The sequence below is a fragment of the Hippopotamus amphibius genome, chromosome 16 (genome assembly GCF_030028045.1).
Source record: "Hippopotamus amphibius kiboko isolate mHipAmp2 chromosome 16, mHipAmp2.hap2, whole genome shotgun sequence".
NCBI classification, from domain to species: Eukaryota; Metazoa; Chordata; class Mammalia; order Artiodactyla; family Hippopotamidae; genus Hippopotamus; species Hippopotamus amphibius.
This window is the reverse complement of record NC_080201.1, coordinates 58,908,792-59,043,683: the sequence shown is the minus strand read 5'-3', so window position 1 is coordinate 59,043,683 and position 134,892 is coordinate 58,908,792. Positions and strand designations below refer to the sequence as shown.

General features: G+C 51.0%; 3 protein-coding genes and 1 long non-coding RNA gene across 9 annotated transcripts; 2 read left to right on the top strand and 2 right to left on the bottom strand.

The window, feature by feature from the left end:
• The first annotated feature begins 7,187 nt into the window (after positions 1-7,187).
• Positions 7,188-14,887, top strand: NAPSA (napsin A aspartic peptidase). The gene is made up of 9 exons (XM_057712956.1): positions 7,188-7,270; positions 11,062-11,203; positions 11,285-11,408; positions 11,597-11,715; positions 12,047-12,246; positions 13,341-13,463; positions 13,598-13,742; positions 14,304-14,402; positions 14,599-14,887. Exons 1-9 carry the CDS (start codon positions 7,188-7,190, stop codon positions 14,788-14,790), a joined length of 1,227 nt encoding a protein of 408 aa, XP_057568939.1. The 3' UTR covers positions 14,791-14,887.
• LOC130839098 (uncharacterized) lies at positions 9,144-17,574 on the bottom strand. Its single transcript, XR_009049767.1, has 4 exons — positions 16,548-17,574; positions 16,315-16,359; positions 14,892-14,967; positions 9,144-10,229 (listed from the first exon to the last, which is right to left on the bottom strand). It is a non-coding gene; the product is annotated as an uncharacterized LOC130839098 (long non-coding RNA).
• Positions 17,575-19,245: 1,671 nt separating this feature from the next.
• On the top strand, positions 19,246-31,172 carry KCNC3 (potassium voltage-gated channel subfamily C member 3). Its single transcript, XM_057712965.1, is given in 6 exon segments — positions 19,246-20,130; positions 24,344-25,451; positions 26,634-26,825; positions 27,074-27,093; positions 27,095-27,200; positions 30,891-31,172. Coding segments are annotated over 6 exon segments (2,448 nt in total). The 3' UTR covers positions 31,028-31,172.
• A 3,637-nt stretch (positions 31,173-34,809) lies between these two features.
• Positions 34,810-122,234, bottom strand: MYH14 (myosin heavy chain 14). Of its 6 annotated transcripts, none has more exons than XM_057711220.1 (42): positions 122,215-122,234; positions 116,558-116,968; positions 111,763-111,919; positions 108,475-108,502; positions 108,246-108,348; positions 107,532-107,555; positions 105,911-106,003; positions 105,583-105,646; positions 102,873-102,971; positions 101,787-101,927; positions 90,558-90,653; positions 88,256-88,374; positions 86,852-87,004; positions 86,565-86,738; positions 86,081-86,254; positions 84,323-84,437; positions 80,775-80,962; positions 77,276-77,397; positions 75,293-75,362; positions 74,987-75,147; positions 73,839-73,947; positions 70,956-71,087; positions 69,926-70,132; positions 68,242-68,379; positions 66,315-66,438; positions 65,627-65,798; positions 64,076-64,288; positions 63,353-63,497; positions 62,489-62,695; positions 58,723-58,827; positions 58,480-58,632; positions 56,989-57,237; positions 53,232-53,444; positions 50,062-50,274; positions 48,743-48,904; positions 46,719-46,847; positions 46,011-46,099; positions 45,802-45,925; positions 39,516-39,724; positions 37,702-37,810; positions 35,823-35,995; positions 34,810-35,635 (listed from the first exon to the last, which is right to left on the bottom strand). In XM_057711220.1, exons 2-42 carry the CDS (start codon positions 116,963-116,965, stop codon positions 35,476-35,478), a joined length of 6,024 nt encoding a protein of 2,007 aa, XP_057567203.1. In that variant the 5' UTR covers positions 116,966-116,968; positions 122,215-122,234; the 3' UTR covers positions 34,810-35,475. The 6 variants fall into 6 exon arrangements, with proteins under 6 accessions (XP_057567203.1, XP_057567201.1, XP_057567204.1 ...); XM_057711218.1 differs by lacking the exon at positions 122,215-122,234 and adding an exon at positions 120,586-120,728; XM_057711221.1 differs by lacking the exon at positions 122,215-122,234 and adding an exon at positions 120,560-120,580.
• Positions 122,235-134,892: the final 12,658 nt, after the last annotated feature.

Genomic DNA, 134,892 nt, shown 5'->3' with positions numbered 1-134,892 from the left:
CAGAGGTCTATGGGTTCGATCCAGGAAGATCCCACATGCCACAGAGCAACTAAGCCCGTGTGCCAAAAAAAAAAAAAAATTAACTTGGTGATAGGGAGGATTTTTTTTTTTTAAAGTAACCTTCCTCTACCAAAAAGATAAAAATAATAGCTTTTAAAGAAAATTCGGGAATTCCCTGGAGGTCCAGTGGTTAGGACTCCTCGCTTTCACTGCCACGCTCCCTGTTCAATCCCTGGTTGGGGAACTAAGATCCTGCAAGCCCCGCGGCGGGGCGAAAACCAACAAAAAAGTCAGAATGCTTGAACAGGTGGAAGATGGAAATTGTTCCAGTCTTTCTCCCACTATAATCGGATCTATGTTGAGTATACAGATCTATACTGAGTATATAGTATTTAAATGGGGATACACGCTCCATGCTCTTTTGTAGATTGTTTTGTCCATCCCAGAGTGGCCTTCAAGCTGTGGAATTTTCCATCTTGAGGATGTTTACCAATAAAACGAGTGGCTAAATAAAAAGAAAACAAAACAAAACAAAACAACAAACGAGTGGCTAACATGGGCATGGGGGATGACTGAGTGGGTGTCTCTGCCACTTCCTCAATGTGTAATGCTGAGCCAAGCTATTTACTATCCCTGTGCGTCAGTTTCCTCATCTGTAAATCAGGACCAAAAAGCGTTTGTTGTTGCATTGTCATTATGAGTAAATGAAGTAAAAAGTGTGAAACTGGCCAATCTCAAATAAGGAGCCCAGTATGTGTGAGCTATGTTTATTCTGGTAAAAGTTGTTTTTAACTTTTCACCATCAGAAGAGTGCAAAAGGCTGAAATAGACTGAAGATGGACAACGGTTTTGGGGCAAGTCACATCACTCTCAGTCTGTTTATAACCAAGCAGGACCCTAAGAGATCTTCCTGTGACAGATCCCTCCCTTATATCTTCTGCTGTAGATTCTCTCTGAAGTGAAACAGGAGGGAAGGGGGCAGGGCACAACATTTAAAAGAATGACATAGCCCAAGGACACAACATAAACTGATTAGAACCAAATAGGTCCAAGGTGGCTGACAAGTCAACTTCCACTAGACCTTGAGCCTCAGTATATGCTCATTGTAACACATCAGCAAGCTAAATGACACCCACAGGCTCCATGACAGTTCCAAGTCTGATCACAAAGGTCAAAAAGTTGGCGGTGCCCTAATTCCTAGAAATCCCCACCCCTTACCCAAAGTAGCTGGAATACGTCTCCCACTCATTAGCCTATGAAATTACCCACCCCTATAAAAACTGACAACACCATACCCTGGTGCCACTCTTTGCCTTCTGAGATGGCCCACACTCTGTCTGGGGAGTGTGTTTCTCTCTAAATAAACCCACTTCTTACTTATCACTTTGTCTCTCACTGAATACTTTCTGTAATGAGACATCAAGAACCTGAGCTTCATTAAGTCCTGAGACCAACTGTGTTATCTCCGTTAAAAGACCATCAGTTCTGGGACTTTCCTGGTGGCACAGTGGTTAAGAATCCACCTGCCAGTGCAGGGGACATGGGTTTGATCCCTGCTCCAGGAAGATCCCACATGCCTCAGAGCAACTAAGGCCGTGCACCACAACTATTGAGCCTGCACTCTAGAGCTCGTGAGCCACAACTGATCCCACATGCCACAACTACTGAAACCCACGCACCCTAGAGCCCATGTGCCACAGCAAGAGAAGGCACCACAATGAGTAGCCCCTGCTCTTCACAACTAGAGAAAGCCCGTGCACAGCACTGAAGGCCAAACGCAGCCAAATAAATAAATTTTTAAAAATAACAACAACAACAAAAAAGACCATGGGTTCAAGTCCCAGTCTGGGTTTTGGCTCAATTTGAATCCTGGCCTATGGGCTCAAGTCCCAATCTGAGTTACATGGTTTCAGAAGTACACAGGTAATAGTATCTCATGCATATTTCCTGAGTTTTTCAGATGCTAAAAAACACCACCAAGTGTAAGAAATTAACTACTTGATGCTCATAGACCCCAGGTCTACTGGCACCTAAGAACTGATAGTGAACCACCCTGTTACCTCAACATCAGTGAAGCAGTGATCTGTGCAGGAGCTGATTACATACCCTGGGATGCCCCTCCCTCACCTTGCCTTTAAAAATGCTTTGCTGAGGGGGGAGGGATAGATTGGGAGTTTGGGATTAACATGTACACACTGCTATATTTAAAATAGATAACCAACAAGGACCTACTGTATAGCACAGGGAACTCTGCTCAATATTCTATAATCACCTAAAGGGGAAAGGAATTTGAAAAAGAATAGATACATGTATATGTATAACTGAATCGCTTTGCTGTACACCTGAAACTAACAGAACCTTGTTAATCAACTACACTCCAATATAAAATTTTTTAAAAATTTAGATGTTTTACTGAAACCCTTTGGGGAGTTTGGAGTTGGAACATAAGCCACCTGTTCTCCTCGCATGGCCCTGCAGTAAACATTTCTCTGCTCCAAGCTCCCATGTTTTGGTTTGTTTGGCCTCACTGTGGTCTGTGGGTTGGGGTTATAGTTAATTTGTAACAAAGTGATATTTACATCAACAAAGGTGGACGAGAGAAACAGTATGGCAGCCAAATCTTACTTCAGAATATAGAATTGGTGTGAATTTGAGAGCTGCGGTGCAGTCTGACACAGGAATGCTATATCATCAACTCAGATGCCTCTGGCAGTGTTGCAGTGGGTGATGCAATTTTTCCAAAATTATGACCAAGTCTTTTTTCCTTTGTTTGTTTAGTTGGCTAGTTTTTTCATTTTGGCCTCGCAGCTTGTGGGGTCTCAGTTCCCCGACCAGAGATTGAACCCCGGGCCACAGCAGTGAAAGAGCCAAATCCCAACCACTAGACCATCAGGGAACTCCCCTGACCAAGTCTTAATAAACGTATCAATAAGACAAGGTAGGAATACTTTTGGCTTGTTCAAAAACAGGCAAGAAGGCCAGAATGGCTGGAGATGCATGGGGTGGGATAAAGATACGAGATAAGATCATAGAGGGAACGCGGGTCCAATCATAAGGACTTGTGGGCTACATGTGTTCAGCATTGAATTTGTGGGCTGCATGTGTTCAGCATTGGCTGAGAATTCACAAAAATGGTCCCTTCCCCAGGCTGACCCAAGTGGACTACATTACCCAGCTGTCCTTGCAGCGGGCTATGATCACGTGGCTCGGTTCTGGCCAGGGGAACTCCAGCAAAAGTAATAAATGCAGTGAGCGAAAGTCAGTCCTGGAGGCTGACTCCGAGGTGTCTGGAGCTTCAGCCCCTCCCACCCCCACCCCACCCCCAAGTACAACTTGCACCGCATTTTCCCCCTCTGTAAAATGTGGAGAATAATCCCTCTCTTACAAGGTTGCTGGACGATTAAAATAAATGGTGGATTGAAAAATCCAATAGAGACTTCCCTGGCGGTCCAGGGGTTAAGACTGTGTTTCCACCGCAGGGAGCATGGGTTCGATGCCCCGTCAGTGAACCAAGATCCCACATGCGGCACCGCCAAAGAAATAAAAATTAAAAACAAACAAACAAACAAAAACCTCTAGTAATTCTTTATTCAGTCGAATCCTGGGGCTTTGGAGGCCGACCCAGTCACAAACCACTCTATGACAGAATAGGGATGACCCAGCTCCCATTTGCTGAGTGTGTTCAGAAGACATCTCCCAGCTTCCTTAGGCAGGGGGCAGTCAGAGAGGAATAACTTACTTGGCTTCTGTGTCGGGATTTCAGGCAATGGGAAACACAGGGGCAAAAGCAGGGAGGCTTGAAAGAGACTCATGTGTTCTACGATTTCAGCTCAAGAAACTGGGGAATGAGATAAAGTTTAGAAATTAAATATATTTTCTAGGCCTTTGTCACCTTTGTGAGATGGCCCACACTCTGTCTGTGGAGTGTATTTCTCTCTAAATAAATCCACTTCTTACCTAAAAGAATAAATAAATAAATTAAAATTAAAATTAAATGTATTTTTTTTAATTGCTGCCTTGAAGATGCTTAATAAATACTTGTTGGATTGCAGTAAATTAAGTTGAATGAAGAGACTGGTTCATAATTACAAAAAAGTTCGTCAACTATTATTGTCAATGTAAAAACGTTGAGTGTAGAGTCAATCACTTTTGTAGTGTGTATACTAATTTTTAAAAGAAATTTCGGGAAATTTATGTGAAAAAACAAAAGAAACTGTATTATCAGAATTCATGTAAAATAGACCGATCAGAAAATATTTTCCCCACACTGAATACAGAATAATCACAAGGCTTTACATTTCTAGCTGTTAGGAGTAAAACTGACAAATCATAAACTAGAACTCTTTAAAGAAAAAAAAAAAGAAAAAGAAACTGATGTGGGGGATGGGGAAAGATCAGATCTTGGCTGAGAAAATAGGCCCATACCACCACCGTGGGACGATTTATGGATTTGCATGCAAGACCTTTCAGAAACTATGTAATCTTAGAGAGGAAAAATTGGAATCAGGGACTTTCCTGGTGGTGCAGTGGTTAAGACTCTTTTCCTCCACTGTAGGGGACACAGGTTCGGTCCCTGGTCAGGGAACACCGCGGCCTAAAAAGAATTAGGACTGGAAGATGCAGAATCCAGGTGGAGGGACTATGAGGTGGGGGGAGGGGGTGTCTCTGAGGTGTCAAGACTGAATATTCCAACTGCTGAGACAGAGGAGGGGGAGATGTGGTGAGAGTTATTGTAAAGAAACTGGCCCTCCATATGCTGTGCCAGGGAAATCCCTCAGCGCAACCAGTGCTCAGAGTGGGTTGTTAAAAATACTGAGCCTTTGCAAGATGCCAGGCGCTGTCCTAGGTTCTGCGGACAGAGTGGCAAGTGAAACAGACCAAGATCCCTGACCTCGTGATCAGATTCTAATTGGGAAACAAGTATTAAAGGTAATAAGTAAATTACTAGTATAGAAAGTATCACCAATTCTAAGAAGTCTGTGGCTTACTACTGATGACATCAGCTATGTCGTGTTAATTTCAGTTAATGAAATGTTAGATGTGTCAAGTGCTAAAGGAGACTGGAAATTCTGGGGGTAGAATGGTTGCCATATTCAATAGGGTGGACAGGGTAGATTTCACTAAGAAGGTGGCATTTAAGCAAAGATTTGAAGGAGGAGAGGGAGTAAGTAAGGTTTTCTGGAGGGAAAACAATTGGACAGAACAGCCTGTGCAAAGGCCCTGAGGCAGGAGTATGTCTGGGATATTTGAGGAACAGACAGGAGTGAAGGAGAGGGAGTGAGAAGAGATGATGTCAGGCAGGGGACGAGGCCTAATCATATATGGCCTTTCAATTCCATAATGCCTTTGGTATCCTGGATCCTTTGACCCTACCCTGTTTTTCCTGTTTCCCTCATCTCTCATGTCTTTATACTGCACAGATTCTATGGTCAACCACCATAACCGTGGCCTCGCACAGATAACATTAATGCCACTCTTTCTCCCTCAGTCATACTTGCCTGGCAAAACCCCAACCCTGGTTAAAATGAACTCACTGCCTTCTCTGTGCCTCCTCTCACCCAGCTGAGCTTGTGAGCGGACACACTTCAGATGTGTGACTGCAAATACTCAGAACCAAACCACAAGGCTGCCACAGCTTTCTTCTCCAGTCCCTAAGAAATCATTTTCTCATTTTCTTTCTCTTAACCTCCAGCAGCCCTCACCCTCTTCACGCTCACTTCTTCTTTTGCTGAAAAAAATAAAAAATAGGAGCAATCAGAAAGAAACGTCCCTATGCTTGCCTTACAGACACTACCAGCTCACCTGCAGAGGTACACTGCTGCCCCTCCCGTGACCATGTTTGGACAATCTGTAAGAGGCCAACCCCTCCACTTAGGCACTGAATCCCTTCTTTTCCTACTCAAAACTTTCTCTCTTGCAGTGTTTCCTTCTCTCTCTTGCATCATTATTTGTGCAGTGCTTACGCCTTTGTTCCTTTAGCATTCCTCTTCACTGAATGCCCACACTTCCTTGTGGTGCTGCTCAGTATGCTTCCTGAAACTTGGGGGTTCTAGGCCTTCCCTCTTTGTAACTCCACTGTTGAAGATCCCTTTCCTCCAGCATCTACCTAAGGGACTTTTCTGCTACAACATCCTAGAGGAAAACCAAGTTCAAGAGTTGGGGCCCCCAACCATTTTGAAAGCAGATCTTCTGGCCTTACTGAAGCCTTCAGATGATGGCAGCCTCAGCTGACATCTGTCTGCAATCCTATGAGCCAGAACTGCATGGCCAAGCTGCTTTTCAAATTTTGAACCCAGAGAGCCCACAAAATACATAAATAAATAATAATTTCTGTCTTAAACCCCTCAGTTTGGAGGTTGATTTGTTACACAGCATTAACCAACTAGTACCCCCTTCCAAGTTTGCTTTTCTCTAGGTCTATCCAATCCTTGTAAATGGAAATAGCATTAACACAGTTGTAATAATGTAAATGAATTGTTTTTCTGGCCGATTCTTGGGCTCTATCTCAAGCCTTTGGAGTTCAAATCTCTGAGGGTGGCACTGAGAAACCTGGGAGACTTTTTAACTGGGTTTTTGGATGCTACTCAATATTTGAGAAACTTTATTATGGAAAAGGGGACAGACAGAGAGACACTGAGAATTATTTTTATGCTTTTTCAATGATGGTAGGGCTATGGCCTGTTTTTATCTGTGTGTGTCTTTCAGTATTTTCTAAATAAAAGAATAAGAATCAGAGGTCCTGACACTTTGGCACTTAATATGGGGCAGAGACGTCTAGTGTGACCCTCTCTTCCTTCCTCCAGTCCCTTCACAAACGCTCCGCCCATACATTTGCTTGCCCAAGAAAATCCTTGCGGTTAATAAGTCTCAGAAAAAAAAAGAAGTGAAAGTTACAAGTAAAAGCAACAACAGCTAAACAATGGGGGGGAAGGGGCACAGGAGACCCTCCACCACCACCAAATTTGGGAGTGAGGCATGCCAGTGACACAAGATAATACTTCTGGCGACCCTGCAAAAACATTCAGCACATTCTTCCAGAAATACCATCCATTACATCCTCATCGCCCACCAAGAAACTTCTTGTCTTAGTCACCTCTCAAACCTAGAAGTGGGCAGTGAACAGGGCGGAGTTTCCGGGGAAAGAAAAGAGAGCCGCAGGGTGCCTGGGTCCACACGGGTCCCCAGAGATGTCTCCACCAGCACCACCACCGCTGCTGCTGCTGCTGCTACCATTGCTGACTGTGGAGCCCGCTGGGGCCACGCTGATCCGGTAATGGGGACCCCCACCACCCCCAAAACTGGAACGGACTTTCTCTCTCTTGCCCTCCAAGTCTGGGGCTCCCCAGTTCAGCGACCCCCAAACCTGGCATCCCAGGATCCATGATTCCTATCTTTTGTGTTCCCAGATCTCCAAATTGGGCTTCCACCCCTGAGGGGTCCATCTGATATCTCCTAAGACCCAAGCCCTTTGAGTCTAAGGTCCTCCACCCTGAGACCCTTGATTGGGGACCATCCCAATCTTCCCAGTACACATTTTTGGGGAGGATTCTGCTGATCCCACCCTGAGCTTTGATGATCTGATACTGAGATCTCCAGACCTGAGACACCCATCTTCCAACAGGACTTGGAGACCCAGGCCTGTGACAATTAAAATTGAGACTCCCCCAGATTTGCATCTTCCAAATTGTTGAGATCTCAAGAAGTCCAGTTTTGGGGACCCCATGACCTCCCCCACCTCTGGTGCCTTCCCCAATCTCTCCCTGCCTCTCCTCTCTTTTTTCTACCTCCTGGAACTCTTGACAGGGGGAATGGGGGGGGGCGGTCTACTCTTCCAGGAAACATTTCTTTCCCCACTTCACATTCTTAAGCCTCTCAGACTGAGTCATGGGGGTTGGCCGCAAAGATGTACGGGCAGGGCCCCAAGGACAAACTACAGGCAGGTACAAAAAAAATTACTGCACATGTTTGCTAACCTACTTTTTGAACCTAAGAGGTCATAGCCACTTCCCAAGGCAACGCCAAGAGCAGTGATTCTCTGAGTGTTGACTCAGGACCACCATCGGCTTGAGCAAGACCCAGGAACTTGTTAGAATTGCAAACCCTCAGGCTCCATCCTAGACCTACTCAATCAGAAACTAGCAGTTCTAGGGACTTCCTTAGTGGTCCAGTGGTTAAGGCTCTGTACTTCCAATGCAGGGGGCATGGGGAACTAATATCCCGCATGAAGAATGGCATGACAAAAGAAGAAAGAGAAAGAAAAAAAAAGAAAGGAAAGAAAGAAGGAAAGGAAGGAAGGAAGGAAGGAAAGAGAGAGAGAGAGAAAGAAAGAAAGAAAGAAAGAAAGAAAGAAAGAAAGAAAGAAAGAAAGAAAGAAAGAAAGAAAGAAAGAAAGAAAGAAAGGGAGGAAAGAAAAAGGGAAAGGGGGTGGGAGGAAGAAGGGAAGGAGGAAGGAAGGGGAAAAAAAGAAACTAGCAGTTCTAAATGTTAACTAGCCCTGTAGGTCAGGGATTGGCAAAACACTCAGCTCAAGAGCCAAATCCAGCCTGCCACCCGTTTTTGCAAATAAAGTTTAACGGAACTTAGCCATGTTCATTTGTTTACAAGTTGTCTATGGCTGCTTTTGTGCTACATTGGCAGAAGTGAGTAGTTGCAACAGAGATGGATGGCCTGCAAAATCTTTACAAAAGACTTTTCCCATCACCCCTGTTCTAGGTGATTTTGCTTCAAAACCACTTTGCAAAACCACTGGCATAGAGAACTACTTTCCCCTTTTTAGTGACTGAATGAATTTCATGCTATGCATGTTCTATAGCAGAGCTCAGCTGTACCCAGCGTTGGCCATTGGGTGGATTCCAGTTTTCAAAATTAGACACATCCTCATAAACACAGCTTTGTGCACTTGTCTAGTGATCGCCTATAGATGAAATTCCTAGAACTAAAACTAATTGAGTTAAAAGCTGCTTCTCAATTTTAAGACTCATGATGTTACCAAACCATCCTCCAGAAAGTGTGTATCAATCTACACCTCCTAGCCAACAGTGAATACTGGTAATTCTGTGCCAATCTGGGGGGGGGGGGGCCGGACAAAAAGAAAGAAAGAAAAAGAAAAGGTCCTTCACTCCTGTTATTCCCATTTCTTTACTATTGGGGTTGAACATCTTTCCATGCGTTTAGAAGTTGTACTTCTTTTGAAAATTACCTGCTTATTTTTTTTTTTGACCATTTTCCTACTTAATGTCAAGAACTGAGGTTAGCTTGCCACAGTTTCATGCCTGCTGGTGGAAGATACAAGATTCCCAGGTCTGAGACAAAGGACAGTCTATTACTCCCAGCAATAACAGTAGCCAGTTTTGTGCCAGCTTTCTGGGCTCTAGTTCCCACAGGGTGAAAGGAATGGAGTCAAGTGATAGCCTCACAGGTCGTGAGTTGCATTAAGCAAGGGAACCCTAGGCTTAGGGAACCCACATCTCTTATAATGATCATATGCGTCTGCCCTTTGCTCCAGAGAGCGAGACACTGTCTCTCTTCCAAGGCTGTTCACTAAACAAAATCCTTGCAAAGACACTCTGGACATAGGCAGTCTGTGTCTCTGCAGAAATATGAGACTCAGGAATAACTGTGCTGCTTATCTTATTCTTATTTATTTGTAGAAGCTCTTTGCATTTTAGAGATACTAACTCTTTGACATACAACTTGTAATTATTTCCACTAGATTTTTTTTTTCTCTTTTAACTATTCACAGCTTTTGTGTTGGGGGAAGGGTGTACAGAAGTTTAAAATTTTAGAGTCACACATCAATATTTCTCCCATGATTTCTGATCTTGGTATCATACTAAGAAAAGCCCTCCTTTTTCTAGAATTATTTAAACATTTTACTTCCTCCCAGTGCTCTTATAATTTTACATCGCACATCAAGCGTGATGCACATTTGATATATCTGGAATATATATATATATATTTTAATATGTTTATTTATTTATTTATTGGCTGCGTTGGGTCTTCCGTTGTTGTGCACAGGCTTTCTCTAGCTGAGGCGAGCAGGGCCTACTCTTCGTTGTGGTGCATGGGCTTCTCACGGTGGTGGCTTCTCTTGCTGCGAAGCATGGGCTCTAGAGGGCAGGCTCAGTAGTTGTGGTGCATGGGCTTGGTTGCTCCATGGCATGTGGGATCCTCCCGGACCAGGGCTTGAACTGTGTCGGACTCTTAACCACTGCACCACCATGCAAATCCTTGAATATATTTTAGTGTGAAAAGTAAAATTAGGATTTGGTGCTTACATTTTTCTCCCAGGGGTGAAAGTATATAAGCGCTTTTGCAAAGGCTAGTTTTATGTTGCGGTTTTTGGCATTTTTAAAAATTTCTTTTGTTGAAATGTAGTTGATTTACAATGTTGTGTTAATTTCTGCTGTACAGCAAAGTGATATATATATATATATATATATATATATTCTTTTCCATTATGGTTTATTACAAGATACTGAATACAGTTCCCTGTGTTATACAGTAGGACCTTGTTTTTTATCCATCCTACTGATATATATGTGATAGTTTGCATCTGCTAATCCCAAACTCCCAATCCATCCCTCCCCCACCGCTCCCCCCATCCCCTGGGCACATGTTAGGGTCTTTGGAAAACTTTGCATATGTCTATTCTGGAATGGCTTTCTTTACATTATTTGGATTGTCTTTCATTAAAACGTTTTGGGAAGAGTCTGGGATTGTTTGCTCTTGTAGTGTCTTTGGGGAAATTTGTCCTCGTGGTTTGATAGGTGTTTGGTAGGGTTTCTGGTAACGACAATTACTATAGGGCCATGGAGATGTCTACATTGTCATTATCTCTTGACTCTTTTTTTTTTTTTGGCACACGGGCTTAGTTGCTCCGCGGCATGTGGGATCTTCCTGGAGCAGGGATTGAACTCATGTCCTCTGCACTGGCAGGCGGATTCCCAACTACTGCGCCACCTAGGAAGCCCTGTCATTATCTCTTATTTGAGGAAGTCTGTTACATAGGATCTCCAGAAAGGGTAGTTCCTTAACCGTTGGTATCTCCTTCCCCCACAGGATCCCACTTCACAGAGTCTATACGGGACTCAGGGCCCTGAACCCACTGAGGGGATGGGATAAGCCAGCAGAGCCCCCCAGGTTGGGGGCTCCATCCCCTGGGGACAAGAACTTCTTCGTGCCTCTCTCCAACTACATGAACGTGAGTCACAGCCCCCCCTCCCCAGCCTTCCTGCCCTCAAGTCAAGCTCTCCACCCATGAACTCTCCTGTCTTGCCATCAGGTCCAGTATTACGGGAAAATTGGGCTGGGAACGCCCCCACAAAACTTCTCTGTCATCTTTGACACTGGCTCCTCCAATCTCTGGGTCCCATCTGTGAGATGCCACTTCTTCAGTCTGCCCTGCTGTGAGCTTTCATAGGGAGAATAAGGCTAAATGGGGGTAAAGGGAGAAGGGGGGTTGGGCCCCATCTTCCCAAGGGTTTTTGAGGACCTGTTCTCCTCCAACACACCCTCACAGGTGAGTTGGCCACAGGTAGGAGGCACTGGGGAGACCTCTTTTCCCCAGTGACAGCTCCCTGACCTTCTGACCTAGGGCTCCACCACCGCTTCAACCCCAAAGCCTCCAGTTCCTTCCAGCCCAATGGGACCAAGTTCGCCATTCAATATGGAACTGGGCGCCTAGACGGCATCCTGAGTGAGGACAAGCTGAGTGTGCGTGACCTTGGCCCCGGGGAAGCCTTGAGCCTGGGAGAAGCCCCTCTCTTAAGATTCTCTGGTTTAGGGAGGGGCTTGAAGAGGCGGGGGGCCCCTGGGTAAACCGAAGGGGCTTCTGAATTGGGAGGCAGGGCTTCCTGGAGAAGAGGGTGAGGCTTCCCAGGCAAGGGCAGGCCTTCTCCAGTTGCGGGGTAAAACTTCCTAGGCAGTTGAAGTCGCTTACAGATGTCCCCAGACCTGGGATTCATGCCTTGGTTTGGGCGACCTCAGAGATATGTAGGCAGTGTCCTCCCTCAGAAGTAACTTACTCCATTTGAATGTACCCCAGATTGGGGGAATCACAGGTGCATCGGTGATTTTTGGGGAGGCTCTGTGGGAGCCCAGCCTGACCTTCACTTTTGCCCACTTCGATGGGATATTGGGCCTCGGTTTTCCTGTTCTAGCTGTGGGAGGAGTTCAGCCCCCACTGGATAGACTGGTGGACCAGGGACTTCTGGATAAGCCTGTCTTCTCCTTCTATCTCAAAAGGTAATGGGGGAGAGTCTACATTCCTCTGAGTCCTAGCCCCAAGAATGAGGTTCTGCCTTCCTTTAGGAAGCCCCTTGCCCAATAAAGGAAGTCCCACCCTCCATTCAGGAAGTCACTGTCCCAATCATGAAATACGTGAACCCTTTTCAGAAGTTCTACTCAACAAGCAACACCTTAAGACCTACTACAGAAACTCACCACCGTTTAAAATGTTCCATGTTTCAAACTCAAACCAGGAAATTCCATGCCCTACCCAATCAAATACTGAATTTAAGAGCCCCATCTTCACCAAAAAGAAATCCCAATTCCATTTGAGAACACATATCAGAAGTCAGGAATTGCCCATTTCAATATAAGAAATCCCATCTACCTTTTAGGAAGCTTAAACCTTACGCTCAGAAAGCTCCAGCTGTCATCTAGGAAGTCTCCAGGCAGGAAATTCTATGTCCTTTCAGTTATCCGGAAGTCCAACCCCAGGAAGTCCCCTCCAGTACTTTTGGTTTTTTTTTTTGGCCGTGACATATAGTTCCCCCCACCAGGGATCGAACCCATGCCCCCTGTGCCCCCTGCAGCAGAAGCACGCAGAGTCCTAACCAGCGGACAGCCAGGGAATTCCCACACCCACCTCAGTAGATTCTGACCTTCCAGGAAGTGCCTGCCCCCACCCCACCCCCTCTACCATCACTCCCAGCCAACTAAGGAAGTCTAATTCCTCTTAATTTCTAGACGCGCAATTCAGAAAGTCTCATTATCCACCTTGGGAGTCTCACTCCTCACAATCACACCTCCCAGAGCCAATTCAGAAACCCCAATGCTCCACTTCCCCCCAAAGCTCTACCTTCTACAGGCAAATCAAGAGGTCCCATGCCCACTTCAGGAAGCTCCCAAGACCTTAAAATCCTAATCTCCACCAAGAAAAGCTCCATTTCTCTTCACTTCTTGCCTTGCTTCCAGTCCCAACATCAAGCCCCTGCCGGCATCCCATTGTCCCACCTAGAACCCAGACATCACCCCATTGGCAGGAAGTCCCTTCCTTGGCCACTCCTGGGGCTGGCAGAAATGCCCATGACGCCGACAGCTGTCTGCCCCTGCAGGGACCCTAACGCAACTGATGGCGGAGAGCTGGTCCTGGGTGGCTCAGACCCAGCACACTACATCCCACCTGTCACCTTTGTGCCAGTCACGATCCCTGCCTACTGGCAGATCCACATGGAGGGGTGAGAAAGCTGGCCTCCTGGGTCTGATGGAGGAGGGATTGTGGGCCTGGACTCCTGGGTCTGAGGGAGGAGGGGGCTGGGGGTCTGGCCTCCTAGGATGCTGGCTCTAATGACTGCCCGCTTCTGCCTCACAGCGTGAAGGTGGATACAGGTCTGACTCTTTGTGCCCGGGGCTGTGCTGCCATTCTGGACACAGGCACGTCTCTCATCACGGGACCCACTGAGGAGATCCGGGCCCTGCAGACAGCCATTGGGGGCATCCCCCTGCTGATGGGGGAGGTGAGGACCTGGTGTCTGGTGGGTGTGGGCTGCGGAAGCTAATAGGGATTTAATCGTGGACACTGGCGGGATGCTCCGGCCTAAGGGTGGGAATCGCGTGGCTAGGAGGTATCGCAAGGCCGAAAGCACTGGACCTTGTGAGTGAGAGGCTGGGGGTTAGTGAGAGGAAGCAAGCACACCTCCCAGGTGTCTACTCTGAGTGATTCTGGGGATAGGAGGGGATGATGATGTTTACTCAGGACCGGATGAAAGCGAGTAAACTTATCATTAGTTTAAGACTAATTACATACACCTGTAGGCCCAATATGGCCTGTGGGCCACCAGTTTTTGATTTTCAGTTAGAGGTTTTGATCAAATGGGAGCCCAGGGGGAAGTGGCAACAATCATACAGGGATGAGGGAAGAGCCAGTAAGGCTACAGAAGGCAGCAGAGCTTAACCACACAAGGCCCTGAATACCTAGCTGCCCAAAATGGGCATTACCCTATTGCATTGCGGAGCCACGGAAAGAATCTGAGCAGAGAAGGAATCCCTCATCTCCATTTGTTCCTCTTTCCCCTCAGTACCTCATTCAGTGCTCGAAAATCCCAACGCTCCCCCCAGTCTCCTTCCTCGTTGGGGGGGTCTGGTTTAACCTCACGGCCCAGGACTACGTCATCCAGGTAGGTGACCATCACAACGACGTCAGAGTGACCCGTTTCAAAGGGTGGGGTTGGGACTGAGACATCACTAGAGTCAAGTAGGGACCACAGAAACATTTCTAGTGCCCAGGGCAGTGGGCGGGCGAAGCTCTGGCTCCTAGGAAGAAGGAGCGCCGGTGGGCCTGACACACCGGTGACCCGCCTTGTCGCCTTGTAGATTGTTCGCGCTGGCGTCCGTCTCTGCTTGTCCGGCTTCCAGGCTCTGGATGTACCTCCGCCCGCAGGGCCCCTCTGGATCCTCGGCGATGTCTTCTTGGGCAGCTACGTGGCCGTCTTCGACCGTGGCGACGGGAAAAGCGGCGCCCGAGTGGGACTAGCGCGCGCTCGAGCTCGCGGAGCAGGACAGTGACCGGAAGGGCTGGCGCAGGCGCAGTTCTCCGATGAGGCCTTGGTTAAGCGCATGCGCACCCCCGATACGCAGTACAAATCCATTATTTGCTTTAAACTTACCTGGGTCGTTTCCCTTTTTTTTTTTTCCCCCTTTAAGCTCGTGACTTTTGCAGAAAAAAAGTTGCTGTCCGGCTTGCTAGAGTTGAGAAAGGAAGGAAGGAGAAAGGTCACACCTTTTCTCCAAGCCGCACACCGGTGCTAGGCTCCTATACTACGAAGCCCATGAAGCCCCTCGCCTACACTGCCTCTCCGCAAAGGCACTCGACGCCGCGGAGCATCACGGACGTTGTAGTCTAGGCGGTGTTTACGCTCTGACGGGGGCGGGCGCAGCCACAACACGCGTGGGAGGCGACAGGTCGCGACGGTAGCGACAGGTGGCAGTGGGGGGGTGGCTGAAGTCGTAAAGGGCTTTCCAACCCTTGTTCTAAGGGGAGGGGATACGATTCCCGCATACTTTATCTCCTGTTCTTCCTCTCTACCCTTGGGATTCCGGGACCCCTGGGTACGCCATAAAGGCGGGGCTTGAAGCCCCCGGGTTGGGGGGAGCTGAGCTGCCCCTCCTCCGGCGATGATGTCACTACCCCCCTCCGCAGCCTCTTGCCGCCCAGAACTGCGGGGCTGGGTCACCCCTCCCCCCATCGTCAGCCCCGGATTCCCCTATCCCCGCCCCGCCTCGACTTGGGGTGAGTACGGGGGAGGGGGAGAAGGCTCTGGGTCCGGGGACGGTAAGACAGCCCAAATCCCAGTTTTGGAGGTGGGGGACTCCGGAGACAGGGACTCAAAGATTACAGCGGAGAGGTACTTGGAGGGTCGCGGGGGACCAAGGATCGTAGGCAGAGTCCCCACATTTTCAGCTTTAGTGATCGGAAGACTAATAGAAATGGGGGCGGAGGAACAAGGAAGGGGTCTTAGAAGTCAGGAAGGGGAAACCCTTCCCCAATTCCAGGGCTTTGGGGAATGGAGGAGGGGGAGTTAGGAGGGGGCGCCAAGGATGACGCGAGGTGAGAGTTTGGGGCTTTCAGGAATTTTGTGCCTTGAAGGCCTGAGAAAGGATAGATTGGGAAGGAAGAGGGATGGGGAAAGGGCTGAAGATGTGAACAGACATTAGCCTCCCCTCTCCTGGTGTCTGTTGCCAAAAATCAAGTCCACTTCCCTCTGGTCTGTTTGCCTTGTTGGCTGTCCCATAACCGAAGCCGTAATTATGCTTCTAGAAGCCTCCCCTATGGGTGGAGAATTCAGGCTCGCAAATCCCCCGCATACCCTGGTGGGGTCTGGAGAAGTCCATGTAGGAGTGATGGCATCTAAATTTCCCAAGGCCTGATGGAGTCTGGACCATCTTTGACCGAGCCTCTTCCCCCATCCCATGGTCTCTAATCCCGAGTCTCATTCCATATTCTCCCCTATTCCAGCCTCCTCGCTCCTTCCTCCGGGCTTCCCCACTTCCCCCTGCCCCAGCCCGCACCTTCTCCCCACATCATCTGACCTCCGCAAAAACGCTGATTTGGTAACTTGACTCGGTGCCTGGCTGCTGTCAAATGCAGAAGAGAAAAGTAGAGTTGTGGTGGGGTGGCGGGAGGACATAGGGAGGATGGCTGACTTAGGGCCTTACCCTAGCCCTTACTCCCAGCGCCTAGTGCCTACTCAACCCCTGCCCCAGCATCCACCCCCACTCCCACCTGCCCAAAAGCCTCACTCAACCAAAGTCCATTCCCTCACCTCAGACTTCACTGCTTCTGCCTGGGATACAGCGGGATTCGAGGTAGAGAAGAGTAGGAAGCCCCGATGTCTTTTCTCTGTCCTTCTGGGTCCCATGTGGGCTTGAGGACTGCCCGAGAACACTGGATCGGGGGCAGTGGGAGCACCCAGGCCTGGGGGTGGGGGAGTTGAGGGAAACTACCTCCCTGGTCCGCGGGACGGGCCCCGCTTCTGCAACTCTGCAGTGACGCAGCCTCGAGTCCTGGCCAGGATGAGGGTTAGAGAGGGTGATGCGGTGGAAGCCTGAGAGAAAAGGACAGAGATCCAGAGAGGGACAGAGACTGAAGGACAGCAGGACAGAGGCCCAAAGAAGTGGGGACAGAGACCCAGAAAAAGAGGGACAGAGATTCAGAAAGGGGTGAAAGAGGCATGGGGTGCAGGGGGATAGAGACCCAGGGAAATTAAAGAAAGAAAGGACGGAAAGAGAAAAGGCAGTGACAGGGGGAAAGAAACGGAGGAGGGGAAAAAGACACGGGGAAGGAAGTGGTCAGAGAACAAGAGCTAGGGGGACAAAGACTCAGATGGATGGGCAGAGACCCGAAGAGAGAAGAGAACAGACCCTGGGGTGGGGGGGAGGAATGAAGGACAGAGACACAAATAGGAGGGACAGAGACTGGAAGGAACAGAGACCCAGAGAGAGGGGGACAGAAACCCAAGAGAAAAGGGGACAGAGACCCAGAGAGAGGCAAATCCGAGAAAAAGGTACAGAGGCCAAGAGAAAGAGACTGGGGGTGGGGAGACAGAGACACGGTCAGGTAAGAGAAGACAGGCTTAGAGAAAAGAGGAGCAAGACTCAGAAGGAAGGGGACAGATTCAGAGAACAATAGGACAAAGACCCAGAGGGAGCGCAGAGACTTAGAAAGGAGGGGCCAGGGTCTCAAAGCAGTAAGGGCAGAGACGGGGGGCCAAATATTCAGAGAAAGGGGAGAACAAGAGACACTAAGAGACACAGAAGCGGGAGCGGGGGTGGGTAGAGAGGCGATACCAACCAGCCGCCGCACCTGCAGAGAGAGGCGGCGGGCAGGGGAAGGTGCAGAGCGGGGACGCCCGCAGCCCCTGACCCGCCCCCTTCCCTCCCACAGGCACCGCCTCCAGCCGCCGCAGCCCTAGCCGCAGCCGCTGGCCCCGCCCCAGCCCCCGCGCCTGCGCCCTACCACGGGGCGTCTAGGCCAACCCAGGGGGCGGGGCCGGACCCGCTCCGGGGCGGTCCGCCTAGATCTGGCCCCGCCCACCATTAGTCCCGCCCCAACTCCCTCGGCCCTCTCACCAGGACTCTCTGACACCTAACCCCGCCCAATTTCCTATTGGCCCCGCCTATTGCCTCTGCCTAGACTGTGCTTCCCGGTGTTTTGTTTTTTCCCCTCCGCCTCCCTTAAGACTCTCCACCAGTTCTGATCCATCCCTTAGTTCTCCTGGCTGCAGTCCGCTGTTATCTAGACCTCGTTCCCTTTACCTCACCTCGTTCCCCCTTCTAAGGCCCTGCTGACCCTTAGGACTCTCTCCCAGGTTCTCTGGGCCCCAAGACTTCCCGTACTAGTCCCACCCCTCCGTCCATTCCGGTAGCTTTGTACTCTTTGCAGGTCTCACCTTTTCCTTAGCCATTCTCTACACTCTCTTAGTCCTGCCCCGCCCCCGCCTAGCCTGGTTGCTTTCAAGTCCTTTAAAGCCCCTCTCCTCCCTTAGTCTTGCCTTTACACAGCCCATTCAAGACGTTTTCTACCATTCGTGGACCCCACCCACCTCCCTCAGTCCCTCTCCATCCATCCTCACATTCTTCCGGCCCAGCCCCGGCTAATCGGGCAGTTTGCAGCTCCGATCCTGCCCCTTCTTTACCCGCCTCCTCCCTTAGTCTTAGCCAGAAGCTCGCAGCTTTCCAAAGCTTCGCTCATTTCCTCCCCTTCTCGCTGGGTCTCAGTCCCTGTTCCCTTTGCCCTGTCCCCTTTCAGTCCAGCCTAGTGCCGCTCTCCATTTCCAGTTCCCGCCCCTCATTCAGTCCCTCCCCCTCACTCTCTCAGCCCAATTAGGACTGTTTCTAATTTCTGTGGCCCTGCCTCTTCTTAAGATCCGCTCTGCCCCGTCCAAGCAATGTTAGGAGCCCAATCCAGCAGTGTCCATCTGCTCCACTCCACTGGGTACTGCTTGCCTGCCCTTTAGGAACGTCTCTATCCAACCCGGACGGCAGTCCCCACTGTGGCCCTGCCCCTGCCTCCGCTAGTCACGGGCAGTCAGGCCCCTTTAAATAGCTTGGACTTGTCCCCTTCCTCTGACCGCCCAGCTCCTTTATTCAGTTCAATCAGATCTCGTTCTGACACCTTAGCCCCGCCTCCTCTGTTCTCCTTGTGCCGCGAAATGAGGCAACTGTAGCATCCCATCCCGCCTCCTTTAACACCTCGTTCGGCCCCGCCCCTTATCTAGAAAAGACCCAATCGGTGTGTTTCATCTGAGGCCCCGCCCCGTCCAGCTAGGCAGCGTTGGAGTCCAGGCCTTCTCCCAGCTTCAACCCCGTCCGCCCCTCTTCCCAGGCCAATCAATTCGGTTCTTCCCTTCCTGCGGCCCCGCCCCCTCCTCCCATCACCTCCTCTCACCCAATCACATCTGTCTCTTCCCTGCGACCCCGCCCCCTCTAGGCCCCGCCCCTCCAGCTCCGCCCCCCCATCCAATGCTGAGCTCAGTCTGCGTCTCGTCCTTCCGCGGGCGCCAGGGGGCCAGCAAACAGCAGCCGGCGCCGCCGCTGCAGCCGTCCGAGTCCCCGCTGCCGCTGCCCCCGCCGCCGCCGCCACCGCCGCCGCTGCAGCAGCACCCTGCGCAGCCCGGTCCCGCCGCGTCCCCGGCGGGCCCCCCGGCACCCCACGGGCCCGGGGGCCGGCGCGCCGAGCCATGCCCCGGGCTGCCGGCGGCGGCCATGGGGCGGCACGGCGGCGGCGGTGGCGACAGTGGCAAGATCGTGATCAACGTGGGCGGCGTGCGCCATGAGACGTACCGCTCGACGCTGCGCACCCTGCCGGGGACGCGGCTGGCCGGCCTGACGGAGCCCGAGGCGGCGGCGCGCTTCGACTACGACCCGGGCGCCGACGAGTTCTTCTTTGACCGGCATCCGGGTGTCTTCGCCTACGTGCTCAACTACTACCGCACGGGCAAGCTGCACTGCCCCGCCGACGTGTGCGGGCCGCTTTTCGAGGAGGAGCTCGGCTTCTGGGGCATCGACGAGACCGACGTGGAGGCCTGCTGCTGGATGACCTACCGGCAGCACCGGGACGCCGAGGAAGCGCTCGACTCCTTCGAGGCACCCGACCCCGCGGGGGCCGCCAACGCCGCCAACGCTGCGGGCGCCCACGACGCGGGACTGGACGACGAGGCGGGCGCGGGCGGCGGCGGCCTGGACGGCGCTGGCGGCGAGCTCAAGCGCCTCTGCTTCCAGGACGCGGGCGGCGGCGCCGGGGGCCCGCCAGGGGGCGCGGGCGGCCCGGGCGGCACGTGGTGGCGCCGCTGGCAGCCCCGCGTGTGGGCGCTCTTCGAGGACCCCTACTCGTCGCGGGCCGCCAGGGTGAGCGAGCTCTCGGAGCCCCCATCCCCCTCTCCTCTCCTGGAGCTCCCAGACCCTTAGGAACGCCCCCATCCTCGCCCTCAATCCCTGGCCCTTCCCAGCCCCTCCTGCTCTCTCGGCCTCCCAGTCTCTTAGAAGCCTCTTACCCCATCCCTGAGTCTCCCCTACTCCTCTGAACACACCCCCTTCTCCCGGCCATCCCCAGATCCTCAGAAGATGTTTCTCCAACCTTCAGAATCCTCCAGACCTCTCTAAACCCCACCCTGCTTCTGTAGGCCAATAGACCCTTAGAAACTTCCTCTCCTACCCTGAATCTCCTAAGCAACCCCCCGAACAAGCCCACCTCTGCCTTTCCTGGACCCTTCCAGAGACCCCCCCAGAAGACTTTTCCTGAGTCCTCAGAGTCTTCCCAGCCCTTCTTAACCTCTTCTTGCCTCTCTTGGCCACCCCTAAGACCCTCAGAAGACCTTTCCCCAGCCCTCAGTTTCTTGGACTATCCTTAGATCCTCAGAAGACATCTCCTCCTAACCCTCAAAGTGTCCCAGGCCCTGTGAACAGTCTCCATCCCCTGCAACCCTCTGAAGCCCTCTCTTCAGCTCTCCAGCCTTCAGACTGCAGGCTCTCCCAACACCTGATTCTCCCTCTGCCCCTCTCCGCATCCCCTACCTCTCTCCAAGTTTGAGTCTCCTGGTTATCTTTGAACCACCCCCACCCCCGTCCACTGTTTATTTTGCCCTTAAAGCCTCAGGATAGTTCCCACCCCAGTCTCAGAGCCCTCTGGACCTCTCTGAACCTCCAAACCACTTACTCTGGTTAGGACACTTCCCCCTCGCCCTCACTGCAACACTGAGTCTTGGGGCATCTTCCCTCCTGGGACCCTGCTGCCCCCTCTGTATTCACATCCCTTCCTGCATCCTCCACACCAACTCCCCTCCTGAGGATTTCCCCATACAACTCCAGACTTCCCCCAAGGCTTTCACACTCCTCCTCAGTGTCTCCAGAAGAGTCCTGAGCCCCCATAATATGCTTTCCTCTCCAGAACTTCCCATATGCCCTCCAGAATCGCTTGTCTCTCATCCACAGATTCTCCCAGCTTCTTCCTTTCATCGTTTAAATTGCATAGCACATTCTCTATCTCTGGGACACCCCCACCCCAGCCTCCCAGCCTCTTTCCTAGTCGGTAAATGACTTTCCTTCCTGCTCCACAACTTTACCTAACCTCAATCCTTGGGACCCTCATCAAGTTTTCAGCCCCAAAACTTCCTTCTCAAACTAGCTCCCAGTTCTTTCTGCCCTACCTTGGTATCTTTCCACCCGTTCCCCACTGCCCCCAAGCCCTGCTCGCTTCCCCTTTCCCAACGACCCCCTTCCACTACCCAATCCAAAGCCCAGGACTGGGCCCCTCATCTTCCCCCCTCCACTCCTGGCAAAGTGAACCAAAGAGCCCACACTCCAGCCTTCTCCTTTCTTCAGCCCTATCTCCCTCGAAATTCCAGATTTCTCCTTAAGCTCCCTTCATCTCCCCCGCAATCCCCTCCCCCCCCCCCCCCCCCCGCCAAAAAAACTTTCCTCAAACATCCCAGGCTAAATAGCTACCCTTCCCCCTCGTTTTCACTTGAACCTCTTCCTCCTCCTAACTTCCTCCCTGTGTTGGAGGAGAGAGGACAGTTCAAGATGGGGGAGGGGGGATTAGATAGAGGAGGGAAAGAGGAGAGACTCCAGCCCCCCTCCTAACCTCCTGGGGACCCAAACACCCGGAGGAGGCGGTCTGACACCCTCCCCCCCACGGTGCCGCGTCCTGGGCAGGGAAGGACGCTGAGCCGCAGTGCCGCATTCGCGCCGGGGGAGGGAGTGAGGAGGAGGGGGGCCCGGAGGCACCGCATAAAGTTTGGTCCCCGGGAAGCGCTGAGTTGGCGAGATTTGGGGTTGGGTGGGGGGAGGTGGGGGAGAGGAGGTGCGGAAGGGACACGGCCCTAGATGCCCCCTCAGGCCTCTGAACGGCACCCTCCCCCCATGGCCTGGGGTGCCCTTCCCTTTTGTGACCCCATTGAAAGGTTCTGAGGTGAAGCTAGTGGTCCAGGACAGCTACGGAATACATTCACTTACTTTACAAATGTATTTTGAGTGTCCACATAGTGCCAAGCATTTTCTAGCCTCCAAGTGAGAGTTTGAGAGTAGAGAGCTGAAGCCAATGCAAAGTGGAGGGTCTGGCTCTACCTCCCCCTCGCTCTCCTCCCCATAACCTCCCCTTTCCTTCTTACAGGGACTCGAAGCCCTCCCACCCCACCTGTTTTTGAACCATCTCGGGGCAAGGGGGTAAACCAGTCCCGACGCTGTCCAGCTTCTAAACTGTGCACTGCGGCGGGTGCCCACCTTTCTTTCTGTGCCCTGGGAGGGAAGGAGTTAATGAAGCGCCCGGCCTGTGGCCTCCCGCTGTGAAGCGGCACTGCGGCTGCGCACTGCCTACTCCGCTCCGGCCCGGAAAGGGTTAGGATGGCGTTCAGTCCCTGCGGCTGCGCACTGCGGCGGGAGAGCTGTCCGTGGTGCTGGACGCCGCGCGCCCCGCCCCCTGGCCCGGCCGGCCCGCCCCCACTGCGGTGCCGCAGCCTGCGCCGTGAGCCCGGCTCGGAGCGGGGCGGGAGCACCGGGCATGCGCTCTGCGGCGGCCTCTGGCCTCTTAAACCACTGCAGAGAAACGAAGAGGGGGGCGGGGCAAGGGCCAGCGCTGACCCCCTAGCCCACCTCAAGGTCTAGGGTCATCTCTGTGGCGGACTCTGGCCCGCCTTTCGGCTCTGCACTTCAGATTAAAGTCGAGGTCTCCTAAGCCCGGACCCTGCCCTCCACCCCGTGGAGGAAAGGGAGTGCAGAGAGGGACAGTGCTGGCCCTGGGTCCACCCTAAGGTCTAGGGTCCTCTCTGCAGCCCAACCCTGGCTCTCCTCTCTTCTCTGCGCCCCAGGCCTCCTCTCCTCTACCTATCTGGTTAAAGCCCCCTCTGCCTCAACAGCCATCCCCTTTTCTCTAGGGACTTACCCCACTCTTCAAGCTCCCTTCTACATATTTGATAAAGCACTGCCATTTGTAGGGGCCTTCTCGAAGATCTTGACCCTGCATCTCCTCAAGGCCTTCATCAAAACCCGCACCACTGTGCTCAGGACCCTGGTCCTTACCCCTCTTGAAATGACCCAGGCACCCCCACCCCCATATCGCTGAACCTCTGACAAGCCCCCTCACCTCTCCTTGGACCTAGCCCTGTCCTCTCCTCTTCTCCTGTGTCCAAGCCCCTGATATACCCTTCCTTTCCAGAGCCTTAAACCCCACCCCATCACCTCCTTCACTTCTTCCTTCAGGGACCTAACACCCCTCCTCCCTTCTGTGGGTCCACCTCTGAGCTCTTCTCCCTGGGTGAGGGCCTCACCCAGCCTTCTCCTTTTTCTGGGACGCCGTCATTAGCATCAAGGTCCTTAAACACTGGCACCTATCTGAGGCCTTGACCTTGGCCCCTTTTAACTGATGCCCCCATACCCTAATAACAGCTCAAGCCTTACCGAGTTCCAAACACCAGGCCAAGCACTAGTTTTGGAGCCGGGCCCTTGGTATACTCATCTCATGTAATCCTTACAATAATCCTGTAAAAAATTTGAGGTTCAGAAAGCTTAATCTCCTTGCCCAATAGACAGGGAAAAAGCTGGATTCAAACCCGGGCTTTCTTACTCTTAACCACCTCCTGTTCTGCCTCCCCGCCCACCTTCTCCCCTTCCCCTTCTCTCAGCTCCAAGCCAAGCCCCAAAGCTTCTGAGACACAGGTCGTATGATCTTAGTTTCCTTACCCCCATCCCCCAGCAGAACCCTTGGACCCTGCCAGGGACCCCTGAGATACGACACAGGGAACAGGAGGCTAGGTTGGGGGGTGGTCTAGGAGACAGAGCGAGGAGCCAGAAATTGCTGTTTCCAGGAAAGAAATGGCCCATCTGCTGCTGCTGCTGCTGGGGCCAGCTCCTCTCCCAGGCTGGGGGGAGAGCTGCCTCTGATCCTTTTGCAAGCTTTAGAGAGAAGAGGATGCAAGAAGTGATGGAGGCATTGGGGTTGGGACACCTGGATTCCCCTGGAGTTTGGGTCTGGGAAAGGGGTCCCTGGGAGGGTCTTGGGGAGATGGCTCGTCGACCAGATGCCTGGGTCACCTTTTGCCCTCTTCCTCCTGCCCTGCCCCCGCAGTATGTGGCCTTCGCCTCCCTCTTCTTCATCCTCATCTCCATCACCACCTTCTGCCTGGAGACCCATGAGGGCTTCATCCACATCAGCAACAAGACGGTGACGCAGGCCTCCCCTATCCCTGGGGCTCCGCCGGAGAACATCACCAACGTGGAGGTGGAGACGGAGCCCTTCCTGACCTACGTGGAGGGTGTGTGCGTCGTCTGGTTCACCTTTGAGTTTCTCATGCGCATCACCTTCTGCCCGGACAAGGTGGAGTTTCTCAAGAGCAGCCTCAACATCATCGACTGTGTGGCCATCCTGCCCTTCTATCTGGAGGTGGGGCTCTCAGGCCTCAGCTCCAAGGCCGCCAAAGACGTGCTGGGCTTCCTGCGAGTCGTGCGCTTCGTCCGGATCCTGCGCATCTTCAAGCTCACGCGGCACTTTGTGGGGCTGCGCGTGCTGGGCCACACCCTCCGCGCCAGCACCAACGAGTTCCTGCTTCTCATCATCTTCCTGGCGCTGGGCGTGCTCATCTTCGCCACCATGATCTACTACGCGGAGCGCATTGGCGCTGACCCCGATGACATCCTGGGCTCCAACCACACCTACTTCAAGAACATCCCCATCGGCTTCTGGTGGGCCGTGGTCACCATGACGACCCTGGGCTACGGAGACATGTACCCCAAGACGTGGTCGGGGATGCTGGTCGGGGCGCTGTGTGCCCTGGCCGGGGTGCTCACCATCGCCATGCCCGTCCCCGTCATTGTCAACAACTTTGGCATGTACTATTCGCTGGCCATGGCCAAACAGAAGCTGCCCAAGAAGAAGAACAAACATATTCCCCGGCCCCCGCAGCCCGGCTCGCCCAACTATTGCAAGCCCGACCCACCCCCACCGCCCCCACCCCATCCTCACCACGGCAGCGGCGGCATCAGCCCCCCACCACCCATCACCCCGCCCTCCATGGGGGTGACTGTGGCCGGGGCCTACCCGCCGGGGCCCCACACGCACCCCGGGCTGCTCAGGGGGGGAGCGGGTGGGCTCGGGATCATGGGGCTGCCTCCTCTGCCGGCCCCCGGGGAGCCTTGCCCGTTGGCCCAGGAGGAAGTGATTGAGATCAACCGGGCAGGTGAGGAGGGGCTGCGAGGGGTGGAGGAGGGGGGTGCAGGCAGAGGAGGGGAGGTTTTGAGGAGGGCAGGAGGTAGCTGCTGAGATCCAGGTGGTCAGCAACAGAGACGGGAGAGGAATGCGAGCAGCCGTCGCCAAAGCCAGAGAAGAGGCACGAAAACAGACAGTGATGGAGAAACAGAGATTTCATGTGAAAGAGAGTTTTGGGGACAGACAAGCTTGCAGCCAAGGTATTCAGGGGAACAGGGTGAGGGGGTGGGCAGAGCGACCAGCCATATGGTGAGAGGGACTCAGAGAAAGAGAGAAAGGAGGGTTCAGAGAGACACAGAGAGAGAGTCTCACATGGGAGTCAAGGGCCAGAGACAGAGGCCGGGGGACAGTTGCAGCGTCTGACAAACGAGATGAGGGGAGAGGGCAGCTGACGGAGCCTATGCTCATCTCTTCCCCAGGGAAGTCTGTGTCTTAGAGGCAGGGATTGGAGCATCAGTCCAGGGGAAGGGAGAGGCTGGGGGGCCCCCACCCCCATGCCTTAAGTAGGCCAAGAAAGGGAGCGGGGCCGCCCGGCCCCCATCTTGCTCCCTCAGCCGCTGACCCAGTTTCACACCAATTAAAAATAGCTTGAGTCAGAGCCTGGGGGACCCCCGCCTCCCCCCTCCCTCATCTGTCACCTTCCCAACACCTCCCCACTGTGCCCTTGCCAGCGTCCAACACCCCCCTGAACAACCACCTCCCAGCCCCCTGCATCCCTCCCAGCCATCCTTCCAAACCTATCCCAAACCATGCACCCTACCCAGCTGTGCTCCATTCCGTCCACTTCAACCAACCATCCCACCCTCCGCTCTATCTCAGCCTCCTTCCCAGCACCCAGCTCACTTCCCAGCCACCTCTTCCCCTGTCCCTGTCCCTGTCCCTCCAAACACCTGACACCCTACCCCAGCCCTGCCCTGCTCAGCACCCAACACCTGGCCTGACCCCCGCTTCCTAGCCTTCAACACCCTTCCACACCCCCTTGTCCCTCCCAACACTCCACACCTTCCCCCCCCAAGACCCGCTCCCCAAGCCCACCAGCCACACCCCCTAATACCCAGAACCCCCATCAACCTGTCCTTGCTGACCTTGCCTCTCCATGAGATTCCACACCTCACTGTCTCCTTTGTGTCTCTGTCTGACCCTTGGGACACAGATCCCCGCCCCAATGGGGACCCTGCAGCTGCCGCGCTTGCCCATGAGGACTGCCCGGCCATTGACCAGCCCGCCATGTCCCCAGAAGACAAGAGCCCTATCACCCCTGGGAGCCGGGGCCGCTACAGCCGGGACCGGGCCTGCTTCCTCCTCACTGACTACGCCCCTTCCCCTGATGGCTCCATCCGGAAAGGTGAGGTGCCCTCCTCTGGCCCCCTGGGACGCTCCCTCTCTCCCCTCCCCTGGGGGGGGGGCGGAGAGGGAGATGGGGGAGGAGGTACTGGACTTCCCTTCCCCCATCTCCTGGCCCCCAATTCCCTCCCTCTCAGACCCCCTCCCCCAAATTTCCTCACCACTGACCCTCCACCTGTCTTTATTCCATCTCCATTTCCCCCAACCCCACCCCACCCTGGACCCTCTGGCCTCTTCCCCCACCCCCAGCCATCGGTGCTCCCCCACTGCCCCCCCCAGACTGGCGTAAGCCAGGCCCCCCAAGCTTCTTGCCCGACCTCAACGCCAACGCTGCGGCCTGGATATCCCCCTAGTGGACGAACCCCTTCCCCCAGGGGTAAGTAGCCCCCATCCTCTGAACCCCCACCCGCCACCGCGACTAACCCATCTGAGAACATGCAGCCCCCACTGACCGAGACTCCTTTCACCTCACTGTGAACAGCTCCATCCAATTAACCCCCAGCCCTGACACTGACCCCACACCCCCCTGCCCAGGACTTGCCGTTCCCCTCACTAACCCCAACCCTCCCCACCGTGTGCCTGACCTCCTTCCTCGCCCTCACGACTGACCGCCATCCTCACCCCCATCCACATCTCTCTCCCTGCCTCCCCCCTTGGTTTTGCTTTTGTTTGTTTAATCAAGAAAGTGGGGTGCACACCCAGGACATTTTTCTGGGTGCAGGATGGGGTGCAAAAGACTCAGCCACTCATCCAGTCCCTTGTGGGTTGGCCAGCACTTGCAAAGCACCCACACGCCCCCGACACAGTGCTAGGCATGGGGAAATTCGACCGTGAGCAAATCAACGCCACCCTCACCCCCAGTTTGGTGGCAGAGGCAGACATAGACCTAGATGTGAGGCAGGAAAGCAGGGCTGGGCTGGGGAGCCTTGTCCTGGGATCTGGAGAGGGGCAGGTCTGCTCTGGGGCTTTGTGAGTATGCCCTGGAGTGGGGAGACTGCAGGTCAGGAGGCCGGGGAGGAGGCTGGGATGAGGGTCCAGGGGGAGAGGACAAAGCCTGAGCCAGGGTCAGGGCTGTGGGGATGGAAAAGAAGGAAAGAGGCAGAGAGAGCTGGGGGAGAGGGGTCAAGAGGTTCAGGACCGGCCAGTGGGGGAGGTGAGGGAGATAGAGTGAGGAGACAGTAGCTGAATTAGTCAGCAAACATAACCAAACACTTTCCACGTGCCAGGAATCTAACATGTATTCTGTAATCCTCACAACAACCCAAGCTAACCCCTAACTTCATTCATTCATTCATTCAGCAACTAATGATTGAGGGTAGAGTTCCAGGCACTGGAGGTTTGGCAGGGCACAAAGAATCTGGCATCACAGAGTTGCTACTCTAGAGCCTGGGTCAACATACTGTGTAGCCACGCGCCAAATCTGTCTACCAGCTGTTTTGTAAATAAAGCTTTATTGGAACACAGCCACTGTCTACAACTGCAGAGTGGAATAGTTAGTTGTGAGATGGTATGGCCCGCAGAGCCCCGAAAATACTGACTATCTGGCCCTTTTCAGGGAAAGTTTGCCACCCCGTGATTGGAGGAAGCATAAAACAAACAAAAAGATAATTACTCTGGCCACGTCAGATAAGGAGGTCTGTGAAGGTCTTCCTGAGAAGGTGACATGAAACTTGAAAGCTAAAAAAGGGCCAGCCAGGCAGAAGAAACAGCAAGTGCAAAGGCCCTGAGGTTTTGCCCAAATGCATTTGGTTTCTTAAAGGAACAGCAGGAGGAAAGTGTGGCTGGAGCTGAGTGGGGAGGAAGGTTTTTTTGGCCATCGTGAGAGTCTAGATTTGATCTTACAAATGATGGGAAGCCACCTGAAGGCATCTGATCCATCACTTATTCATTCAACAAACACCTGTGGAATCTTCCTTCGAAATACAAAGATACATCCCAAAGAGGCTAAACCTAAGGAGATGCCATAGGAGGACTTAGGGAGCCTCCAAGAATAGCCGCATCTAAACCCCCTCGTTTCACAGAACTTCAGGCAGAGCCATGGCCAACCCCTTGCCACAGAGTAGATGGGGGACAAGAACCCAGGTTTCTGGGCTCCTAGTCCAGAGGGGACTGTCTGGCTCTTCCATCCCTGGACCTCTCCTTGTTGCAACCCCGCCCCACCCCCCAATCATCCTCCACTTTCATCTCATTACCAACCCCTGCCTCCCTGCTCCCATCTCACCCCTCCCCCTGCTTGCACCCAGACCTGTTACCCACCTCCCTTTGTTCCCCACCCCCAGGTCTGGATGGGCCCCTATGGAATTGAGGGGCAGGGGGAGGGGGGAGGATTTGGGAATGTGGGTGAGGGAGGAGTTGGGGGTCGGTCACGGGGAGGTCTCTGCTTTTCTTGCCTCTGATGCCAAAATCCATTCATTGAACTCAAATAATGGCTGGAGCTGATGGGGCTGACTGAACTCCCTCCCCCAAGGTCCTGGATCCCTCCCCCTCCCACACACCGCCCTTCCTCTCTAACCTTCTTCCTCCTGGACCCACTCTCAACTATTCCCCTCCCCCCGCCCACTTCTTCCAAGACCCTTCCTCTTGGCCTGGCCCCCACCGGCCCAATGACCCCTCCCTTCTCCATCCTCCCTCACCAATCACCTGAGTCCAGCACCCGAGCCCTGTTCCCCCTCTCTCCCCAACACCCCCCCTTCCTCCATCCTCCCCTTCCCCCCCAGCCACCCCGGAAGCTCCTTCCATATTTGATGTCTCTGGCCGCCCCCATTTCACTGCTCCCCTCCCCCGGAAAACACCAGAGAAGAGGAAGAGATCCCGGCGTTTCTCCGTCCCCCCAACAGTGAGGCTGTGTTGGGGGGTTCCCTCTGGCCACCCTTCCCCATGCCGTGACTCTGTGTATTTCTGTCCCCAGCTCTTGTCACCGCCTGAGACCTCGCGAGACCCTCGGTCCCCCCCTGCCCCTTCCCCCCAGGTTAGCAATTGGGAACGGCTGGGAGGGGGTGTCCCCAAGATCCTGGGCTTACCTCCCCCAGGCCCTCTCTCCCACGGTCAAGATGCCCTCGTCCAGACAGACTCCTTGGTACAGCCTATGAAAGCCCCAGAACAGTCCAGACACTGACAGAACTCTTGAGACATTCCTAAGTTTTCAAGAAACCCCTAAGCCTTAGATCCCTTTGACTATTAAGACATTGTCAGGACCTTCCCATCAGAAGCTTCTCGTTTAAAAGCTTCTTGACCCTTTAAAGATCCTCCATTACAACCTTCAGCTGAGCCTTGTCCTCAGCCTGCTCTTGGAGCTGTCCACCAGCACCCCCACACCCCGCCCCGCCCGGGCAGGGGTCACTGCCAACTCGTGCTCCATTCAGCTCCTCACAGCCCCCCCATTCGCCTGTCCTCCTTTCTCCACATCGAGGTTAGCCCCCCACCCCCCTCGGCCCCGCCCACCCCCTCCCAAGCCCTCTGCACCGGCTGCTCTCCCACTGGCATTCCACCCAAGCTCCCTCCCCACGCCCCTGCTGCCCCCCATCTGCCTTGCTGCCCCCCACATTTTTGCCTCAGACGAGGGGGCCAACAGGGGGGAGGGGAGTTGGGGGGCGGGCTGCGGTGGGGGTAGGGTGGGGGAGGCTTGGTGGGTACCACCCTTCCTCCTAACCCTGAGTCTCTCCCCCCTCCCCATGTCTGAACCTTTCTCCTTGATACCGACTGACTGTCCAATTTGTTCACTTCTCTCTCTCTCCATCTCCTTGGTCCGTCTCTGTCCATCTCTCCGTCTCTTGCCATCTGTCGCTTTGTGTCTTGGTGTCTGACTGTCTCTCTGTCTCTTATCCTGTCTCCCTCACCGTCTCTGTCTCCTGCCTTCTCTCTCTGACTCTCTCCCTCTCCCTCCATCTCTGCCTGTCGCTTGCCTTTTCCTGTCTCCGTCTCTCTCTCCATCTCATACCCCTTCTTTCTGTCTCCCTCTTGCTTCCCTCTGTCTTGGGGTCCCTCTGTCTGTTGGACCCTCCTCCTGCACTCCCATCTCCTTGCTTCCTCCCTGTGTTTCTGCCCTTCACCCCTCCCCCACCCCCAGGTTACGAGAAATCCCGCAGCCTGAGCAGCATCGCGGGCCTGAGCGGGGTGTCCCTGCGCCTCGCCCCCCTTGCCACTCCCCCTGGCTCTCCCAGGGCCGCCCGCCGCGCTCCCCCAACCCTGCCCTCCATCCTCTAGCCCTCCCCTCCCCCCCGTGGGGGGACTCGGGGGTGACAGGGAAGAAGGTCAAAGGAGCTGGGGGTGGGGGGTGGGGGAAAGGTTTTTTTTTAAAAAAAATCAAAAAGTCATTAATATGCAACCGAGACGACGACGCCAGCAGACACCCCCGGGCCCCCCACCCCTACCTGGGCCCCCAGGATGGAGGGGGAGGCGCCCAAGCCCATCCCCCCTCCAACTCTTTGTCCCTCCTGAAAAAAAGCCTTCTCAGGTCTCCATGAGCCATAGGACACCTCCCCCCCCCCCCCCAGCCCATCAACTCGTGTAAATACGTCCAAATTATGCCAATTACATTTGGGGGCGCCTCCCCCCTACTCTGCATGCCTCCCCCAATCTGGATCCCCGCCCTCTCCAACTCCACCTCAGCAATAAGCCGCCAGGGGCTGCATGCCGCGTGCGAGGGTAGGGGCATTCTGGGAAGTGGGTGGGGACCTCCAGGGGGGTCGGGCTGGCCTTTAAGCCACCGGAGGGTCTCCTAGCCTCCTACTCTTCATCCCAGGAGGGCAACCCATCACGCATTGATTACAAAAAAAAAAAATCGTAGCAATGTGGGGGAAGGAGGAACATTCACCCAAGCCAAAAACCGGAGCTGAGCTCAGATGGTAGAAGCGGAGGCATAGGGGGTGAGGAGGGGGGGTTGGGCTGCGGACAGCTGCTCCCTCAGCCTTTAGGAGCATCCCTCTGGTGAATTTCACTCTTTCATCCTCCTCCCCCACCCCACCCCCAGGGATCTGCTCGCCTCTATTGCTGCATGGACTCAGACCTCCCATCCCAGTATTCCTGGGATGTTCTGGCCCTAGCACACAAAATTTTCCAACGCCCACTCCAGATTCCCAGGACTTGAGACCTGCCCCCAGAATTCCTGAGACTGACTCTGGCACCCCGCATCCTCCAAATTCCCACACGCTCCTGGGACTTAACCTCTGCACACAGATGGTGTTCCCCACTCCACCCCCTGAGCTGCATCCCAGCACCTCAAACCTCCAAGACTTGATCCAGCCCTTCAGCTCACTTTCAGCCTTTGGGATGCGCCAAGTCCTCCCCACACTCTGTACATTACCTGGACACCCCTAAATCTGACATCAGACATCCACCTTAGGTTCCCCTGACGCTAGAATTTTCAAGATAGGATCAACCTGTCTGCAATTCCAGGGAACCAGACCTTCCCGGGGCACCCCCTTTCTTATGCCTAACCCTGCCCCTCCCAGGACCCCTTTCTTTAAATGGTGCCCCAAAGGCACCTTCTTCATAGATGCCAATGTTTCCCAGAGGGTCATATTTGTATCCCTGGCGATGTGCTAAGGTTTCAGGCAGTACAGAGACAAACACTTATTTTTAAAGTTTTGTCTTTCCTGGCATTTCGCACATAAGCCGGTAAGTCCAGATACTGCTGCTGGGCCAGGACACCATTTATTTAGGTTAGAGGTGTTTACATTTAAAATGTAGAGGCCGTTCCCGAGTGGAGGGACGCTGGAATATCAGAAGCTTGGGAAACGACATATCTACCTGTGCTGGGATCCCAGCTCGCCCTTCCCCGGCGTTCCTCAACCCCTCAAGGTCGCGGGTGGAAAATCATTTCTCATATCCCATCCTGGCTCAAGGATGCGCTACCTCCCCCAAGCCCAGAGACCACACTGGTCCCAGAATCCTTAAGGGACTCCCCTTTTTGGAGCTGGGGGCCTATGGAATTAGCAGCCTCCCTCCCTCTGCTCCCAAGGCCTCAGGAACCCCACCCGAGGATTGGGGGGAGTGTCACTGAGCACGATTCTTGATGCAACGATTCCTATGCAAGGGGCATTTTGAGTCCCCCCATCCTTCCTTGGACCCTTAACCCTGGCGAATCAGGGGTGAGGGGTGGGACGGGTTCTGGTGGGAGCGGGGTGGGACCGGGCAAAGGGCTAGGGGCTTCAGACACCAGGGTACGGGGTTGGAGACTGATTATATTGCCAAAGGGTTTAACTTCTTAAAAAACAAAACAAAACCCCAGATACCCCTGACCCTCACGGAAGCCGAACGGTGCGGGGAAAGGGGGTGAGGATTTTTCTAAAGGGTACGGACCTCTTCCCAGCGTCCCCCCGCTGCTCGCCAATCTGCCACACGTACCTAGCTTTTTAGTTCAGCTTTTAAAAATAATCACAATCATTATAAACCTCTACAAACGTTATTCCCGTACCCCAAGTCAACAGTGTGGGATTCGGGGAGGGAGAGAGAGAGAGAGAGCTAAAGGGACAACTTCCAAGTCCCGCTCCCCTTTTCCCCCCGGCCGCCAGGGTGCCTGCAACTAAACGCATGCGCTGCATGCCGCGCTCCCCACACGCATGTCGCGCCCCTCCTGCGCTCCGGGAACGCACGGACACGGGGCGGGGTGGGGTGGTGATTGGGGAGGAATGAATGGCGGGGGTCTTTCCGAACACAGCGGCTCCTCCCCAACACACACACAGCAATAAGTTTCTCTCACTCAAAAGTGGGCGGCGCGGGCCTGGCCTGTCGTTGGGGGGAGGGGGCGGAGTGGCAAGGGGGCGCTCTCAGGGATGGGGGAGGGTGTCCGGAGTCAGTCTGGGGAGGGGAGGTCTGCAAATCGTCCAACTCTGGTGCTAATAGCGGGTCTTCTCAGCCCACCCCCAGGGCAGGGAGGGAGGGGTCGGCAGGCCCCTCCCCCAAGCCTCCCCCACGCCCACCCTGGGTGCATGAACCGCCCGACGCAGAAGCTGCCGCATGTCACCCCCCTCCCCAAAGAAAAAGTGTCATGCCCCCTCCCACCTACCCTCTCATTCCCCACCAAAATAAAAGTTTCCTTTTCATTTAAAAGTTTCATCCTCTTTGTCTGCAGAGAAGGTCTCCTGATCCGGGCTGAGGGCTTTGGGGCTCTGAGAAGGGTTGACTCTTCAAGAGCAGGGGTCGGATTAAAACGGCAAGGGCATGCACTTTGAGGGTCCAGACATCCCCCTCATCGCTGGTTCTCTCACCTTGTGATTTGGGGGGAGCAAGTACCTGCCTCAGTTTCCCTGATAGGGATCCACACCCTTAACTGGAAAGTCTGTGAGGGCACCTGGGTCATGTGAGTTCTTAGGTGAAGGTGACTAGGTCTCAGAAAAGGAGCGGACCTAGGTGCCCAGTGTGGGTTCAGGAGTTACCCACGCAGAATCCAAACTGGGTTCAATTTCTTAGTAGCTGTGTGTCCTTGGGCAAGTCTCTCAACCTCTCTGGGTTTGTTTCCACCACTCCAAAAGTGCAGGAGGGGGTGATTTATTCATTCAGCAAATCTGTGAAGGCCAACTATGTGCCAGGCACTGTTCTAGACACTAGATGACAATGAAATCCCCACTAAGCGTTGTGCTGAGGATTGAGACTAAACTAGTGTCCCAAGTTTAGCCAAGCTAAACAAATAAATAGCACTCAGCAAACGGCTCAACAGTCACTACTGCCATTGCTTTGCAAAGACTTGAGGGTCAGCTAGATTGCACACCCTTTCTGACACTTGCTGACTGGGAGGCTTGGAGCAAGGGACCCTGGAGCACTGAGCCTCAGTTTTCCCATCTGTATAATGGAGGGGATACCTTGGAGGGAGGCTGGGTGAGGAGAAAATTAATTCTTTCACATTAAATGCTGGGTACAAGGGAGGTTCCCTAACACTGGCCAGATGGATTAGGACCGACGGACTGCCCCCGCCCCCACCCGATGCCCCTTGCCCATCCTGTCCCCCTACCCCTGCAGGAACACACACAGCCCCCACGGGGTCCAGTCTGGGTTGGAGTTTATTTCTGCCAGAGCCTGGAGACTGGGAGGATATGGGGGCCTCCTCCAGCTCCCATGGGAAACTCCAACTGAACTGTGACCACACAAGAGCAACCAGAAGGGGGCATGAGGGGAGGGGGGGATGAGTGAGGTCCCCTTATCCTGCCCCTCTGCAAGAGTTAAAGGCTGATGGTGACCTGGAGCTCAGGGTGCTGTTGCTCAGAAGTTCCGCAGTCAGTGGCTAAGTGGAGAGAGGGAAAGAGGGAGGGGAGGGGGAAGGGGGAGACTTAAATGGGGAGGAGGAAGAGGCGGGGTGGTGGGGAAGGGGCGTGGGGAGCCCTGGTTGAGAAGGGCAGGGGAGCGATGCTCCTTTCCTAGTATAGATCACTCATAACAGAAGTAAGGATTTGGAGCCGGATGGGACCCCAGCTTGCCAACTACACCCGAATTTCTCCCAAGCGAGAGCGCCCCAGTCCTTGCCTCCCTGCTTGCCCCCTCCTCTGTGTTTAGGGGTTCACGGGAAGACTCAGGAGACCCCAGGGGTGGGCTTGATAAGTGCTGTCATGCCAGAGGGTGGCACCATTTCCAAAGTGCAAGAAGCCAGAGGGCGGTTCGTAGGACAGGCACCAAAGGGGCCGGGGAGGGAGGGCCCGGTGGCTGGGGGCAGGGTAGGGTCACTGGGCCGGGGCCGCGGGGGAACCTTCAGGCTCCGCGGTCGGTGGCCCAGACCCCGGCTCCGCCTCCTCGGCCGCCGCCTCCTCGTCGGACGCCACGCCCTCCTCCAGTCGGAAGACCTGGCGCACCGTGCGGGTGGTGAAGGTGAGGGGGCCGCGTCTGCGGGGAGGAGGAGAAACCAGGAGGCAGAGATTAAATGAGGGGGGCAGAGAGAAAAGTGAGAGAGGGGGCGATATGGAGAGACAGAATAAAATGGCGAGGGGGGCACAGAGAGATGCGGGGACAGAGCGAGATGTGGGAACTGGGGTTTATGGAGCGAGGGTGTGCTTGGGCGGGACGGCCGTACCGAAGCCGGTTCCTCAGCGTGTTCAGCTCCCGGTTCATGGACTCCGAGGCCTCTGTGACATCCTCCAGCTCGTGCTGCAGCCTCCGGCGGACCGCCTGAGCCCGGGACGCCTCCTCCTCGGCCTCCTCCAGCTGCCGCTTCAGCTGCTTCACTCGAAGGTTCCCCTTCTCCAGCTAGGCGCGAGCCGGGGGTGGGGGGTGGGGGCGCATCATGTCTCTAGGTGCCGCCCTCGCCCAGAGCTCCCCACAGCTCCATCCCTTCTACATCCAGACTCTGTCCCTTGCCTGCCTTCAGTCCATGCTTTGTTCTGTTCTCCTAGATCCTCTCACTAGCCTCCACATCAGACTCAAACGTGAGGCCATCCCCCACTCGGCCTCAGAGGGGTCTTTCTATGCTCAGAGCTGGCCCTGCCCCTTCCCTGCTCAAAGTCCTCCCGTGATCCCCAGTGCCCCTGGGACAAGGTCCCAGCCCCTAAACCTGGCGTTCCAGGCCCTGCAGGGTCTTCTTCCCATAAACACACTGCTCAGACCATCTTCACTGAGACCGTCCCCAGACTCTGCCATCTCTCTCTCCAGGGAGGGGACACACATAATCTGCCTCCCACCGACTCCTCTGACCTCATTTCTTATCACTCAACCCCCAACCCCATTCTTCTCTCAAGCAATACTGGTCTACTTTTCCCCTTGGAGCTCACCAAGCTCATTTCCAGACCCTAGGGTCTTTGCATCTGCTCTTCCCTCTTCTTGGTTCTTTCTCACACTTCAGTATCTATTCAAATGTCACTTCCCTAGAGAGGTCTTCCTGACCACCACCCCTCCTCCAATCTAGGGTGAATTCCCCAATCCTCTATGTCCCTGCTCTCTCTCCATTCTTTTTTTTTCTTCATAGCCCCTGTCACAATCTAATTATCCTTGCTTGTTTATAGGTTTATTTTGTATCTTTCTTTTCCTGTGTTGAAAATGTGAGCTCCATGAGGGCAGGGACCTTCTCTGTGTCATTCACAGCCACGTCTCCAATGCCTTGCACAGTGCCTGGCAGGTAGTGGGTGCTCAACAATTGTTTTGTGAAATGAATGGTAAATAAAACACAGCTGAGCTTTTAAGGGCACAGCAAACTAGAGTCAGTCACATTTGAGCCTGGGGTGGAAGCTGGCAAGAGGATCTAGAAGGATCTGATCCTGGCTCTCTTTATTAACTGTGTGACTTTGGGGCAAATTATATCCCCTTTTAAAGTTTCCACTTTCTCACCTGTGAAATGGAGCTGATGACAGAATGCAAGCATGTTTTGGGGGGTTTTGTTTGTTTGTTTAAAGCAGGTAGTACAGTACTTGGGACATAGTAATTGGTCAATAAATAATTAAGAGCACAGACTCTGCAGCCAGAGTACTGGAATTTGGACTCAGGCTCCATCTCTTACTAAATACATATTTGTGAGCAAGTTACTTCACCTTTCTGTCTCAATTTTCTCACCTGAATAAGAGGGAAGATCATAGTACCTACCTCATGAGTTCTGATTAGAATTAAATGTACTACCTGTTATGTCTTTAGCACTGGCTAAAGAAATCACTCAATAACACCATTTTATTATTTAAGCTGTGGCCTAGCCTCTGGGTACGGTTTAACTTCTTCCCTCTTCATGGCTGTCTAAAGTCCCCACTAGGGCCTTTCCTAGATTCCAGAGTATACAGATCACAAAGTCACTGACTCCAGCTCTCTGCTGGTGCACCAAGCCCCAGGATGGTGTCTGCACTCAGTTCCAGTCTAGCACCCACACATTCCTCCTGTGATGGGAACTCACTGCCTCCAGAGAAGGCATGTGCTACTTCTCTGTCAGTGGTCCCCCCTACTCCCACTGCACCTCAGTGACACCAGTTGCTCACCTGGTCCCGTAGCTGGTCGGCCACCCTCCGCTCCTCCTCCACCTGGAGCACCACCTCTTTAAGCCTCTTCTCAGCCCTGCGCACCAGCTTGCCAGAGAGGATGCGCTCCCTGTAGAGAGGAGGGAAAGGGAGAATCAAGACAGCTGCTCACCTGGGGTTCTGTCCCACAAGCCTCGTCCAGCAGCTACATGTTCTCAAAGTGGCCTCTTTTCCACCCACAACTGGCTCCCACAGTCTACTCAGGCCAGACACTGGTACCCAAGGACACCTAGTCCTTGACTTCTAGTAAGATGCCTGATGTTCCTAAAAGTGTCTCCATGTCTACACCAGTTTTCCACATCCCACTAGGTCTCTCATATTCAACTGTATTCCCCCCTACCCCCAATCTTCCTCCTTTCAGGGAAGTGACCCACTGACTACCAGTCCCCAAGTCAGACCACCAGGGACCGTCCTTACCCCTCTCCTTTGCTCCACCCCTAGCCTCTCAGTACCCAAACCCTGTCCCATCGCCCCCTGTACTCTGTCCTGTCCCCTCCTTGGCCTCACAGCCCTAGCTCCCAGCTCAGGACTCACCATCTCCCATCTGACCTTCCCTCTACCTGGCCTGGAATTTTCTTTCTCCCTCTGTTCTTTCTCTCTCAATTTCCTTCTCTAGCTTTTTGTGTTTGTGGAATACTCTGGAAGCCCAGAGCTTCATCCTCAACCATCTTTGCTGTCTTCTCCCCTTTTCACTCACACACTTTCCCTGGACAAGCTCAGCTGTGCCCTAGGTTTCTATAACCATCAACAGCCTGGTGTCTGCTAACTCTGTCTCCTGAGCTCCAGCCTAGTACAGCCCCCAGCCTTGGCTGTCCACCAGACCCTGCACACCCTGCACTGGGTTCAATGCCTTCTCCCATACCTGCTTCTCCTCCTAATTCCCCATGATCCACCTAGATCTGCAGGTCAGATACCTGGGGCCATCCTTACCTCCTCTCTCCCCTCCTGTCTCCTAAATTTCCCCATCCCCAAGGTCCCCGCTCATCCATCCTCTCCTGCATGAACCATCCCACTAGGGTGAAGTCCATGTGATGGGGCCCCTAGCAGTAGGCAGTGCTCAGTAGCCATGACTGGATAGTCCCTTAAATCTGAGCTGGCCACATGAGTTGCTTTTTTTTTTTTTTTTTGGCTGTGCCATGTGCGGCATGCAGGATCTTAGTTCCCCGACCAAGAATCAAACCTGCCACCTGTAGTGGAGGTGTGGAGCCCTAACCACCGGACCACTAGGGAATTCCCCACATGATTGTGTTAGTAACAGGATGTGGCAGAAATGACAGTGCACCAGTTTCAAGTCTAGGCCCCAAGAAGCCCTCACTCTTGGAACCTTCACTCTGACATGTGAACAATCCTGGGTCAGCCTGGAGCAGAGACAAGTTAGCCTAGCTGTCCCAGGCAAGATCAGCAAATCCATCTAGCTGACTTTCAGCTGAGCAAAGATGCGTGAGTGAGGCCCATCAAGCTTAGATCAGCAGAACCTACCAGCCATCCCAAAGACTCATGAGCAATAATAAATGATGTTGTTTTAAGCCACTTGCATTTTAAGGTGGTTTGTTATGCAGCTATAGCTAACTGTGACATTACTGTTTACATTATGCAGTGGGAATGCAGTTACTTGCACCACAAAGCATCCTAAATGACATAGGAAATCATCAACCATTAATATTATGATGCCCTTTGGCTGTTTCTAAACCAGGTTCTTGTAACACAGCTCCCCTTCATCTCATCGGCCAGAATGTGAGGGTTGCCCTCCAACTGTGCCCTCTGCTCCCACCTACCTGCTCTCCTGCTCCAGCTGCTCCTCAGCCTGGGCCAGCTTAGACTCAAGGGCAGCAATGATCATCTTCTGGCGGGCTCGGGCCCCAGCATCTTCCTCACCCAGGCGTCCCCTGAGCTCCTGGATCTGCCGCTCCAGCTGCTGCCGCCCACTCTCTGCCTTGGCTGAGAAACTGCGCTCAGCTGACAACTCTGTGGTCAGTGATTCTACCTGTAGCAGCGGGAAAGGCAGGACTCTCATGGTCGAGTCTCAGAGGGAAGGTGGGAGGTAAATACAGGCATTTCCCACAATGAAGTGAGTTGATGATTGTTAAGTGCATAGCACAGAGCCTGGTACATATTAAAATACTCAACAAATGGTTAGGTGTATTTTTCTCCAATTGGCTTATCAGCCAACAGTGGTGCCAGCTCTGGGTTTTAACCTTTTGGATAGGTTTTTGCTATTTTAATAAGTCCACAAGACTCACAAACTTGTTTAAACACTATAAATTCTACCTCTGACTGTGAATGAGTCTATTTCAAGGGTTATCACACTTCTGTTTGCACCAGGCTTATCTGGGGAGCTTGTGGAAAAAATGTGGACTCCAGGGTCCCACCCTCCAGAGATTCAGATTCAGCAGGTCTGGGATGGGGGCCATGCATCCTCATTTTCAACAAGCCTCTCAGGTGGTTTTGATTTGAATGATATGCAGGATCGTTTTGAGAAATACTGCCTTAATTAACAGGAGCTATTATACTGCGAATGTGTAAACACACCCCTAATAATAGTGCCTGTTTATTTATTCAGCTCGTACTCTGAGTGAGGTCCTATGCCGGGGACACAGAAATGAGTCAGATCCAGTCTGATTCATACTTTACTTCATTTCACCCTCACAGGAAGACCACGATGTGGTGATTAGCATATGCTTTTTTTAAAACCTTTTGGGAAAATAAAACCATGATACAGAAAAAGTAAAAAAACAGATCAAATATATGGCTTAATGGCTTAATAAAAGGCAAACACTACTGTCGCCCCTGCCCAGGTCAGGAAACAGAACCTTACACACCCATCCTACTAACAACCTCCTCCTTTCCCCGCCAAATAGTATGTCATCCTGACTTTTAGGGTGATCACTTTCTTGCTCTTTTTTCAAGTTTTATTACTCAAAGATGCATCCCTAGATCCTATAGTTGAATCCTGCCCATTAAAAAAAATTTGTATGGGACTTCCCTGGCAGTCCAGTGGTTAAGACTTGGCCTTCCAGTGCAGGGGGTGCGGGTTCAATATCTGGTCAGGGAGCTAAGATACCTATGCCTCTGGGCCAAAAAATCAAAACATAAAACAGAAGCAATACTGTAACAAAATCAATAAAGACTTTAAAAACGGTCCATATTAAAAAAATCTTTAAAAAATTTGTATATGACTTTTAAGTTTCTTTTAATCTACAGTCCCCCCCCCCAATCTCTTATTTCCTTATAATTTATCTATTGAAGAATCTGGGCCATCTGACCTGCAGAGTTTCTCTGCATCTGGGTTTCCTGATTACACATTCACGGTCCAGGTCAGCATGCTTCTCTGTTCTGTTTCCTTCAAATCAGCAGTTGGGCCCAGGGAATTCATTCTTTCTCTCTGTGAGTTTTCAAGGTAATGAACCGGTTCCCTATTATTCTCTGAAGGTGACTCTACTGTGTTGAACAGTCGTCCGCCAAGAACTCTTGCCCATCCGGAACCTCAGAACATGACCTTATTTGGGAAGACAGTCTTTGGAAGTGTAATTCATTAAATGAAGATGAGGTCATACTGGATTGGGGTGGGCCCTAAATTCAATATGACTGGTGTCTTTACGAGAAAAGAAGGAGTCACAGACACATAAAGAAGACACGGGGAAGGCTGTGTGAAGACAGAGGCAGAGACTGGGCTGATGCCTCTACAAGCCAAGGGTTGCTGGCAACCACCAGCAGCTGGAGAGAGGCCTGGAACAGATGCTCCCTCAGAAGGCATCAACATGATGACACCTTGATCTTGGACTTCTGACCTCTAGAACTGTGAGAGAATAAGTTACTGTTGCTTTAAGCTACCCAGTTTGTGGCAATTTGTTACGGCAGCCTCAGGAAACTAATACAGTCACTAATTAGTATTTTTAAAAATATCATTGTGAACTCATGGATTCAAACAGACTTGATGGATTTAAAGCAATTGCGATTATGATCTTTGTTGAAGCTCAAGATGCTCCATTTGGGGCCAGCGGGAGCCTTTCCAGGTTGATTTTTCTTTTTTTTTTAATAAATTTATAAATTTATTTACCTATGTATTGGCTACATTGGGTCTTTGCTGCTGCACAGACTTTCTCTAATTGTGGCGAGCGGGGGCCACTCTTCATTGTGGTGCACGGGCTTCTCATTTCAGTGGCTTCTCTTGTTGCTGAGCACGGGCTCTAGGCACGCAGGCTTCAGTAGTTGTAGCATGCAGGCTCAGCAGTTGTGGGGCCCAGGCTTAGTGGCTTCGTAGCATGTAGGATCTTCTCCAACCAGGGCTCAAACCCATGTCCCCTGCATTGGCAGGCGGGTTCTTAACCACTGCGCCACCAGGGAAGTCCCTTCAGGTTGACTTCTAAGTGCTTTCGAGATAACCAGGTTAGCTTCCTTGAGAACTGGTGGTGTGTTGTGGACTGAATGTTTGTGTCCCCCCCCCCAAATTGTGAAGCCCTAACCCCCAATGTGTATCTGGAGATGCGGCCTTTGGGAGGTAATTAGGATTAGATGAGGATATGAGGGTGTGGCCCCCATGATGGTGTTAGTGCCCTTATTAGGAGAAACCAGGGAGCTTGCTGTCTCTCTCCCCGCACATGCACAAGTCGAGGGCCAGTGAGTGCACGACGAGATGACAGCCGCCTATAAGCCAAGGGAAGAGGCCTTGGAATGAAACCTATCTTACCGCCACCATGATCTTGGACTTCTCAGCCTCCAGAACTGTGAGAAATAAATTTCTCTTGTTGAAGCCACCCTGTCTATAGCATTTTGGTATAGCAGCCTGAGCAGACTGAGGCATGGTATGACAAGATGGTCCAGGCTACTCTGCTTCATTTCCTGATTTAGATCTGGAATGAGCCATTCCTTTAAAAAAAATAAAAGGAATTTCTTTTCCCCCATTTTCTTTTAGTGGGGGAAATGGTATTTCTAGACCACGAGTCATATACTAGGGATGTTCACTGCTATTGGGTTGGTTATTCCTTCTAGGCCATTTTTGGTGGACAGAGATAGGACGGATCTATCTAAAATACCCTATAAGTTCACATCAATACATCCAGGTCAAATTTGGGCCTACAGGTTTTTTTGTTTGTTTTTGTCTGTGCCGTTCGGCTTGTGGGATCTTAGTTCCCAGACCAGGGATCGAACTTGGGCCACAGGAGTGAAAGCCTGGAATCCTAACCACTAGGCCACCAGGGAAGTCCCTATTTGTTTGTTTTTAACTGAGCCTGTTCTCCATGACATCTACACCTTGGTTCTCACATGCGGATGATCCTCAGATGATGAACACAGGTAGACATGATAGAATTAGAATATTCCATCCTTAATCATTTACGTTATCCCACATTACACGCACAATGGTCTCAGAAACACAATGCTGATACTACCACTGCCAATATAATTACCGAAGAGAGTAATACGATTTCTTTGCATATTTGCCCATTCGCTCCACTTAAAAAATAGTCGTGCTACACATCACTGAGCATATAGCCAATTATCCTTCTTACTCCTTTTCAGCCTTCACTTAGTTTTAGAACTATGGGCAGACTGTATTACTACGGGCAGTTCATTCCTCTCTCGCACTGATGTCTCTCCAGTGACCCTGATCACCTGCACCTGGGTCTCCAGGGCAGTGCTTTTCAGACTCCTCATGCCTCAGAACCACGTGGAGTGTTTGTTGAAATACAGATTTCGGGGTCCCACTGCCAACATTCCTCATTCGCTTGGGCTTGGCTGGGGCCCCAGAACTTGCATTTCCAACAAGTTCCCAGTTGAGGCTGACTCTGCTGGGCTCGGGACCACCCTTTGAGAACTGCTGGTCTCCTAGATTCCTCAGGAAGGGTTCCTGGGAACAACAGTCCCCAAGTTCTTGCATGCTAACAACTTGTTTGTGTCCTTTATACAGGAAAATAAGTCTTACAGACAACCAACAAGGACCTACTTACAGCACAGGGGACTATGCTCAATATCTTGTAATGGAAAAGGATCTAAAAAAGAATATATCTATGTATGTATGTGTAACTGAATCACTTTGTACACCTGAAACTAACACAACATTGTAAATCAACTATATTTCAAAAGGAAAAAGAATATCTGCACATGAAAAAAAAAGAAAGAAAGAAAGTCTGATTGGATACAAAATCCTTGTCTCACGTTTTCTTTCTTTGAGCATCCCTCCATTTTCTCTCAGCATAAAGCCTCTCTGTGAAAAATCCGATGACAATTGAATTTTCTTTATATACCACTTGCTCATTTTTTCCTGGATGGCTAAATATTTTTCCCCCTCCTATAAATCCAAGAGTTTTTTTAAATTAGAATCTGTCCTGGTATGAGATGGTATGGGTTGATATCTTCAGGTGCACAGTGGCTTCAAACTTTTCTGTTTCAGGAGTTTTCTTGCATTGTGGTTTTTGGTTATTTGCTCTGATCTCTTACTTTGTTTTTCTTCTTTGGGGACTCTTATTATCCATATGGTGGGTCTTCTCTGCCTGTCTTCAATATCTGCCATTTTCTTATGAATTCCTTTTTGTATCTTTAAAAAAGTTTTATTTTGAGTTTTTAAAAAGATTCTCCTTTTCACCAACAGCCAAAGATGTGGGTTGGGCTAAGCCTATGAGCCCTCCATTAAAGCATGTATTGGCTTATTCATTTCATTTATAATGAGCACCCTGCACTGTTTTAGGTACTGGGGATAGAGCAGTGAAAACTAAGACAGAGGTCCTATGCCCATGGTGCTTACACTCTGTTGGGGAGAATGGACCATAGATAAACAAGTAAATATATAACAGAATGTCAGGCAGTGGTAAGTGACATGAAGAGATTAAAGCAGAGAGAATGGAGAGAAATTATGGGAGGGAGGGTGGCTGTTTCACACACGGTGGCCAGGGAAGGCTGTTTTGAGGGAGTGAGCTGTGTGATGATTTGGGAGAAGACCTTTCCAGGAGGAAGAAATAGAAAGTGCAAAGGCCCTGAGGTAGGAATAAACTAGGCATAGTCAAGGAATAATGAAGAGGCAGGAGTGGCTGAAGCAGAGTGAACTAGGGGAGAAGGGTTAGAGATAAGTAAGGTCTGAATTAGCCAGGGACCAGAGTGCGGGGCCTTGTTGGTGACTGAGATTTTAGTCTGAGTGATATAGGAGCTACGTCATGGTGTATGACTGCTTCTCCTACTGGTCTAGGGGCTCCCCAAAGGCTGAGCTGGGGTCTTACTCCTCTCTGAGTCCCCAGCAGTGTTGGGGCATGGCCTGTGAGAGGTTTCAAAATGTATCTTTTAAAATGAATAAAATAATACAGACATAGGTCTCTCTTTGGAAATCTCATTCCTCTACTGTCTGCTTGGCAAACTCTTAACTTCCTATCAGATCTCTTAAGACTTCACCTCTACCAGGAAGCCTTCCCTGATAGCCCCCAGCCTGCAGGCTGGATGAGTAGTCCCCTCTATGTTCTCACAGTGTCTTTTGCTTCCTCCAGTTTCATTTGCATTTCTGTATTGGGATAGTCCGTTTCCTCCATCAGACTAGGATGTCCTTAATGGCAGAGACCTGGAATGATCCACCTCCAGGTCTTCAGCACCACCCAGAATAGGATATGGGCCTCCAGAAGCTTCATAAAATATTTATAAATAAATATACAAATAAAATATGCTTTGTCTGTCTGCCTAGCTTCTACGTATGCTTTAAAACCCCAGCCAAGTGTCCCTTCTTGCAAATGCCTCTCTCTTGCAGAGAGTTCTCTCTCTCTCACTACTGGGCCTGGATACTTCAATTATCACACATGTCACTCTATGATGTCATAGTGTAACTCCACGTCTGTTTCCCCAGGGAACTCTGCAGGACAGAGACCCCATATAATTTATCCCTAAATCCAACCTTTGCGAAGCCTTGGAAATACAAGTGAATGAATGCATCAATGCCTCCTCTCACCTTGATAACTCCTATTCACCCTTCAAAACCCAACTCAAATATTCTCTTTTCCTATGTGTGCTGAATAAGAGAACTGAAGGTGTTATGGTCCCAGGTCCGCGAGGACCCAAACTGGCAGTGGGTGACGCAGCTGTGCTGACCTGCAGGAGCAGCTTGAGGTAGCGGTCATTGAGCAGCTCCGCGTTGCTCTGCTCCTCCTCCAGCTCCTCTTCCATTTGCCCCAGGCGCCCCTCGAGCTGACGCTTCTCGTCCAGAATGGCAGCCCTAGGGCAAAGGGGCACGGGGGGAGATGAGAGGGCAGGATGGCCAGAGGAGGGTGCCCTGCCCCACGTTACCACGGGCCACTCACTTGCTAAGGCTGCCGTTGGCCACCTCATCCGCCATCTCGTCCCGCTCCTGCTGGGCCTGCCGCCGGGCACGATCTGAGGCGGCCAGTTCCTGCGATGAGCGAGAGAGGGGGTGGTCAGCTGTGGGGAGGGGAGGCTGTCTGGGCACTGGCCTCACTGTCCCTCACCTCAAGTCTCTTGGCCCTTTTCTCACTGCACTTGAACGTGCTGCCCCTGGATAACCTTGGAGTGAACTTCAGTCTACAGGCAGATGTCTACTAAATCCCACTCTGGAGCCTCTGATCCGTGCCCACCTCTTGCTGCCCGCCCCTCAAGGCCCCTCAGCCTCAGAGCCTCCTCACTGAGCCCCGTATCTTCTTTCAAACCACTTCCTCCTCCAGTTTCTCCCAGGCAGGGCCAGACCCCCAGGTCTCTCCTCGCCTCCCCTGCCCCCTTATCGCCCACAGCCCTGTCCATCCTGCTCCTCTACTCTCTCTGCCTTGTTCCCTCCTCTGCGTCCCCACAGCCCTGGCTCAGGCTTCATCCTTCCTCCCCAGCCTCCCTGCCTCCGTTCTCCCCCATCTAGTCCATCCCGCACACCGCTCCAGAGCGGACCCCGATGCTCCCTGCTCAGGACCCTCCCGGGGCTCCAGAGCGGGCCCCCAGACCCCGCCCACCCACGGCCCTGCCCACCAACCCTTTCCCCAGGGCCCCGCCCATCCTGGCATCACCTCCTGCAGCCGCAGCACTTCCGCTTCCAGCCCCTTGAGGCGCTTATCACTCTCCCGGTTCTGGGCAAAGATCTCCTCCCGGGAGCTGCGCGATTCCTCTACCTCCCGCCACATCTCCTTCATCTGGACCTAGGAGGCACGGAGCGAGTGAGCGAACCCAGCCTGGTCGTGACTCACGAGGACCCCCCCTTACCCTCGTATCAGCCCTGTGGGGGCTCCCCGTGAGCAAGCAGAGCCCTGCGGACCTGGGCTTCTGCACCCCACCACTAGCCTCTGGCTGTGTGACCTTGGACCAGCCCCTTCCCATCTCTGGGCCTCACCTCTTTAAAAAAGAAGCACATCAAAAGTAAAGTAAGCCTAAAACGGGGATACTATTGAGACTCTGCAGTAGTAGCAGTAGTAGTAATCACTCATGTTGGGCCAGGCTCTATTCTGTAGACAGACTGACTCAATCCTCACAACGCCAGTTGGTGGGGACTATTTTCCTCTCCAGTTGACAGATGGAGAAACTGAGGCACAGAGAGGCTCAGCAACGTGCTCAGGGTGGTAGGTGACAGACCCAGGACCTGAACCCGGGCTGTCTGGCCCTGGAGTTCACACGTTTAGCTACTTTGCTACCTGGCCTATTGATGATTGATTGATTGATTGATTAACCGGCCGCGCCAGGTGTAATGTGGGATCTTAGTTCCCCCACCAGGGATGGAACCTGCAACCCCCTGCAGTGGAAGTGCGGAGTCTTAACCACTGGGCCGCCAGGGAAGTTCCAAGCTACCTGGTCACACTATTAAGTGTGTAGGGATGCTGGTAAAAGGGTCTTCTCCTCAACGGTGGTTAAAATAAAGAAAAAACAAAAAAAGCAGAAACAAAATGTCCATTGCCGTTAAAACAAATCCCCACTCTACATCTTTACAATGGTGTAGCACGTGCTTGTTGACAGTTATAGTGCGGACGGCAGGCAGGCTTGGTAATAGGACAATTGCCACCATTGTTGCTAATTTATTATTATCTGCTTGATGATAATAGCTTTTCAGTGCAGGGGTTTTCACTCAGTGATGACATGGTTTATAATTTGTACTTTTGGGGAGGAATCTTCATACATCAGCACTGCCTAACAGAAATACATCGCAAGGACATATGTTCTTTCACATTTTCTGGTAACTACATTAAAAAGGTAAAAAGAAACAGGTAAACCTAGTTTGAACACTATATTTTGTGTAGCCTAATATATCCAAAATATTATTATTTCCATTTATAATCAATATAAAACTTATTGAGATATTTTGCCTATTTTTTTTTCTTTTTGGCCCCACCATGCAGCTTGTGGGATCTTAGTTCCCCAACCAGGGATCGAACCTGGGCCCCCTGGCAGTGACAGCGCAGAGTCCTAACCACTAGACTGCCAGGGAATTCCTCCCCCGGTCCCCAACCACCACATTTTAGATGCCCAGTAGCCACTTGGGGCTGGTACCGTCTGTGTTGGCCAGGCCAGGCCTATACTTTAAAAAAAAAAAAAAATTGACTTTACTTTTAAGAGCAGTTTCAGGTTCACAGCAGTTTGGGGCAGAAGGTACAGAGATTTCCCACACAGCCCCTGCCCTCACACACGAGCAGTCTCCCCCAATATTAACATCCCCCACCAGAGAGGGACATTTGTTACAGTCGATGAAACTTGATACAGCATCACCCAAAAAGAAAAAAAATATTTAAACGACCATGTATAATTTTTATCATGCGGTTGTGAGGGGCGGGGCGGTGGGGAGGTGGGGGGGGTTGGGGACCCTAAGGTATTTCCACTTCAAAAATGAAATAAAATGAGGAAATTGGACTTAAACATTAAGCATTTTCAATAAAAGAAATAAAACATATAAAAAGAACTAAAGGAGCCTTTGGGGCATGGATGTTCGTAAAGCTGTTGCCTAATCCGGGCACAGCTCCTGGGATGGAGAGGGCGGGGTCCGAGCTGGTTTTGGAGCCCGAGCGAGGGCGGGGCTTCCCCTCTCCGTGGCTTAAGCCCCACCCCTTACCTGCATCTTGCGAAGCTGCTTCACCGCCTCCTCCTTGCCCTGCCCGGCGGCCGTGGTCTGGGCCTTCAGCTCCTCCAGCTCGGCCTCCAGCTTCTTGCGGGCGGCCACGGCCAGAGCGCGCTGCTTGCGTTCCTCATCCCGTTCCAGCTCTGCGTCCCGCAGCTGCGTTGGGAAGCGGGGGAGGCCGGGAGGGGCGGGCTCAGGGGACAGGAGGCCCAGGCTCCCTCTACAAGCTAGTGACGTGGATGTCTACCCTCCAGCCCCTGCCCAGGCCTCCAGCCCCCTGCCTCTCTCTACCAACAACCCAACCATCCTCCCCAACGCCACAGCCCGAGCTGAGGCCTCAAACTCCCCCCTTGCCTCAGCTTCCTCTCTGCTCGCATCTTTCCCCTCCAGCTCATTCCCAAAGGCTCCAGAATGGTCCTTCCACAATCAGAGCTGACACTGCCCCTCCCCTGCTCATGGCCCTCCTGTGGCTTCGCAGTGCCCCCAGGACGAAGTCTTGGATGAGCCCGTGGCTCGATTGGTGGAGCCAGGGGAGATCAAGAAAACACTCAGAGAATTCCCCACCCCCCCCACCCCCAGCTCTTCATTTTTCCCTCAGGGCCTCCCAGCTCCAGTCTCCCCGGCTCCAGTCTGCTGTCCACATGGCCCCAGAGGGGTCTCTCTGACACTCAGAGCTGACCCGCCCCGCCCATGCTCAGCACACATCACCTAGTGCAGAGCCTTGCCCACTGCAGACATTAGGAAATCCCTCCACTGAATGAAGAATGAATGAATGAATGGTGCAGAGAGGGAGAGAGTGATGGAATGAATGAAGAAGCGGGTGAAGGAGTAAGTGAATAAGGGAGGAAGGTCGTGGATGAAGTGGGGTGTGGACGAGCTGGTCAATGAGCGAGTAAATGCGTGCATGGGTAGGTTGGGGCAGGGGAGGGGTAGATAGTGGAGCGGTTGGGCTGGGGAGAGGAGGCTGACTGGAAGGGGGTATCGGGTGGATGGAGAAGTCGAATGCAGAGTTGGTTGTGTAGAAGTGTTGGCTGGTGGGGAGGGTGTGTGTGGGCGGCTGGGTGGCTCAGTAGATGGGGTGGGAGCGGGGTGGGTGGGTTGGTGGATGGAGGGTGTCCAAGTGGTCAGCAGGATGTGTGTGTGGCTTCATGGGTCGTGATGGGTGAGTGGGTTGGGGAACAGGAGGATGGTTGGCTACTAGAAGGGACTTGGGTAGAAACACTGAGTAGCAGGTGGGTGGGTGAGATTTCCTGCCCCTCTTGCTGCCTGTAAGCACCTGGGCATCCCCAGCCGGAGGGGTGCCCCGCCTGTACCTGCTTGGCCAGCTGCCGCCGCCTCTCCTCCCCAGCCTCATCGCGGCCCTGCAGGTCCCGCTCGTGCTGCGCCTTGAGGGCCTGCACAGTCACTTCCAGGCGCAGCTTGGCATCCTCCGCCGCCGTCAGCTCATCCTCCAGCTCCGTCACTTGTGTTCGCAGGTCGTTGGCTGCCTGTTCAGCCACCCGGCGTGCTCGCTCCAGCTCGTGCACCTGGAGGGGAGGGAGAGTGAGCCCTGAGCACCTGGGTCACCGAGGAGGGGGGAGGCCAGGACCCAAGATCTACCCTGGGCTAGAGGTCGGGAAGCTGTGACAGGGGAGAGAGAGGCAGCAAGTTCATGTGTCCATCCTCGTTCGTTCATTCATTCACTAGTTCGTTCATTCATTCACGCAGTCAACATTTCCTGAGCACCTCCTTACTGTGTGTCTCTTTCTGGATCATCCTAGAGCATATTTTATTAATAACCTATGCACCATAATTCTATCATCTGAAGCTCCTGAGAGTCCAATTCCAGTGCTTGTTAGGCCAGCTGACTCTCACTCATGGTGGATTATTTCCTCGGGTGTTGTGTGATTTTGGATTGTGAGCTCACTTTACTGAGGCTTCATCTTCGGGAATCCCATGCAGAAATGGGTTGAAGGCACGTAGCTCCAGAGTCAGTAGTGCTGGTTTCTGCCAGACTCCCCAGGATATTACCAACCCACTATCGACGTCTATTTTTTTTGTCAGTGTGGGGGTTTCCAGACCTTTCAGGGAGGTGTAAATGAAAACCCCAAGCACCCCGTGAAAATAGACCTGGGCTTATGAATTCGCAAAGACGTCCCTTCCTCTCCACCACACCTTAATTGTTGCCTCCTCAGAGGAGCATCCCTTGACTTGTCAGGGCCTCCCTGTTACCCATGCTCCTGGCACTGAGAAGCTCTCTGACTCAGTCCTAGTCACAGTGGTCCTTTAACATGTGCTTATGTGTCTTTTTGGGCAACATGCACCTCCCACGTTGGCCTGTGAGCTCCACAGGGCAAGGACTACAACTGTGTATCACCCCCACCTAATGACCCTTCTCATGACATGCTGGTCAGTGACAGTGTCTTCTTTCAGCGTTTGGAAGGGGCCAACTGGTCCCTCCTCTTAGTTGGCACCTGCCAGTCAACTTTGTTGACCTGAAGAACTCAAACTTCTCCCATCAACATCCTATTTCCCACAAAGGCCTTTGGAGTCACTAGACATGACTTGACAGTCTTCCCAAAGGATAGACCTTAGTCTTTTGAGCGTGATTTGGATTTTGGCTCCATTTCCCCTGGGGCTGAAGGCCAAGGGTGTGTCATGCGGATGGGGGTTCTTTCCAGGCCTGGCTAAAAGTGCCATCAGATCAATGCAAGAGCAGGCTGAGAAAACAAAGCCCTCATCCATCGCACCGCTGACAATAAGGAAGGATGCTGTGACTGTGTCCGCGCAGGGACCCAACTAAACACGCACTCTATCAGTGCCTCTGTCAGTAGCCAGGGCGGCCCGTGGCTCGGGGCCTGTTCTGGTTGATGCCCCATAAATATATTTATTGGGCAAATGAAGGAAGGATGGCGTGGAGGATGCGTTAGACCGTTCAGAAGCCTAGGAGGCTGGGATACTGGCTGGGGGAGTGGGCACTGGGAGCTGGCCTGGGAGACCCCTCAGAGGCCCTGGAGGGATGTCTGAGGTGAGGCAAGACAGAGACCTGCTAGGGGAGCCTGTGTGTGCTCAGTGGAGTTGGGGGGTGGCAAGGCAGGGTGCCCACACAGTGGGTGGTGTGTGCGTGAGTGTGTGTTGTGTATGGTACATATGTGTGTGTACACGTATAATGTGTGTGCATGTGGTGTGTATATGTATAGTGTGTGTGTGTGTGTATGTGTGTGGTGTGTGTGGGGTATATATGCATGAGTTGTATATATGTATAGAGTGTATATGTGCTTGTACGTGTGTGGTGTGTGTGTGTGTGGTGTGTGTGTGGGGTGTGTGTGTGGTGTGTGTGGTGTGTGTGTGGTGTGTGTGTGTGGTATGTGTGTGGTGTGTGTGTGTGGTGTGTGGTGTGTGTGGTGTGTGTGTGGGGTGTGTGTGTGGTGTGTGTGGTGTGTGTGTGGTGTGTGTGTGTGGTATGTGTGTGGTGTGTGTGTGGTGTGTGTGTGTGATGTGTGTGTGATGTGTGTGTGGTGTGTGTGGTATGTATGTGGTGTGGTGTGTGTGTGGTGTGTGTGTGATCTGTGTGTGGTGTGTGGGGTGTGTGTGTGTGGTGTGTGTGTGCGGTGTGTGTGTGGTGTGGTGTGTGTGTGTGTGATGTGTGTGTGGTATGTGGGGTGTGGCGTGTGTGGTGTGTGTGTGGTGTGTGTGGTGTGTGATGTGTGTGTGGTGTGTGTGGTATGTGGGGTGTGGCGTGTGTGGTGTGTGGTGTGTGTGTGGTGTGTGTGGTGTGTGATGTGTGTGGTATGTATGTGGTGTGTGGTGTGTGTGTGTGGGGTGTGTGTGTGATCTGTGTGTGGTGTGTGTGGTGTGTGTGTGGTGTGGTGTGTGTGTGTGGGGGGTGTGTGTGGGGTGTGTGTGTGGGGTGTGGGGTGTGTGTGTGGGGTGTGGGGTGTGTGTGGGGGGTGTGTGTGTGTGTGGTATGTGTGCACGCGTGTGCATATACGTTTGGGGAGTGGTTCTCAGGCTGCATGTTGTGGTCGGTTCTCTTCATGTTCTCTCTGAATCACATACACACAAGATGAGCGGGTCTCATGCTGTGAGTACACATGAGGAGATGTGTTTAATGGGAGATTCTCACATTCCATGAACACACACGAACATGTATGTCTTGTGAGCAGCTCTCATGTGCCATGTGTGAACATGTTTGCTGGAAGAGCCTCCTCACGTTCTGTGCCCACGAACATGATTGGCTCTCCTTACTTTGTGTGTGTGTGTGTGTGTGTGTGTGTGTGTGTGTGTGAGAACACGTGTTTTTGGTGGAAGATTCTCTTCACGCCCTGGGTGTGTGTGTGGACACGTATGTCTGGGGAGCAGCTCCCTCCTGCTCTGTGCTGGGGCGTGAACACGGGACTTGGACGCTGGTGCTCGGGACACGCTGTGGTGTGTAACCCGCAACATCACGTGTGTGCAGCTGCCCACGCGCGTGCCCGAGGAGCGGGGCGGGGGCGGCACTCACGCTCTTGCCCACGTCGTCCTTGCTGCTGAGCAGCGCCTCCAGCTCGGCCCGCAGCGCGCGGTTCTGCCGCTCCAGCTCCTCCCGCACCTCCTGCTCCTCCTCCAGCGCGCGGGTCAGCGACAGCGCCCGGGCCTCGCGCTCCCGGCCCTCCGCCTCGACCCGCTCGCGTTCCTCCACCGCCCGCAGGACGGCTGCCTTCTCCTCCGCCAGGAGCTTCCGGGGTGAGGGAGATGGGGTGGGGGAGATAGGTTAGCTGAAAGGAGTGTCCAAGGGGATGGGGAAGAGAGAGCAGCCGAGGACAGAGAGAGAGAGGCAGAGACATGAGGGGGAGGTAGAGGGATTAAAGTCGCAACCATGTCCCAAACCAGCTCAGCTCTTCAATGGATCACCCTGTCGGTGGGAATGTAAATTGGTGCAGCTACTATGGAGAACAGTATGGAGGTTCCTTTAAAAATTAAAACTAGAGTTACCATATCATCCTGCAATCTCACTCCTGGGCATATATCTGGAGGAAACTACTATTCGAAAAGATACATGCACCCCCATATACACAGCAGCACTGTACACAGTAGCCAAGACATGGAAGCAAACTAAATTTCCATCAACAGATGAATGGATAAAGAAGATGTGGTACATATATACAATGGAATATCACTCAGCCATAAAAAGAATGAAATACCATTTGCAGCAACATGGACGGACCTAGAGATTATTACACTAAGTGAAGTAAATCAGACAAAGACAAATATCATATGATAGCATTTATATGTGGAATATAAAAAAATGATACAAATGAACTTATTTACAAAACAAACAGATTCCCAGACACAAAAAACAAATTTACGGTTACCAAAGCACAAAAGGGGGGGAGGGATACATTTGGAATTTGGGATTAACAGATACATGCTATCTGAATCACTCTGTTGTACACTTGAAACTAACAGAACATTGTAAATCAACTATACTTCAATTTAAAAAAATTAAATGAAAGGAAACTTTGAGCTGAAAAGGAAAAAAAAAGTCTTAAATAGATTAACTGATCAGCCCCTCACTCTAGATAACCAACTGAGGAAAGGGTTTTCCTTTCTTCTTCTTCGGGTAGTGGTAGGAAAAAAACCTAAATTTCAAAAATGTGCTTCAACCTTCACTGTTTTTTAAGAAACAGCAATTGACAAACAACGAAACTTACAACACATGCAAAAAAGGAAGAGAATGGGGCTCACAGTCAAGAGAAAAATCAGTCCATAGAAACAGAACCACAGATGACCTAGGTACTGGGATTATCACACAAACACTTTGACTATGATAAGTTTCAGGACAAGATGGATAGAACTGGTGAAGAGGCAGGGTTATTTCAGGAGGAATTTGAAACTGTAAAATAGAACCAAAGAAAAATGCCAGAACTTCAAAATACAATATCTGAAATTGAAAAGTCACTGGATGAAATTGAGAGCAGAATGGACACACATCAGAAGAATCAGTAAACTTGAAAACAGGTCAATAGAGATGATCCAAGCAGAGCAAAGAAAGAAAAAAGATTGTAAAAAAAAACTTAGGAGAGCTTTAATAACCTGTGAGACAGTAGCAAGCAATCAAACATACATGTATTTGGAGTCCCAGAGGAAGGGTTAAGAAAAAAGGAAAGGAAGAAGTAAAATTGCCTTTAGTCACAGAAAACAAAATCATAGAAAATCCAATGGAATCTATAAAACATTTACTAGCACCCAAATGTGAGTTTAGCTAGATTGTAGGATACAAGATCAATATACAAAATTGATTACATTTCTATATACTACCAATCAGAAATGGAAATAAAAATAATATCATTTAAAATAGCTTTGGGACTTCCCTGGTGGCGCAGTGGTTAAGAATCCACCTGCCAATGCAGGGGACATGGGTTTGATCCCTGGTCCAGGAAGATCCCACGTGCCACAGAGCAACTAAGCTCATGTGTCACAACTACTGAGCCTGTGCTCTCAAGCCCACGAGCCACAACTACTGAGCCTGTGTTCCACAACTACTGAAGCCTGCACGCCTAGAGTATGTGCTCCACAACAAGAGAAGCCACTGCAATAAGAAGCCCATACACCACAACGAAGAGTAGCCCCTGCTCACCACAACTAGAGAAAGCCCACATGTAGCAACAAAGACCCAATGCAGCCAATAAACAAACAAACAAACAAATAAATAAAATTCAATGATAAGAAAAGAAACAATCCAATTTTTTTAAAGGGCATAAGATTTGAACAGGGACTTCACCAGAGAAGATGTATGGATGGCAAATAAGCACATAAAAAGATGCTCAACATCGTTTATTAGGAAAATATGAACTAAAACCCCTAAATCTATTGGAAAGACTAAAGTTTTATTCATAACAGCCAAAAACTAGAAACAAGTCAAATGTTCATCAACAGTGTAGTGGTTTTCAAAACGTGGTCTACAAAGGAATAATACTCATTGGTTAAAAAAAAAAAAAGGAATGATGCATGCAAAAACATGGATGAATCTCAAAGTAATTATTCCAAAGAAGCCAGTCAAAAATGAGATTTATTTAAAAGTAATGTATATAAAATTCTAGGAGATACAAAAAATTAATTCTTTTAAAAATTTTCGATGATCTATGGAATGGTATTAAGCAGTCAAACATACATGTATTTGGAGTCTGAGAAGAAGAGGAAAGGAGAAAGAATGGGGCACAAAAATATGTGAAGAAATAATGGCTGAAGATGTCCACATCTGATCAAAAACACCAACCCAAAGCTGTAGGAAGCTTGGCAAACTGAAGTAGAACAAATACAAAACCCTGCAACTGGATATCACAGTCAAACTGATAAAAACCAAAGATAAAGAGAAAAAATTTAAACCAGCTAGAAAATCACATCACATTACCTACAGGGAAACAATGCTTTGAATGATCACTAACTTTTCATCTGAAACAATGGAGGCTGCAGATCATGGAATGATCTCATCTGATTGCGGAAAGAATAAAATCATTTACCTGGACTTCAATAGCCAGTGAAAATACCTTTCAAAAATGAAGGCAAAATAAGGACTCTCCCATTTTCCAGATGAAGAAAATGAGGCACAGGGAGGTTGGGCAGTTTGCCCAAGCCACACAGCCAGAAAGGGCCTGAGCTGAGATCTGAACCTCAGGCTTGCCTGATCTGTATGTTCTGCGGTTCTGAGAATTTTATTCCATCCTCAGATTGCCAGATGCTTAGTATTAACCCCATTTCCAATTTTTTTCTTTTTTTTCTTTTTTTTTTCTTTTTGGCTGCACCACACAGCTTGTGGGATCTTAGTTCCCCGACCAGGGATTGAACCTGGGCCCGTGGCAGTGAGAACACGGAATTCTATCCACAGGACCACCAGGGAATTCCCTTATCCCCACTTCTCAGACGGGCAAACTGAGGCTGAAATGGGACAAGCAGCTTGCGTGAGGTCCACAGGGAGTCAGCAGGAGAAGCAAGATAGGTTATTTCATTTAATCTTCCTAAGTACCCTCTGGAGGACCTTCAGGGCTCCTTTGGGAGTAAAAGTGGGTACCACCAGTAATTATTTTGGGGCAAGGTACATAAGCCAAGATGGATGGGTGTCCTATTATCCAGAGACTCAGAGGGAAGAGGCATCTTGCCCCAAGGTCCTCCGAAGTTCACAGTTGAGCTGTGACATCACACGTTACTGATTGCTCACCAGACCATGGGCAGCGGGGATCAGCATCCCTGATTTCCCAGGTGGGTAACCCGAGGTGCCTCACCTGGTCGAACTTGCGCTGCTTCTTCTCCAGTGCGCTCACCAGCTGCCGCTGCTGCTCCAAGTCCACCGTGGCGTCGTCCAGCTCTTGCTGCAGCCGCCGGCGGCCCCGCTCCAGCCGGTCCACCACTTCTGTCTTTTCTGTCAGGCGCTGGGTCAGGGCCTCGACCTCTCGGGCTGCCCGGCGCCGTGCCTCCTCCCCTGCCTCCAGTGCCCCTGCCTCCTCTTCCTGGCGCCGCCGCCACTCTGAGAGCTGCAGTGGGGGAGGAGAGAGAGGAAGGGTGTCACTCACAGCTGTGATCCAGGTGTGAGTGGGTGGGGCCCCATGTCCCAAATGAGGAGACTGAGGCCTGAAGAGGGAAATGATTCATTCCACTGGGCATTTCTGCCTCATGAGTAGAGATAAGGTTGTGAGTTCTATAAGCCTCAGCTCCTCTGGGAGATTAAAATGGTTCCCACCAGGATCCAGAAGATGAATCAGACCTGGGCTCTGTCCTGGGGAACCCCCAGTCTGATGGGGGAGACTGAACATCACAGCCAGAGTGATGGAGGCTAAGGTAGAAGTATGGGAGCCATGGGAGCCCACAGGAGGGGTTCAAAAATCTATTTAGAACATTCAAGAGAGACTTCCTGGAGGAGGGGGCATTTGTGATGGAACTTGAGGTATGCATAGGAGTTTTCCAGTTAAAGAAGGATATTTGCAGGCATACATTCATCACTCATTCATTCAACTGGCATTTCTCAAGACCTCCCATATGTCAGGCTCTATGTTGGCCTATGCTGGGGACCCAGATCTAACTCTGATGGGGCCCCACTTTCAAGGAGCTCCCAGTCTGATGGGGGTACTCATAGGCAAAGACAGTTCCAGCCAGGGTGATTGGAGTGGGACAAAGCAGAAAGAAGAGTTGTGGGAGCTCAGAGTCGAGTGGTCAGGGTTCTCCCAGAACAGGAGAGGCTGATGATAAGTCCTAAAAAATGAAAAGGGTTTTCCCAAGTGAAGTGAGGAAAGAGAGATGAGAGATGAACACAGCTAAAGATGAAGGAAGGACGAGAGAGTGTAGGGCCTCCAATACCCACCTGAGAGGCATGGGTTTTGTCCGGGGGGAGCTGGGGAGCCATGGGAGGTCTGTGAGCAAGGGTAGGGCAGGGGTGTAGAAAGATCACGTGAAGAATGAGCTGGAAGGGGAGAGACTAGAGGCAGGGAGGTTTGAAGGGAGGCTGAGATGAGGACCCAGGTGGCAGAGGATGAGGTTTGAGCAGGGCTGGGGCTGTGGGGACAGAGAATAGGGGATGTAACAGAGAGTCGGGGGCAGGAGGGATGTGGGTGTGCACTGACAGGCTCTGGGGATGAGGGAGAGACAGAGGTGAGTACAGCTTGCAGGGGTCTGGCCTACGACATGATGGGCAATGGGGCCACCCCTGAGCCCGGGGAACCCAGAAGGAGCAGGTTGGCGGACTGGGCATCCCTTTGAGATCTCCCTGCAGGGCTGTTCACCTGGGCCTGGGCAGCCTGCAGCTCGCGGCCCGCCCGCTCCCTGGCGGCTGCCTCCTCATCCAGCTGCTCCCGTAGCCCCACTGCCTCTGCCTCCAGGGCTCGTGCCCGGGACCCCAGGGCCAGCTTCGCCCTGGTCTCCTCCTGCAGCAGCTCCTGAAGGTGGATGGGAGAATGGCTGTTAAGTGTGGGCGGGAGGGTGGGGAGGCCGGGGGGGCCGGGTGGTGAGAGGGGGGCTGGGGTCACCTGGGCGTCGTGGAGCTGGGCCTCCATGCTGGTCAGCTCCTTGCTCAGCCTGATGGCTCTGGACTCGGCCTCACTCAGTGCTCCAGACACATTCTCGAGCTCAGCCTGTGGGGAAGGGACATCTTCTAATGGCGGCTTCCAGTCAGCCGACCCCTCTGCTCCTCCGCCTCAAACCCCCACCACCCACTGCTGGTGGGGATGCAGAAGGGTGCAGCTGCCATGGAAACCAGCCTAGCGGCTCCTTAAAATGGTTCAATGCAGACTTTCCATACAGTCCAGCAATTCCGCTCCTGGGTGTGTACCCAGGAGAAATGAAAATATGTCTAGGTGAAAACCTGCACAGGGGTGTTCACAGCAGCATTGTTCACAGTAGCTGAAAGGTGGGAAAAATCCAAATGTCCATCCACGAATGACTGGATAAACAAAATATGGTCTATCCAGACAGTGGAATGCTATTTGGCCATAAAAAGGAATGAAGTCGTGATAGATGCCACAACACGGATGCACCTTGAAAACATTATGTTAAGTGTAAGAAGCCAGACACAAAAGGACAAATATTAGGATTCCATTTCTATGAAGTGTCCAGAATAGGAAATCTAAAGAGACGAAAGTAGACTAGTGGTTGCCGGGGCAGGGGGTGGGATTGGGGGATGGTGCCTGGAGAGTACAGGATTTCTTTCTGGACTGATGAAAATGTCCTAAAATTAGGTTATGGTGATGACTGTACAACTCTATGAATATACTAAAAACCACTGAATTGTACATTTTATTTTATTTTTTAAAGTTTATTTATTTATTTATTTAGGCTATGCAGGGTCTTAGTTGCGGCCTTCGGATGCGTAGCTGCGGCATGCGTGTGGGATCTAATTCCCTGACCAGGAACCAAACCCTGCATTGGAAGCATGGAGTTCTACCCACGGGACCACCGTGGAAATCCCAAATTATACATTTTAAATGGGTGAATTATACGGTGTGTGAGTTATATTTCAGTAAAGCTATTCTCCCAGCACTCAAATCACCACAATAGCTGAAAGGTAGACAGTTGCAGCTCTTGGCCTCATGTTCCTTTGCTGTAGGAATGGGGCAGAAGTTTATCACTTTCTTCCCCCGGACTGTTGCCTCCATAAGGGTAGGCATTGACCTACACTGTGAAGTTACACGAAGAAGAGGGCTGAGTTGCAAATTATTTCTGCCCACCAGAGAAGACCATCTAAAGCTTACATTTTAGGGGAGGAATAAGTTAGGAGTTTGGGGTTACCATATACACACTACTATATAAAATATAGATAACCAACAAGGACCTACTGTATACATAGGGAACTACACTCAATATCATGTAATAATATACACACCTGAATCATGTTGTACACGTGAAACTAACACGTTATAAATCAAGTAAATATAAAGCTGACATTTGATTGTCCTTTGGGACATTAACCAGCTTTGTCTCTGACTGCGCTATTTCACTCTGGTATGCTCTCTTTTGCTGACTACACACACACCAATCCCTTGTCTCTCTCCTTGAACATCTTGGGCATTCTGCTGGATCCCTCATTAATGCCTCTTTTTAAATATTTTTTTTTTATTGAAGTATAGTTGATTTACAATATTGTGTTAGTTTCAGGTGTACAGCAAAGTGATTCAATTATACATACATTATATATATATTCTTTTTCAGATTCTTTTCCCATATAGGTTACTACAAAATATTGAGTATAGTTCTCTGGGTTATACAGTAGGTCTTTGTTGTTCATCTATTTTATTTTATTTCATTTTATCTTTATTTTTTGGCCACCCTGCGCAGCTTGCAGGATCTTACTTCCCCATCCAGGGATCAAACCCTCGCACCTTGCCTTAGAAGTGCGGAGTTTTAACCACTGGACAGCCAGGTAATTCCCTATTTCATTCTATTTTATGTCTCATTAATGCTTTAAATAAATCTCTGACACGGGCTTACTATGTCTCTGTATGAGAGTCATGCTTTGAACTTTTGAAAATGATATTTTGACCTGGCCTTGGTACCTCCTGGCTGTGTGGCTTGTGCAAGTGACTCCTATCTTTCTGGCCCTCAGTTTCCTCATCTATGAAATGGGGATGATAACAGGACCTACCTCCCAGGACTGCTTTGAAGAGTCAATGAAATAATGAACATAAAGTGACTAGCTCAGTGCCTCGGGCATATACCTGTGCTCAATACCTGGGTACACCTGACAATTTTTGAGAGCCTACCAAGAGCCCAGGAACTGTTCTACAAGCTTTCCAAGTATAGGCTCGCTGGATTCGCACACTGACCCTATAATGTCGATACCATTATTAGTCCCAGTTTACATAAAGGAAAGCTGAGGTTAGGCAGGGAGGTTAGGCAATTTGCCTAAGATCACACAGCTACAAGTGGTGGAACTGAGATTTGAGCCCAGGCAGAATGGCTCTAGAGCTGTCCTATCCAATATGGTAGCCACTAGCCTTAGGTGGCTGTTTAACTTTAAAGTAATTAAAATAAAATGAAAATCCAGCTCCTCAGTTGTACTCATCACACGCCAGGTGGACAGCACAATTACAGAACATTTCCATCATTGAAAAAAGTTCTACTGGCCAGTGCAGCCTAGAACTCCTGCTCTCAGCCACCAAACTCTACTCTTGGTGTCACTTTTATTTCTGTAATACGTAAAGTACTTAGGACAATGACCACTACATAGCATAATTCCACGGGGGCAGACTCTAGCTGTCTCCCCAGACCACTCTCCCCTGGTCCCATTGTGACAAACTGTTAAGTAGGCCCATGGCTGCCAGCTAGAAACTACAGTTCCCAGCCTTCTTTGCAGTGGTCAAGTGATTATGTTATGACCAGTGGAATGCAAGCAAACTGATATATGCAAATTCCATCCAGCCCTCTTTCCCCCTTCCTAAATTAGAGCACATATGTGCCCACAATCCAGATTTAACTCTGGAGATGAGGTCAAGGCCCTCAGGGATGACAGAGTGCCCCACCGAGCATAAGTGTTCTGCCAGCCTCAACTGCTTACTCTAAGCCTATTTCTTGAGAGGGAAAGACACATGTCTTTATTCAAAATGATGAATTCTGGAGTCTCTTTGTTACAGCAGCTTAACTTTTACCCTAACTATACACTCTTTTAATCTGGAAATTAAAAACAATAACAGTGTCTTCCCCTGGTGGGGTTGGGGAATTAAAAGTCATTCTTGCCCTCATTCTTTCTGCTTGTTTGTATTCTCAGTAATAAACTGGTATTGGTCGTTTAGTTAAAAAAAACATAATAAAATTGAAATTAAAAAACCCACATTTCTTCCAACAGTCACAGTATGATATTGTCCTCACACAGGTCCAAGTAGTCACCCTGGGTTTTTCTAATCGGACCATGGATTATTTAAGACCAGAAGGCAAGAGTGGAGGGTGGGCCCTGTGGCAGGATTGAGAGCTACAGGGTCAGTCATGCCTGGGTTCAAGCTTTGGCTCCGAGGGACCTTAGACAATCAGCTTCACCTCCCTGTGCCTTAGTTTCCTTGTGTGTAAAATGGGAACAATATTAACCCTTCTCTCAAAGGAGTGTCAGGAGGCTTTAGTAAAATACACAGGATGTTTGATGTATAGTAACCACTCATAAAATACTAGCTATTAATGTGTGATTATGTTGGAAAAGTTGGAAGGGACAGTAGGGTTGATGTGGACCAAACTGAAGCCCAGTGAGGGCCGGCATCTCACCCAAGGTCGCACAGCAGAGACCACCCTTGACCTGGTTGCCCCACTCACCTGGGCTCGCTGCAGCTTCTCAGTAGCCTCTGCTCGTGCCCGATCCCCATCGCCAGCCCGGCCCTGCACCTCCTGCAGCTGGGACTCCAGGCGGCGCCTCCGTTGCTCACCCTCCTGACGCGCGGTCTGGAGGTTGCTTAGCTCCGTCCGTAGCTCAGACACTTCGGCCTCCAGAGCTAACCGGGTCTTCTCCCATGTACCTTTGCTCTGGTGGGGAGACAGAAAGCAGTGATTCCCTTTCTCTACCAGGCCAGGTACACGCATGCCCCAGGACCTTTGTACTCTCTATCCCCTCTGGAACTCCTTACTGTTCCTTAAAGACCCAGGCAGACTGCTGCCTCAGGGCCTTTGCACTGGCTGCTCCTTCTGCCTGGAACGTTTCCCTGTGACGCCATAGTGGCTCACCCATCACTTCCCTCAGGTTTTTACTCAGGGGTCATCTTTTCACAGAATCTCCCCATGACCTCTCTATTTCAAATCCCAACACCACCCCCCACTCCTCCCTGGCCATTAGCACTCTGACCTCTCTTTCCTGTTCATCATTTCCTAATAGCACTTATGACCCCAATATATATTATGAATGTGTTTAGATTGTATACTCTCTGCCTTGCCGGCTAAAACGTTAGCTCCACTTCCATGTGGAAATGGGTATTGGTTGTTTGGTTCACCGCTGGGGCCCATAGTACCACCCCAGGAACCCAGTATTCAATTAATGTTTGCTGAATGAAAGATGAACCGGGGACATGAATATGTGAGGAGAGACGTGGGCTGGCCGAGAACCACCCAGAGGTACCTCCTCCAACCCAGCATCCTGCTTCCCTTCCCTGTGGCTCCCCAGACCCCCCCACCCCTGTCCCAACCTACCCTCCGGGCTTGCTCCAGCTGCTCTGCCAGCTCTCCCAGGGCCTGGCCGTGGCGCTGACGCAGCTCCTGCACCGCCACCTCATGAATGCGCGTCTCCTCCTCCAGAGTCTTCTTCAACTCTGTCACCTCCTGTTCTCTCTTGGACCTTTTATTGGGGAAGGGGGGACAGGGAATAGAATTTCAGAAGAGAGGAAGGCTGGGACTTTGAGGGAGCCCCCAACTGCTGGTTGTGCCTCTTTTTATTCTTTCCCTCCAAGGATGGGGACCTCATTCTACATTCCCCAGCGGATCTGGGTGGTGATGCTGCAGGAGGAGTGTGGCTTTAAGGGTGAGCTCCTATGCATCTTTCAAAACCCTATTCAAAAGGCCCCTTCTCAAAGAAGTCTTTTTGGACTCCCTCCCATATAGTGATACAAGGGCCTTCTCTGATCATCCTCAATGCCTTGTCCTGTTCCATTCAAGCTCACTTTATTTCAGACTGGGTCTGTCTTTGCCCGAATCTGCCTACCCCCACACTGGGAGTTCCTGAGGGCAATGCCTGAGTCTGATCCATCTATGTCCCCAGCTTGGCTCAGGCTGGACCCAGAGCCAGTGCCCAATAAACAAGTGTTGAATGACTAAACATGTGTGCAGATGGAGAGCTTGGACCCCTGTCCTTTTCCCCTTCCCCTGCCCGGCCCTGCGTGTGCCTGGCTTGTGTCAGCACAGCCTGCCCAGCCTCACCGGAGCTCCTGCTGCGCGTTGGTGGAGTCCAGCGTGTCCTCCAGTTCGCCCCGCAGCGCCTCCAGCTCCTCGCCCAGGTCCCGGCGCTGCTTTTCTGCCTTGGCCCTGGCCGCACGCTCAGCCTCCAGGTCCTCCTGGGCCTCGGACAGCCCCGCTTGCGCCTCCCGCAGGGATTTGAGCAGCTGGGCCCGGGCCCCGCCCTCCTCCTCTGCCCTGGGGGTAGATGAGGACCAGAGGGTTGGTATAAGGGGAGGCAGGGGGTGGGGATGATTTCTGGGGGGTGGAGGGGCCAGACATGGCCAGTCCCAGCTGGGTTCAAATCCCAGCTCTGCCTTTGGGCATGTGCCTCCAGTACTCAGAGCCTCAGCTTTCTTAGCTTTAAGATGGGGATGACACCACTGGTAATCACATGGACACCTATTAAGTTTCCGCCACGTGAGAGCATTACACTTTATCATCACACGTAATGTTCACGCCAGACGAGGAAACTGGGGCGCAGAGCAGGAAAGTACTTGCCCTGGTCACACGGTCAGCGGGTGGCTGACCCCAGAGTCTTTCCTCCTAACCTCTACAGGATTGACCTCTTGCAAAGAGAAGCCGAATGGAGGGGCAGCGTGGACTGCGGGTTAAATGGCCCAGGGAAGCAGTCAGGGGGTTAAGACTCCATGCTTCCACTACAGAGGGCACAGGTTCAATCCTTGGTCTGGGAACTAAGATCCCACAGGCCATTCGGCAGCGGCCAAAAACAAGAAAAGAAAGAACAAACAAACAAAAACCCCTGCAAGAATGGCTCAGGGAGATGCATTGACCATGGTTTGTATCCCCTGCTCGGCCACCTGCCATGGCAAGTGACAGCCTCTCTGAACGGCAGGCTCTGGTGAGAAAGTATGACCACCCCTCTTCACAGGGCTGCCATGAGGATGGCAATGAAAACAGCACCACATGCGCCGAAGGCTACATGTGATATGATTCCACTACGTGAAAGAGCAAAAATTGGCAAATCCTATATGGATGGAAAACAGACTAGTGGTTGCCAGGCGCTGAGGGGAGGGGGGAGATGGCGAGTGATCGCTTCATAGGATTTTTTTTTTTGAGGTGGGGTAGTGGTTGCGCAGCATTGGGAATGTACCAAACACCACTGAATTGTACACTTTTACGTGGTTAACTTTGCTATGTGAGTTTCACCTCAGAACAAAAGGGAGAAAAATAACCAGGGCAATGCCGGAAAGTAGGAACAGACACGCGCAGCATCCGAGCAGGGCTTGGGGGATGCCAAGCACGTGCTCAGCACGTTCTCACTTAACCCCCACACTAACCCTGGGGGAGCTGCTACCATCATCCCATTTTCCAGCTGGAGAAACCGAGGCTTGAGAGGTGATGTCACACCTGCGTCCATCTTACAGAAGGGGACACTGAGGCTCTGAGGGGGTGTTCACAGCTGGTGGGCCGCTTGGCCAGGCTCCACCCCCGCCGGAGGGTCTCGCCAGGGCACCCCGAACACCGGCAGGCCGGCGCCCCCGTGCCGTGCACCCCACCCGGCCCAGCCGGCACCTGGCCAAGGCGGCCTGCAGCTCCTCCTCCTTGCGGCCCAGCTGGGCCCGCAGCTCCTCCGCCCGCTGCTGCTGCTCCACCATCTGCTCCTGCAGCTCCGAGCCCTCCACGTCCAGCCGCCGCTTCAGCTTCTCCAGCTCCTGGCGGCTCTTCTCCTCCTTCCGGAGGCGGTCTGGGGGCGGGAGAGGGGGGGCCGTGCACGAGGGAGCCGGACCCACACACCCTGGGAGACCCGCAGCCCCCCCTGGCACTTGCGGGGCGTCAAGCTGAGCTCAGCATCTCTTTCCACCCCTCCCCCGCTTTCCCAGCTTCCTCCTGCGGGCTGCCTCTCTCAGCCCTGTCCTTTCCCTCCCTGCCTCCTCCGCCTCCTCCTGTGCTCTCTACCTTCTGTTTCTGCTTCTGAGTTCACAGCAAGGGACAGAGAGGCAAAAAAGTGTCTGAAACAGACAGGGGGGCCGTCAGACAGAGACAGTGACCCAAGACACTGAGGAGAGAGCAGGAGAACTGGATTGAGAGAGACGGAAACAACTTAATAGCCGGGAGGACACCTAACCTGTCCCGACCAAGCCTTCTTTCCTGCCCGCGTTTAAGCAGATATGACCAAGGCCCCGCGGCACAGAGGGTCCCCTGAGTCCCCCCTGCGCTCGCTGCAGTGTGCACAGGCCGCCACTGGGGGGCGGGCGCTCACCCTCCATGTCCACGATCGTGGCCTCGTATTTGAGTCGAAGCTTATTGAGGCTCTTGACTTTCTCCTCCTCCTCAGCCGCCTGGGATGAGAACTCAGACAGACGCTCCTCCAGCAGCTTCCGCTCCTGAGGGTGGCGGGAGGCGGGGGTGGGGTGTCAGGGGCCCGACCCTCATCTTCCGTGTCATTCTCACCTGCGCGTCTGCTCATCTCCATCCTTCCCTGACCTTCCCTGCTCCCGCCCCGCTCCTCCCTTTCCCATTCTCTAGGGTCTATGGACCGGTCCCACCCCGATCCGGTCCACACCTGTTAGCTGCAGAGACTCCCACCATTTGAAGGACACCCCCATTCACGAACCCACCGGCCCGAGAGGGAGCCTGAGGTTGATTCAAATCAATCACTATTATACACAACACTGCCGTGGACGTCTTGCCCACGTGCTGCGCTCATGGGTGAGTTCTAGAGCCTTGTGGCTACTCCAGGTCTGATTCACGGACCAGAAGCATCAGCACCGAGTGGGAGCTTGTTAGGAGTGAAATCTCGGGTTCCGCCCAGACCCGCTGAATCAGAATCTTCATTTTAACGGGTTCTCCGTATTATTCCTGGGCACGTTAGAGTTTGAGACGCACCGGCCTGGAGCAGCACTTTTCTTTCCTTTCTTTTTTTTAAATTATTTTTTCTTTATTTTTTCTTTTTTTGAGCAGCACTTTCAAACTGTGAGTGGTTGTGGAAATCAAGGCAGTGGGTCGGCACTACCTCAAAAAGGAATAAATAGAAGAGTGTGGAAGAGAAGAGCCACTGCATTCAAGGAATGTTCCAGAAAACTGTGCATCCTTAAGCTCTCAACTCAGGCACCATGGCCTCCGGGAAGCCTGCCCTGACCATCGCTAGCACAGGTCAGGCCACCCCCCCTCCACGGTTTTCTGTTCTTTTCTGACCGTTGACAATTAGCTCATGATGTGTGATTATGTGGATTTCCTGGGGTGACTCAGCCAGCAGCCCTCTCCCCCACCCCGCTGTGAGGACAGAAATGTTTTTTCTAGTTGGTTAAATGCCACATCGCCTAGTGCCTAGCCCAGTCCTGGCTGTGGCAGTTTAAAGATGGTGGCAGATTCTTCGCCATGTCCCCAGCCAGGGGCAGAGCCTAATTCTCCACGCCTTGAATCTACAGGGAGTCGGCCTTAAGCTCAGTGGTCTGCAAACCACAGCGTGCCGGCCAAATCCAGCCCACCGCTTGTGTTTATAAATAAAGTTTTATTGGGACACAGCCACGCCCATTCAGTCACGGACCACTTGAGGCTGTTTTCACGCTACAATGCCAGCATTGAGTGGCTGTCACAGAAACAGAGTGGCCTACCAGGCCCCGAGTATTTACTATCCGGCCTTTTAGAGAAAACGTTTGCCGACACCTGATGTACAGAATTCAGGGGAAGTGATGCCGTGTCAGTTCCAGGCTTAAGGCTTTCAGAGGCTTGGCTGCTTCTGCTCCTTTTTCTGGGAGCTCTGAGCTGCCAGGTGAGAAACCCAGGCTCTCCAGCGGGTAGGGAGGCCACGCAAAGAAGCACCCAGACACCAGCCCTCCAGCGCCAGCCACCACGTCACTGCGACTGCCTAAGGGGTCCACGGCCCAGCCCACTCACACAACGATGGGGTGTAATGAAATGGGGGTTGCTTTTAGCGAGGCAGCTCTGGGGTGTCTGATGATCCAGGGATAGACAGTGACATATAATAGCTGCTCAAGAAATACTGGCTCGAGTGAAGCTGTGACAGAGACACGAGGAGATGGAAAGGGTTTAAGGGAGACACAGCCAAGACCGAGAGTTCGAAGACCCCTAGAGGTGGGGCAAGCTGGGGGCTGGGGATGCAGAGATGGACCTACCTCACCAGTGAGCCCACTGCCCCCGCCCTAAGGGGCTCACAGGCCACCCACCTTGCTCAGCTTGGCGTTCTGATCTTCCAAGAGTAACAGGTCTTCCCCCAACTTTTTCAGCTTTGCCTCTGTTGTGACCTTCTCCAGCTGCAGCTTCTGCCGGGCCCCTTCCTCAGCCTCGAGGTGGGTCTCCAGCTCCTGGAGTCGCAGGGAGGCAGGGGTGAGGACCCAGCGGCCAGGGGGTGGGGTGTGATGGGAAGGACTGGGGTGGAGGGGATGGTTCACAGGCTCCTGGGACGTGTGGCTTAGTCAGGTCCACACTCTGGGCAGGGCTGGGAAGGATCCAACCCTTACTTTCATTCATTGGCTCCTAAACATTGACTGAGTGCCTGGTGGGGGCCAGGCACTGTTCGAGGCATCGAAGATAGATAAGAATCTTTGTCCTTGTGGAAATCACATTCTTGTGTGTGTGTGTGTGTGTGTGAAGATTATAAACAATAAACATCATAAGTAACCATATCACAGAGATGGGCACTGTCCACTACAGCACTGACCAGGCACGTGTGGCAATTTATGGCGTGAGACTGGAAATCAGGATTTAGTATTTTGCGATGACATGGATGTACCTCAAGGGCATTATGCTAAGTAAAGTAAGTCAAACAGAGAAAGACAAATCCCGAATAATCTCACTGACGAGTAGAATCTAAAAGGCAAAAACAAAACAAGAAAAAAACACAAGCTCAGGGAATTCCCTGGTGGTCCAGTGGTTAGGACTCCATGCTCTCACTTCCGAGAGTTCAATCTCTGGTTGGGAAACTAAGATCCTGCAAGCTGAGTGGCATGGCCAAAAAATCAATTACTTACTTACTTACTTAATTAGTTAGTTAAATAAACAAAGCAATCACATCTTCCTGCAGGAATCAGGGGTCACCTCAACCTCTCATTGCTACTAAGCCTGCCTCCCACAGCTGCGGCTTGTTCACTCCATTCCTGAGTGCAACTCCACTGTGACTCTCTGTGCCATGGTGTCTGCCTTTCTCAGGCTGGGTGTATTTGTGACTAACAACTTGCTTTCTATCAGGTGTGGTGTGCTAGGCCATCTCTGTATCCACAGGGCAGGATCCCCTCCTCACCAATAGGGTCAAGAGGAGGTGATTAAAATACTACTGAGTTCTTAAGATGTGACCAGTCTGACTGAAGAGCTGAATTTTCTATTCAATTCGATTTCTTTTAAATTTAAAACCAGGCAATTAATTATTGGGAAAATTTTAAATATGTTTAGATCAACTTGGGGATGTTGATCTACTTTTTTCCACTGAAGCAGTTATGAAGTACAAATGCAGATGAAGTCCTGCCAGTGAAAATTTAGCATCTGAATTGAGATGTGCCTTAAGTGTAAAATACACAATGGATTTTAAAGGGGGACCATGGGAGGGCAGCCTGCCTGGGAATGCAGCAGCACAGAGGCAAATGACACCAGGAGATGGAGAGAGGCAGAGTACTGAAGCTATCGCTTGAGCACCTGGATCCAGCCATGCCTGAAGCTTACCCATTCTAGAGTCTCCCATTATTTGGAACCAAAAAAGGTATACTTTTTGCTTAAGCCATTTTGAGCTGAGGGTTTGTTTTTGTCTTTGTTTTTTGCAAATTCATGGACAAAAGAGGCAGGGTTTGCTGAAGCAAAGGTGGGTGGGGTAAACAGAAAGGGTGGGGGTAGGTGGCCTTGGGCATGAGGGAGCCAGACCTGTATATGTTGCTGCAGCCTCTTCTTCTCGGTTTGCAGCTGGCGGCTGCACTCCTCCTCCTCGCCCACACGGGCCTCCAGCTCCGACACCACCAGCTCAAGCTCCTGCTTTCGGGCTGCCAGCCGCCCCCGGGTCTCCTCAGCCTCAGCACACAATTCTGCCTCTGCTCGCAGCTGCTCTGCCAGGTGGGCTCGTTCCTCTTCCAGCTGGGGATAGGGTGGGAGGTCAGAGGCCATTAGGCAGTGCTCCCAGGATGGCCCTCAGTGGAGCACCAGGTCCCTCCTGCCTCCTAATTTACTTTGCCCTTTGAGGCCTGGGGGGCAGGAGGGAGGGATGGAAGACAGTCCCCCAATCTGCTCCTCATCTCAGGATGACCCCTAGTCACCAAGTCAGACCCCTCACCTCCCTACAGCTCAGTGTTCAGCTCCATCCTTCATGCCCCCCTCCTCTGTCCCCATAACCCTAACAGGCTTGGGCCTCATCCTCTCCCAATGGACTCTCTTCCCAGCTTCCCAGCCTCCAGTCTCTCCATCTCTAGTCCATCCTCCAAATTGCCCCAGGGAGGACTTTCTATCAGCTCACGTTGCATTTAACACTCCTACGCCTAGAAATGTAACCAAAGGAAATAATTCCGAAAAAGCAAACAGAAGAATGTTCAAGAAGGGGTTTGCTTCAGCGTTATTTTAAGATTCCAGAAATACTGGCGACAGTGAAAAGTCCACCGCCTGTGGAAGGTAGCCCCGCCACCTACCCCGGCCCCTGCCTTCCCCGGATGCTGGACCAGCCCCCTGAGCATCTTGGTTCCGCAGCAACCACCCCACCCCTACCCAATAGCCTGGCTATATCCACAGGGCCCTGCTCCCTGCATCTCACCGCTCAACCACAGCACAGTTTCCGCCCCCATTCTTCCCCAGGAAACCTCGGCCCTTCTCCCGCCCGCAATCTAGCGCTGCCCCGGCTCAGCTGGAAGCCCCGCCCAGCAAGGCTCCGCCCACCTCCCCTCCCTCCGCCGGTGGCCCCGCCCCTTACCTGCGCCACCCGGACCTGGAGCTCGCCCACCTCGCGGGCGCTCTGCTGCTGCAGCTCCTGCACTTTCTGTAGTTCCTGAGCCCGCGCCTGCAGCACCTCATCCTGCCGCGTTACCTGCAGCAGCGGCTTCACCTGGAGGAACAGCAGGGGTGGTGACTCAAGGACTCAGGAGCTAAGAGCTCAAGCTCTGAGTAGAGCCCCATTGCTGGGTTCCCATGCCAGCTCCTCCACTACTGGCCGTGTGACCTCATCTGTCGCAATGAGTGAATGACTTCACATCTGCCAACAGTCTAGAACAGTCCAGGGTACATAAGATACAGCACTAAATATGTCCCTTTTTTACTACAGGATCCCTTTGGCCTACAGGAGCCACTGGCTTCTGCTACTGTGAGGCACAGTGTGTCTCAAAGTCCTTAGTCCAAGGTCCACAGCGAGAGAGGCACTTTACACCGTGTGGTTCAGGCTGGAGTGACAGGCCAGTTCCCCACACACATGAATACCTGAAATGAAAGTTTCACCAAACCGCTCTCCCCCTTGCTAAGTGGGATGTACTCTGTTCATTTCTGTTCTACCGCTTTTTTCTCTGGTTCTCCTCAACCCCGACTCTTCTCAACTGCTCTACTCTATGTGATTCTTTTTCTATTTTATTATCTTCTTTTCTGCACTAATTCATAGCATTTGTCACAGCGATAACTTTCTATTTATTTGTGGGATTCATTCACCGATGCCTGTACGGACAAAGAATGTCGCCTGACATATCAGTAAACAGAGGATGTTGTGGCCACCAAGCCCATGTTGAGCCACTGCAGCTGCCCCCACTGGTGCACCCTGAGGGGATTCAGGATGAAGAAAAACAGGATGCCGGCCCTAGGTCATTAAGGTGCATAGCAAAGCAATAATTTCATTCAGCCCGGACTCTTGCATCTTCCCATTCAGAGAAAAGTGCTACTAAATTCATTAACTCGAGATGGTCGGTTTTTCTTTAATTAGCAGTAATCTTGGTGTTTGACTACCTGGTTTTTTTTTTGTTTGTTAGTTTGTTTTGGTTTTTTTTCAAAATTCCTATATATCCTGGCTCCTCCCTTACCCCTTTGGAACAGTCCTTCAGAGCTATCTGAGAGCTGTATCCCAGGCTAAAGTGCTCAGTAAAGCCCCAAACAAAACATAATTCTCAACTTTTAGGTTGGGGGGGGGTTCAGTTGACACCTGGCAAACCACACCCCCTGTCCCCAGACCTAGGATAGGCAAACTTTTTCTTAAAGGGCCAGCTAGGAAATATTTGAGGCTTTGCAGGCTATCCTGTCTCTGTTTTAACTACTCCACTCCGCTGCTGTAATTCAAAAACAGCCACAGACAATACAGAAACCAAGCCAAGGGACATTTACAAAAACAGGTGTCTGGCCCACAGGCCGTAGCTTACCAACCCCTGACCTAAACTGTGGTCTCCACAGGGTAGGGCATTGTCTGTTTTGTTGTTGTTTTTTTTAATTGAAGTATAGTTGATTTACAATGTTGTGCTAGTTCCAGGTGTACAGCACAGTGATTCAGTTATATATTACTATATATATTCTAATATATATATTCTTTTTTAGATTCTTTTCCATTACAGGTTATTAGAAGATATTGAGTATAGTTCCCTGTGCTATACAGTAGGTCCTTGTTTTTATTTACCATTTTATCATCGTCCCTTCAGAAGTTCTGGCACATAGTAAGTGCTCAGTTAACACGGGCTGAGGGCAAGTAGGCTGACGGTTCAGACATCATATTCAGAATTACACTGAATGGCTGTGTTTTTGCCTCCAAATCTCCATCCTCCTTCCTTGTCTCCTATTTCCCATTGGGAGAACACCCTGCCTCCAAGCTCTGCCCCTCCGTGCTGGGCAGGCATGTGATGCCAGTCTGGCTCATCTGATGTGTACTGACTGGTTCTGGGATGGTCATGTGATTCCAACTGGCCCAGTGAGAGTGAAACTTGGGACTCTGGCTGGAGCTCTGAGGTAAGAAAAGACCACACTGGCCTGGCTAGTGGCCCCATGTGTGGGGAAAACGTCTGCAGGGATTATCACGGAGGAAAGTCACATGGGAGGCACAGAATGGTGGATAACTGACGTTGTTTGGGCCCTTGTGCAATAAAGGGTTAACTCAGCAGGTCTGGGTTGCCCAAACCCTGCACATTTCAAAGAAAGGAGAGGACCTTGCCCGGCTCCTGGAAGATCATCTCTAAACACTTGGAATATCCTGTCTGATAAAAGTCACTTTGTTTACCTTGACCTCTGGAGGGGCTGGAGTAACTAAGGTCAACCACAAAGACAGTCAGCCACGCCTATGTGATTGACCCCCACAAAAACCCTAGACACTAAGCCTTGGGTGAGCTTCCTTGGTTGGCAACATCCCATATGTGTTGTCACACATCATTTCCAAAAGAATTAGGCACTATCTGTACGATTCTACTGGGAGCTGACAACTGGAAGCTCGTACCTGGTCTGTCCTGGACTCTTGCCCTGTGCACCTTTTACCTTTCCTGATTTTAATGTTCATCCTTTCACTGTAATAAACCGTAACCATGAGCATAACAGCTTTTCTAAGTTCTGTGAGTCCTTCCAGCGAATCATTGAATTCGAGGGGGTCTTAGGGACCCCCAACTCAACCCTAGACCCAGCTACACCTAAAGCTGTCCTAAATCTTTTATCCATATTGGTTTGAATCAGATGTTTTGGTCACTTGTTACCTCAAGAATCCTGCCAAACAAAAGGTGGGCTGATTAGTCCCATTTTACAGATGCAGAAAACTGAGGCCCAAACCAAGGAAGTCACTTGCCCAAGCAGACCTGGCCCTGAGGACCTGTCTCCTTGCTGCTCGGGCCACCTCTCCAGGTGCCCTCACCTTGATGAAGAGCCGCCACCACTGCCAGTGTCTCAGCTTGAGGTAAGCCGCACAGTTCCGCTGCATCACCCTCAGGGCGCTCTGCTGCTGCTGCCGCTTCTGGAAGGCCCTGGGTGGGAACATGGGTGGGTGGGAGAATGGAGACCTGGCCCCTCCAGGCCCTGTCCCCTTAGCAAGAGAGCAAAGCTCTCTTCAATTAGTCAACCATTATCAACTGCCTACTGTGTGCAAGCATCGTTCTATTATCGGTAAATCTTGTTGTTCGCAGTCCATCAGTCTTTCTGCCCTTGACTCTCTCTGCTCTGTCCCCTCCTCTCTGTCCCCACAGCCCCAGCCCCAGTTCAGATCTCATCTTCCACCCCTAGACCTTCCCCCCAGCCTCCTCCCCAGCTTCCCAGCCTCCAGAGAGGGCTTTCTATGTCCACAACTGACCCACCCCTCCTCTGCTCCTCAGCACTCCTGGACATGGTCCCTGCCCCTCTGCCTGGTGTTTGGGGGTTCCTTTATCCTCTGATCCTTCCTTTGGGCCACTTCTAAGGGAGAAGGACTCTCTCCTGCAAATTCCCTGCGTTCTTGAAATATGCCAGGCTCTCTCGACACCGGGCCTTGGCATAAGCTGTCCCTCCTGCCTGGAACACCTTTCCCGTCCTCCTTTATCTACCTGGTCTGTAGGCCCTCTCACGGTACCGTATGACCCCCATCAAAGCACACTGCGCCCTGGACTGTGACGTTTTGTGCCGGTGTATGTCTCCCCGTCCAGATTGGAGTCCCTTGAGGGACTGGCCACTAAGGTGACCACCTCGACCTGCTTTGCCTGGGACTTTGTTTTAGCACAGAAGATCATGCATCCTGGGAAATCTCCAGTCCCAGACAAACCAGGATGGTTGGTCACCCTGTGGCTGAGTCTAGCTCTTCTCTGTGTCCTCAGTATCGCTTAGGAGCCTCAGGGACTGTAGAACAAAGAAGCCTGGACAACTAGTGGCTCCATCCCTTTGTTTCTCAGCCCTTCTACCATCCTGGAGGCTCTGACACCAGAAACCAACTGACCGACTCCCCCCTGACCCAGCCTCTGGGGCCATCTGGTCAACCCCTCCCTGAACCAAGCAGCCTTGGCCAATGTGACCCCAAGAGATAGCGTGGAGCCCCACTTGCGAGCCAGGTATCCCCGAGCAGCTGCCTGGAAGGACACAATGATGTCTGTGACCTTCAGGTCCCGCTCTTCTTCCAGCTGGGCCAGAACCCCCGCCCGGAAGAAGATCTTGCTCTGTCCCACGCGGTAGAGGTTGGGATCCAATTCCAGGGCCTGGATCTGCGGGGGTGCGGGAGGGGTTATGAGGAGGAGGGGTGGTGAAAGGGGAAGTTCCAGTGCCACCTCCTCCACCACCTGAGACCGCGTACACACACACACACACACACACACACACTTGCACCCGCAGCCTCCAGCCCACACTCACCATCTTCTCACAGGCCTGCTTCCCATCCATAAAGCCCTTAGGGATGGCATTGGGCGTCAGGATCTCGTACCTGCCGTGGGTGGGGAGGAGTGGGGGGGGTGGGTGAAGAGTTACAGCAAACTGTTACCACAGCCAGGCACTGGGCTCAGAGTGACAAACAGCAAAAACAACAATGACAATAGGAACAGAAAGAAAAACAAACATTCAAGTCTTACCAAGGGCCACACATCACCACCACCAGCAACAGCGACAAAAAAGCTCCCACTCTTGGGACACACCACGTGCTGATATACGAGTGTTTAATTACACCAACACCATATGTCATTGAGACGTAAAACAAAGGTGTGTCTCGGAAGTGTGAGAATAACAACAAATGGGGGCTGATGTTCTTTTCTTTCTTTTTTTCTTTTTCAGCTCTTTATTGGAGTATAATTGCTTTACACTGCTGTGCCAGTTTCTGCTGTACAACAAAGTGAATCGGCTGTATTTATACATATATCCCCATATTCCCTCCCTCCCGCGACGCCTTCCCACCCTCCCTATCCCAGCCCTCCAGGTCATCACCCATCATAGATTCGCTCTCCCTGTGTTATGCAGCAGGTAGTGTATATATGTCAACGCTACTCTCTCACCACATCCCAGCTTGCCCCCTCCCCTCCAGCCGGGGCTGATATTCTTCAAGTTATTTTGTGTCAGGTCCTGAGCTAAGTGCTCTACAGCTGTTTCTTTCACATTTCTCAGTGCCACTCTGATTTTAAAAGTACATCTCATAAACACACGTGTCTGTCCTCAGAGCCTTTCCCCTGCTGTGCCCTCTCCCTGGACCCTCACATTTCATTAAAAATAATGCATATTAGATATACAACATATATACACACATATATCATATATATATATTACTTAGTAATGTCATATATTAATATGCCATATTTTTTTAACTGGTGATTCAGAAATGTGTGTGTGTGTGTATCAGAGTTTCTCAGTCACCAGGGATCTTGTTAAAATGCAGACCCTAATTCAGTAAGTCTGGGGTGGAGTCTGAAAATGTGCATATCTAACAAGCTGCCGGGTGGTACTGATGCTGCTGGTCCCAGGACCACACTTTGAGTAGGAAACGGCAGACCCGCAGTGTTCAAAGCAGCAGCTACTGGCCACATGCAGCTACTGAGCCCTTGAAACAGGGCTGGGGCAACTGGGCAACTGGATTTTTAACCGTGTTTCATTTTAACTAAGTGAAATTTAAAGTTAAAAACTGAAGCAGTGTAAAACATTTTTCTGTTCAACACAATTTCATTGTTTTGATAGGACTACATTTCACTTTGACCCCTGGAAATTTAGGGTCCGAACTGAGATATGCTGTGGGTGTAAAACATATACCGAATTTTGAAGATTTGACAGGAAAAAAAGAATGCTAAGTGTCTCACTACTAATTTTTTATATTGATTACATTTTAAAATGATCTAATATCTTGGATGTATGGGGTTAAACTATCTTGTTATTAATTTCACCTGCAATTTCTTTTTACTTTAAAAAATATGGCTACGAGGAACTTTTAAATTGTATATGGGTCTCACATCCTCTTTCTGTTGGATGGTGCTGCTATTTACAGCTTGTGTGAAACATAACTTTTGTTATAATATTTACTGTATTACCGGTTTCTTATATGTTGATCTTTTCTGTTCTCTCCTGTTCGACTGCATTTTTATAAAAAATGCCGACTGCGATACCCGGATTGTTGCAATACTCCAACATAGTGCTCTATGCCCTTTCTCTCGGGGAGCCCGCTGAATGTGGCACTGCTCTCCCATATCACAGAGGAGAAAGCTGAGACTCAGCCACCAAAGGAACTCGCTCGGAGGCCCCGCCCCTCCGCTCTCGCCATGGCCACACCCCCCACCCCGCCCAGAAGTAGCAGTAGGGGGGCTTTAGATGCAGGTGTGGTGGCTTCCAAGCCCGACCCCTACTTCACCCCATGCCGCTCACCTCTGCCGGAACTCCTGGAAGAGGATGCGGTTGGGAAAGCCCTGGCGACAGATGCGGATGCCCTCCAGGACGCCGTTACAGCGCAGCTGGTCCAGCACCAGCCGCGGCTCCAGCTTCCCAGCCTGTGGAGGGCAGTCATAGACATGCAAGGTCAGTGGCGGCCACACGGGGGCGCCACTCACCGGACAGCAGCCATCAGGGGAACTCAGGTGGATGGCAGTTTGGGCAGGTCAAACATGGTTGGCAGTTTCATCTGGTTCAACCTACAATTTACTGAGCACCTACTACGTGCCAGGCACAAATGCCTGCCTGGGGGGAGCTTACTATCCGCTGGAAGAGACCGACAATAAATGAGGTCAAGACATCACTAATAAATATCAGAAGTAAACGGGTAATAAGTGCTAAGGGGCAAAAGTAGAGGGGAGGAAGGGCTGAATCTGCATAGCTTAGTACGGGAAGGTGTGAACAAAGCACGTCCGTCATTATTTTTGGTAGTTAACTTTCGTTGCCTTTTCTTTCTTTTACTTGCTTTTTTTTTTCAAAAGTAATATAAAAGTTATATCCAGAGAACACCATAATTCAAAAAGACACATGCACTCCCATGTCATGGCAGCACTATTGACAATAGGCAGGACATGGAAGCAACCTAAATGCCCATCAACAGAGGAATGGATAAAAAAGATGTGGTACATATATACAATGGAATATTACTCAGCTATAAAAGCAATGAAACTGGGACATTTTTAGAGACATGGATGGACTTAGAGACTGTCATACAGAGTGAAGTGTGTCAGAAAGAGAAAAACAAATATCGTATATTAACACATATATGCAGAATATAGAAAAATGGTACAAATCAACCGTTTTGTAAGGCAGAAACAGAAACACAGATGTAGAGAACAAGCATACGGACACCAAGTGGGGAAAGTGGGAAGGGTTGGTGGGGAATGAATTGGGGAGATCGGGATACCAAATTGTACACTCTAAATATATGCAGTTTATTGTATGTTAACTGTATCTCAATACAAGTTCTTTAAAGAAAAAGTAATACACAAATGGTAAAAATCTAAACACTACAAAAAATTCAAATTATACATTCCGAAAAACAACTCTTGCCTCTCCCAGGGCCCCAGAGTAGTCAACACAATACCGAGCGTTTTATGGTGACTCCTAGATCAATTGTTCTCAACCCAGACTACATGCTGGAATCCCCTCGCATGCTTAAAAAAGCAACAATAAACAAACAACAAACAAAACAAACAAAAAACAGTGCCCTGGCCCCAGTCCAGGGCCGAATATGAATCTCTGGTGAGGAGGGGTGTTAAAATATGAGAACCACCACTCTGGTTCTTTTTTGAGGGCTATCTAATATATTTCTTCATCCATCAAATATTTAATGACTATTCACTGCATGCCACACACTGTTTTCTAGGCAGCGGGGACTCAGCAGTAAAAATGGAGATAAAGCTCCTGCCCTCAGAATGTTTATGTCCCAGCAAAAAGGGAGTTTTTGTTTATTTATTACTACATACGTTCCCTTTTCCTTGGTAATAACCCCCACTCTGCGGGAGGGAGGGCACTATTCCTTCCCCTATGCTTTCAGTCCATCAGTGGCTAGGACTGACCTCATCCTGGCTCCAGACATGGTCATGTGACTCAGGCCAGGCCAATCAGCCTGGTTCACGGGTCGGCATAAGAGTCATCCTGGGCCAAGGAGAGCCAGCCCTGGTACTTCTGCTAGAACCGTGTCACAGGAAGCTCTCTTTTTCCCCTAGGGTTGCTAAACTGCAAGAATGAAAGTCTGGAGGCACTGGTGGTTGCCATGCCACCCTGAGAATGGAGACAGAGATTCCTCAGAGAGAAGGCAACACATAGAAAAGCAGAGCCAAGCAAAAGAAAAAGATTCCTGACATCACCACTTGAGCACCTGGATCCAACTATACCTGAACCTGATAGTGGAATTTTCAATTATGTGAATCTATACATTCCTACTTTTTTTTTTTAAGTCCTAACCATTGAACTGCCAGGGAATTCCCAATACATTCTCACTTTTGCTCAAGCCATCTTAGTGACTCTCTCACAATCAAAAGAGCCCCAAGGAAATGGCTGAAAATAGCTGGAAATTGGAAATAGTATATAGGATGGTCTCACAGTAACATTTTGGTTCTTTCCTTCCTTCCTTCCTTCCTTCCTTCCTTCCTTCCTTCCTTCCTTCCTTCCTTCCTTTCCTCCTTCCTTCCCCCATTCAACTCTTCAATAAGACATTTGGCTGGCTTGAGCGGGGAGGTGCCCAGTAAGGTCAGGAGACTGATTACATAAAAGAAGACTGAGAAAACTAGTAAATGTGTGCTATATGACAGGACCCAGGTTCTTCACTGTTGCTAAAAAGAGATGTTGCACTGGAAGTTGACATACTGGTGGGAACTCATGGTTTTCACTATATAAAGATAGTTACAGAAATAAATATTTAAAAAAAAGAAAGAAATATAGATGTAAATGTGTGTACACATATATGTGTGTACATGTGTATACACACATGTATGCATGCATGTACATTTGTGTGTATATACATGGTTCTAGTTACTGAGAAGTCCTCGGAGTGACACCTTGATACCATTGAGCACACCCAGTACCCAGATCTTAGACTCTAAGCACCATTTTCCACTTACAAGGACCAGGGCTCTGTGGAGAAGTGGCTGAGTCTATGTACGCCATATTTCATCAAATACAAGCCACCATCAATTGTAAAACACACTGTTATCTTATATACCACCGAGAAAGAAACACTCTTGTCAATTAAACTCTGGCAGGCCATTGATTGTTAAGCCACATCCCAGCTTCAGAGATGCTAAAGTGTCAGAAATAAATGTGTCTTAGATGTGATAAAATATGATATTTACAGCTATGAGGAAGGAGACACAGACACACACAGATCCACCTACCCGATAACTACAGCTCCTACTTTCTGAGGACAGTATAAGCCCCAGGCACCTAATTTTGTAGTTTCATTTTCCACTTATGTTGACCCTTCTCTACAGGGCCTATTCGCTGATTTTCCCAGCAAGAAAACTTATTGTTGGCTTGGGAGGCCAGGCATGGTCTAGCCATACCTATATGACACCCCCAGCTCCAACGGTCTTTTTTCCATCCCTTGCAATTTTCATGCTCCCACCAACCACTCAGCTTTTGCCCAAGCTGTTCTCTGTTTAGAATACCACTTATCATTCAGAGCTCAGACCTCACCTTCTCCAGGGAGCCCTCCTTGACTTCACTGTATTTCCACCACCTGGCACTTAGTAGGCGCTCAACAAAACTTAAATCCCATGAATGAATGACTTTTCCTAACAGGGCATTGAACCTGGGAGGGAAAACAACTTGCTCAAGGTCACAAAGCCAGTCAGAAGTGAGCCTGGGACCAGACATGGTTCCAACCAAATCCAGCGACTGGGAGTTTACCCACTGCCAGAGCCGCCTTCCCTCCCCAGGCCAGGTCACTCACCCTCTTCTCATGGTTGGGGACGATACAGCGGACGAAGCTGGGGTTGGTGTTGCTGAGTGTGGCCATGAGGCGGCTCAGGGACTCCTTGTAGAGCTGTCCCACTGTCCGGAACATCCCCCGCCGGGGGCGGCCACCAGGAGGGCCATCCCCAAGGCTGTTCACCTGCTCCAGCCCCACGATGCCCTCCACTGTGGGAGGAGGAAACAGATGTAGAGAGACAATAAAATCAAGGGTCAGTTTAAGGGGGCTGGGTTGGCCAAAGGTCAAGGATCTTATTATTTATAAGACCTCGTACTTTACATATGAAATACCTCTCACAGCCTAGTACGGTAGGTATTATCAGCCCATTGGACTGATCAGCAAACTGAGGCTCAGAAAGATGGAAGACTGTGTCCAAGGCCACACAGCTTAGGCTCTGAAGACCCAGGATCTGAACCCAGGCAGTGTGAATCCCTTGAACCCTGGTCTCTGACCCCTCTTCTCCATTTTCCTTATCAGCAAACCATGATATTGATGATAGCTAATGCTTCCTTATCACTTATTCTCTGCCAGGCGCTGCTCAAAGCACTTGACATAGATCAGCTTATTGATAAGCCTATAAAAATCATTCCCATTTTATAGATGAGGAAACCAAGGCACAGAGAGGGAAAAGGGAGATAACCACAGGTGCAATTCCAGGAACTCAAAACAGGGTCACATGAAAAATGTAATGAAATCTGTCTTTATTATGATATTTGAAATAAGGCAATATTTAAAATAAGGCAAAAAATACAAAAAATAAATAAAAAAGAAAAGGAAAGAACATGAAATAAGGCAAACTGCCTCCATTGTCACCATTTTCCCAGAAAGGCCTGATTTCATGGTAATTCGGTTTTCTCTATTGTCATCTGATGGTGTCACTTCAACTAGCGAGAAATACCCACTCCTTTGTCTCAAATTCTGTGTACTGAATCATGCCCAGTTTCTCAAGAACCTGCAGCTGGGGCAGAATCTGATGGCCTGCAGTCCCCAAGGATGAGGGTTATTGGGGTCAACTAGATAACTCACTCTGAGGGCAGAGCTTGGCGCACAGTGGTAGCTCAGAAATGGCATTTTTCCTCCCCAGGTTCAAGTCTCCCTCCCCAGGTTCAAGTCTCCTTCCCACTGCCATGCTCCTGGTTACTGTCAAAAGGGTAAGTATCATTTATTAAGTTCTTATAGCACAGGCAAGAGTGGAGGCTCTGGGTTCAAATCCCAGCTCTGTCCCTTACTGGCTGTGTGACCTCAGGCAGGTGACTTAACCTCTCTGTGCTCCCACATCTTCACCTTTGTAACAGGGGTAAGAGTACTAACACCTGTCTGATTGGGTTGTTTGGAGGATTCCGTGTGTTAATGATGATAAAAGGGCTTTGCACAGCGCACAGCACATAGTATGTGTTCAATTAAAGCCAGCTGATACTATCACAGTTGTTTGTACTTTTACATGCGGTTTAGTTAGAAGGCCTTGTGCTGCTACAAACAGTCTGGGAACTAGTAAGGGAGCTGACAAGGGGGTGGAAAAAGAAGAGGGAAAGATGTCTGTATGGCGAGGAAAGGGGACAGATGTTCAAAACCAGGTTCCCGGTCCAAAGGGCCCACCCTCCTCGTCCGGCAAATCTCACCCGTTGATGCACAGCAACACCCACCCCCTGGCGGAGAAATGGCAGAGCCGTGCCTCCCTGAAGATCCTGGGGGCGATGGTGGGAAGGAGCCAAGGAAAGAGAACTGCTGCAAGCCCCCGTGTTCTGGGGGGGAGGGATGAAGACAGATGGGGGGAGAGGCAGGGAGATGGGGCAGGAGATGCAAAGGGAGCAGCATGAGAAGAGATGAGAGAGAAGGTGGCAGGAAGAAAAAAGAAGAGAGGGTTATTCGTCAACAGCACAGAGCAAAGCAGGAGGAGAAACCTGATCTTGGCCATGAACTTTTAAAGCCAGGGAGACTCTTCTGTTCACCTTTATGTCAACTAGTGAGGGCATCAATGTTGGTTGAAAGGACGAATGTCCTCTGAGAATTTAATGCCCAGGGGGAAACCTCTGAACCCTAGAGGTTGAGTCTGTATCTGTTTTATTAGGTACCTCCTTTTTGCCCTGGCTGCCAGGAAGCTCAAGGGCTACCCAAGGCTCCCATTCAGCTTGTTGTGTTTGCCTCTCTGAAGAGAGCTTGTCTCATTTGCCTTTTCCCCTGAGCTGCCAGGATGCTGGGTACCCAACTCTGGGCTGCCAGGATGCCAGAAAGCAAAGCCAACTCTGGGCTCAGGGCAGGTGTAGTAGAGACTGATGCAGAAATGGCCCCAATTTCCTACCCCTCTCTGTGATTCCAGCTCCTCAAACCTGGGCTGGCCTTGTGACTTGCTTTGTCCAGGAGAATTATGGAGGAAATAATACCATGCTGGGTTCCAGTCAAGGACTCTCTTGGAACCATTTAAGAGCCAAGCATATACGGGGTGGAGCATGTGATGGATTAGGGGAACATCACGTGTCCATGAATGTGGCACAAATTTTAAAGAAGTTGAGGGGGAAGATTTTCAGTCTAAAGGAGATGATTCTTGGCAGCATCTGGTTCTGTTACTGAACACCAAACACTGCTTTTCAATCCCTCCTGTGTAAACTATATGAGATACTAACATCAGATCTCTCTGTCTAAAATCATCTCACCATATCAAGGTGCCTTATGCCCTTTTGCTCTGTGAGTCCATTTTGGGAAGAACTCATCTTGCTTATTTTGTCCTCTTGTCTAATTGCACGGGCTGGCACTTCTACTACTATGCTTTTCACTTCAGTAAAAGATTAAGGCAAACTGACAGATTCGGGAGACCTGGAATCAGGAAAACCAAGATGCTGGTACTGACAGTTTTACAAAATCATCTCTCAAACCTCCTCTAAGAATGGAGGGCAAGGATGGACAGGGCTTTTCTGTCCACCTCCTAGGAGTGTTAGTCTGAAAAGACTGATGGCTAAACTCACATGGGCCTTGCTGGAGCAGGAAAACTCCAAAACTATACCTTGGATTTTGCTGCTTTTTTCTTCCCTGAATCCCAGAAGGGAACTTAGGGAGAGATCAAAGAAAGCAAAGCCTAAAAGTTGACTAACCCGTAAAACACCACCTTTCTTAGTTCTCCTGTTATTATTAGTTCTTTTTCAGTCAAAATTCTTGATTTTATTTTTTTAAGGGATCGTATGCTATCTACAATTAATAACTTCATCACTTCCTTTTGAATACTCACATACTTATTCCTTTTTCCGGTCTGATTGCATAAACTACTAGCACCAAAACAGTGTTTCACAGCACTCTTGACAGTGGGCATCCTTGTCTTGTTTCTGATTAAGAAGGAGTGTTTTATCATTGAGTGTGATGCTGGCTTGAGATATCAATCAATTAATCACTCACTGGAAACACTACTGTGAGGCTGTCTGTCCTGCCACCAGTTCTGCCTCTGAGCAGACAACTCAGGTTCAGAACTCAGCCTCTGAAACAAAAACAAAGGGGTGCACAGGGCTCTAGGGACAGGGCCCAGGGAAGCTGGTCCTCACCATCTTTCCAGATCTCTGCCGTCAGCCGGTCTGTGCTCTGGTGAAGCAGGGTGGCAACATTGTCATTTAGAGGGTCCATGTTTTTCATCAGCCACTCATTGGCCTTGTAGTCGACCTGAGTGAAATTAGGCAGAGGAGGGGGGTGGGGGGGCGGGTCCACAGCTCTCTCTGATTTCCCAAGGAGCCTCCCAGAAGCTCTGCGATGCCCAGCTCTGGCGCTCCCCGCTCACGAGAGAGTGCTGGTGTCACTTTTTGTCCACATCCTGAACTGCACCCACCCCCAGCATGGTCCCTCTCCCTTTCTGTAATTCCCTTAAGGCGACTCTGCCCGCCTCTATGACCTCATCCACCGTCACCTCTTTCCTTATTCATTCAGACACGCTCTTCCTCAAAGTGCAAGCTCATGTCCACCACGTGACTTTGACCCCTGCCGTTCCCGTCGCCCGTGATTCCCTCTCCGTGGATTTTCACACAGCCAGCTCCCTTCCACGGAGTCACAACCTCAACCACCACGATTCCCTGCGTGCATTCCCCCCATCAGAGGGTGGCTCCCAGAGGAAGGGGCTTGGGTCTGATTTATAGCCCAGCAGAGGACTGGGCACACGGGAAGTCTTAGAAAATATCTGGGAAACAACCGAGTTCTAGAACAGAACACGTAGGTCTCCCGCTCGCCAGCCCTTGTGTATGCTGTTTCCTCTGCTTGACGAGCCCTTCCCACCCCCTACCCGTTCTTTTCTGGCTATGCGTTACTCATCATTCATTTTATTATTTTTTTTAAATATTTATTTGTTTGGCTGCGCTGGGTCTTAGTTGCAGCATGCGGGATCTAGTTCCCTGACCAGAGATTGAACCTGGGCCACCTGCATTAGGAGTGTGGAGTCTTAGCCGCTGGACCAGCAGGGAAGTCCGTACTCATCATTTCGACCAGGGGTTGGCAAACAATGGCCCACAGGCCAAATCCAACCTGCCACTTCCTTTTATAAGTTAAGTTTTAGGGACTTCCCTGGTGGCCCAGTGGTTAAGAATCCACCCACCAGTGCAAGGGACACGGGCCCGTGTGGTGTAGCGTGCCGCAACTGAGACCCAACCAAAAGTAAATAAATATTAAAAATAAAATAAAATAAATAAATTTTCATGGGAATACGGCCTTCATTTATGTGTGACCTGTGGCTTCTTTTGTGCTACCATGGCAGAATTGAGTAGTTGTGCCAGAGACTGGCCCTCAGAACTGAAACTGATAGAAAATGTTTGCTGACTCTTGATTTACAGTTCAGATCAAGCATCAATCTCCTCTGTGAGACCTTCCCTGGGATTCCTCCACTGGACTTTGACACTATCCGTAGCTGTCCGCATGAAAGCACTTATCAGCCTTATATCCCAATGGTCTGTTTTCGTCTCCCTCCCAGATAACGAACTTCGTGAGGACAGAATCATGTCTGCCATGGGTCCCCAGCTTTGCTCAGCACAGGGCTGATAACACAAAAGGCATATGTTGGCCAAATGAATGAATAACATGCAACTAATTCTCTGCCTGGTGAACTCCTATCTATCCCTCAAAACCTATTGCAAATATCCCCTCCTCGAGGAAGCCTTTGATGACTTCATCAGACAGAGTCCTCACTTCTCCATGGGCTTTCCTAGCTCTGGCCTGGCTGTGACTTGTCCCAGTCAACACCAGGTGGCCGCTGCTTTCCCTCTGCATCCTCCCTTCATCCTCACTCCTACCCACATGCCCCAAGGCTGGCCCCTGCCCCCTACCTTGCCAGCATAATGCAGGATGCTGAAGTCGGCCTGATCCCGCAGGTTCCTTGGCCGCTGGAATTTGGGGTGACCACCCTGCTCTTGGGCCACCTTCTCCACAAAGGACTTGTCCGTGGCTTTTGGGAACCAGCACTCCTCATCCAGCAGAGCTAGGAGCCCAGGCGGGTTGGCCTGACCATTGACAGAGGAGGGGAGAAGGGTTAAGTCAGCGCCCCAAATATTGGACATTTGGGTTGCTGCTAATTTTTAGTTCTTGTGCCACTTGGGACCTACAAGCAAACGTGAGAACAGCCATTATAGCCGTCGATTAGCCCTCTGATTCAAGCCACGCCCTGTGGCAGGCACGTCCTGGGCTCTACTCATCCAGCAGCCACACAGATCTATGCCGTGTCCCCCATTTAACTGATGGAGATGCCTGAGGCCGGGCAGGATGAGGAACTGGACCAGGGTCACGCGGAGGGTCGAGGAGCCATGGGCTCACCGGCCGCTCGATGAGGTCGATGCAGGGCTGCAGGTCAAGGCCAAAGTCGAGGAAGGTCCAGGGGATGCCCTCGCGCTGGTACTCCTCCTGCTCCAGGACGAACATGGTGTGGTTGAAAAGCTGCTGCAGCTTCTCGTTGGTGTAGTTGATGCAGAGCTGCTCGAAAGAGTTCAGCTGCGGGGAGGAGGGACGCGTAAGAGAAGGGGACAGGGACCAGAGAGAGAGAGGGACAGGGCCAGCGTGATGGAGCTCTCCCAGCCCCCAGCCTGGCAACACAAAGCACAGACCTGGAAGATCTCAAAGCCAGCAATGTCCAGGATGCCCAGGAAAGAGGCGCCTTGGCGGGGGCTGCGGTCCAGGGCTCGGTTGAGGCGCAGGACCAGCCAGCGGAAGAGGCGCTCGTAGGTGGCCTTGGCCAGGGCCTCCAGTGCAAAGTCAGCCTGCGGGGCAGGGCACACAGTGAGGGCCCAGCCTGCACATCAGTGGCCCCAGTCCCTCCCCCAGGGCCGGTGAGGAGACACTGGGTGTGGATAGAGACCCATCAGGGTTCATCAAGAGCAGTGACATTAACAACAGCAGACCATTACTGAAGCCCTACTGTGCTCCCGGCACTGTGTGACGTGCCTGGGGCCACATTAGTTCGTGAATCTTCTGCCCAATCCTTGAAGCAATTTCCATGGCAGAACAGGTAAGAGGATGGAATCTGGAGCCCAACACCTAGGTTGGAATCCTAGCTCTACTACTTAGAGGCTGTGTGACCTCAGGCATGTGAATAAACCTCTCTGTGCCTCAGTGTCTTCATCTGTAAAATGGATCCTAACAATAGTACCTAGACTGAAAGTGGAACCCGGGTCAGTGTGACCCCCAGCCTGCTATCCCCCACTGTGCCTTCTCTGTCCTAGCACCTCGAGTGCCCAGCTGGCTGGGGGGGCGGGGCGGCATTCAGGCAGAGGCCTCTGCCCCAAATTGGATTCTGAAAATACCTAGTCCATGTTCACTTCTCCCACCCCCACTGCCACCACTCTTGTCTGTACTGCTATCATTGCTTGCCTGGACTATGACAGTGGCCTCCTGGTGTCTCCCTGCTTCCACTGGTACCCCTGGACCCAATTCTCCACATAGTAGACATGGCAATCTTTATAAAAGACAAACCAAATCAAGTCGTTCCCTGGCTTAAATCCTCACTGGCCTCCTGCTGCACGCTGAATAAAACTCACCTCCTCACTGTAGCCCTTAAGACCTTGTGTGATCTGTCCCCTTCCAACCTCTCTGACTGCAGCTTCTACCACCCTCTCCCCAATTCTCTAGCCTCACTGACCTTAATGTTTCCAACTCACCAAGCCTGTTCCAGCTCCAGGGTCTTTACACATGCTAATCCCTTTGTCTTGAACCATCCAAGTCTCAACTCAAATGTCACCTCATCTGAGAAGACTTTCCTGATCACCCCAATCCCCTCCTTCGTAGGAAGCATCCCTGTTTCTTCTTTTGTTCTCTGATTCCCTATTACAGCCTGAGCTCCCTGAAGGCTGGTCTTTGTTTCCATGACTGCCTTTATTCTAGCACCTAGACTAGAGTCAGTAACTGAACAGATGCTCGCAAAAGTTTGTTGAGAGAGTGAGGGGAAAAAATGGCATAAGCTGCTTAAAAACCCAGGGCCCTCTCTGCCCCCACTTCCCCCCAGCCTCACCCACCTGTTCCTTGGTCTGTGCTTTCTGCACGTAGTCCCGGCCGACTTTGATGCGGGGGGTGAGCAGGGCGCGAGAGAAATCCGTCACCCCCAGGCCCAGCAGGCGGCAGAGTTTCTGCGCAGCTGAGGGCAAGAGGCACCAAGATCTGATCAGCACTGGGAGGTGGGGACAGCGCAGAGTGGGCGAGAGAGCGCTACCCCTCACTGTTGGAGGAACCCTAGCCTTTCCCACTAGAGGCAGTACGGGTCCTAAAAGTGTGTGCATTCTCTGGCCCAATAATTGTCCTCCCAGGACCCTGAGTTGGCAAAAATAATTCTGGACTAGGAGGATGTTCATCACAGCATTGTTTACAATGGAGAAAACCAGGAAGCAACCTGAATGCCCAACAGCTGGGGTTGGTTAGAGAGTCAGGGTCCATCCATTTGAATAAATGTTCTGTAGTCATTAAATATTATTGTAAATAATAATTATTTAATAAATAAATAATTACATGGTACACTTCTGATGTGTACATTTCATGACTTGTATGTTTCACCTCAAATCCAAGAAAGAATTACAAACAGATATTGGACGCCAGAAAAGATACGCAGGCTGAAGAGTCTATAACCAATATCTGTGACTTTGAAACATGACAGAAAAGAAGACGGATGAACAGAGAATGGAAAGATATTCGATAAAGCAAGTGTCGTAAGATGTCAACGGTTGAATCTCAGTGGTGCATCTGGGTGTTCAGTATAAAATTCTTTGCACTTTTCTGTATCTTGGAAAACGTCTCAGTAAAATGTTGGGAGGGACAGCTCTTGGCATAAGAGTTCACTGAGGTGGCCAAACCCAAAAGAAATGTTTACAAATTCATTGCTCTGCCCTATTTTTGTAGGAGAAAAAGTTGCCAAAGTGTTAATAGTTGTTTTGGCAGAAGACAGAGGCAGGGCTGTGCGGGCAGGTGTGTTTCTTCTTTCTCCTCTGAATTAAAATGATTGTTAAGAAGCGTTTTCAACCTGCAACATCAAGAAGTGTTATCACTTGCATTATGGGAAGATAGTTACCTACAAATACTCAGTTCCAGCAAAAAAGAAAAACACCAAGGAGGAGACACAGTAAAATGTCAACAGTGGTTATTTCTGACAGGTGCTGAGGATTTAAGTCAATCTCTCTCTCTCTCTCTCTCTGATGCAACAGCAATTTCTAATTCTTCTAGAGTGATTTTGCATTACATGGGAATATTTAAGAACTGAAAACACAGCACGGAGTACTACACTGCCAGCAACAGGCTGGCTTAACAGAGCTCTAAGCCCTTGGTGTGTACTTTGCCAGCTGGTGGAGCCCGGAGGCTGCTTCTCTGGATTAATGTTTGCAAATGCAGAAAATGAAATACACAGGATTTCAAAGAAGATTAATTATACTGACATGCAGTTCTCCCCACAGACCCTGGGTGAAGAAACCCCAGTGCAGTTCTAGTTAATAACCTTGAAGAGTTACCCCCATTGCATTAAGGGGGAAAAAAAGCTGGTTTCAAAACAGTTTATAAGGTCTGACCCCAATTTTGTAAACCAAACAAATGAGTGAGTATGTACAGCACACCTGCTGGGTGTGTGAACCCTGAGGTCACAGGGATAGCTCACACCAATGACATCGCGAGAGATGCCCCTTCCTTCACATGTTCTGCATCAAGCAGCTTTTGAAAAGGAGCCCATAGGGTTTCATAATCAGGACAGAAAGCTCTTCCCACCTCGAGGGGAAGGGGGTATGAAGCATGATTCCATTTCTCTGATAATTATTTCCACATTGATACAGGCATAGAACAAAGCCCAGAGAGAAATGCCCCAAAAGGTCAGCAGTAATTATGGGTAATTTCCCTGCCTTTATACTTCCCTGTCTTGCCAGATTTTCTTCTCCATTCAGATTGTATTTTTTTATCATAATAAAGAAGAGCTATTTCCATTTTGATAAAAAAAAGGAATATCAACTATACTTCTGCTTCTGAAAGGCAAAAAAAAAAAAAAAGTATATATATGCAGAGCACAGAGGCCAGGAGGAGGTATGCCCAGTGCTAATGGTGTTTCTCTGGGAGGGACTGGGATGACAGGTGACCCTGCTGTCCCGCCCCCACCCTTTGGCACACTGGTGTTGTTCAAATTTTCAACAGAGCTCACACTTTTTATAATCAAGAAAAGAGTGGAAGGTGTTATTTTGGCAAAGATTCAGCAAAGGGCAGGAAATCAGGGTGGTCCTGGGTGGGAGGTGGGTCTGGCTGGGGAGGGAGGATGCTCTGTACGTGGGTGGGTGGCAGGCCAGGTGGCCGTACCTGTGTTGTCAGGCATGGAGGCTTGATCAGTGTTCCGTTCTCTCTTCAGGATGATGTTGCCAAACTGGAGAACAGCCGAGACCATCCGCAGCATGGCTAAGGGGCAGCAGAGACAGAGATCACAGGGGGGCCCGGGATGCCGACACATGGTCTGAACTAGCCCCTTACAAATCTAGCTCAAACACCAAGGACCTACTGTATAGCATAGGGAACTATACTCAAAATCTTGTAATACCCTATAACGGAAAAGAATAAAGAATCTGAAAAAGAATATAAATAACTGAATTATATACATATATATAAATTATATATATAAATGACTGAATCACTTTGCTGTATACCTGAAACTAACACAACATTGTACATCAACTATACTTCACTTAAAAAAAAATAAAATCTGGGACTTCCCTGGTGGTTCAGTGGTTAAGAATCTGCCTGCCAATGCAGGGGACATGGATTTGATCCCTGGTCCAGGAAGATCCCACATGCCGCAGAGCAACTAAGCCCGTGCGACACAACTATTGAGCCCACGTGCCACAACTACTGAAGCCTGCACACCTAGAGCCTGTGCTCTGCAACAGGAGAAGCCACGGTAATGAGAAGCCTGAGAACTGCAACGAAGAGTATCCCCTGCTCGCAGCAACTAGAGAAAGCCCGCGCACAGCAACAAAGACCCAATGCAGCCAATAAATAAATTAATTTAAAAGAAATTAAATTTAAAAAATAGAAATCTAGCTTAAAAACCCTGTGTCAAATTATACCACCACCTGTCACCAGGCAGGTCTTAAAATACATGAATGGATAAATGAATTCTGTATTTTATATTCAAGGTTTGCTTTATTGCCATTTGGTGTTTGCTCCTGTCCGGTTTTTGTTGTTGTTGTTGCTGTTCTTTTGTTTGTTTTTGCCACGCTGGGCTGCTTGTGGGATCTTAGTTCCCCAACCAGGGATCGAACTCTGCAGTGAAAGCAGAGTCCCAACCACTGGACCGCAGGGAATTCCCCCCATGCCCGTTTTATAGAGCGATGCATACAAAATTTAAAAGGACTTAGGGAAATGAATGAGGAAGGTCTTTATCAGTATGGAAAACCTTCTAAACTATCAAGTAAAAAATGTGAGGTGCAGGGACTTCCTAGGTGGCACAGTGGGTAATAATCCGCCTGCCAATGCAGGGGACATGGGTTCAATCCCTGCCCCAGGAAGATACCACATGCCGCGGAGCAACTAAGCCCGTGTGCCACAACTATTGAGCCTGCACTCTAGAGCCCGTGAGCCACAACTACTGAGCCCATGTGCTGCAACTGCTGAAGCCCACGCGCCTAGAGCCCGTGCTCTGCAACAAGAGAGGCCACTGCAATGAGAAGCCCATGCACCACAATGAAGAGTAGCCACCACTCTCTGCGACTAGAGAAAGCCCGTGTGCAGCAACAAAGACCCAACACAGCCAACAAAATAAACAAATAAATAAATTTATTTTAAAAATGCGAGGTGCAGAATGGTGTATAGGGCAACCACTATATGTAAAAAAAAAAAAAGGCAGAAAATGTCAAGTTCAGTTGATTTTCGTTATTCTCAGTAGTTATGTTCTATAGGGTCATGAAATGCTGAGTTATGGGATGTGAATGAATGCTCCTAAGGGGGAATATAAGTTTGGTTTCTGGGAGCCTCTGGTCACATTTTCATCAACTGATCAATGTATCACCTTGCCAAGGGGTGGGGATATTGGGGGAGGGATGGATTGGGAGTTTGGGATTAGCAGATGCAAACTATCACACATAGGATGGATAAACAACAAGGTCCCACTGTATAGCACAGGGAACTCTATTCAATATCCTGTGATAAACCGTAATGGAAAAGAATATGAAAAAGTATATATATGTATAACTGAGTCGCTTTGCTGTACGGCAGAAACAAACACAACATTGTAAATCAACTATACTTCAATAAGTTTTTTTTAAAAAGAGACCTCATCTGATATATAGCATTGATTCACAATGAACTCACAACCAACATTCACTATAACTGGAGGCTGAAGGAAGCTCTTCTCACACACGTATTTTCTCTGTAAAGCACATCACCGCCTTCTTGCTCTCGGGGACACCAGACAGCATTAAACACTACATTTAGGGGGATATTTCAGACAGTGAAGCCACCAATCAAATAGCACCCCAAAAGTCAAAAGCGAGGCACTCAACAGACTGCGGAGAGGACAGTGGTTTACAGCATGGGCTGGAACATGAAGGCAGAATGTTACCCTGTGGGACCTCAGTTGGGTGCACGCTGGGCAACTCAAAACTTTCACTCCTCTAAGAATGACCGCAGTGACCACAAAAGCACCAGGATTGATGGCTTGGTGGTTACGAATAAATGTCGTGTGTATGTGAATTCTCCAACACGGACACCATAAAAGCAGATGGATTGTATTAATATCTGCACGTCTGTGCAAAGCGTCTATTAATCTCTATGTAAGTGGGCCATGCTGCCCCCTAGAGGATGCCTCGGGAATGTGCAGAGGTTGTTGGCATGGGGTGGGGACACCCTGCACACCTATTGGGGTGTTTCTGGATGTCACAGAGACTGGGCAGGTGGGGAGAGAGGTGCCCACATTCCATGTGATTTTGAAATGTCCCAGTGGACATTCACGTCTGTGACATCATGGTCTGGAATGCTCTGAGACTAATCCCAGCTGTTTTACATGTACACACATAAGTGTTTTGTGTTTGGTTTTAATACACAGTGCATTTTCCAGGAGGCTAGTCATTGTGGAATCCAAGGGAAGGCTTGGTTTTGTTAAGAACTTTATCTGGATTTGGTCACTGGGACTTCCCTGGTAGTCTAGTGGTAAAGACCCTGAGCTCCCAAGGCAGGGGGCCCGGGTTCAGTCCCTGGCCAGGGAACTAGATCCCACACGCATGCCGCAACTAACAGTTCACATGCCACATGCCACAACTAAGGAGGCTGCCTGCCACAACTAAGACCTGGTGTAACCAAATAAATAACTAAATAAATATTTAAAAAACATATTTGGTCATCGTGTCAAAGCCTCCTTGCCTCCACCAGCAAAGCTGCGCTTGGCTTTGAGCGGACTGTGTAACACACCTACATCAGGCCGGGTTCACGTCTGCTGCTTTCGTACTGCTGCTGCAGACCAGCGCCAACACCCAACACTCATTCACGTTCCTCCTAGAACAGTCGTCACGATTTATGGCTTGAAATGGACACTATCTAATAGAGGAAGTGATCCATTTTCTCTTACTCCGTGCCAGGTCCTGTTCCAAACACTCACAAATGACCTCATGTCGCCTTCGGAACAACTCACCGAACCAAATCCTGGGATAACATTTTGCGGCGGGAAACAGTAAACCCCTCATTTGACAGACAGGGAAACCGAGGTACATTCAGGTAATCACCTTGCCCAAGGTCACCCAGCTCATAAGCAGCATGACTGAGACACACCCAGGCAGTCCGACCCTGGCGTCTGTATTCCCAACAGCCACACTCCCCTTTTCCTCCCTCTTTTAGCATAAAATTCGGATGTACGGATGTACGTAGGGCACACACACAGAAAAGCACACATGTCCTCTCCATCCAGCTCAATGAGGTTTTACAAAGCGAGCACATCAGTGGAGCCAGCCACTCAGAAGTCCCCTTCTGGCCACTCACTGAACTCGGATAGATTTCATGCCTACAGGCTTGCAAGGAAGAGGCCAGGTTCGAAAGTGCACGGGTCTGTTTGTTCTAAAATCAAGAGCAGGCGAAAGAACTGCACGCGATTAGATGCCAGAATAGTGGTGACGGGGGTTTCTGATGACGGGAAGGGGCTTGAGGGGCCTTCACGGTGCTGGTCATACGGGGTGGCCCTTGCAGAAATTCCCCTGAACTGGGTGCTTTGGCACTGCACTCACTTTTTGGTGTCTATGCTACATAAGCTTCTGCACAAAGTTTACATAGGAAAAGGGAGTGGTGGAAGGTGGGGGCAGGGAGAGGGGAGAACCCTTCTGGGAGACCCATGCCCAAAACATGCATAACCCCAATCTAATAGCAAGGAAACGCACCCATGTGGACAAAACAACTGGTCTGTAATCTCCCAAAGTGTCAAGGTCATGAACAACAGACAAAGACTCAGGACCAGTTCCAGACAGATGCAAAGTGTGATGACTAGATGCAAGGTGTGTGATCCTGGACTGGGTAAGTGTGTGTGTGTGTGTGTTTAACTTAAAAACCTTTTTTTTTTTTTTTTTTTTTTGCTATAGAGGACATGATTGGGAAAATTGGCATAAGGTCTGTGAAAAAAATTTGTTTTTGCTATAGAGGACATTATTGGGACAGTTGGCAAAAGGTCTGTGGATTAGATAATAATACGATTAGTGCCAATGTTACTTTCCTAATGATGATGGTACTGTACTGTGTTTGTTTCAGAGAATGTTCTTAGGAAATATGTGCAGACGGATTGGGGGGGGGGGTGGTAAGATGAGTCATGCCCTCCCCAAAATGTCCACGGCCTGAATCCTGTGAATGTACCTCATAGGGAAAAACAGACTTTACCAATGTGATTAAATCAAGGATCTTAAGACAAGAGGTTAATCTTGCATTATCCAGGTGGGGTCTGAAATGTAATCGTAAGGGTTCTTACAAAAGGGAGGCAGAGGGGGAAGGCCATGTGAGCAAGGTTAGAGTGATGCATTTTGTTTTTGTTTTCTTTTTTTTTTGGCTGCACCATGCTGTTTGAGAGATCTTAGTTCCCCCTCCAGGGACTGAACCTGGGCCCTCGGCAGTGAAAGCACCAAGTCCTAACCACTGGACTGCCAGGGAATTCCCTAGGGTGCTGCATTTTGAAGATGGAGGAAGGGGTCACGAGCTAAGGCATGTGGGTAGCCTCTGGAAGCTGAAAAAGGCAAGAAAGCAAATTCTCCCCAGAGCCTCCAGAAGGGACCAGCGCTGCTGACACCTTGATTTTAACCAGTGAGACTGACTTTTGACTTCTGACCTCCAGAACTGGAGGGAGTAAATGTGTGCTGTCATAAGCCACTACGTTTGTGGTCATTTGTAACAGAGGTCATCGGAAACTAATACGAAGCGTGAAGGGGTCCCTGGGCTACACCACTAGTCTCCAACAGCTCAGAGCAAGTAATTAGAAAGACAGACGAGGATAAAGCAGATGTGGCAATGATGGTAACACTTGAGGAATCCGGGAGAAGGTATGCAGCGATTTTGTGTACTCTACAACTTTTCTGTAAATGTGAAACTATTCAAAATAAAGAGATTAGGGACTTCCGTGGTGGTCCAGTGGTTGAAACTCCGCGCTCCCAATGCAGGGGGCCTGGGTTCGATCTTTGGTCAGGGAACTAGATCCGGCATGCTGCAAATAAGAGCCCACATGCCCCAACTAAGACCTGACGCAGCCAAATAAACAAATAAATATTTTTCCAAAAAAAGAGGTTAAAAAAAATCCCTGAAAACAGAAGGTGGGGGGTGGGTTGGTCACTGGGCTGACAGCTTCAAGAAGCCTTGCTCTGAAGGACACACAAGAAACTGCTAACAGAGGTGGCCTCCTGGGAGCCCAGGACACTGGAATGCACAGGCTTTTAATTCTTTTTGAATTTAATACCATTTGAAATGTAGTAAGAAAAAAAAAATCACTGCTGAGAAAAGACTCAGTTTCCAGAATTAGTGAGATTGCAGTGATGACTCACACAATCTTGTGAATATACTACAAATAGTGAACTGTATACTTGACAATGGCGAACTTTACGGTACGTGAACTCTAGCCCCCAAAGAAAACAGGTTTTGGTTTAGTTTGCAGGGCACGCCAGGGTGTGCAACAAATGTGAATTTTTCCTCTCCCTCTCCACCAAGATCATAACTCCTTGTGGAAAGTATCTGTCCCTTATTCATCTTCCAACTGCATCCTCTGCATACAGTAAGCAATCCATAAACGTATTCATGAATGAACTTCAGCTCGCCACTCTGGGGGGAGGAATTCCTTCCACAGTCCCCACTCCTGGGATTCAATCTAATCCCTTGTCAGCGTCCTTGGCACCCTGTCCCCAATCCTCCCATCCATGCCAGCCCGGGGTCCCCTCGCTTAGTCCAACCAGCCACACCAACCTCTTTCATCTCTGCCAACAGGCAACACCCTCTCTTGCCCCCAGGCTTTTGCCTTGAGCGTTCCCTCCCCCTAGAGGCTGTCCAGTACCACCTACACCTACTTAATTCCTGCTGGGCAATCAGGGCTCAGCCCCTTCCGAGACCCTGTGACACACAGTCACTGCTCCACGCACCTTCCAGCCATCTGGGTGTCAGCGCTCCAGGAAGCAGGGGCTTGTTCTGTCTTGGTCATGGTTCCTTTCCCCCAGTGCCTGCGGGGGTCTGGCCCGCCGACCACCTCATGCATTGAATGAATCAATATACGAATGAATAAATGGCCAAGAGTTAACTTGTGCCGGTGCATCATTGCTGGGTGACCTTGGGCAAGCCGGGTGGCCTCTTGGGCCTCAGTTTCCCCTGCTGGGCAGTGGGAGGGGCTGGGACGTCAGGGACAGCCGAGTCCCGGAAACGCTGGGAGGTTTTGTTGGCAGCAGCGAGGCACCTCCCAAAAGATAAATACATGAGCACATCTCCTGATAGACCCACGAGAGCATCAGCTCCCCTAATAAACGATCCTCGATCATTCTTCCTTAACATCAGCTCAGACCCGACCCAGACTCCAGCTCCCCCAGTGGCCTTTCAAATGGCCTTTCACGGTTGGCTTCGTTCGGAACCTGCGTGGGTGGTAAGCACCGGGGTGAACCTGACGCCTGGGGGGTTGGCAGTCAGCTCTCGCTGGTGATGTCAGCCCAGCCTGCGGCGGCGAGCAAGCCCCGGCCTGCGCGGGCGGAGGCGTGGGGCCGGCGGTGCTGGGATGGACTCACGTGAGCCGGCGCCCGCCTCCCTGCGGGCCCGGCTGCCTGTTCCACCTCCCTGGTGGCATTTACGGCGCCAACGTGGATGGGAAGTGGGGAGGCGGGTGGAGCTCCTACCTCCACTGGCCCCCGATGCTCTCTGCCCTTGGCTTCCTGTGGGCGACCCAGAGGCCCCCACCTGCCTCCCTGAGCACGGATCACCGGCTGTCTTTGGAGTCAGACCAGGTTCCACTACCTCATCAGCTGCAGTGAATCCCAGGGCAGACGCCCCACCTCCCTGGACCTGTCTCTTTTTTATGGGGGGGGGGGGGGCGGGCATGAGGCTGGTGGGATCTAGTTTTCCAACCAGGAATCAAACCCAGGGCCACCCCTAACGTGCGAGTCCTAACCACTGGACCGCCAGGGAACTCCCTATCTCTGTCTCCTCTTTTGTCCAAAGAAGCACCTAGGAAAAGGTGACCGGCTGGCTCCACTCCTTGTAAGTGAGACACAAAATCACACTGTTATGAGACTCCATCCACCAGCCACACTAGCAAAAAGCAAAAAAGCTGACAACAGGGGTTGCTGGCAACCATCTCGGGGAACAGGTGCTCCAGACACAGCGTTGGAGAAACTGGAAACTAGCGCCACCTTCTGGACGGCGGTGAAGTCGATTCCGTACAGTTTTTTAAAAAAACCAAAAACAGTGGGAATGGGGGTGGGGGGTGGGGGGCTGGGGTGGAGGGAGGGAAAAGGGGTGGGGGGTTAGAGCTGAAAGCCAAAAAGTCATGGGGCGGTAGGGACTTCCATGGTAGCACAGTGGTTAAGAATCTGCCTGCCAATTCAGGGGACACAGGTTCCATCCCTGGTCTGGGAAGATTTCCACATGCGGAGGAGTCGCTAAGCCCGGGCGCCACAACTACTGAGCCTGTGCTCTAGAGCCTGAGAGCCACAACTATTGAGCCTGCGAGCCCGCGTGCCACAACTACGGAAGCCTGTGCGCCTACAGCCCATGCTCCCCAACAAGAGAAGCCGCTGCAATGAGAAGCCCGCACACCGCGAGGAACAGTAGCAACCAAGGCTCGACGCAGCCAATAAATAAATAAATAAATAAAAATTTTTTTTAAATTCATGAGCTGATAATTGTTGGAGCAATGGTTGGATCTGGTGCCGGATTCCTGAGGGGGAGGGGGGGTTCACCACCCACTGCCTACTTGCATACGTGTTTGTTTGAAATGTTCCGTAAGAAGCAAAATTATTCAGCAGTAAAAAGGAAGGAAGCAGATACATGCGACCACATGGATGAACCTTCAAACCATCCTGCCAAGGAAAGGAAGCCAGCCACAAAGGATGACCTGTTGTATGATTCCATTTATACCAAAGGTCCCAGATAAGCAAATCCACAGACACAGGAAGCAGATGTGTGGTTGCCGGGACCTGGTGGTGGAAACTGGCAGGTGACTGCAAAGGGGCGCGAGTTTTCTTGGGTCACTGAAAATGTTCTAAAATTGATTGTGGGGATGGCTGCACAGTTCTGAAGGTACTAAAGACCACTGGCTTTTATACTTTATTTTAATTTTTGGCCACACCGCGCAGCTTGTGGGATCTTAGTTTCCAGACCAGAGATCAAGCCTGGGCCCTTGGCAGTGAAAGGGTGGAGTCCTAACCACTGGACCGCCAAGGAAGTCCCTGACGTATACTTTAAACGTTGGTATGAACGTTTTGGTATGTGAATGATACCTCAATAAAGCTGTTAAATTTCTGTTAAAGCTGGATAAAACCAAAAATTGCACCTCTCCTTGGACGCAGCATTTTGTGGCTAAGGACTGATCCTGCAGTTCTGTTCACCCATGAGCCCAAAGACCTGCTTACAAGGTAGATGCTACTCTTTGCACCTTTTTTTTGGTGGGGGTTATTCTGACAGCAATGGGACACAGTCACCCTAAGGGTGTGTCTGCAAAGGACAGACAGGTTACAAGAATCACAGTTCATCTAAACAGTGAAACCTTCTGCAATCAAAATTCACCTATACATACGAAACCAGAATAATTGCCAAAACATGCTGTCTGGTGGGAAGAGTCGGGGACAAAGCACACACCAGCACAGGAGTGATGAGGTGAGCATTTTACCCCCGTGCTGCTCAAGACCCAGGCCAGGGTGTGGGGCCCGAAGTGCCAGGTGTTTTCATCATTATTTGGTGCATCTGGGCCTGTCTTGGGAGCAGGAACTTTTAAATCAGGAGAGAAATACGCTAACTTTTTTGGGGGGGGGAGGGGGCAGGCGGGGAGGCGGCAGGATCTTAGTTCCCAGACCAGGGATCAAACCCGTGCTTCCTGCAGTGGAAGCATGGAGTCTTAACCACTGGACCGCCCAGGGAAGTCCCAGAAATATGGTAACACTTTGAGCAACAGTACGGCTGAACATCAGCCCTGGGACTGGAGCATAATGTGTGTCTTTTCTTCCGTGTCTAAGATATTTCTGGCAGGAGATGCAGGAAGCTTAACAGTGGAAAACTAGGGCCCAGGGGGGCCGGGGGTGACTCGGTTTTCACACGATGACCTTTGATCACATTCAGATTGTCACTACACGCAGACGGTGCTGCAAAAGTTTTGTTTCGTGGCTGCGAAACTCGGAGCTGCTGCCCGTGCCCGCTACGTGGCAGGAGGGTTACTTGAGGCGACCTGTGTCAGGAGGCCAGGCGGGACACGACGGGCAGAAGCCCGCACCGCGGCCCCCATCTGAATTTGTTTGTCAGCTGCCCAGGGAGGAGAGCGTGCACACGCAGGCGGGGCAGTTACGCAACCCGTGGTGGGGAAATCCAATGGGACCCTGTGTCAATACGCCTGAGGAGGCCGGCCCGTTCGCTGCCTGGGTGGACAGCCAAGCTGGCGCTGGGTCTCCAGCCCTCCCCATTGGCCCCGGAGCCAACAATAGCTCCCCAGGCCTCCCGCCTCGCCGGAGCCCAGAGGAGAATGAGACCCAGCCCTGGCCCCGCTCAGCCCTGGAAACCAGGGTCTTTCTCCCCTGGACTGGTGAAAGGAATCACAGCTCATCCAGACAATGAAATGCCAGGCAGAAGCAAAAAAGACTGAGGTTTCCCCCTCTCTGTGTGCATTATGGGTTACATCATGTCTCCCCTACTCTCTCCAAGAATATATTGACCCCGGAGGCCCGGGACCTCTCAGAATGTGACCTGATCTGGGTATTGGGTCATGGCAGCTGTGATTATTTAAGATGAGATCACACGGGAGTGGGGTGGCCCTTGATCCAAAATGACAGGTGTGCTATAAAAAGGGGAGGTTTGCCTACAGACGCGCATGGGGGAGAACGCCCCGTGAAGCTGAAGGCAGAGATCAGGTGACACCTCTACAAACCAGAGAATGCCGGGATTGCCAGGAAACCACCAGAAGCTAGGGCAGAGGAAGGGAACAGATTCTCCCAGGAGCAACCAACCCCGCCGACACCTTGATCTCAGACTTCTGGCCTCCAGAACTGGGAGATGATCAGTGTCACTTGTTGAAGGCACTCGGTTTATGCTGCTTTGTGATGGCAGCCCTGGCAAAGGCACGCAGTACCACAGCAGAACTGCTGTCAAAACGTGCTGTTTGGTGAGAAAGGTGAGGGACAAAGCAGCATAACATGGTTGAGGGGCTATTTCACCCCAGCGCCCCTAAGCCCGGACCAACCAGGGCAGACCCAGGGCCAGGGTCAGGCTCTTCCCTGCACCCTCGCTTCAGCCTCCTCCTGCCCTCCCGTCCATCCTCCACACGGCCCAGAGCTGCCCCTCCGAGGCTCCCAGCCCTCCCATGGCTCCCCAGTGCTCTCAGGACAAAGTCCCACCCCTCAGGCTGGCATTTGAAGCCCCACCTGTCTCTGTGGCTCCATCTCCCCACTCCCCTGGGCCACGGACTAATTGAATCCATTTGAGAAGTTTCTTTCCTTCTTTGGCTGTGAGGCATGTGGGATCTTAGTTCCCGGGCCAGGGATCAGACGTGTGCCCCCTGCAGTGGAAGTGCAGAGTCTTAACCACTGGACCACCAGGGAAGTCCCTTGAGAAGTTTCAATTCCTCAAACATGCCATGCCTTTCTTGCCTCAGGGCCTTTGCACATGCTGTTTCCACCCTGCCTGGAGTGCTAGCACCAATGCTCATACCCTCAGGTCTCCAGGCCTTTGTGCAAACATCATCATCTCAATGTGTCCTTCCCTAGCCCCTATTTAAAGCTCCCTCCCTCCCCCGTTCCCTGTTTTAGTTTTCAAACTGAGCAATGAATGGCTAGGTCCCGTGCCTGCCCCTGCAGTGTCCACCCCCACCCTCTGCAGGGTGCTCTGGGCTCACGGCTCACTCACAGGTGATTTCCTCGTGGGTGAACCCCAGGACCCGCAGGGACTCCAGGGTCTCCTGGAAGAGCTCTCGCTCCTGGCCCGGAGAAGACGACGGCCCATTGGTCAGGAAGCGGTAGTGGGAGAAAGGCTCCAGGAGGAGGTCAGCTGTAGGGGTAACAGGTGGAGGCCAAGGTCAAGAATGAGCTGTAGAGTCAGACTTACAACCAGGCTTCCTTGATGGCCACCCTGGGATGAGCATCACTTCCCCACTAGGAACCTCCGTCTCCTCCTCTGTCAAATCAGTGGGGATGTCTTCTTCACAGATTTGGTGGGAAGGGCCGGGCATAACGTGGGTACTTAGCACATATTAGACCTTTCCTCTTCCCTCCTTTCAGTGATTCTCATGTCGAGGAATTGCCCAGAGCAGGCAAGGGCCGCCCGTCAGCAGAAGCAACAGGGCTGCAGGTGCCCAAGTTAGCAGAAGCCATGAGACAGCAGGGGTCAGTGGCAGAGAGCATGTGGGTTCGGAAGCCACCGTGAGCAGGAGGCTGGATGCAGAGGGGCCAGGAGGCAGCCCAAGCTACAGGGTGGAAGGAGCCAGAATGACAGGGAGCCACAGGGCAGCGGGGCCACCGCAGAGGAGAGAGCCTTGGGGCGTTTCTGCAGCCAGAGGCCGGAGGAGCGCAGAGCAGGAGACAGAAGGAATCTCAGGCAGGAACCGTGAGGCAGCGGGAGCCCAGAAGCCGCGCAAACCACAATCATCACGGGAACCACGAGGCGGCAAAGCTGGAGTCATCACAGCACCCGCTGGAGTAAGCAGAGCCCAGGAGTCTCAGGAGAGAAGTGAGTGTGGGCGGGAGCCACGTGGCCACGTAGCCGGCGTGAGCAAGACCCAGGAGACAGCGGGAACCAGAGGGCAGCGGAGTCTGGGGGTGGCAGCAGAAACCAGGGGCGGCGGGATCCAGGAGGCGAGGCCAGCGAATCCACCACCCAGCAGGAGCCTGACACAAAGCAGGAGCTTGACACAGGTTAGCGCCTCCCATGTCCTCCGCCCCAGGGGCCCAAACGTGGCTCACACCCAGACCCCAGGGGAAGCCATCGCACACTGACCCTTGAGCTGCTCCCCGGCGCCTCCCAGCAGCTGGTAGAAGATGTGGAAGCTGCATTCATCCTTGGCCTGACGGATGGCCCGAGACTTCTCCAGCAGGTCTGGGCGGGGGGGTGAGTCAAGGTGCCGCAGGGCAGGGGACCCCCGCTATCCCGTGGAACAGTGGAGTCACTCACAGCCCCGGCCGGTGACCTGGCCGCTAAGTGGACCAGTGGCTTTGGACACATGTCACTTAAGCCTCATGCCTCAGTTTCCTCCTGTGTGCAAGGGTCCTGATACTAACACCCGTCCGTGAGTCTATGAGGTGCGGTGGGGGTAAATGAGTTACTATGTGTCAAACACGGGAGCAGTGCCTGGTTTGCTGTGGATGAGAATACTTCCTGCCATCATGACCCTCCCAGCCTCAGTTGCCCCACGTGGCTACAGGGGCTGTCAGCTTCTCCCTTCTGGGAAAGCCACATGGCACGTTTACACGCGGAAAATTGGCAAGATGCCTTAAAGGAAAATAAAACACCTTATAACTGATGTAGCCGACCGTGTCCTACACTCATGGACCACCAAGCACGTATTTTGCAGGGCCTGTCTTGGGGAGCCTTGCGCAAGAAGGGCTGAAAACCACTGACAAAACCCTGGGGCACTATAACCTGCTTGGGTGAGATGGGGAGGACCCGGGGAGGCGGTCCCACAGGGCAGCGTGGGGTGATGACAGCCCCAAGCCTCGGTTTTCTCTTCTGTGAAATGGGATAACAGCGTTGTCTCACAGGGTTATGGAGACGAGGAACTGCGCTAACGTAGGGAGAGTTCTCAGGACACCGCTGGGCATGTGGTAAAGCCTCAAGAAATGCTGGTCACGCTGACACTGGTGCTGAGGGGTCAGGCTGAGCCCCAGATCCATCTGTCTGACCCCGGGGGTGGCACCTGCCCCGCAAGCATCAGTCCACAGGCTGGTCACTGGCCCCAAGGCGGAGACAGCCGGGCAGGAGAGCTGTGCCTGGTGCGGGCAGCCCACTGGATGCGGCGTGTGGGTGGGAGAAAGTTAGCATTTGGAGGCAGGCTGAGAAGACAAATGTGAATGGAAGAGGCTGCTGGAACCACGGGGTCCATGGAGGCCCGGGATGGCAGGATGGATGGGGGCGGGGGGCAGGGAGAGCCGCGAGCTCTAAGCAGCTGTGTGAGCAGGAACCAGGATGCAGAGGGCTGATGGGACGCAGGAACTGTGGGGATCAGGAGCTGGTGGCTGCAGGGGACATGAGACCTTGAGCCCAAGGAAGCAGTTTACCAGGCGGCAGCAGGGTACACAGAGCTCAGCCGCTTGACAGCAAGATCCCCGTTTCCTTACTCTCTAAGCCCTCTTAGGAACAACCCTTCACCAACAGGCTGCTTCTCAACCTCCCTCCAGATACCAGGGGCGGGGGGAGGACACCCCGGGGATGGGGATATCACTTGTTATTAATATCATCTACATTGCAATTAATTATTAACCAACAATATTAACATTATAAGGACAGTGCTAATTTAATCATTCATTTCTAATAATGATAGCTCATTCTTTTTTTTCTTTTTTTTGGACTGCGCCATGCGGCTTGTGGGATCTTGGTTCCCCAACCAGGGATTGAACCCGGGCCTTCGGCACTGAAAGCCCAGAGTCCTAACCACTGGACTGCCAGGGAATTCCCAGATAGCGTGTTCTTGAGTGCTTATGATGTGGCGGGAACCAAGCTAAGAATTTGCCTCACATTGTCCTTCAGACCCTTCAAGGGTAGGTTCTACGATCCACCGCCTTCTACAGAGGAGGAAACTGAGGTCCAGAGAAGTCAGATCACGTGCCCAAGTTGCCACAGCCTCAAAGCAGCAGAGCTGGGATTCGAACTCGGGTCGGTGTGATTTCTTCACGCGTTCTCTTAAGCTCTGCACACCTGGAGCGTCTGGGTTTTATCTTTTAAATTCCTACTGAGCGTGCGTGCCACCTGTGTGGGAAAGGTTTGGCACATCTGGCCTGAGTCAGCCGGCTTGCAAGGCCCGCCTCTGGCAGGTGTCCGGGAATCTGGATTTCAAGAGGGTTCCCAGGCTTCCCTGGCTGATAGGAGGGGCTCCCTGCACTTAAACTGTTTGTGCAAAACAACATGGTTTCTGCTGAATACCTGCCTTTCTTCGGGGGACTCTAGAATTCGGGTACGCGCCAGACAGAGGGTGCCGATGTGACCGGCCCCCAGTAAAAACCCTGAGCGTAGAGTCTCTGATGAGCGTGCCTGGTAGAAAACATTTCCCACGTGTGCCAACAGCTGGGAATTAAGCCTGTCCCGTGTGACTCCACGGGGCGAGGACTCTGGAAGCTGGCGCCGGTGCCCACACACTTGGCCCCGCACGCCTTCCCCTTTTGCTGACTGTGGTCGCATCCTTTCCCTGTGGTTAAGTCATAGTCAACCCTCCGCCCCACAGCGAGGCTGGGCTGGCCTACTAAAAGCTAGGGAGGCCCCGCCCTTCTCCTTCCACGTGGAGATGCTGCGTCTGCCTGGTCCTGAGGTTCTAGGATCCTTCCCCTTCTGCGGAGGGGGAAACTGAGGCACCGTTTCTGAGCAGCGGGGAGCCAGGGTCCCCAGCGAGTGTGGACGCCTGTTTTCCGTAAGCAGTGAGATCTCAAGGGCTGCCCTCCTTAGCCGCCACCCCTTGAGCCCCCAACCCCAGGCGCCCCTCCAGGCGGGGAGAGGATACAAGTCTCGATGTTGGCGCCCACGATGTACCCGGCAACGTCGAAGTTGATGCGGATGAATTTGCCCTGTGAGGGGAGCGGGTGTAGGGACTTAGCAGAGGGTCCCGCAGGCCTGGAAAGCACCCCCTGGGAGGAAAGTGACCCTTCCAGAGCCAGGGCTGCCTCTCGACTTTCTCCCTCCACTTGAACCCCATCCCAATTATGAGATTCCAGTGGGGGCAGGGCGGGGGAATTCAAGGTCCAGGACCCGGTCCCCAGCCCTCAGCCCCCTCCTCCCTCAACAGACCCACACATCCTGCCTCCCCTCCACCACCCTCCCCCAACACTCACAAATCGGGAGGAGTTGTCATTCTTCACGGTCTTGGCGTTGCCAAAGGCCTCCAGGATGGGGTTAGCCTGAAGAAGCTGCCGCTCCAGCTCACCCTGCAGGGGTGCGGGGGAGAGCACGTCAGTGTGGGAAGGGGTGGGGGGGTGGCCCAGCTCAGGGGTCTGTGTCACAGCTGGCTGAGTGTCTGTGGGGGAGGGGCCTGTGTGTACCTGGGTGTGTGTCCACTTTCCCGCATCTGGGTCTTGCCCTTCAGTGTATTGTGAAGGGAACGAGGAAACATATGAGGAAATATCTCCAAGATACATTGTTGAGTGGAAACAAAACAAAAAAAGCAAGCTGCAGGACAACACCTACAAGGGGATCTCATTAATAAAAAATAAATTGAGAAAAAAACCGCCACAAAACAAGACTCCTATTTCTATACATGTTTGTAAACATTTAGAGAAAGGTCTGCAAGGATACACATTAAACCGTCAACAGTGTAAGACACTCCAAGGAAGGAGGACTGAGAAAACGAAAGAAGAATTTCACTTTATCTGATTTTTGTTGTTGTCACAGTGAATATGGACTCGTAACACTTGCGGGATTAATTAAAGAAAAACCTATACCATCTATATAAAGTGCCTCAAACTGTTTGGCAGTTTGGTAGTTTTCTTCCCCAGTCAGGCTGATCCATGGGTAGGGATTATTTTTTAAGACAGGAACCTTTTTTTTTAAAATTGAAGTATAGTTGATTTATGATATTGTGTTTAGTTTCAGGTGCACAGCAAAGTGATTTGGTTATACATATATATGTATACACCTATATTCTTTTTTTCATTCTTAACCATTATAGTTTATTACAAGATATTAAATATAGTTCCCTATTCTATACAGTAAATCCTTGTTGTTTATTTTATATATGGTAACATGCACCTGTTAATCCCCTACTCCCAATTTATCTCTCCCCCACCCCCATGGGTAGGGATCTTATTCTGAACTTCCCTACAGTCACCTCGGTGTCAGAGCCAGGAACAGAGCAGCACTCAGTAAAAGGCAATCCCCTTCCCTTCTTTCCTAGCCAGGCTCGCAAAGACACCAACTATCTCTTTAAATGTCCTGTGAGCCCTCAGACACTAGCCTGAGCTGGGTGTACACATCAGGCCTTCCATAACTGTCAGCGGGTGTCTGTGTGTTGTGTGAATTCGTGGTGTCTGTGGGCTCTCTCTACATGCATTCAGCAAATCAACAGTAAATGGTAGTTTTGGCCTCTGGGTTGTTTCACGTTCCGCACAGACACAATAGGGCTAACAGAAATGGCTGTGTGGTTGGGGTCTGTGCACGCGCAGTAGGACCTCACTAAAAGGCAGCATGGGCCCTGGGTGTGTGCGTGCAGTAGGGCCGCCATCAGCAACAGTGTATGTATGTGTGTGTGTTGGGGGAGGGCCTGTGTGCACACAGGAGGGTTGCGTGAAATGACAGTGTGGAGCCAGGTGTGCACATAGTAGGACGTGGCAATATGGCTTCCTGGCAGGGGTGACCATCAGTGCCTGAGGGGGCCCTGTCTGCTGGGAAGACTGTGGGTTGGGGTGACCCAGGTGGTATCAGGGGTGACAGGACTCGAGATGCTTCCCTGCTACTCACATAAGACATGGTGCTGGCGGAGGCCTGAGGAAGTCACAGGACACGAGACACGGACCGGGACACGGACCAGGACACAGCACATGGAACGTGGACAGACACAGGTGAACCGGCAGTCTTAGGTGGTGAGTGGGGTGGGGCAGAGAGATGAGGGGTTGGGGAAACGGGCCATGTGGAGCGGGGCGGCCTGGGTGGGGGGGCCACAGTGCCCGGGGTTGGAATCCGTGCTAGCCCTTCCTGGGTGTGTGACCTCAGACGGCCGACTCACCCCAGCTGGGACTTTGGTCTCCCATCTTCACACAGGAAAACCACACCCACCTCACTGGAGTGTCATGGTAAAATAAGCAAAGGGACTAGAGCTATATAAATGCTCGCTCATAAAGCAAACCTGGGCATTTCAGGAAGCTAAACTGGCCCGACACACAGTGGGTGCTCTGGAATGTAAGCACCTACTATGTGCCACATGCTATTCCAAGGGGCAGCCAGCGAGGCCAAGGACTAGCCCTTGAAATTTTTGTGTCCACCCTGCCTCTGCTCCCAGCACTATATCAGGCACATAGTAGGGACGCAGGGGGCACAGGCAACCAGGAGAAGGCCCACAACTGTGTCCTTCCATGAAGGAGGCAGGGAGTTAGTTATGGGGAGAAGCAGAGCCTGAGGTGGAGGGGGCATTGCTGGTGGCAGGGTCCAAAGTACGTTCCAAGGCAGGTCACTTACCGGGACACCCGGCTCCTTCCTGCCCTTTGGCGATGATGCCACGTGGGCAAGGTACTGGATGACCTTCTTGGTGTTTTCTGTCTTCCCGGCCCCAGATTCCCCGCTAAGGGGGGGCACAAAGGAAAGCAAAAAGGGTCAGCAGTGTCACCAGGTAAGCCCCGCCAATTCCAAGAAGAGCCACGCCCAACTGGACCCCGCTTCCTCCAGGAAGTCCTTCAGGATTACTCACGTGCAGAGAATGGACTGATCCTCACGATCTGTAGGGGACAGAGGAGGAAGTGTCACCTGGGAGGATTTCTCCAGCGAGATGCTGGCCACCGTCTTTTCAAAATCCTTCCAAAGGGCTAAGGAAAAGCTTGGGTTTTGACATGTGACCCTCCTACATTCTAATACATAACCCTGACTCAGCCTCTTGCTTGCTGTGTGACCCTAGGAAAGCAGCTCTCCCTCTCTGAGCCTCAGTATCCTAACCTGTAAAATGGAGACAACAAACCCCAACTGAACAGCACGTAATTCATTCAACAAACTTCAATTTGAGCCCCTACCATGTGCTGCCTTGTGCTGAGTGTGTGAAATTCAAAGACATGAGAGTGAGATCCTGGACCTCAGCCTCTAACAGAAAACAGGTCACAGAATGGTAGTGATGGTGACTGGTGGCCCATTGGTGGGTCATCTGCCCAACCTGAGGGCAGAGAGCACGGCTCAGTCCCCATCATCTCCTCTGCTCACCCTGGGCTCGACACAACCCTTCAGCAAAGTCACACTGACTACCTACTAAGTGTCAAGACACTGAGGGCAGTGGGAATTGGCAAGGTCCCTGCTCTCATGGAGCATCCACTTGAGTGGGGGATAAAAAGCACATAAACTAATAATGAAGATGATTTGACAGCTGGCAATGTCTGGTGACATTTTTGGTTGTCACAACCTGGGAGGGGGGCTTCTACAAGCTTTACAGATAGAGCCCAGGGAAGCTGCTAAATAGCCTACAATGCACAAGACGACCCCCACTCCAAAGATCATCCAGCCCAAATGTCAACAGATCCAGGACTGAGAAGCCCTGGTCTAAAGTCCTAAGAAGTGACTGAGGGCAGGGGTCGAGGGCCAGAAGGCTTCTTAGAAGAAGAGCTATTTCAGCTCAGCCCTAAAGGATGAGGAAGCAGGGAAAGAGCATTCCAGGAAGAGGGCACAGCCAGTGCAAAGGTCCTGTGGTGGGACCGAGTTGGAGATGTTTGAGAGACAGGAAGGAGGCCTGTGAGGCTGGGGGAGGAGGCAGAGCTGGAGATGATTCAGATGGGTTTGGATACCACAGTTAAGGGTGCTGGATGGTTTTTCAGGAGGGCAGGTCTCTGGGTGATTTTAAGCCAGAGAGAGGGCTGCATTCAACAGGGCTTCCGAGTTAGCAGCCTGGTTTGCGAGCCATACAGACATGGGTTCAAGGCCCAGCAACCTCCCCGCCTTGCTGTGTGACCTTTGGTCAGTCTCTGAGGTGTTCTGTGCCTTACTTTCCCCATCTGAAAAATGGGGCTCGAAACAGCCCCCACCTCACAGGGCTATAGTCAGAACTCACAGAGAATGTTCAAAAACAACTTTTTAAAGTACACTAGCTAGTATGTAATACTGTTTTGTGGCCTGTTTTGGATTCCAGCCTGAGCCTGGGACTCTCATGTCTTTGAATTCCACATGCTCAGCACAAGGCAGCACATGGTAGGGGCTCAAATTGAAGTTTGTTGAATGAATTACACTCTGTTCAGTTGGAGTTCACTGTACCCATTTTACAGATGAGGAAACTGAGGCTTGGCAGAATTCCCTGGCTGTCCAGTGCTTAGGACTCGGCACTGCCGGAGCCCAGGTTCAATCCCTGGTTGGAGAACTAAGATCCTGCAAGCCTTGTGGCATGGCAAAAAAAAAAAAAGAGAAAGAAAGAAACTGAGGCTCAGAGAGGGACAGCTGCTTGCCTAGGGTCACACAGCAAATAAGAGGCTGAGTCGGGGTCGGGAATTAGAATCCAGGAGGGTCACACATCAAAACTCACTGCACCCAGACCAGGATGAGGAGGTGATACACAGCGTGGCCTACAGGGAGGCAGTGGCTGGGGGGCCCTGGGTTCAAACCCCATCTCAGCCACCCACCCACAAGTGGATGGTGGGCAGTGACTGTGCTGCTCTGTGCCTCAGTTTCCCTATCTGGCAACCAAGGATAATAAGCACACCTCTTTCATGAGGCTGCTGTGACATTAAATGTTCATCCCTGAAAAGTGCTTGACCCAGAGTAAGTACTCTTATTTTCTTGTATGTTTATTTCTAAGTTATATTAACTAGTATATGATAATAACTGAAAAGTATTATAAAAATAAATATATAACAAATTAGATTATATAACCAAATAAGTGTTACCTCTGACCAAATAAAAATTTATGATGTGACTATAAAAACATTATATATAAATATTTTCATTGCATAATACAGGTATATGTGTGTGTGGGTATATGTGTGTGTGTGTGTGTATATATATATTCTTTTTTTTTTTTGCCTGTGCTGTGGGTCTTGCAGCATCTTAGTTGACCAGGGATCGAACCGGGGCCATGGCAGTGAAAGCGCCAGGTCCTAACCACTGGACCACCAGGAAATTCCCAGGTATATGATATATTCTGGATTAGACCAGTGGATCTCAAACTTGAGCCTGCATCAGGATCCCCAGAAGGAGCCCAGGGATCTGGTGAAAACACTGACTGTTGAGCCTCCCCCAGGCTTTCTGACTCTGCAGGTGGAGGGTAAAGGCCAAGTTTTCATTTCCAGCAAGTTCCCAAGTGATGCTGAGGCTGCTAGAGAGGGGACCACACTCTGAGAACCACTGCCTTGTAAATATAGCACATAGTAGGTGATATAATATGTACCATATAAATATATTGCCGCCTACTATTAATGTCATATGATAGAAAGATACAAATTTTAAAATGTTTAATATGTTTTTTAATATATACAAAATATTTATTAAAATAGATGACCTATAATAAATATATAAGGAGTGTATTATGTATATTACATAGGAATTACAGAATTTTGCCAGGACTGATCAACATTGTCATGGGATGAATGGCAGGCCTCTGATGGGCATCCTTGTGCAGTGCCCAACCTGCTCAGCTGTACACAGCGACCCCATGCTGCCCATTGTCTAAGGGGCAGCCATTCACCCATGACAATGTAAATCATGTCAACAACATAAATGTTGAATGCACACTCTTAAGAATCACTGTTTCAAGAGGAATTTTTGCAGAAACCTGGCATCGATGAGCTTCCAAATGATACTTGTTGAGGGAAGGGGTGAACAGTGAGATGGATGAAAAGGGGCCTGTCTGGTAGGACCCAGAGCCTTGCCCATTCGGCCTTCCATTTGTGTTCCCTCCTGCCCCACAAAGAAGCCTCACAGAGTCTGAAATCCTTGACCTGTCATCTGATCCTGACCCCCAGCCCAGTCCCCATTGAAGAGGCACCTCCAGCAGTGCCAGCACCACACTCACCCTGCAGCATGCTTCGGTAGGCCCCCTCAGTCACTGCATACACGTGGGGTGGCACTTCATGGCGCTTCTTGCCCCGGTACATCTCCACGATGGCCTCTGTATAGATGGGAAGCTGCTTGTATGGGTTGATGACCACACAGAAAAGGCCGGAATACGTCTGCAGTGGGCAAGAAGGGAGAGGGCCTCAGCTAGCTGCCTGTCTGTGGCCCAGGGGGCAGCATGGGGCTGCCGTGTACCGCTGGGCAGGTTGTGCACTGCACAAGGAATTCCGGCAAAGGGGCTGCCATTCACACCATATCAATGTAGACCTGAATATTCGTTACAGTTTCAGGCTGATGGTTGAAAGTAAGCTTTCCAAACTGCACAAAGGTCCTGTATGGATGAGGAGTCACATGGAGAGAGAATGTAGGCTTTGTAGTCCTGTCACTGCTTGGACTCACACACACATGAAAGGACCGTGTGCAAGTTCATCTGTAGCATCATTCTTTAAAACAGTGAAAGACCGGAAACGGTCTGGATGCATGGTTGTACAATGGATTCCTATGATGCTTTTGGTGTACTGTATACAGATAGAGAACTGTCTCCAAAACATTATTATGGAAAGGAAACAAGGTAAGAATTGCTTGCATTGAAAGGGGTGCGAGAAAAATATTTTATGAATATGCAGAGAATATTTCTGGAAGGGTGCTCCCCATATCTGTAGCAGCTGAAACGCGACAAAAGCATGTCTGCGGTTTCTGCTGATAACAGACTCACAGGACCTGCTGCCACGACCGTCTTGGTGGTTCCCTCTTACTGGAGGATATGCTAAATTTCAGGTTCGAGGTGCGTGAAAATAAAGATTAATTGTTTTTTGCACCCAAGTTCACAGTCGTCCTGAATGTGTCCACACATGCATTGGGCGGGAGTTCAGGACCCTTGTAACGGTTTAAGAACTGTTCCAGCTTGGATGGAGCCTCGGGTAGACAAGAGGCACTTAGGACGGACAGAGGTAGTTAGATGGCTAGAGAGCTAGCCGGTCACCTAGCTAAGCCAACTAGTTAGACTAGTTAGTCTAACCTTAGCTAGTTAGAGAGCTAACTAGTGAAGTTAGCTGGACTAAGCTAGCTAATCCAGCCAGAGAGCTGCTGAGGGGCTTAGCTAGTTAACTATGAAACCAGTTAGCTACTTAGCCAGCTAGTTAGCTACTTAGCTCGTTCAATGGCTAGCCGTTTACTTGTTGGTGAGTAGCAGAACTGCTTTAAGCTCCCAGATAGCTCGAGCTTCTCAAGCAGAGCGAGGGTGTGGCCTCCCAGGTGCCAAGCTTTTAAGGATGGGAGGGTGGGTGGCCAGCCTGGAGCAGAACAACCGGTTTGCTGGGTGTCTGCCCTCCCTGCCAGCAGCTCTCGGGAGCTCTCAGAGGGCGGGGCGGCCAGACCACATTCCCAGGGAGGGTATCTCATGGCTGTTGGCGCCCAGGCCCCCACTCCTGGCTGGCGGAGGAGCCCCCCCCCCCACACTACCACCCACCCCAGCCCCCTCCTGCCAGCCATACTTTGTCACCAGGGCAACACCCCAGACGGAACCCGAGCTGGCTGCCAAGGCCCGGGGGCAAAGGGCAGAGGCTGATGTACCTAGAGAGGCTCGGGGACACATGAGTGGCCGGGGCACAGCTGTGGAAACCTGGCTGCAAGGGACTGCCCCAGCCCTCAGGGCTCCAAAGGCAGAGCCACCAGGTCCAACTACCCCTCCTCAGCCCAGCAACTCTCCCCACAGTCTCGGTTTCTTCCCTGAGAAACCCTCCCCGCCTCATTACAGAGGCTGTGGGGATTAAGGAAGGCAGTGAATAAAACCCAGCCAGCCCAAGGTGGGGCCCCTGAAAGGCACTGCAGTCGCGGATGCTCACGTTCCCACCCCACCTGGGAGCTAAGAGTTCACCCAGACTTGGATCCCGTGTCATCCTGGGCTTCAAGGCCTGCGTGACTTGGCACAAGGGGCTTGCCCTCTCCGAGCCTCAGCTGCCAGCCCTGGAAAAATGAGGCTTTTGACCCCCACGATCTAGAAGGATGCTGAGAGTGATACACCACCATGCATCTTCCAGCACCTCACAGAGCAAAGGGCACGGCCAGTGTACAGCAGATGGGTTCCCTTCCTGCCCCGAGCATCCCAGTGAAGAGACCGAGACCCTGAGCCCCTCAAGGCCAAATAGCCTATGAGCAGCAGAAACTGGGTTTCTGGAACCCCACTCCTTGCACTGGGAAGCACTGTCTTCCCCCTCACCAGTTGGCCAGTCAATACTTATTAAGCATGGCCTGAGGACGCGCAAGGTGGGGCATGAATCGAACCTTCTAGCTGGGTGGCTTGAGCAAGCACCTTAACTTTTCTGGGTCCCATTTTCTCATCACACGGGGACCGGAACAGCACTTCCACAGAGGCCCGCTGGGCGCCATTCACAAGTTCACGCTGCAAATATGGGGCTCAGTGTGGGCCCTGGAGCCCTGTGCATGACTGACTGATTGATTGATTTGCCACACAGCGTGCTGGGACTTTAGTTCCCTGATCAGGGATTGAACCCATGCTTCCACTGCAGTCTTAACCACCGGACCCCCAGGGAACTCCCTGTGCATGCTTAATATGTTAGCTGTTAACTACTCTAGGGCCAAGGCTTCTCCTTTCCAAGTCGTGGGTAAAGGAGGTGATAACCCCTACCTCACAGCCTTATGTGGAGAGGGGGGTCAACAAGATCATACTGGAAAGAAGTTTAGGACAGCACGAAACAGAGAAAGCAGGCCCTTGCTAAGTGCCAATGAATAATGTTAAGGCCCAATTTGCTTCCAGTCTGGGCTTCCAGAATCTTCCATCTCACTTTCATTTGTCAGGTCCCAATTCTCTGGCTCTCAGGCCACAGCCTTAGCTCAGGCCTCACCATTTTTACTCCCTGAACTTTCCCAATAAACTTCCTAGTGCAGTGGATAGAATGTGGTATCTGGAGTCAGACAGCCTGGGTTCAAATCCCAGTTAAGCTGGTTCCTAGCTGGTGGGGCTTTGTCCAAGTCCTGGCCCCTCTCTGAGGCTCAGTGTCCCCACCTACAGAATGGGGATGATAGGAGATACCTTACAAAGTTGCCGTGAGGGTTCAGAATGTTTATTAACAGGAAAAGGGTGGCTCAGTCTTTTGGGTGCTCCTCTCATCCCCTGTCTTTGGTGAAGTTCAGGGGAGTGGCCTGAACAGAGGCCTCTTTCCCAGGGCTCACAAAGGCAGGTGAGGAATGAGAAGGGCCCAGTACAGCCCTCAATTCAAATCCCACCCCTGCCACCAAAAGCTGAGGGGCCCTGAGCCAGCCACTGGCCCTCTCACAGCTTCAGTCTCCTCCCCAAATGGGAGTTCGATTTCATAAAAATATCCTAATCTTGTGCTTGTGACCTTTAATGGGGAGGATACTGGAGCCAGTTTATTTATTTTTAATTTTTGATACATCTCATCATTTATTGAAATTTTCTTTTATTATTTTCATTAAAGTTTTGTGGTTTTTTAAAAAAAATATAAAATCAGCACTTTTCCTTTTAGGGTTTTAGCAAGGGATTTTGTGTTTTCTCTTGTGGGGCCAGTTGAAATGAGCAAGGTAGTGAGACCCCAGCCCTCTAAGCTGGTGTCTGGAGCATGACTCTGGGGCCAGCTGCCTGGGTTCAAATCCTTTGTGTCCATGTGATCTGGGATCCAAGTCACTTAACATTCCTAAAACAGGCGATAAGAACAAGTCCACGGCCCAGAAGTGAGCTGATAACCCACACGCAGCACTTAGAACAGTACCTGGCACATCATAAGTGCTCAATAAATATTTGCTGGCCACCCATGGTCATGATTTCTCATTATTATTGTTGACATTCCTTGTCACTCTCTCTAATCCTGTTTGCTCTGAATAACGCTCTGGCTGTCCATTAGAACCACCCTGGAAGCTTATTAAAAAGGCCAGTGTCCATGTCACACCCTCAGAGAGCCTCCTTTCAATGGGGTGGGGTGGGGTGGAGTGTTAGTATTTTTTTTTAATTCCTTGAGTGATTCTAATGTGAAGGCAGGGTTAAGAACTGCTGCCCTACTCCAGCATGAGACACTGAATGCTTAACAGAGACTAGACCATAGTCAACCTCACTATCATCGATCCCGGCTTAATCCTAAGAGGCACCAGAGCAAAGGGGTGGAGCCTGGAACCCGACTACCCACGTCTGCCAAGTCCGACTGGGTGACCTTGGTCAAGGAACTTGACCTTTCTGTGCCTCAGTTTCTTTATCTGTAAAATGGGGACAAAATGCTTTAAAACTGTGCAAATGTATTGAAACAATATAGTTTAGAGTGCCTAGTGCATGCTTAATAAATGTTAGTTTTTATTGTTATTAAACCTCTCTGGGTCTCAGTTTCCTTCTAGGGATGAAAGTCTCCACTATTTGTAAGGTGAAAGGAAACAAGTGCACAAAGCCAGGCATGTGGCTTTCCATACTCAGTGGTTCCCAAGAACTGTGACTACAGATCCATACCCCTTTCTCAAAACCTTTGGTTGTGTTATATTCCACGATTCAGAATTTTTTTAACTTCAGGAAAATAATAAGGAGCATCTAGCCTGTAATATTACGGATCGCCCCCAGTGGCGTCTGAGGCACTCCTGATAATCCCATAATTTATCATTTGGCAACTAAGGGGAGGCAGAGTCCCACAACACGGGATAAAGAGTATAAATAGCCTCACGTTGCTTCAAGCTGGGGTGCTGACACCCAGCCCCCCACCCCGGGCAATGCCCCCACGAGGAAGGAGGCCACTCACGTAGATGAGGCCGGAGTAGTATCGCTCGCGGAGGTTGTGCAGCACGGAGGCCTCGTTGAGGCAGGTCAGCTCGGCCATGTCCTCGGCCTTGCTGAACTTGGGCGGGTTCATGCGCTGGATCTGGTCCCGCGGCAGCCGCAGCCGCCGCCCGCTCTCCGCCAGCTCCACCTCGGCCTCCTCCTCGCCCTCGTCCCGCAGCGCCGCCGCCTCGAACCCGTGCAGCTCCGAAGGCACCCACACCAGGCGCCGCGCCGTCCACTCCACCTGCGGGGACGTGGCCGAGCCCCCGGGCCCGCTTCCCACGCCCGGCCCGCGGGGCGCGAACAGGAACGGCTGGGCCGCCTCGGGCACTGGGCCCGGCCTGGGGGGCGCCTTCCGCCCGGGCACCGACACGGTCACTGCTGCCATGGTCTGCAGGGAGAGAGCAGAGGCCGGGGGTCAGGGGGGGCTCCATCCCCACCCCCGGCCCCCAGGCAGTCGCCACTGCTTTTCTCCGCCAGACCTCGATTTACACTTCTGCAAAACGGGTCCACAGATCTTTTCTATTTATTCCATCCATTCACCTCTCTACCCATTAATTCATTCAATAATTCTTTTTCTTTTCTTTCTTTCTTTTTCTTTCTTTCTTCCTTTCTTTCTTTCTTTCTTTCTTTCTTTCTTTCTTTCTTTCTTCCTTCCTTCCTTCCTTCCTTCCTTCCTTCCTTCCTTCCTTCCTTCCTTTCTTTCTTTCTTTCTTTCTTTCTTTCGTGGCCACACCACACGGCTTGCAGGATCTTAATTCCCCCATCTCAGGGTCTCAGGGCAGTGAAAGCCCCCAGTCCTAACTGCTGGACCACCAGGAAATTCCCAATTCAATAGTTCTTTAATAACAATCTAAACGTCCATTGACAGATGAATGGGTAAAGATGTGGTACACATGTACAATGGAATGCTACTCAGCCATTAAAAAAAGAATGAAATAATGCCATTGGCAGCAACATGGATGGACCTGGAGGCTATCATACTAATTGAAATAAGTCAGACAGAGACAAATGTGAAATCTAAACTATGACACAAACTACCCACCAAACAGAAACGGACTCACAAACATAGAGAACAGACTGGTGGTTGCCAAGGGGTGGGGGGTGAGGGAGGGAAGGACTGGGAGTTTAGGATTAACAGATGCCAACTATTGTATATAGAATGGATAAACAACAAGGTCCTACTGTACAGCACAGGGACTTATATTCAATATCTGTGATAAATCATAATGGAAAATAATATGAAAAAGAATATAATCACTTTGCTGTACAGCAGAAATTAACACAACACTGTACATCAACCACACTTCAATAAAATAAATTAAAGAAAAATAACTCCTTAATAAGCCCAGACTGTGAGCCAGGCACTGTTCAAGGCATCAGCCATATATCAAGGAACACATCAGAAAAAGATCCCTTCCTTCCTGAGGTGTTTACATTCTAGCCCTGCTCTGGCTATCACTGGAGCCTCGCCCCAGTGTGGCTACTGGAAAGTTGAAATGGAGAATCCAAACTGAGGTGGGTTCTGAGCATAACACACACACCCAGTTTCAAAGACAGTACAACAAAAAGCTCATTCGTGTTTTATGATGACATATTGCACTGGTAATATTTTGGATACACTGAGTTAAATAAAATATTAACATTCATGTCACTTGTTCCTTTTTACTTTTTTATTTTTACTGTGGCCAGAAAATTTTAAATTACACATTGGCTTGCATTGTATCTCTATGAGTTTGCGCTGCTCAAATCCCAGGAGGCAGATTCAAAGATAAATACGTAAATTATATAGTATGTTAAAAGATGATACATGCCAAGGAGAAAAATGAACCTGGGAACAGGGGATGTTAGGATTGAGGGTCATTGAAGTTTTAATTGGGGTGGCCAGGGAAGGCCTCTCTGATGTGACATCTAAATAAAGACCTGAGGGAGATGAAGGCAGCAGGCCATGGGAATGTCAGGGTGGGATTACAGCTGGGAGAACAGCTTGTGCAAAGGCCCTGGGGCAGGAGTATCCCTGTATGTCTATGGCATTGTGAGAGGCCAGTATGGCTGGAGCCAGGTGATCTGGGGGAAAGGGTGGTAGGTAAAGTAAGATTAGGGACAAAGGGGGTCAGATAGGGTCATGATGAGGACCTTGACCTCACATTTTGAGCACTAGGAGGATGTCATCCTGATTTCTGTAACTAAGGTTCCCTGACCACCTCTGGCCTACCCCAGAACAGACCTGAATCTCATCCCTTGGTTAGCAGTGGCTTCCCTCCCTGTGAGCTGGCTTCCTTCTCTTTATAATGGGGAGACTGGCACCATTCGTTCACTTCTGCATTCACTCAGCATTCCCTGAGGCTGTTCAAGTAGCCTGTCCTCACCAGGCTCTGCCCAAAGTGAGTCTGGGGACCCAGAGATGAGTCAGTCGGCACCCTGCTTTAAGGAGCTCCTGGTCTGGGGGTCATCTAGTCTCAGACAGTTTTAGTCTCAGACAGTCACAACCAAGATGAGCTTTGGGCTCGATAACAAGGCACTGGGGGAGCCAGCCTGTGCTAGACCCCTCCCCACCCTTAAATGAGCCATAGACCAGTAGTGAACAGACTACGGCAACTCTAGAGCAGTCTAAGCACGTCAGGAAAAAAAGTCAGCCTCAATTCTCTCCCACTGCCTCAAACGGCCACATTACTGCCTTGCCACACCAGTCACAGGAATCCCCCTACGTTCTGTCTCCCCCACCTCAGTGCTTCTACCTCTGCCCTCCAGGCCCCCTCCCCTCTGTGACATATCCCCGGAGAAATCCCTCCAAACATTCAGCTCCTCTTAGGGCATCCCCAGATCTGGTCCCATCAGGCTTTTTTCTCTCCCTCACCTGGAAACTGAGCTCCAGGCCACATATCCCTCTTTCCTCCAGACCCCCTCCTCACCACCAGCAGTCCCAGCCCCCACCCTCAGCCGGTGACGTTTGGTCCTGATGCTCTCAGGCCTCAAACCCAAGGCCCCTGCACTCAAACAGCAGACTTATCCCACCGTCAGATGCCATTTTTCCACTTCCCAGGCCCAAGCTGCCCAGGCTCACCCCAGGCCTCCTGTGCGACCCTGAGCCGTTCAGAGACAAGTCCCACCCCTAGGACTTTACCCCCACCTTCACCCCACCCACTTCCTCTCCAGCCCTCGGCCTTTGACCACGAAGGGTTTGGGAGTTTTTGCAATCACCCAGCCCTATGCTTCCCCTCCCTAGAGCCAGAAGTCTGGGCCCCCACTCCTTCCTCCCTTGGACCCAGGAGTCCAGGCCCCCAGCTCCCTCCTCCTCCAGACTCAGGAGTCTGGGCCCCCAGCAGCCCATTCTTCCAGGAATCAAGAATCGGAACTCTCAGCCCTCTCCAACGCTGGACCCATGAGTCAGAGCCCCCTCACCTCACTGCAGGCGGGCTGGAGCTGAGGATGCCTGGGACATCTAGATTCTGAGGGCTGATAACAGCTCTGATGAGGTGGGCCTGCCCCTCTGGCAGCCCCACCCTCCTTAGCTGGCAGGAACACCTCTGCCAGGGCTCATTTCTGTCACCAGTGCAGGTGAAAGCACCTGCCCTGGGAGGGGCAGAGACTGGAAAGGAAAAGGAGCCAGGGATCCGCCCCTGGGGCAAGGGTTGGGGTCCTTGGCATCCAGTCCTCTGACCTCAGTCTAGTGCTAGGATTCAGGGGTCCTCTCTGCCCCCAGACTCAGAAATGTGAGCCTCCAGCCCTCTCCTTTCTCAGACCCAGGAGTCCGGGTCTCTAGTCCCCTCCTCCTTCAAGACCCACAAACTCCGGCTCCCAGACCCAGAGTCCTGGCCCCAGTGTCTTCCTCCCTCCAGACCTAGGAGCCCAGTCTTCCAGAGCCGTCCTTAATCAGACCTGGGATTCCTGGCCCCCCAGCCCAGCTCCTCAGATCCCCGAATCCCAGCGCCCAACCCCCAGCTCCTTGAAACCCAAGTGCCCGTGTAGCTGTCCCCTCAACCTGCGGAGCTGGATCCTCGGAGCTACCTGGGGGACGCCGGCTGGTACAGGAAGCGGGAAGATGGGGAGGGGGCACGGGAATCCCCCGTCCTCTTCAGAGCTCTCAGGTGCGGCTACCTCCGCGGTCCAGCACGGGGCGGGGCCACGTCGCGTCACCGGGAGGGAGCCCGGCTCTGATGTCACCCAGCACCTGCCCGGCTCGGGAAGGGGGCGGGTCCTGGAGCTGCAAGGCCCTAGACAGGGGGATGGGGTGGGGGGCGGGAGGCGGGGATAAGCCTGTTGCCAGGTGGGCGGCAGCAGCAGCAGTACCGGGACCCCTCCTTCTTCTGGCGAGCAAAGGTCAAGGACCCGCGGAGAGGGCTGAGGACTCCAGGGGTTCGAATCCCGCTCAAGTTTTCTGGGCGTCGGCCTTCCTCTCCGCGAATTGAGGCCAATGAAATGAATAAACCGATGTGGGAGAAAGTGCCCAGCCCAGCGCTTAAACTAGTAATACCCCACGACATCATTTAATCTCGCTGAACTTCTGTTTCCCCAGCCCTGGAAATGGGACCACACAGAGAGCACTAGGAGTACCAAAGAAGACGACAAAATGTTTTTCTAGGCTCTGGAGCTTCAGTCCTCTCATGGGTGAATTGAGGACTAAATAGTGGTAAGTGCACCTACTGTGTGCCACGTGTATTCCTGCTTTTAGAACAGCTGTCCAAACTCATAAAATGCTCTCAAAAACCAATGAGATAGGGACCATCAGCATCTCCATTTCTCTGATGGGGAAACTGAGGCATGGAGAGGTGAACGAAGTAACCTGCTCAAGGTCATACAGCCAGTAAGAGGGAGAGCTGGGATTCAAGCTCAGGCCATTTTCTGCCATTCTAAAGAGGGGATTTGGGAGGAATGTGTAGTAAGTCCTCAAAGATGTCCATTTCCTCCTCCCAGTTGGTAACTCTCTCAACCTGCTCCCCCATCTACGCCTTAGGGGCTACAGCCTTCCTTAGGGGACTCCTGTGGGATTTACAAGGTTAAGGAACCCAACACACATTTGGTCTCCGAAGTGTTGTTCTCAACCCGGTCCCCCTGCAACCACCGCCTCTGTCCAGCCTGTTTTCCCTCCCTGTAAAACGGGTACAATATCAACCCATCTCGAGTTAATATAATTTAAAGGTAATTATTTAGTTATAAAAATAAGAGCACCCAGTACATCGTGGGGGTTCAAAGATGTCTCTCCCCACCCTTCTGCTCTGCCAGTCATGACGGTCCCTGTCTCTGGTCCGCAATTTTTACACGTGGAAATAGAAACACTGTCATCTGGGGGCGGGGGATTGAAGGCAATGACTCAGGTATTCAAGCGTCCAAGGTCCCAAAGCGAGCCTCAGTTTCTCCACCAGCGGAATCGGTCTGGGGCCTCCAGCGACGACCCTGGCCCGGCCTCGCATATTGTAGGAGCTCCAGTTGGGGGAGACTAGGCGCCCCGCCCCACCCCCCTCCCTTCGCCCCCCGCTGCTGTCGGGCTGCTTGTCCAAGGTGAGTGTCCCTGTCCCCGCCCCTCCCCCGCAGCTCGCGCCGGCCTCCGGAGCCCCGAGCGCAGCCCGGAAGCTGCAGCCTCCCGGGGCCCAGTCCCACTTCGCCACCTCGGGCCGGCAGCGGGCCCCGGGCACTCACCGGCTTCCAGGGCAGTCCAGAGGCTTCGGCCTGGGGAGAAAGAGGGGCGGGCCAGCCAGGAAAGCCCCGCCCACACAAGCGCAACGGGGACCAATCGGCGCCAGCTGCGACAAACTACGGCCCCGCCCACGGGGGACGCGCTCGCCAATCAAGAGGAGCGGCTGCCGGACGGGGCCAATCAGAAGTTGCCGGAGTGTGCCAGCCGTGGGAAAAGAACGGCCGGAGCGTGGAGCTAGGCGGCGAGACCGTAGGCGGGATCCGAGGCCTGACAGGCAAGGAGCGCGACCAATGGCGAGGCTCGGGGGGCGGCCGCGGGCGGGAAGCCCAAGGGACCCGGGTGAATGGGTTGCTTTGTGCGCCAGGCATGAATGAGGACCTTTGTAAGGGCCGGCGTGGGGGGGCGGCCGGAGGCCGGAATGCCTGGGTCCCCCGGGAGCCGGCGGACATGAGAGAAAAGAGAGCGAATTCACTTTTGTCGAACGCCAACCGCGTACCACCAGGCACTCTCCCAGGCTCTCACCCACCCAGAGGTGTGGGCATTACCGTCAGTAATAATAATGATCATTTATTGAGTGCCCGATGTATGCCAGGAGCTGTGCTAAGCGCTTTACCTGCATGATCTCATTTAACCCCTTGGAACTGGTGCTGTTAAGAGCTTCATCTTCCAGATGAGGTAAAGCGAAGCTTAGAAAGAGGGTGTTTAATTGCCGAAAGTCATAGAGCTGGCAAGTGGCAGAGCAAGGACTCAGACCCCGCCAAATCTGACGCCAGAACTTGCGCTCTTAACCACCAGGCTACACCCAGACGTTGGTTAATGCTTCCCAAATTACAGTTGGGAAAACCGAGGCTCAGGAGAGGAAGGCACCTTCACAAGGTTACAAAGTGAAGGCTCCACTGAATCCTGAGGTGGCGCGCATGTCTGAAGCTAGCATGTTGCTGGAGAACCCTGCACCACTGAGCTGTGTCCCCATTTTACAGGTGTACACTGAGGCTCCAAGAGGGGTGAGCAGTTGGGCTGCCGGGTGGGAGCGGCTGCACGAGACTCAAGTGCCACCCAGCCTGCCAACCTGGCACTGCTGCTCAACAGCTGTGCAGGCTTGAGCCCCTTGCTGGCCTTTTGTGAGGTTCCGTTTATTTCTGTATCTGTAAAATGGGGAGGGTGTCTCTCTGTCTCCACCTTCACCTCCTCCCCTCCCCTCCCCCCACAGCCTATTGCCAATGGGAGATCCTGTCAGACTCTATTCAGATTGTACCCCTCCTCTGCTCAGACTCTTTCATGGCTCCATCTCAGAGTAAAAGCCAAAGTCCTCACCATGGCTCACAAGGCCTGCATGATGTGGTCCCTGAGGGCCCTGTGTGATATCCTCTTTGCTTCATTCATCTCCAGTGATACAGGCCTTCTGGCTGTTCCTCAATTCCTCAAACACTCCCCAGGCTTGATCCTGCCCCAGGGCCTTTGCACTGGCTGTTCCTTCCACCAGGAATGCTTTTCCCCCAGGTTTTGCATTGCTGCCTCGCTCTCACATCATCGGGTCAGATCCCACGTCAACTCCTCCAGGAGGCGTTTCCTAACCATTCAATAGAAAACATTTCCCCTCATCACTCTCTCTCCCTTTGACTTTGCTGTGTTTTTTTTTTTTTTTCCTCATAGCACTAGTAGGGTTTTGCTTTGTTTTTAACTTGTTGACCTGTTTATATTCTGTCTCCCTATTAGAATGTAAGTCCCACAAGGGTGAGGATCTTTGTTTTGCTCCAAGCTGGATCCTCAGGGCCTGGCACACAGTAGGCGCTCAGTAAGTGTTTGTTGAATCAATAGTAACAAATCCTTGCATTGTGTGAATTAAATGAGTTAGTACATGCAAAGAGATTACAGCAGTCCTGGCCTCGGGGAAAGACTAAATAAACAAATTATGATTATGTTGTATTTATTGCTGTACAATCTTCTGATAGCATGAAGGAGAGAAACAAGATAGAGAGACAAAGTCTAGAACAAGGGAAAGATGCCAGAGAAAGGGAAAAGTAGAAAGGGAAGAGATGGGAAATGAAGAGACAGAAGGAGAGAGCTGGAGTTGGGCTGAGGGTAGGCACAGGTGAGAGCATCCGACTCCCAAAGCATTTGCTCAGCAGTGGCAAAGGTGAGTCCTCGTAAGAGAGAAGCTTTGAGATTGCCATGGCCTCTGCCCATTTCTTTGCAGACGGCCAAAGAAACTGAGTTCCAAGGAGGGGAGGACCTTTCCAAGGACACCCACAGTGAGAATACAGTTCACATGTATGAAGCCTGACTGTGTGCTGGAAACACGACCATCATCTTGTCAATGCCTCCTCGTGCCAGTCCTATGAGCTGGCACTATTACCCTCACGTTGGCCCGCAACGGGCCCAGGGTCTCCTGCCTGCTCCTGATAGCAGATCTGGCCACAGACTGCAGTAGGTCAGGCTCCTGAGTCTGTGCTCTTAACCAAGACAGAGAGAAGAGCACCTGTTACTCTAGCCAGAGTGTCCACTGTGGAAGCCTTCTGCCGTGAGGCTAAGAGGAGCTGCTGTTTACTGGGTGCTGACTGTGTGCTGGACATTGTGCCTTTTGTATGTATTTAACTCATTGGATTCTCTCCACAAGCTTGTGAGACTGATACTTTTATCATCCACATTTGACTGATAGAAAACTGAGGCTCAAATAGCTGAAAATCGCATGTGCCCCAGGGAAGAGTGTGGCCTGGGACACAACAGAAATTCAAATAGGAGTGAAGCCTCTGACATTTGATCAGTTTTCTGCCTGGTAACTGGTAATGACATCAACACCTCTGGGATTAAATCTACCTGGCAACTTGTGATGTCATCATTCCCACCGAGGGTCTAAACTAGAGATGTCATTCATTCTGCTCAATCTATGGGGTAACTAATGACATCACCAAATGATAATATTGAGCTTCCTTTTGCTGAGGGTGTTCTATGAGCTGGATGCCTGTGCTAAGCACTTTAATAGCTGCTGATACTTAGTGAGTACTTACTGTGTGTCAGGCACAGTTCTAAGCTCCCCATGTGTATTAAATCCCATAATCCTCCCAATAACTCTAAGTGGTAGGTACTAGTATCACACCTATTTTATAGGCGAGGACACTGAGAAAAGATGCCCAAGACTGCACAGCTAGAAGGCATGAGAGCCTGGATTTGAACCCAAGCAGTCTGGCCCCAGAGCTTGAGTTGTGGATCCCTATATGAAACCACCAGAATGTAGCTGAGACCCAGGAAACCAAGTCAGAAGGAGGCACTCTGCTGCCTCAGAGCCCTGCATCTGGCCTCCATCCAAGTCTGCTAGAGAAGGTCCCCAGGATAAAACTTCAACCCATTCCCTTGATGGTCAAGGCATCCCCATCATGCATCCGTCTCTCCATCCCAGGCACTGGGATTGTCTCCATTACATTGTGAGTCCCTCACGGTTAGATACTGGGTCTGATTCCTCTGTGGGTCCTGAGGGTGCAGGATAAACTGCAGTAGACAGGGAACTCAAATGGGAATGGATAGAATACTGGGATAGATTGTGTAAGAAGAAAAGGAGGACTTCCCTGGTGGCGCAGTGGTTAAGAATCTGCCTGCCAATGCAGGGGACACGAGTTGGAGCCCTGGTCTGGGAAGCTCCCACATGCTGTGGAGCAATTAAGCCCGTGTGCCACAACTGCTGAGCCCTTGTGCCACAACTACTGAAGCCCACATGCCTAGAAGCTGGTGTTCTGCAACAAAAGAAGCCTCCACAATGAGAAGTCCGTGTACCACAACAAAGGGTAGCCCCCACTCAGGGCAACTAGAGAAAGCCTGTGCGCAGCAAGAAAGACCCAACACAGCCAATAAATAAATAAATACATAAATACATAAGTAAATAAAGGAAATAGGAGTGTGGGAGCTTTCTCAGTTCCCAGAGAGATTTCTGCCAGCTGGCACAGCCCCGTTATTCTTAACTCATAACTACCTTGTTATGCAGAATCTGAGTAATGGGCAACGCAAGTGTGGGAAAAAAGCCAGCAGGGAGATAAGTTCATGTACAAGAACAAAACATTGAAGCTGAGAGCGGAGGAGCCAGGAGAGCCAGGGAGGGGGCTTCTCTATGGAAGAGAGTTTGGGGGATTTTTTAAGTGAGAAAAAAATGGGGGAGCAGTTTCCATGCCTGGCAGGGGCTAAGGAGCCCCAAGTCTTAATAAAGAAAAAGAAAAGGACAAAGTGCACGCTAAGTTTTTCTGTGGGTCCTGACTGTATTCCTGCCTGGGCAATTTCTCGGTGGCAAAGATGTGAATGGTTCCAGTATTTTATTTTTGGTCCCTGGGCTGTTGTTTTCCTGCATGTGACTGGAACTGGCTCTGAGACAAGAGCAAGCTGGCAGCCTCGTGTGGGTCACAGATGAGTGACGGGCTCAGTTATGCAACAACAAATATTTACTGAGTGCCTACTACGTGCCAGCCTCTGTTTCTGACCAGGGGCAGCAAACTTCTTCTGTAAAAGCCAAACAGTAAATATTTTCAGCTTTGAGAGCCAGATGGTCTCTGCTGTAACTACTCTACTTGGCCTCATAGTGGGAAAGCAGCGGTAGATAATAGGTAAACAAATGGGTGTGGGTTTGTTTCAATAAAACTTTATTTATACAAACAGGAAGTGGGAGGATTTAGCCTTTGGGCTGTAGTTTGCAGACCCCTCTTCTGGAAGCCGAGGAGATGGAAGCAACAAACGGCCCTCAGAGAACTGATATTAATCTACTCCTACATGGCAGACGGAGGGATCTGTCCACACCTAAGTTAGATCTTGTCCCTCCTCTGCTCAGGGTCCACCCCTGGGTTCAGTCTCAAAGTTAAAGCAAAGTCCTCACCAGATCCCACAAGCCCTATTCCATCAGGCCCTCTTTGTCCCCTCTCTACCCACAGCTCCCGGCCTCTCCCCCTTGATGACTTTGCTCCAGCCATGCTGGCCTCCTCAATGCTTCTCAAACACACCCGGCTCAGCCCTGCCTCAGGAACTTTGCGCATGCCATTCTCTCTCTACTGGAATGCACTTCCCTTAGCAAACCACCTGACTCCCTCATCTCCTTTCAGTCTTTGCTCAGATACCACCTCCTCCACAAGGGCTTATCTGAGCAACCTCTCCCCTGGACCCCTGATACCCCTCACCTGTTCTGCATTTTCTTTGACCACAGCATTCAGTATTCTTCAATCTGCCAGTAACTTACCTATTACACTTATTGTTTATTGTCTGAAGCCCCCAACTAGGATATCAGCTCTGCGTGGGTGGGGACTTTTGTCTGTCTTGTCCCCTGCTGTGTTCCCAGTGCCTACAACAGAGCCTGACACTCAGTTGATCCTCAACAAATATTTGCTGAATGAATGAACACTTTCAGAGTGGTGGATACAGACACCAAACAAGTGAACACATAATTACAGAGCACAGTGACAAGTCAGGGTAAGTGCTGCAAAGAAAAAGCAATGGAGGGTAAGAGACGGAAGGGGTTTGGGGTGTTCCCTTACAAAGGAGGTCAGGGAAGCCTCCTTGAAGAGGTGATGTTTGGAATGGACAGATCATATGACCATAGATACTGATGGATAATAAATACATGAATGGATGAATGTGTAACTGATGGAATAAATGAATGAATGAGGGCATAGATGATTGTTTGAATGGATGAATTAATAAATGAATGCATGGATGGTATATACAATGAATAAATAAGTGGGCAGATGGATGGAAGAATCAATGCATAAATGGAGGAACAGCTGGACAAATGGACAGAAGGACGGACAGATGGATGGACAGACGGATGGATGGAGGGATGGACGGACAGACGGATGGACAGATGGATGGACGGACGGACGGGTGGATGGGTGGATGGGTGGATGAATGGATGGATGGATGGTTAGATGGGTGGATGGATGGATGGATGGATGGATGGATGGATAGATGGATGGATGATGTTTCATGCCTCCATACCTTTGCTCATGCTGTGCCTTCTGCTAGTTACTCCCTCTCTCCATCTCTTCACCCCAGGAAACTCCAAGTCAACTTCTCAAGGCTCCCTCTGTGCTCAGAGTGTGTAGTGTGTTTCCTAGTCTCACTCTCACTGCCCCCCCCCCCAAGAGTTTGCTTACTCTCCTGTTGATGCTCTGATCACACTGGATTGGAATAATCTGTCTGCGGGTACCTTGATAGACCAGCATCCTCCATCTCATTTCCCTAACAAGATGTACCCCTGGGAATATTTTGGTGTGTATTCTTCACAAAAAAATTAGTTTCCTGACCCACAGAAAGTATGAAATGATAAATATGCATTGTTTTAAGTCACTAATTTTTTTTCTGTTATGCGGCATTATAGAACTGTCTTGGGTACTGGGCTCAGAGGTGAAGCAACTTGCCCCAGATCACACAGCTAGAAGGTGACAGAGTAGGAATTTGAACCCAGGCAGCCTGACTCCAGAGTCCATGCACTTAACCACTCTGCCATGCTGCCTTTTAAGCTTGTTGCACTTGCTGGAACATTCTTGGCACCTCCAACCTTTACAAATGTCCACAGCCCTCTCCTCCTGCCCACTGTACCTGCCTAGAAAATATCTATCCCCATCATTGTCGGATCAGAAGCACAACTTCCAGGAGTTCCTGCTCGCACTCTGGGCTCTCATAGCCCTGCTCCTCCTTTCACATACTCTGACCTCCCTGGGTCACGTCTGTCTGAGTCTGGCAATGCCTAGCCCACCAAACTGGGGGCTCTGGAAGATGAGGAGTGCGTCTAATTTAGCACCTTGTCCCTGTACTCCTCATCATGGGGCCGGGTTCACTGGAGTCTGCAGGAAACCATGACTTCTTGGTGATCAGTTTGGCCCTTCACCTAGTCTTTATCCTCTTTGGAAGAGGGTGCTAATTATAGCTGCCCTCTATTGGGAGCTTTTGTGTGCTGACACCAGCTTAAATATTTTATACACAGGAACTCACCCAGGTCATACATCAGCTGTAGGAGGCAGGTGCCATCATAGTTCCATATCACAGATGAAGAAATCTGTGGCTGGGAGAATCTAAGATGTCACCCCAGGTCGCAAAGCTAGGGAGTGACAGGGCAGGACTCCAACCTAGAGAGCCTCTCATCCACTGATGTTCTGTCCCAGAGTGAACCCCCAGAGGGGCCATCATGGTTACCTTGGGGTCTGTAGTCCCCAGCCTTCACTTGGGAACCTCGCTCAAAAGGTGGGTTTCTGCACCCCACCCTAGAGGTGCCAATGAAGTAGACCTGAGTAGGGCCCAGGAATCTGCATTGTTACAAGTTCCCAGGTGATCTTATGGCACGTGGTCCTTGATCATACCTGGATCAAAACACTTGGCATCATCCTTGAGTCCTACTGTCTCCTCACCTCTGACATCCAACCCAACTATTGTCAACTTGACCTTCAAAAAGTCTCCAGAGTCTGACTCCTTGTTGCCCCACCAACTGCGACCACTCTGGTAGAATCCACCATCATCTCCTGCTTGGACCATGGCAGTCACCTCCTCTCTGGTCTCCTGCTTCTGCTCCTTGCCTCCCTCGGTCTATTCCCCAAGTCAGCTCACATCCCTCCACTGCTCAAAATCCTCCTATGGTTCCCATCTCCCTCAGAATAAAAACAATGTCTTCACTGGGACTCCAAATCCTGCAGGATACCCTGTGTCCTGAATACTCCAGACCCACTGTGTGCCCTCTTTGAACTCACCTCCCACCCTCTCCCCCTCACTCACTCTGCTCCATCCATACCATCCTCCTCACTGTTACTTGAACACACACATACTCCCACCTCAGGACCTTTGCACGGGCTACTCCCTCTGCCTGGAAAACTCTCTCCCAAATACCACCATGACTCTCTGCCTTCATTCACTCAGGTCTTTGCTTAAATGTCACCTTGGCAATGAGACCTTCTCTGACCACTCTGTTTAATATCACAACCAGCCCCCCGACCCCCTCTACCTGCTCTCCTATTTCTGTTTTCCCGTAGCACTTTGAACTTTGCAGCATACTATATCATTTACTTATTTACTGTGTTTATTATTTATTGTTTGTCTCTCTTCGATCACAGAATATTCAGCCATATAGAGGATGGGGACTGTGCTTCATTTACTGCTCTGTCCCCAGCACCTAGGACAGTTCCTTGTACCTACTCAGTGCTCCATAAATATCTGTTGCATGAATGAAATAAATCCTTTAAGAAACTGTGCTGGATGGGACTTCCCTGGTGGCACAGTGGTTAAGAATCTGCCTGCCAATGCGGGGGACACAGGTTCGAGCCCTGGTCTTGGAAGATCCCATATGCCGCAGAGCAACTAAGCCTGTGCGCCACAACTACTGAGCCTGCGCTCTAGAGCCCACGTGCCACAACTACTGAGCCCATGGGCCATAACTACTGAAGGCTACGCACCTAGAGCCTGTGCTCCACGACAAGAGAAACCAGCACAATGAGAAGCCCGCATACTGCAACTAGAGAAAGCCTGCGTGCAGCAACGAAGACCCAATGCAGCCAATTAATTAAATAATTAATTAAATTAAAAAAAAGAAATTCTGCTCAAGCTGGTAGGATGACAGGGAACTTTTAGTTCCTCGTGATTTTTACATGCTGCTGACATTTTCTAAAACAACGACCATTACCTTAAAATCAGGAAGGGAGGAAAGGCCACCAAGCTACTTTTAAAACATTCTTTCCTTTTCAAATTCAAATTTTTTCATTACACAAAGTGGAAAAAATTCAAATAAGAGGGTGATATTTCCCTTGACCAGCACCTTCCTTCTCACTTCCCCTTTCGTACCCCTGATCGTATTTTGGTCAGGATTCTTTCAAAAACATGTACCCTTTATTCACATCAGGTGGTCTACTGCCTGTGTTTGTAAATAAAGTCTTATTGGCACACATTGGTTTATCTACTGTCGATGGCTGCTGTCACACTACAAGGGCAGAGCTGAGTCACCACAGAGATGGTGTGATGTTCAAAGCAGAAAATATTTACTCTTTGAGACTTTATAGAAAATTTTTGTCAACCTCTGATGAATACATAAGAACAAGTAACTAGGAAAATATTCCCTTTGATTCCCTGTGTTCTGGAAATGGGATCCTACTTGATGTATTGAACTGTGACTTACTTTTCACACTTAACAATATGTCTTAGGAAACATTTTACGCTCCTACATTTAAATTCACCTCCATCTTTTTCACACCTGCATAGTATTCCACAGTCACAGTCTAGTTCCTTTGACCCCTCTCCAACTGGTGGAGCTTTCAGTGATTTTTTCCAGTCTTCATCTTTACAAATGAAAATCCAGCAAACACCCTTCTTCCTCCTTCCTTATGAACCTGTAGGGATATTGCTGGGTCAGAGTGTAATGCAGTTAAGATTTTAATAGATGTTGTCAAACTGCCATCCACAATAATACTATTTTCCTTTTTAGGAAAGAAAATGAAAAAGAAACCAATCCTGTCAAGTATTTATTACCCGGCTGTTCTGTGAAAGTTACCACCCTTTGGGAAGTTTCTCCTATAATTTCCTGACCCCAGGACACATTGTGGACTTTCCCAGTGCTTTGTTCCAGCTGCTCCCTTCCCCACCCTTCTCTGCCTGGCGAAGTGCTGCCAGGACCTCAGGATCCACCTTAGATGAATGGACAGAATTTTATGACATTAATGAGGCACTCATGCTGTGTCGCAGCAATCCCGTTTCTTAGTAGGTGCCCACAGGAAAGTGTGCACAGGTGACATAAGAGGACACATCCAAAGATGCCCAAGGCAGCGTTGTAGGTGGGAGTGAGGACGTAGGGACAACCATGAGGTCTGTTACTTTGGGAGTGGGCGAAGAAAAGGGCGTGGATTCCCCCATGGTGTTCTAGAACCAGTAAATCAGAGTTACATATGGAAACATGGAGAGATTCTAAGAACATAAGATTGAGTGGAAAAAGTAAGAAACAAAACTCAGTCTAAGGCACCATTTAAAAGATATAATTTATCTTTCATATCCGTTTAGAAGATAGAGTTATATGAAGCCACACTGCCTGGTCTACAAGTGTTTATACAGAAAGGATGCATGAAGGTTAAATATGTTGGTTTTGTCCAAGGGATACCAGGGAGGAGACCAGAGTAAGCTGGAGAATTAGAGGGAAAAAGAAGAAAAAAAAAATGCAAAATAGGGTCTGAAGAAATGACTGAGAGACCAGAACTGAAATTATGATGCAACTGTATGCACTGAACTCCACCCCCTGCACAGGGTCCCTCTTAGGGGATCATCTTTTCTCTGGGTTGGGTTCCCCCCAACCCTCCACTCCTTCCTCAGCCGGAACCAGCCCCTGCCTCCCCTCGGTGCTCACCAATGCCTTCTGCCATCCCCATTAAAACACAAGTTCACTAGATTGAGACTCTTTCCATGTCTGCCCAACCAAAGCAGGAGCATTCAGAGGGTGGAGAACCAAGTCGGTGCCTCAGTTTTCCTCATCTGCCGAAGGGGGATAATGGTAAGGCTAGTTGCCACATAGAGTTGTTGGGAGGTTAAATTAACTGATTCCTGTCCTGAGCTTGGCACAGTGATTTTGGCACATTGCAAGCACTCCATCAAGGTCGGTGGCTGTTTTTATATTATTAATATCATTATTGTGATTGAGATTGGCCTCAGGACATTCAGAAAGGCCTCATCCTTCAGGAAGCCTTCCATGATTTCTAGCAGGGAGCTCTGCCAATGCCTGGGGTCCTTCCAGTACAGCCTCTTCCCTAGGTCAGGGCACTCACCTGTCGATCTCCCTCTCTGGGCCCGGGACTCCTCAAGGACTGAGACCAGGGTCGGTTCTGCTTGGATTCCTCAGAGCCCGACATAGGGGCCAGTGTCCCTCAGGCCTCCAGAACTGTCTGCCCACCTGAACGAAATGCAAGCTGGGAGGGCAGATAAGGCAGGTGTATCATTAACGAATATACAGCGGGCTGTATATGATAATAGCCTGGTGACAGGGTAGAAACCATATTACCAAGAGTCCCCATCTGGTTTCAGCTTGCCTCCTGCCTCCTCCCCTCCCCCCTCCCCTGCATCTTCCCTACATTCCAGCCTCCTGGGGGCACACCTGTCCCAGGACCCACCTCTGAGTCCCAGCCTGAGCCCATGCAAGGACCTCTCCTTGGAATGTCCTTCTTTTCCCTTCTTCCATTCCCACTGTGACAAGCGAGCCGGGCCATGCCCATACCTCCCCCATGTGAACTCACCTTTCTACACCAGGCAAGTCTTGCCTTCGTCACGTATCCCTTCAGCATCTGAAAAAACCTGTGGGCTCTTTCTCAGAAGAGTTAAATTGGGTTTATGGAGGTATAACTTATAGACAAAGGTATAATCATCTTATAGATATACGTATAATTTTCCAAGGTAGAATTCATCCTTTCTAGTGTACAGTTCTGTAAGTTTTGACAAACGCTGACAGCTGTGTAACCACCACTACAATCAAAATACAGGGCAGATCCATTACCCCTGAAATATTCCCTTTCCCCTTTTGTAGTTCCCCGTTGCCTAGGTCTGCAGGCAGTGCTGCACTCAATCGTATGTCCTGAAGATTTCTCTGTGTTAGTACATTCATGTCTTTCTCATTCAAAAAAAAAAGGCAGCACAGAATTCCATAACACAAATGCATACCATGGATTTTTTTTAAATGAGTTTTTTAGACATTTTATTTGTTTGTTTGTTTGTTTGTTTGTTTATTGGCTGCACTGGGTCTTCGTTGACAGGGAAGGAGCATGGGCTTTCTCTAGCTGTGGAGGGCGGGGGCTACTCTTGGTTCCATTGCGCGGGCTTCTCATTGCAGTGATTTCTCTTGTTTCAGAGCACAGGCTCTAGGCCCGTGGCCTTCATTAGTTGCGGTATGTGGGCTCAATAGTTGTGGCTCACGGGCTCCAGAGCACAGGCTCAGTCGTTGTGGCACATGGGCTTAGTTGCTCCGCCGCATGTGGGATCCTGCTGGACCAGGGCTGGAACCCGTATTTCCTGCATTGGCAGGCAGATTCTTTTCCACTGCGCCACCAGGGAAGTCCCTATCATGGCTTATTTTAGACAATCCCCAGTTGATGGGGTTGAGGGACTGTTTCCAGCGTTTTGCTATTACAAACGAGGAAATGAGAACAGTGAATGTTCTCATATATGCCTTCTTATGAATACAGGCCACTTGTTTCTCCCTGGGGTGGATACTAGTACAGCTGGATCACAGGGCACGTGCATTGTTCTCTAATTTTTATTATGAAACATTTCAAGCATATAGAAACATTGGAAAAAAGTATGTAATGAACACACAGTAGCACTAATTAGATCCTACAATTGTTATCATTTTACTGTATTTGCTTTATTACAAATGCATCCCTTTTTCCTTCCCTTTATCTCAATGGTTCTGAACTAGGAACAAATTTGCCCTCATGGGGGACATTTGGCAATGTCTGGAAGCATTTTTTTTTATTGTCACAAGCTGTGTGTGTGGGAGAGAATATTATTAGCATCCTGAGACCCACAGGACGGTCCCCCGCAACAAAGCATTCTCTGGCCCCAAACATTAAGAACGCTGAAGTTGAGGAACACTGCAGTCTGTCCACTCACTAAAATAAATTGCAGACGTCAGTCCAGTTCACCCTAAACACTTCCTCACACACGTGATCAGCTAGAGTTTGTTATTTCTTCAGTGGTTCTTT

Excerpts from the sequence above, each read along its gene's own strand:
- MYH14 (XM_057711220.1), bottom strand. The coding sequence starts at position 116,965 with ATGGCAGCAGTGACCGTGTCGGTGCCCGGGCGGAAGGCGCCCCCCAGG. Across the intron at positions 88,375-90,557 it reads CTCCATGCCTGACAACACAG|CTGCGCAGAAACTCTGCCGC; the intron begins GTACGGCCACCT and ends TCTTGCCCTCAG. Across the intron at positions 65,799-66,314 it reads CACGATCGTGGACATGGAGG|ACCGCCTCCGGAAGGAGGAG; the intron begins GTGAGCGCCCGC and ends TCCCGCCCCCAG.
- NAPSA (XM_057712956.1), top strand. The coding sequence starts at position 7,188 with ATGTCTCCACCAGCACCACCACCGCTGCTGCTGCTGCTGCTACCATTG. Across the intron at positions 7,271-11,061 it reads GCTGGGGCCACGCTGATCCG|GATCCCACTTCACAGAGTCT; the intron begins GTAATGGGGACC and ends CTTCCCCCACAG. Across the intron at positions 14,403-14,598 it reads CCCAGGACTACGTCATCCAG|ATTGTTCGCGCTGGCGTCCG; the intron begins GTAGGTGACCAT and ends GTCGCCTTGTAG.